This window comes from Haliotis cracherodii, unplaced genomic scaffold (genome assembly GCF_022045235.1).
Source record: "Haliotis cracherodii isolate W230 unplaced genomic scaffold, xgHalCrac1.p SCAF_12, whole genome shotgun sequence".
Classification (NCBI taxonomy): Eukaryota; Metazoa; Mollusca; class Gastropoda; order Lepetellida; family Haliotidae; genus Haliotis; species Haliotis cracherodii.
Genome location: NW_027266267.1, coordinates 33926572 through 34070750, shown reverse-complemented (window position 1 = coordinate 34070750; position 144179 = coordinate 33926572). Strand labels below are relative to the sequence as shown.

Genomic DNA, 144179 nt, shown 5'->3' with positions numbered 1-144179 from the left:
CCACGCTACCACACAGGTATGCGAGATATTGTCGAGATGAACATTACGTTTACCTAGCCATATATGTAATTGAGGCAATATCGAGATGCACACTACGTCCTCGCAACCACACAGGTATCCGGGGCACTGTCGAAATGAACACTAGGTTTACACTACCACACAGGTATATTTTGTGCTGCCAAGATAAACACTCTGTTTACGTTAAAACACAATTATGTGCAGCACCATCCAGATGGTTAACGCAGTCAATCATCAATGTGAGGCACTGCCGAGATGAAAACTACGTTTATCCAGCCACGCACATATGTTCGGCACTGCCGAAATGAACACTACATTTACGCTACCATTTGAGACATTTCCAGGATGCACACTACATTCTCTCAGCCATACAGCAATGTGTGGTGCTGTCGAGATGAACACTAGCTTTATGCAGCCACACAGATATGTGGGGCACAGTCGAGATGAACACTACGTTCACATAGGAACACAAGTAAGAGGAGCACTATCGAGATGAACACTACGTTTAAGCAGCTACACATGTATGTGGGGCACTGTCCAGATGAACACTACGTTCACATAGGATCACAAGAAATAAGAGCACTGTCGAGATGAACACTACGATTACATAACCACAAAGGTATGTGGGGCACTGTCGAGATGAACATCACATTTACACTACCTCACAGATACATGAGGCCTTTCTTTGAGCCCCTTATTCCTAGTGCCAGGCCGGGTAACAACAGGTTTATCAAAACACGATGTGGTACGTCTAGTTTACGATCCTCACTATTGTTGGTGAACTAACAACGGGGTTACTGTAATCTGGGTGGATAATTATTTATTCAGATATGTGTATTATCGACTGACAGTATACCTATGGAAACATGAACATGTTCTATTTTCGGACACAATGTTGTGTTAGTTTCTCTTTGTTTTAACCCCTTAATCCGAGCGCCAACAAATAACAACAAATGCCATATTTTAACGTCGGTTAGTAAGGCACTCTTCGGGCCATACTAGGATTATGAGTGATAAAGTTGTATCGTTGTGCAGAGTTGCATTCTTCAGACATGCAAGAATGCTATAATCATTCGAATCCACGATTCAACAGAGTTGTGTTTCAGGATTTTACAGTGCCATACCCGGGTTTCCGCAAAACAAAGTACGAACCAAAATCAAAAACAACAAAATCAAAAATCAAAACAAGTGTCGAGTTATGGTATTGGATGGATAAGAAAACGGGAGGGGCTAGTTGTTGGCGGTCTATTGTAAGAGTGGAAACAACCAAGAAAGTGCGCAGGTGAAGTCAAAATATGAACTTTTGGTTACTTGGCGACTTGATCAATAACGGGTCACGCCCCCACGATTGATCAAACATTCGTTATACGAAATGGCATGGTCCGAATCAATATCCCAATGACAATTTAAGCTAAGGGAGTCCTGTCCAATCCTCTTGCAGCTCTTGCAGATGTAATAGTATAGGGTGGCATCGCAACTCATGGAAGAACATAACACATAATTATCAATAGCAGTTTGAATGGTGGACGCTCTACTGGGATGACATCACTCGAGATCATGTGCTACCCTTTGTGCAGCTGGGATGTAACGTTACATTGCAGAAGGATAATGCCCGCCCATATGTTGCACGAGTTGTAACTTTTTGGGGCAGCACAACATTGCTGTTGGGCAGAACATGTCTGTGATGACATTGATCGACGCGACCGACAGGACCAGAAGCAGCCGGTAACACTAGCACAGTAAGGCTAATCGTTGGTTAACACTTGGAACAACTTTCTCCAGGCCGTTTCCAATCATCTGTCGGTGTTTAATACACTTGTCCAGAAAGAGAAAAATATAACCTGGCTTTTTTATGTGGCAAGCAACATACTGACTACACGGAGCTCTCGCAAACTTCTCGGCTAGTATTGCAATGTCTTAGGTTCTGTAAGACACTCCCATTCACAAAGATCGAATTCGTGTCTTGTGTGCTTTATTGGGCTCAATTCTAGCGATTTAGAGGGTCACATGCGGGATTGGCCATTGGGTATTGTATACATGTTCGCGGCTATATAACTATACTGTCCTCACAAGATAATTGGGCTGTTATGTTGCTTTACACTTGCACCTGGTATGATTTGGCAGTGTCGGACATTTCCCCACACACATTTGCTCTGACACCAGGTTTGGGTTTAAACATATTGGTGGTGATGAAAAATTGATCAGCCGAGCGAAATATTACTGCGTTGCTATTTTCAATAAGCTAATACGTTACATGACATGTTTTCTTTTGTAAAAGTATACGCGTCTATTGATTTACTCCCATTAATTATGTACATGCATGTACATGTATGTGGCTGTATACCGCAGACATCTATTGCTGGTTGAAATGAAGCTTGAGGAGTACATATCGTTGGTTCTTAAGCTAATCATTCAGTGCAATAACTCCAACAAAATTTATGAAGCATCATCCAAGACCTGTGACTGTAGTCATGTACTAACACAGCCTTCCAACATCTACGTGATGTTTGTACATCCAGATGATGACTGTGACAGTAAAAGAGGTACAAATAATATAATCATATTGTCATGCTACTTACGTTGATATACAGCATAGTGTTTGATATTGTTGGCAAATGCATTTATGTACACTTATTGATAACTTGACAAGTACAGTGTTTACCATCATTCGGACTATATGAGTAAATAATCGTATGTGTACATGACCAATCACGCAAAGGGAGATATATATCGATAATTTGAAGCCATTATCATGCTCATTTGAAACCAAAAGAAGCTTATAACTCCGAATCAGTCCCGACCGAAGTCGTAGTGTGCAAGGTTATTTCCGATGGTAATTCTACGGTATCTTGAATGTCGTTTGTGATCTGGCTTAGACGTAGGCGACACCAGGAATAACGGCCGTACTTTTACCCGAACTACAGTATGGCCTTCTTCGTGGGTACTGACGATCTGGGATATGCGTGAGGTTCAGTAACAGTACCCTAAGGCTCTTGGATCTGTATCATAGTTTCCTCAGCAAACACAGGAGGATGTTCTTCGTTTACAGCATTTATTCCCGTCTTTTGTTATTGATCGAATCTCTTTGTATTTGTCACTTGTTTGAGAGACATTGACTGGAACGCTTCAGTCTCAGTCGCAAATCTGGTGCCTAAGATTGGTTTCTTTTATCGAAAGCAGGCACGCACGAGACTTACTAACTTGCAGGCTGAGATTTCAGTCTCTGTCCACTCTCCTCAGGTAGGGAGCCAGCCCCAGCACATATTTCTTGCACCACAAATTCCAGAACCAGCCTTTGACCTGGCAAATGGATTGATGATCAGAACCATCGATCACATGGAAACGAGCCAATCAATCAGTATTTCTCTTAAAAACACTTTCATTTGAACTGTCAATTTCAAGCACTCTCTTTTTTTCCATTCTAAGGGTACTAGATAGTTGTTGCAACAACATGAAATTAATTTGTTCAGCAGCCCTGCTCCCCAACCAAGCAGCAGTCATTTAATGCAGCGGATATCCAACATGCAAAGATTGTAGATACAGGGGTGATATACTCCAGATACAGATTGATATACTCCATAGCTATTTCATCTTATTACATTGCAGCACCCTTAAAACAAATAATGGGAGTATTTCCACATAATTCTCACTTCTACCATTCAAGGTTTTAGCAAGTTTGCATTTGGCAGTTCCGACCATTACACCGATAAAGTGTAACAATATCTGTTTACATTTAGAACATGTGATCAGATGTTTCTGTAATGTTCACACGACATGTTTGTTTTACATTCCTTGAATGTTTTCAATTTTTATGAAACTACAAGACTTTCAGGACTACATAACTTTCAAGATATTATGTCACAATTCAAAATAATGGACATAAGTTCATTTTCTTCAATTTCAATACACAGTAGACTGTGAAACAAAGAAGTAAACCTTTCGATATTACTACAAAGACAAGATTTATCTGCAATTTCTTTATCAAATTTCTTTGACAATATTTAGTCTTGCACGCCAAATCCTCTTTTGCGTGAAAACAAGCATCAACTCTGCCAGTCATGTGATCTACGACTATCATTAAGTGCTTAAAGATTAGAAGTAGAACCTTGTCTGTCATGGAAGCAATGACTCTCGTATATATATTGTATGCGTTTCTAATCATGGCACCTGTCTCGTCTTAGCACATCTAGTTCGTTTTGTCTCACGTCATGATCAGAGATGTGTTGTTTATTTCAAATCCAGTTCCATGTCCCATCTCCCAGGGCTACAGGTCAGCCCTGCAGGATTCACTTTGTTTCAAGCTTTACAAGCACGGCGGGACCTGGACAGATGGTCAGGCGAAATGTCAGCGTGATGGTGGTCGCCTGATTGTCCTCAACTCGAAAGAGAAATTCAACTTCATCAAGCGCTATCTCCGCCATAAGACTCGTAAGTACACCTTACCATGTTTGAGGGTTTAATTTCGTTTTCAATCAAATTCGAAAATCGTTTTCTTCAGTGACCGTATGTGTGTTATGGGTTATTTCCATTTTCATTTCAATGTTGTTAAGATAAAGCAAGCTAATTGTTTCCCAGACAGGTTTTGTGGTTTTGCACATTCTTCACTGCCTCTCTACTCATAGATATTCTCAACATCAACCGTTCCTGCCTCAATAACCATTGATATTCTCAGTTTCGGTATTCATCAGGCCTGCCTTTTCTACTCATGGGTAGTTTCAGTATCTTAACAGACCCCCTCTCACATAATGAGGTGTCTCAGTATGCCCGCAAACCACCCCTCCATCTATCGGCGGTATCAGTGTAAACCTCGCCCCAACTATTCTACCTATTCGTAGTCTTTATCATAAACTCATCACCTCTTTAACAATAGGTAGTTTCAATATGACCAGCAACTCCTCTTCGCGCTTTCACATTACAAGTCCAGTCTAGACACCTTGGGGATATTTTAACCTCATTTTTATCACTCTGTATGATCAGATAAACCCAAAACAATCATTCAAATTATTTCGTGTGAAAAGACAATGTTTTGGATTCAATCCAAATTGAGAACCTAGGTTTTGTTACTTTCATTATCATCATGTGTGACTCGGATGTTTGCATGAAGTTCAAAGCGTGGCCATGGTAGTTTATGCCCGAAGATATGCGGATCCCTGCAAACATAAACAGGCAAACAAGAATTCGAACCAACAATAACACATTCCTGGAACGCCTACTGTAAGATACACAGAACAATGCAGTTAGATGTCCACACCTTAGATGACTGGGCCGTTCGTACCCCATAGGTGCCACACAAGCAAACTGTGCATTACGATAATCTTTTTTGTAATTTCATTGTAAGACGTGTTTGTCCTCCTTCATTTGCCACAGCATACCTTGGTCTGAAAGTTGTGAAGAACACCTTGATGTGGACGGACGGTTCAACCAAAATGTATGGACCAGTCAGCCCATTAAATGGTAAATGTGGTCACATACACAATGGGATGCTCGGTGGTTATTACTGTTCATGGAAACGTCGAGCCTTGTGTGAAATACAGATGCACCCTTAGACCTCCCATACAGACAACATGCTGCAGAGTTGTACATTTCGTGTCCTTTGTATTAAACTAACATAACCAGTCATTCAAACGTTGTTTATAATAGTGAGTGAGTGAGTATGGTTTTACGCCGCTTTTAGCAATATTCCAGCAATATCACGGCAGGGGACACCAGAAATGGGCTTCACACATTGTACCCATGTCGGGAATCGAACCCGGGTCTTCAGCGTGACGAGCGAACGCTTTAACCACTAGGCTACCCGACCGCCCCTTGTTTATAATAGGAATTACAAAACCATTTTAGATATAAATTGTGTCAACTTTGATAAGACTCTCTTGATGTATCTATGTTTATGGAAATCAACCACACCAACGAGACTGCCAACATTATTAAACATACGCTATTTTCTGTTTTACAAAATGCAGAGTATCGTTTTGACATGTATGATTTGCATTCGTATTAACGGATGCAGCTTTGACATATGCAAATGACAGATTTTAGTTCTGGCATTGAGCATTAACAGGCATGTGGTGTAAATAAACTAAGATACAGTCAAAGGATACGACGTTTGAATGTAGCTATTGTCTACCTACATATGTATGGTTATATCGGTATGATGAGGTTGAATTGCGCACTCCTGTGTTATTGTAACCTCAAAAGTATTTGAGTTTAATATTTTATTTATTGTAATGCCATTCACAGAAATATACTGGACAAACGAGACCGCCCTGATTACATTTGTATGGCACAGCTGATTAACATTTACAGTACAAAGAATTGAGACACATAGGACATAATTTGTACATAATTCATGTTGAATACACATACAATAAAATTAAAGGACCTTTAACTGTTCAGGCCTCTTCATGAAGGTCATATTGCTCTGTTATTGTGTTTTTTTGTATCAGTGCACTGTATATATAATTGCAACTGATATCGACCATACTATACGCTTACGTCAATTATCATCAAATCTAAAACCAAACAATACAGCATCATCTTATATCAAACAGTAAATAAGGAAACAAAAAACTTTGGACACAAAGTACTTGAAACTATAAAAGTAGTTACCAAAAACCTATGCATATTGGTAAAAGGCTACTAAATGAATTGGGTGGTCAGGCTTATTGTCATCCATCTCAATTGCGGGGATCAAATCCTGGAGTGCCTGCTCTGGACTCGATTATTTACAGGCTGCTGGAATCTTGCTGAGCATAGCGTTAAACAACTTGCTTGCAGTACGGCGTCTTTCATGCCCTGCCCAAATGCTAGGAAAGGTACATTGTCACAAACGTTTTTCGATAATGCCACAATCTGGAGTGTTTCCGGCACCGAAACCTTGAAAACCAATGCCATTGACCTTAAGTGAAGTGAACACAAGAGATGACAATCTTAAGATAATTCATGGGTTCACTGTGGCCTACTTTCAATTTCAATGCCCCACCCTAAGGATGACACGACATGTGCCACCAACGTTCATCCTTATGTATTGGGCACATCTTGAAACTATTGTGAACACTGCACAGTTTGTTGTGAATGACATTGAGAATGAATTTTACCTTCAATATCAGTTGCAAGTATTTCAGAAAATGTGCAATTTCAAATATCCAACCAACTGGAATACTGGGTAACATGCGCATCCCTGATGATGCACAAAACGGCGATTCGAACAATTGTAGTTATCTTCAGTACAATACTCATATATCAGGGACATATATTAAGACATATTATACCCACCTGTGACTGATAGTATAAATAGTCGTTTAGATATAATACCATGTTAATATGTGTATCACGACATTGAGAGGTCTTTCTTGAAGACGTCCCATTGGTGTTGTACATCTCAGAACATAATTTACGAGACCAAGCCCATATTATAAATAAGTTATGTGTTATTTTAAAGTTTATTGACAACGTTTCCCTAGGAAATATTTACCAATGGTAGTATTGATCGGTCTATCATATTGTGACAGGTAACGTATGTATTGTTGTGTCTATTGGAGAGGTTCATCACACTTAGCATGATGTATTGATACCAATGTTGACCAGTGTGGTCAGGGATGATCTGTATCTAAAATTTACTTACTTAACAAACATCTAAGTACATCACATATGTCATCCTTTTACGACGTTGATCAAATGAACCTCATCAGAGAATATTTATAACAACATCCTTATTGTTTGTCAGACCACATGAGGAAAGTCGACCTGAGGTTACACATAATTAAGAAGCTGTTGTCCAGAAACGTTTCATACCTCAATGCACTTCCAATTTCTACAAACTGGTATCTTATTAACTAGCTTTATATACATAATAAAATGCGACTTTGAAGTCAAATATTTATGTTATTGAAACATTTCAATCACGCATTCTGAGACTACCAAAGGCGAGTTCTCTCGTGAATTCTATTTCAACATGCATTGGGAAAAAAACCGAAATAACCAATATCACTCCACAAATAATTCCTAATGTTATTTACCCATTCGTTCTACATGTGTACCTATCACTTGGTTTGATCAGACACGTTCATTTCATTAGGTCCGTCATTGACAACCCACACATCTACATGAACAAATACGTTCAATGTCTGTTATTTCTGAGGTACTGTTAACACCTCGTTTCTTCAGCTTAATAACGTTATTGATGTTCGTCACCTGAAATTTGAAATCGATATATCTATACATGTATACTCAGATAAGAGAAAACTAAATAAAGTAAATTTCCTTATCTTTTAAAGGCATTAGGAAGAGAATTCGTGAACGCCTATGTCTTTTTAATGGAGAACACAAAGTTTTGGAGTATATGCTTACCTATTCATTCACCTGATGAAGGAGGAAACAAATTCTCTTCCTTATGTGAATCACTTCTAACTGCCTTTCAAAGATATGGAAATCACCTTTCACATTTTAGCTTCTTTTTTTTATCTTTTATCTTTTACATTGGAATAGAGTGATAGTGAACATTTAATGTGTGGTTTGAATTTTGTTCGTTCAGGTGTCGACTACATGACAGCGGTCTGTAAAAAAAGCGAGTCTGGGCGAGATGGTCCAGGGATTAGCGAGTGAATGAGTTGGCATTAACGTACCTTTTAACGGTATTCCAGTCTTATCATTGCATGTCAGCTGAATGTTGGAAGAAAGCCCGAAGTGATGCAGGTCTCAGACGTTTACCTTTTCGGTGAAACCCACGAGCATGGGTATGGTGCTGACAAACCTAGAAACATAATCGGGGCGAAAAGGGATTCGAACCCACAACCATAGGTTTCTGGCATGCCAAAGGGACGCAGCTCTGCACAGCGAATCGTTGCGCCTGAGACGACTGGGACACCCGTGCCCCTGCGTTATATTAAGCTAAATTGGGCAGAATTATCATAAAAAGGCGACTGAGGCACCCGTGCCTCCCAGTCCAAGGATGAAGATCATGAGCATTCATCTGCACAGCTGGGATATGACATGTTTCAACCAAGTCTGTCAACCTGACTATCCGATCCCATTAGGCGCCTTACAGCAAGCATAATTCAAGGCAGGTACCGAAAGTTTCAACCATGTAAATGGTGTCGACTGACCGAAGCAATCCAAAGATCAGCTAGTCATGGAGTGGCAAACACACTATCTTCTCGTCTTCTCTGTCATTGAAGAAGGGTCTTCCAGTTGAACTTCAGATGTTGTAGTGGGCAGTCCAGGAATGGTGTGGCTTTATTAGACGACAGACGGCGATGTGTATTGAAGGGAAGGACGGGAAGAATGATGCAGCAGGATTCTTTAGCTCCTACGTAAAATATGCATACACCTTTGATGGCAGATGCATCTCCCTGATGGTTGTTTGGATTATGGGTTGTCATCAGGTCGCCAACAGTAGATTCTGTGAGGCACTGTGTTCACCAGCTGATGAACGTCTACAAAACCTCCTTCTATTGACTGATACATAAATTATAACAAAACAGTCGTTTCAAACACCAAACTTTGATGAATTTAAAGAAACGTTGAGAGTTGCCTTTTATGATAACGTCGTCCGTCTCAAAGATTCGATTCATTCATTTGAAATAGAAACTGCACCCTGTAAAACAAGAAATGGAAAGAAATTCGGATCCGGCTGATAGTGAAAAGGGGTTTGCAGAAACGTTTTCAGAACTCTTGGTTTTTGTTTGAATCATACAAAGGAAGATGAGCTGCAGATGACGGGGATTACCGCTTGTGGTGGTTTGGTTTGAATTCCCCATGCATACTGGCCAGCACTGTAGAACTTAGTGATTTATTTTGGTGTGTAGAGTTCTGGCTGTCGTAACATCAAATGGACGCTTCATTTTGGTGACCCAACATATAATAGTCTGTCTGTCTTGAAAGCCTGCACGCAGCAAAAAAAATGCAGTTTCCGGTATCTCTTTGCAAAGCGGAGTGTCCGCAAAATGGTGTAGAACCCATCTCAAAGAGTACCACGTATTTGTCAAGATTAGAGATATGATTTCTGTGATGGCAATCCGTCCAGTGTCCATTGTCGTGTCTGGGTACGTCAGAGCAATATTCAACACCACAGAAATGTCATTTGAGTATTATTTACAAACACCAGTATACATTCATTTCCCACATGAAGATCTGAATCATAGGGCCAATCCGCAGGGTTGTCCTACAATAAGTATGAAATGAAGTGCTGCCAGAATACGTTGGATGAGTATTTTATTACATGCTTCTGTGGTTGAGAATACACATCATCTTGGCCAATATTCTTGGATTCAGGGGAATCTTATTTATTATGTGCAGCTTTGGTTATTTTCGCATTCAAATCTGAATAATGAATTATGTAAAGCGAGCATATGTTTATGAATCACCATCAAATAGTAATGATACCAGGTATTCGCAAAGAGGTGAACGTATCCTGCTCCATCGGTGGTACCCTTCACAAACACATGCAAAGGCAAGTCAAATGTTCACCCGAAAAAGCATGGAAACATATGATACAAGTACAAATGTAATTACAAGCAAAAATGGGGAATTTCATTCACATCATTCTTGTCACTGTGTCAAATTTGGATTTGCTCAATGAATATTTACAGGGCCCTTGTATGTTTTAACCTTGATCAAACAACTCCTGAGGCTTTTTGAATATTGGTTGAAAGATTGTATCTTAACATTTGCGAAATGTAAACACCAAAGGCTGGAGCTGGGTGAACATTGCTAGATATAAAGGCAAAGTAGAATATTGGAAAGTTGAAGTCATCCCTCTTCTCATAAAATCTTGTGGAGAGTGTTTTGGCACTTTGAATCTTTATGCATAGATTTAAATAACAAACAGATGAGGCGGTCTCACTAGTCTCCTTTATTAATGAATGATTTGGTTTGGTTTGTGTGTTGTTTAACGCCGCACTCAGCAATATTCCAGCTATTCGATGGTGGTCGAGTCTGGACCTAACAATCCATACAATTGGGTTACAATGATATGCATCAACAAAGTCAGCGAGGCTGACCACCCGATGTGATCAATGGAGAAGTCCAGCATTTCACATGTCTTCTCAGCTGTCATATAGCCGACTTCAGATGACTTTTGCTTTCATTTTTCACAATTTGTCCTGAACCTCTGAACCTCTGAATATAAACTGAACGGCAAAAGAAAATGAGCCCTAGATTGAAGTGACTGTGATTAATAAGCTAAAACTAAAGTAAAGTATAGGTAAAGTTTGAGGTGAAGTATATTTTATAAACAAACACTTCTATAAAGCTTGGAACAACTCAAACTTGACATTTTGTGGTTAAATATTGTACACTAGACAAACAAAATCAGTGGGAGTTTCAGATTTTCACTGCAATTCATTCAAAAACGAAAGCGGTCCATGCATTCAAAGACTCTGAATCAGACGAAAATCGTCTAACGTCTCATGAGGTAACGTGACAAGCAGTTCCCTTTATCTTGTAGAGCTTGTATGAACTCTTGTCTGTTGGCGGGAGGGTGTGGTCGGACTCAAATTCGCCTGTCAAAGAAGTCCTAGAGGTGTCCTATGGGTGATAAGTCAGGAGAAGATGACCGTTGTTGTTGGCAAGGAAGTCAACTTCAATACGAGCTGTGTTAGGCCTGGAGTTGTCGTTGTGGTACAGAGCAAATTGGGGTTGTTTCTGGAGGTAAGGCAACACTACTGGACGGAGGATGTCTTCTCGTTGGCGATGTGCATTGAGGTGTCCATTGATAACAACGAGTTGCGTTGTCTGATCTCTCTAAATTCTAACCCACGCCACTACCACCGTAAGGAACGCCTTCTTGAATGTAGCATCAGCTCTCCATTCACCTCTCTGACAGTAAACACACTGTCTGCCATCAACTCTAAACAACAAAACCTGCTTCCGTCCGTAAAGACCATAATTGTATAGCCTATTCGTCAGCCTCGAAGTTCCGCAGTCAACATCTGTCCTCTGAATGGCCGGTCAGCTCTAATACCTGCTGCCTGAAGCCTTCTTGTCACTGCCACTGACGTCGTTGAGAGGAAGCGGTTTCGGAGATGCAATGTTCACAGATACTGGTCTTCCGGTGGCGTAGTGACCTGTGGTCTCCATGTCCTTGGTCTGTCCATGTCCTTCCAGTCTGTCTGAAATGATACAATAAGTTTCAGCGGAAACAGCCAAAGGTTGCAACGTGTGCGTGCGTGGCCTAAATTTGGAACACCCTAACTGCTCGCTCACGTTGTTCTTATGTTACTCTTGGCATTTCAAATCTGTTTTTTTGTTACCATGTGGCTGTTTGACGTTGCTACTATGCAGTTTTTATACCCCTGTGGCAAATGCATTTGTACCAGCAATGACATTATGTGATTTTACATTTCTTGCTTTTTCTCAAAATCACGTGCGCATTGCATTACAAGTACAACAACGATGCGTTGGTGCTTTATTTAGTTTGAACCAGTCCTAATTTAAAATCACATTATTTTCAAATGTGTAAAGTTTCTTTCGCAGTTCAGTTTAGATACGTAAATGTAAACGTGGTCATCACGTTTTGTCTACTATCACTACAGTTTATCATGTGGGATGGCGCTGTACAAAGTTAAAAAGTAAAGTGTTTTGACAGAATGGAACTTGGCTCTTTTCTGAGATTGCAAAAATTCAAGCAAATCCTTTGAGTTATTGAGAAACCAAATGGTTTTAATTCCACTTGTCGCAAATACTTTTTGTGAATATAGAAAAAGTCATTCCTTGATTTTGATTAACATCGAGACAGGGATTTGATGGTACAATTAATGGCCCCAGCCACATATCTCTCTTTGAATCGATTATTATGGTGCTTTGGAATCAAGTGCAAAAGAGAAATGGAAATGTAGAGACAGTTAAGGAATGATGTGCTCCGTCATTCAAAAGTCCTGTGATCAGAGGAAAGACAAGTGCGAGGCAAGGAGGAACTCACTGAACAAGGAACGATCGCTGAGCAATAGTCCAACTGTTTAAACAGGCAAGGGTGGAGAAACCTGGAGATTTGACACAACAGATTAAAGGAACCATAGTGTGATCTGTGCAGCAGATAGTAACAATTGATCGTTTATGACAACGGCTCCACAGCGATAACAACTCCTTGTTCTGAAGTGCCTCCGACGTGTTAACTGTTTGGCCCCGGAACTGAGGAGACAATCGAGGTCACTCCAACCACTAAAACGACGAGCAACAATAACGACTCATGAGGAGACGCTAGAATGAAAGATTTCCTTGGTTACATACCCAGATATAATATTAGATATGCTGTGGACAATTCTGATTATTATCTGAGTGATAATTTTAATATTTCCAGACCAATAAATGTTAACAAAAATCATAACACATATGGTTTAAAGCAAGCAGCCCTCTGTTATCCTTTATGTAAACACACACATTGAATGGCACTGATACTGCTGGTCAGTTTACTTGACATGTGTTACATACAATGGGCAAAGTATAGTGGTTCAAGTTATTGCTATTTCTGGGTTGTTAATTCATTTCACTGATTTACAAACTCCAAGCCAGCCAGTCCTTGTTTTAGCCCATATAATACCGAGCGCGGAGCAGAGTAACAACAAGTCAGCAGCCGGGGATCGAGGCACAGATCTCCCGTTCCCAGGGCAGAAGCTCTGTCTACTACACCACGGTGAGGTGAGATGAAATTGGGTTTAAGGTCGCTTCCAAGATTATTGCACTTATATACATAGCGATGTTCATGTACGTGTGTAAGTGTGGCTGCTTGTACTAGTCCGGACTGATGCCGATTTATAGTGCTATCTCACTGTTTAACATGAATACCCCAACAAGACACAGTATACTGACTCCGAGCCGACCAGTCCTTGTTTTAGCCCCTTAATGCCGAGCGCCAGACAGGGTAATAACAAGTACCATCTTTTAACGTCTTTTGGTATGACGCGGTCGGGGATCGAACCCCGGACCTTCCGCTCTCTTACCTTCTTAAAACAACTGGTCAGAAATGTTATGAGTGTATCTTACGACTGTAGATATTGATCTTCTTTGGTAAATCGGAGATGTCAATCATAATACCAAGTCTATATTAAAACACAGAAAACAAAGAGCTCGACATCTCTAGGCTATGGTTCACATATATTCCCGACCACCCACTAATATGTTTCGCCATAGTCGTGTGAAGTCAAATAATAATCTTTCAAGGTTTCTTTGGCACGCATATCTAGGTCGGATTTGGGGTACGAAATGTTAACAGAGTAGGAATAAAGCTCACTCATTTTGGTCATGCATTGTAGAGTTAGTCCAAAAATATTCCTACCCGCTTTGAAAACGCACCAACACGAATCCATGAAAAATAGCATGATAGTTGGAAACGAACAACGAAAATAACCCAGTGTTAGACTTAAGGAAGCTCCAAAACTGTTGTCAGGTTTCATAACCATTGTGAGTCGTTACAAATACGAACAGAGAACAGTACACAATAACACGTTTGTTCACACGTGCAACCCTGACAAATGTAAAGTATCATTACCTTTTCGTGCAGAAATGGGGGGGGGGGGGGGGGGTGAGGAATGACATTCATAAGCTACGCATCTTTGCTGTGGCCACGGAATAGCACTGACGAGACTGACACTTGAGGAACGGGAACGTTCCGTCATCCTTTCGTAAGCTGGATTCTTAAGGCACCGAAATGCACGTTTACAATGGTCGCAGGGGCACAGACATCAGTTACTGACACACCAACACTCGCTGGCATGGTATTCTCTTCTCTGAAGAATCCAAATTTCACCCCAGGAACGCCGACGGACGTATACGTATTCGGGTGTTGTTTCGCCTCGGTGAACGTTATCACGATGATTGCGGCAGCGTACGTGTGCTGGTTTGGGGCTATATCTGTTTTCATCACAGAACACAGCGTGCACGTTGGTCGTCTTAATGCAGTTAACTACAGGTACGTCATTTTAAAACATCATGATGTCATCTGTTTCCGACAACACCAAGAGCTACATACTTACCAACAGGACTTCTGTGGACTTCCTGGCATGGCATAATGTACTTTATTTGCCATGATCATGACCTGCTTTATCTCCCGATATATCGCCCATTGTCCACCTGGAGTAGTGGGGACAGCGCATTGCACGTCAACCTCAAATTGCCGATGTTGGAGAGCTCACAACTCGTCAGGCGTAGGTTGGCACAAGCTGTTATCCAGAGGCTGGTAGTGTCCATGAGAAGGCGTTGAGTAGCATGAATTGCAACCAAGGCCGGTCATATCCGGTACTGACTTTATCTTTGAACCCCTTGTGTGTTCCATTTCCTTAAAAATTAAATCCTCGATTAAATTTGTTTACTTTCCAATGACACTTGTCTTTACAAATATGGACCAAGTTATCTGAGTGAGACATGGTACACTGCCAACATCATATAAAATTTGGTTTGGCGTCAATTTAACTTTTTACCTCTGGCGCTTTTTCAATGCGTTTAAGTATATTTATAAGTAGAAAAGGATTAGGTTAGGAGTGAGTGAGTGAGTGAGGTTTTACGCCGCTGTTAGCAATATTCCAGCAATATCACGGCGGGGGACACCAGAAATGGGCTTCACACATTGTACCCATGTCGGGAATCGAACCCGCGTCTTCGGCGTGACGAGCTAACGCTTTAACCACTAGGCTACCCGACCGCCCCGGATTAGGTTAGGAACATTTACATATGTGCAAGAGATCACGTAGGATGTGAAGTACAATGCGGAATGATGGGAATAGAAAAAAAACGTACATGGAACAAAAGAGATAAATTAGACAAAGCGTTTGACCTGATTGATGTAATATTGCACTGCCTTAATTACATATGTATTATGACTTGTTGATAGGTCTGCACTTCCCTCTGACAAAGGTATCACATTGATTTTTACATTTGCGTTTGTTTTAAGTATGCGTCTTAATGTGAATATAAGTTATTCTCTTTTACAAGTATATAATGAAAATTCTTACAGTTGCGTTTAGTAGATGGCGTTATCGGCAATACAATTGTGTAATCCAAGTATATTCCACAACTTACATTGAAGGGATGGTCTGGGATTTCTTGTTTCTATTTAACATCCTACTTCAAATTACATTCAATGCATGCCATATCAATAATTAACTCCCTGTCGCCAAATCTCCAGGTAGCACAAACGTCTTTGCGTACGATGGAAACAAAACATCTTTGTGATGTTGTCAAAGCTGAAACGCAGGGATCAATATTATTTCAATTGATGACAGAATGGGATTTTTAAAGGACATTATTTGTTTTCTCAATCATCAGTGGTGAGCAATTTCTAATAATGACTTTGAAAGTTGGTGGTTGTAGATTTAAGTATAGTCAATTCTGTGGTGCGGTTTTCAAAAGAAAACCCACGTAGATATCATGTACAAGTTTTATTCGAGGGATTCATGTGTTTAAACATTTACGAGGAACAAACTGACACGTCATGATATAACTGAAATACTGTTCATAGCAACGCTTAACCCCTCCCCACTGCCCTCCATCACTCATGTGAACTGTCTGCTCAATGAATTTCAACAAAGTAGCCACACGCTGCTCATGCCTTGCCATGTTCTGATCACATACCAAGTTGGAGTTAAAACGACGACATGCTTTGCTGTAGGGATGACCGGTGATCCCTAAATTTATTTCCGCAACCTATTCAGATCTAATCTAATATTAATATATAAATTAAAGGACACACAGAACATCTCAACAATATGAAGATAAGACAAGTTAGTGTGAATGGCGTTATGGATTAATCAGTGGCAAGTTAATAAGATGACTATTCATTGTGCTTTGCGTATGGTTTCGATCGTACACCTGAACTACAAACCGTCAGGATCATGTTAATTCAATTTATCATCCAAAACTGGCTCCCACAGGAGATATCGCTTGGATGAGATCAAGCGATATCTACACTGTAGATATCGCTGCAATGAAATTACATCACAATGCTTTGCAGACCATTGTGACATCACTGGTTACAATGACGTCACAATCAAATGACATCACTAATGGCTCTGCTACTGAAGCTGTTTGCAGTACTTTTTACACTGAAGACACTGCTAATTACTGTCTACAAATTGAAAAAGTTGAAAGAATGATGTTGGATGATAAATAAAATCTCACCCTCGTGTCTTTTGATATCAAATATATCAACACTCGTTGATAAAAGTGGCAAAAATCCTCGGCAAGTCTCGGATTTTTCCACTTTTATCAACTCGTGTTGATATATTTGATATCAAAAGACACGAGGGTGAGATTCTATATATCTTATTCTCAAAGAGTTGTAAATGTTTTAGGTCTACATGTGGTAAGAAAGGCAATCAACGTTGCATATTGGGTGAGGTCGATTTACGTGACGTGAATTATTTACCAAGAAAGTCAAGACGCATCCTAGAGCTGATCCTTGATGAACATACACTCTGATACAGAAACCGCACTCGTCCTCATCTATCACTGGTATGCTGGACAACATGGCTCCACTAATCGTACTATATAACACTGGTATACTGGTAATACTAACGTGACCATATGCGACCGGTCAGTCGCTTGTTGCCGACGAGTTTTAAGCCTTGTGTGTCGTCCTCACCCAGTGTATCGCATACAGATGGTGGAGGGGCGTATACCCTAAATTCCACCCCGCATGGCCACAAATATGGATATATGTTGTCCTCAGAACAGAGGGAACGTCCAGGTGAGTGTCCAAATTGAGAATAGAATTGTAAGAGGTTACGCATGAAGACAAAAAAAGATCCTTTTTAACAAGTACTAGTCTGCGGTTGCCCAATCGTCGTTTCAGCACCAGAACCGTCAGGAACCAAGGGACTGAGGATAGACGAGTCATAAGGCCCCCCTTGTTATGAAATAACCACAAAGGTGCTCGTTTAGCATGGTCTATTGTGCGACAGATCTGGAATCTGAGAACTTGGAGACGGATCCATTGGTCAGGCGAAAGTCGCTTTCTGCTCTACGTCACTGATGGAAGAACGAGAGCTTGGAGGCACCGGAACGCTGCATACGGCAGGGGCTCGGTAATGGTTTGGGGGTGTATCTCTCATGATTGAATATTGGATTTGGCCACCATAAGGGGCAACTTAACAGGCTCAGTACATCCGGGACGTTTTGAGGCCAGTTGTCTTTCCTCATTTTGACAACCACCTTCTTACTACTCGACCTCAGCACATGGATGACAATGCTAGGCCTTCTCGTTCGCATGCAGTCGTGGATCACATGAGGACCAATGCAATAACGACACTACCCTGGCCAGCAATGAGCCCAGATTTGAACCCCCTTGAACATGTTTGGGATATTCTGGGGAGATCCTCCTGTACAAGATGTACGCCAACGTGAAGCAGCGTTGCATCAGGAGTGGTTGTTGTTGACCCATCAACAAGGCATGAGGCATGAGACGTTGTGTGGAATGCGTCATCGGGGCATGTAGCGGTTATACCCGCTACTGATCTGTTTCGCGTGTCATATGAAGGAGATACTTTAAAGGACATTTTCACATGAAACATCAAGCGTAACTAGTTTTCTTCATCCTGTAGCTCCATACGTTTTTAGGTATTGTCTAAGGTCAAAAACAGTACTTGTGTAACCATGATGTTTTTGTCAGTTACCAATACTCACCAATATCTTCTTTAAGAGGTGAGGTGAAATTGGATTTAACGTCGCGTCCAAGATTATTGCACGTATATAGCGACGTGCATGCACGTGTATGTGTGTGTGTGGCTGCTTGTACTAGTCCGGACTGATGCCGATTTATAGTGCTAGCTCACTGAGATACCATGCCGCAGTTTAACATGAATACCCCACTCAGACACAGTATACTGACTCCAAGCCGACCAGTCCTTGTTTTAGCCCCTTAATGCCGAGCGCCAGACAGGGTAACAACAAGTACCATCTTTTAACGTCTTTTTGTATGACGCGGTCCGGGATCGAACCCTGGACCTTCCGCTCTCCGGGCGGACGCTCTACCACAAGACCACGGAGGCGGTCCTCTTCTTTATGTGTTGGTATCATCATTGGTATCGCCCAGCTCCTGAGGTCAGTCATCCCATGATTTTTGCTATTTGTCATGGTTCAGAAATAGGGGTGTGCTTAACTTTTTTCTTTGTGTATATATTCTCCCAGGGCGTTATCATGCATGAACACTGTGATAGTGTTAACCCAGTTTGTGAACTGTAATTATTACTATCAGTGTTTGCAGTGATTGACGTGATACTTTTATTGGCATGTGTGGCAGAATATTATAATTTTGACATTGTTATATTTTTTCGACATTTTCTACGGGAACATGTGAAGACCGCTTTTCCTTGTATTTTCAATTATTTTTGTTTTGATTGAAAAACCTCCCTGAGTTAAGCAATAATTGCACGAGCCGATGTTGGTAGTCATGTAGCTAGGATAACGCTCTATGCTACACTTGATTCCCTTCAAAGTAGAATTCGAATCGTGAACCCTCTGATTTGCGAGCCAAAATAAAAGAAATTGCAAGGATATTGTTCGGTTCAACCTTTCGTGTGTCATTAAACGTTCCTTATAAATTGGTGAAGAAAATTCATGTCAAGTTTAGTCTTTTGGGGGGGCAGTTAAGAACTTATCGATGTTATCATCGTTCACAAAGACAAACCTGTCTGCATTCAGTCCGGTGTTTGGATTCAGGGATCGAAAAAGTCGTCAAACTGAAGTGTTCCAGCACAGACGCATGCAATTCCGGACTCCGGTGGTGTCGACCAAACGTGTGCTGCACCTTACACGTGTACGCCACAGGTGTACGAGTGCTGCAAGTTACATGTGTACGACACAGGCGTGTGTGTGTGTTTGTGTGTGTGTGTGTGTGTGTGTGTGTGGTGGTGGTGGGGGGGGGGGGGGGGGGGGGTGTTACTTGCGTGCGTGTGTGTGTGTGTGCGTGTGTGGGTAGCTGTGTGACAGCGGGCACACCAAACATGGTTTTCACACATTGTACCCATGTTGAGAATCGAACCCTTGCGTTCGGCATGACGAGCAAACGTTTTAACTATTACCCCACGGTCCCCTACACCGATGCGACGTCGAAGTGTTAAAACTGTAATTCCCATAATGTAAAGGTATAGATCTGTTAAGTAAATTGGTGCCGTTCAGTCAGTGTTGTGATCAATAAGATGGCTGTTCATGATCATTGTGCCGTGAGCATGGTTTCGTTTATCTGAACTACAAACCTTCATGATTGTCTTATTTCCTATCCTATTTTGAGCAGTAAATACCGAAAGCCTGTTGATGTTAAACAAAGTGATCAACGTTGCATGTCCGGCGAGATCTATGCATGTGAACAGTGTACAGTGAATTATTCACGAGGCGATCAAGTCGCTGATCCTTGAAGAAAACACTCTCGGATACAGACAGAACACACATCCTCTACCATCACTGATGTGCTGGACGCTATGGCTTCACTCATCGTACTCTATATACTGGTAATACTAGCGTGCCTATCTGCGACCGGTCAGTTGGTTTTTGCCATGACGACATCTTCATATACTGTGTGTAAAGCCTTGTGTGTCTACCACGCCTGGTGTGCCGGATACAAATGGGGGGTGAGTGGAGGGGCGTGTACCCTCAACTCCAACCCACATGGCGACCATACTACAGATGCTTTTCTCAGAACAGATGGGTCTGGTCACTCCATCAACGGAAACGCCCAGGTGAGTGTTAATTTGTGAGTGAGTGAGTTAACATTTAACGTCGCATCGGCATTATCTCAGTTATATAGCGACGAGACCAATATGTTAATATATTTACAGTTTAGTCATTAATGCAAAGTTCTGTTTAAAAACAAGTTGTAAAACATATTTGAGCATACTATATTTAGAAACAATTCATGAAACATATTTTGAGCATAACAATATTATATATACAGTTTTAAAACACGGGCTAAAGGCCACCAGTAACCAAAGCTAGGCCACCTCGCTCGGGATCATGGGAACTTGCAGTACCTCGGCTTCCTGTATGATACCCCAGCAGTATTTACGTTATCACTTTAGCCACTGGTGGCTGTGCACAATGCTAGCCAATATTAAAAAATACTCATCAATGTGTTGGCTTAAAAACACTGGTTGATGATAGTTACATTGATTATGATAGGATTACGTGTCACACAGGGGGGCAATATTTTTACGGTACTTTAACCTCCTGGACGGAGCCTTCAATAATGTCTGTTAATAGTAGCATCACACCAAAGTTAAAAACAGGCATTTAATTATTCACATACGTATCTAAAATTTATCATACAGACCAATTTCTTTCAAGTATTTAATGATGAGATGCCCGCTCACAAGGGAAAAGACATCTTTTAGATTTACACTTTGATAATGTGAATCCCTTGCGATTGCAAAGTCCACACAGTCAAGCAATATATGCTTGACGGTGAACCTTTCATCACAAGGGATACACTTAGGAGATTCGTCCTCATCTGTCTTAATCAGATATTCGTGTGTAAACCGACTGTCGCCAATACGACATCGTCGTAAAACGCCCACGTCATGTCTTGACTGACAACCCAAGTAGGTATGACCGATTGTTGGTTTCAATTCGTGTAGTTTATTGCTTCCTACTTGGGTGTCCCACCTCTTTTGCGTGAGATACCGAGTATAAGATTTGATGGTTGGTTTGAAATCACTGTACGGGATAAGAAGTGGAGATAACGGTTTGTCAAGAGCTGCTTTAGCTGCAGCATCGGCTTTTGAGTTACCTGTTATGCCTACATGACTTGGCAACCAGCAAAATACGATGTCACATTGGCCAGTGGAAAGATCATTATAGAGTTCTAAAATGTCAAGGATAATTGGGTGATATCGTGAGACACTTTTAAATGCCTGAAGGCTAGATAACGAATCAGAGAAGATGGTGCATTTTTTAGATTGGTTTTGCTATTGAATATAGGTCAAAGCTGTTAGGATAGCTTTGGCCTCAGCAGTGAAAATTGAACTAAAATCTGGGATTCTCGAGGGGACACTTGCAACTCTGCCACCATCCTGTTAAATTGTGAATAGAATTGAAAGAGGTTACACTTGAAGACCAAAGAACAAGATAAATTAGAAGAAAAAATACATAAATTAGAATAATTACGAGCTACAACCGATAAATAATGTTTCCATGTTTGCAGAATTAACACATCTCTTTGTCTCAAAGTTCGGATAAGTCGATACTTGTTAAATTGTAATAAGATCCATCATCCAGCATCCAAAACAACACACGATATAGTTGACCATCCTTTGTGGATGTAGTGACATCATTAGTGATATAATGTACCCCGTATAGGCGCATGTGAGCTATTTGCTCCTGCGGCGTTATAATGCAGGAACCCTGTGATAGTTGTTAATCAGTCTGTGAACTGTAACTATCAGTAAAACTCATTTCTTGAAGCACAGAGAGAAAAACTGATAGCTGCAAGAGACAACCCAAAGTTGTTCTGGAAACGGCTCAAGGATAGTGAACCATTAAATGCAGTCACTCAATCAATTAATACTGAGCAATGGACTAACCATTTTATGTCTCTTCTTTTTAGGCAGGATCTTGCACTTGATAGCAGTATGTACCATATCCCTGACAATAATGATCTAACAATTAACATTCCTATTCTAGCACAAGAAATATCAAGTCAAATAAACCAGCTTGGGAATAATAAATCCTCTGGGCCTGATGGTATTGCTGCTGAATTTTTAAAGTCTTCAGAGAAACAAATTACACCAATTTTAGTTATTACATTTAACAAAATCTTTGAGAGTGGTAACTTTCCAGAAGTGTGGGGGAAAAGTATCATCTGTCCTCTGTTAAAGTCTGGTGATATGAATGATGCAAAATATTTACATCTATTCTTAATGCTAGACTACGTAGGTTGTGTGATGATAACAATATCATTGACGAATCTCAAGCTGGATTTAGACCCAACTATTCCACGACAGATCATATATTTTCACTACAGGCCATTATCCAAAAGTATGTATGTAAAAAGAAAGGAAGGTTCTACTGCTTATTTGTAGATTTCTCAAAAGCTTTTGATAATGTTGATCACAATATGTTGTTACAGAGTTTGGCTGATATTGGTGTCTGCGGAAAGGTTTTGTCTATTATTACATCAATGTACAATAAACTGTGTGCCTGTGTTAGAACACCTACTGGGTTATCCAAATACTTTTAGTGTAATATAGGTACCCGCCAAGGATGCATCCTCAGCCCTCAGATGTTTTTAATATTCATAAATAAACTTGTAAATTTTATGGAAAATTATGGAGGACAAACTGTCTTTATTACTAAAGTCTGCCCAGCAATATATGCACTTATGTTTGCTGATGACGTGTCATCTATTGCTGATACACCTTTAAATTTACAAAAGAAGATCAATGCCTTGGAACATTTTGCAATACCACAAGCATGAAGGTAAACTTGAAGAAAACTAAAGTTATGGTATTCAGAAATGGCGGACCCCTTAGACATTATGAAAAATGGAAATTTTATAGTGTATATATTGAAACCGTGTCGTTTTATAGATATTTCGGTATTGTGTTCACGCCCAAACTTGTTTGGAGTAAGGCACTAAATACTCTTGCTGCACAGAGTAACAAGGCCATTATTACATTATATAGATATCAAAAGAAAGTTGGTAATATACCCTGTCAAGATTTATTTAAGATATTTGATACTATTATTGTGCCTATTGTCTGTTACGGCGCAGAAATATGGGCCATCTCATATTGTAAAATTATTGAAGATGTACAGAACAAAATGTGTAAATGGTTTCTAAATACAGGTAAAACAACAAACAATGCAATGGTTTTAGGAGAGTGCGGAAGAGCCCCTCTCCAACTTGTATATACCACAAGGGCCATCAAGTATTGGTGCAGGCTACTGCGTTTGGACGAGCGCAGACTGCCTCGCCAATGTTATTTAATGCTCAAATCACTGTACCATTCTGGTCGCACCACATGGGCTACTCACATTAAGAATATTTTGTTTAAATTAGGTTTTGGATATGTATGGTTAACACAAGATGTTGGCAATGTGAAGGTATTTATTCATCTTTTTAAGCAAAGATTATTTGATAACCTTCAACAATCATGGTGTAGTTCTATCAATAGTATATCTGATACCTTTTATTATAAACATTTTAAATCCCTGTTGAATGTAGAAAAATATCTTACACTCCCCATACCAGTACATCTGAGAATATGTATGACTCGTTTCAGATGTAGCAAGTTTAAACTTGCAATTGACTTGGGGAAATACACAAATGTCCCATACACTGAACGATTATGTAAATATTGTATAGAAAATGGTATATCTTTTATTGAAGATGAATTTCATGTTTTACTTGTATGTGAGCGTTATTCAGCCCTAAGAAATATGTATCTTAAACAGTATATCAAGTTTCAAACTGTAACATCTTTTACTGAAATTATTTCATCAGAAAACTGTGATGTTGTATATAACACATGTTTATATCTATATAAAGTCCAACGGTTAAGAGAAACTTAAATCGACTACTTCCTTGGCATGCGTTGTTCATGCAATCAACCATTGTCTGAATTATGGGCCTATGGCCTTCTTACTGAATAAACTGTCTGTCTGTCTGTCTGTCTGTCTGTCTGTCTGTCTGTATCAGTGTTCGCAGTGTTTAACGTGATGCTTTAATTGGTATATGTTGTAGGATATTGATAATTTTGACATTGTTTGATTACTTAGATATTTTCCAAACGCACATGTGAAGACCGCCCATGCGCAGAAGAAGAAGTTTGCGTTCCAGTGACAGCTGGCACAGCTCACATATGCCTCATGGCGCCACCACGTGACATTCCCACGTCCACATCTACGACAACTTCATCTTCAATACCGCCAGTTAATGATTCTACTACATCTGAAACTGACACCCCTGTCGCATCAGCTTCGACCACTGTAGAACACACCGATGTCGACATAACCACTGACACTTCTGTCCTCTCAGCTGATACTACTTCCCTCACACCTACGGCAACTACAACATCTGCTGCAAAAACGACAACTACAACTGCCCCTGCAGCTACTACAACTGGTGAGAACAATGGGACAATGTCTGCTCTTATCTACCTATCAGCAAGAATCAAAATAACGCCACTTTGAGGCATGGCGTGTCTCCAATTCTTCAAATCTGTAATTTATCATTCAAAAGTTGTCTGTGAACTATGGCGAATCCAGTATATCATAAATGAATTATATGCGCAAGTTTACAGATCGTATGGTATATTGTCTAAATCTTGACAACTGAAAAATACTTGAAGATATTTGAAAACAAAACTGCTTCATTCGGGAAAAATGCCATTGTCGATTGGTCCCCATGTGATGCATAGTTATATTTGCTCTAAGTATAAATACTATAAATACACGTCAAACTAGAAGGATTCAAATAAGCATCAACGTCTGCTTGATATTCCTGTCAGTGCACATTCAGACCTGACATCAAGAGCCGCTTTATATTTTAATGTCTGCATGCATGGTCGGTGCTGGCACTATTTATTTGTTCGATTAAATGTCTTTGCTTGAAATGTATCTAAGATAAATATCTAGTTCGTAGTTGTATTGCAATAACTAAACACGACTGTTCCCCAAAATATGTTTGGATACACGATAGGTCTGTTTAGGCACATACGCAGGAAAGCAAGCCAGAAAGTGTATTTCAGCTGTTGAAAGCATTACACCTACGACTATTCAAACTTCTATACTTACACTTATATTTACACACCTTCAGTACAGATTGCATGGATAGTGTAATATACATATTATTAATTCATCCTTAGACATACATTTTTATATAATGAATTATATGAAACATATTTCACACGTTTTAACACGTTAACGTTATGGAAGTGAATTTATGGATGTCAACTTCTTTATCATGAGGAATACAACGTTTCGGAGAATATACTTACACCTTAATCATTCACCTGATGAATGAGTTAGTATATTCTCCAAAACGTTATATTCCTCACAATAAAGAAGTTGACATCCTTAAATTGTCTTCCTTTTATGTATCACTTCTAAATGCCTTTCAAAGACTTGACGACGAAATATTCAATTCGCAAATGATCATGTATACTTGACATTCAAAGAAAAGGTGGTACTCATCTTTTAAAACGAACTTGACCTGTATATGCGATTTGTTTTCATCAGTCGCCATAGCTACATTGCAGGTGTGGGAAAATAGTATGTTCCTTTGTACAATATGTAAGGAATATGTGAAATAACTTTCACATTTTGAAGTATAAACTCCCTGATTCACATACAAATAGTCGTTTCCTGGTGGATTCAAATATTCATTTCTTCTCAGCTTTAGCCGAGTACGTTGGCTGCTACAGAGACAGGAGGCCGCGATTTCTGCCAGACGGGCGCATGGAAAACGCACTTTTGACGACTGACACCTGTTTATGGTACTGCCAAGGCAAAGGATTCATATATTTTGGAACACAGGTACGTTTGCTGCCTTGGTGTTGTACAACATGGGCATGGCAAATCGATGACCAAATATATGTCACTTGCAAGCAATCATAAACCAATTTGTCACGATTCAACCAGGGATCGCTAATTCTTCAGAATGTTAATAACCAAGTGTCACGGTTCTTCACAATTCAGCCAGAGTAACGTGTTGTTCACAATTCAGGCAGGGTCAGAGGTTGTTCACAATTCAGCCTGGGTCACAGTCTGTTCACAATTCAGCCAGGGTCAAGGATTGTTCACATTTCAACCAGGGGTGAGGGGTTGTTCACAATTCAGGCAGGGTCACGGGTTGTTCACAATTCAGCCAGGGTCACAGTCTGTTCACAATTCAGCCAGGGGTCACGGGCTGTTCACAGTTCAGCCAGAGTAACGTGTTGTTCACGATTCAGACAGGGTCACGGGTTGTTCACAATTCAGCGAGGGTCACGAGTTGTTCACAATTCAGCCAGGGCCACAGCTTGTTCACAGTTCAGCAAGGGATCACAGGTTTTTAATATTTCAACAGGGGTCACGGTTGTCCAACTTACGCCTATACTTGGTGTCCATATTCATCATTACCATATGAAAAGTGACAGCCCTTATTTAGGGAGTTTTACGTGGAGAAAGTATTACAAACAGTACTTTATATTATAAACTCACAACACGGGGAAAATACTACTGGAGACCCTATGGTCAGACTATCAGCTAAAAAAACAACCCAGATCCTATCGACAAATATTGCTCAACAAAGAGCTACAAATGAATTTAGTTGACTGCTCATTTTGTGGAGAGGATTCTCAATCCCGGATCCATGCTGCTCTTGCATGGGAACATGATAAAGGTTTCTACTACACCCTTACAAGTTGTGAATTCTAGACTACTTCAAGAGGTGTATACTATTTCAATGGTACTTTGATTGTGTTCGTTCTAACACATTGAGCTCAAAATTACTAAATAATATCAAGACTGCTAGAAACAAATGTATCAACATATCAAGTATAAAACATATAAACGCCATCATCTGGCTCGCCTTTCAAAACATACTGGAATATGTACAAACGGTTTAAAAGTTTATATTCAACACACATTATTTGAGTATTAGTTTCAGAAATATCCAGAATAGTTACTGCAATTCATTTGTCAATTAACACTACACCTAATTGCTAATTCTTGTAATTATACCCTTCACGTCATTGTACTTCTAAAATTCAATATTGGGTACACACGGAAAACATTTTCTTCTGAAGTAAACTTAAGGCCAATGCACACTGTACTCAAATACGTCACCCCCTATCACATCGCATGGTCTCAACGATACGCATGTACTCTAAAATGTGCTACAGTTGTATAATAACTATGTTCTGTATCTGGTGCAGCTGGCCGTAGTATGAAATGTTTATTCCTTTAAAATACTACGTTTGCTGTGTCAGCACAATCCCGGTAGTCATGGGCTTTGTTATACCTTTTACATGACCTCTACCACGTTGGGTTTACTTCCATACAAGCTGGCACATCTTGATATAACAGTGCTGTTGTTTAAACAACATTTATGCGCATCTTGCGACCGTTTAGCTTGCCGCAGCTAATATCAAAATGAATAATGTGTGATTTGATTGTGATTTGATTGTGTAAAATTATTCAAAACTTCAATGTGAACTCAACAGGGACTGTTCATTATGTCGAGGTTATTCAACATATTACCCACAATTATTTTCTGAACAAATGTCGAACAAAGTTGGCTTCATCATATTAATTAGTAAGTCACATAAATCCGTCTGTGAGCAGTGGATGAAGTCTTAAATATTTACGGCTGGTTGGTTGGTTTGTTGTTTAAAGCCGCACTCAGCAATATTCCAGCTATATGACGGCGGTCTATAAGTAACCGAGTCTGGACCAGACAATCCAATGATTACTATTATGAGCATCGATCCACGCAATTGGGATCGATGACATGCATCAATCAAGTCAGTGAGTCTGACCACCCGATCCTGTTAGTCGCCTTTTTACGACAAGCATAATCGCCTTTTACGGCAAGATTGGTTGCTAAAGACTTTAAATATTTACGAGAATGTGTTAACGATAAGTTGTTCTTGTCCGTTGTCCGAACGTATAGTCTGAACTAGCCACATGAATAAACATGAATATAAAAGTCTAAGTGAGCACCGCTAAAGTTAAATTCCCAATATCCTTGCATTTAACCGACTTACGGATATCGACTTCAGATCATAATCTCTAGATAGCTCTTATGTGTATGTTTACACAATTACGAACTATTATTATATCACGTAAACCATGATTGTATTCGTTTTCTTGCAGAATAGAAATGAATGTTACTGTGGAAACAGCATCAAAAGTGGATATGAGAGGTTATCAGATGATGAATGTTCATTCAAGTGTGCTGGTGATCCAGAGACTACGTGCGGGGGCAGCTGGAAGAACTCCGTCTATAAAATCGTTGTTTATCCATAGACCATAACGAACTCTTCCACGAATGTGGAAACTACTCGACCGCACTACCGCGGAAGGTTATAGTTATAGCAAATTGCCTATTATTCAATCTCTGTTGAAAGGACATCGTCATATCTAAATTAATCGACTCTCATGTGCAGCATTGCTGTGACTTGAATACTAGTATTGAAAGAATGTGTTGTAAAACATATGGGCAGAAAGCACGATAGAAATCGACACAGAGAGTGATTTTCAGGTTTTACTGACAGCAATAAGCTTGCAATTAGGCGCGTTTCATTTTAAAATTCAATATAGTTCCGTTACATATATACACAGTATGTTATATCCTAACTTATTTTAACGCATATGACAAACTTCATAAAGTTCAGATATCTGATGTTCAATTACCTTCCAATGGTACCTCTGAAACTTCTAACTTAAACTCAACGGTTCTTCATAACACTTCATGTATATTATCCATTACGCAGTTAGCAGTTTTATAACGGTAATTATAGCTCGCTTCAAGAAGACACCTAGAAGTTTTCAATTAACACAACGTGTATAATCTGCTGTGTGTGGTAATTTAAACTTAAATTATAATTACATTGATCCGATCGCTCTATGTTGACTTGCTTGATTTGATCAATAATGCGTGGAAGACTTAATCGACACCAGACTCAGAGATATTGATCGTAAATTCTCCAGGGAAGCGATTTCCCTTTGATGGAGTGAGAGCTGACAAGTTGACAAAAGATACCCGAGATGGAGCAGATCAAATACACACTTCTAGGATGTTAAGCATTTGGTATACGTATCTCTTGTAACTGATCAGAAAGTTCCAAATGGAAATGAGGAGATATGTCGACTAACACTGTTCTGGACTTTGAGAAATGAATGTTTCACGATTGAGTGAGTGAATGAGTTAAAACTTTACATCGTATCGGTAATATTGCAGCCATGTCGACGAAGGACAGTAACCCCCTGAGTGACACAGCCTTCAATAAAGGACGATGTCGTATTGGCCAGTAGCAAGATTATTGTAAAGTTCTAAAATATCAAGAATTAACGGATGGTTTTAGTTGTCAGTCTTAAGTGATGTCCGCATGATAAAGAATCGGATAAAATTATAAGTGTTTACATACTGTGTCGAGATGAACACTACGTTTAATCTACCACACAGGTAAGTCGGGGACTGTCGAGATGAACACTACGTCTAAGCAGCCACACAGGTACGTGGGGCACTGTCGAGATAAATACTACATTCCTGCTGCTAAACAGGTAAGTGGGGCACTGTCGACATTAACAATACGTTTACACAGCCACACGCGTATGTAGGGTACTGTCGAGATGCACACTACGTTAACGCTAAAACACAGGTTTGTAAGACACTGTCGACATGAACACTACGTTCACGCAGCCACACATGTATGTGAGGCACAGACGTAATGAACACTACGTTTACTCTACTACACAGGTAAGTGGGGCACTGTCGACATGAACACTACGTTCACGCAGCCACACTTGTATGTGAGGCACAGACGTAATGAACACTACGCTTACTCTACTACACAGGTAAGTGGGGCACTGTCGAATGAACACTAAGTTCACCAAGTCACAAATGTACTGCATGTATGTGGGGCACTGTCGACATGAAGACTACGTTTACGCATCCACTAAGGTATATGGAGCACAGTCGAGATGAACACTACGTTTACACAGCCACACAGGTATGTGAGGCACTGTCGACAAGGACACTACGTTTACGCTGCCATGCATGTAAGTGGTGCACTGTCGTGATCAACACTACGTTTACGCAAACACACGTGTATATAGGGCACTGGCACACTACATTCACTTTACCACACGGGTATGTGAGACACACTCGAGATGCAAACTACGTTTATGCAGCCACACATGTATGTGAAGAACTGTCGAGATCAACACTTCGTTTACCCAGCCACAAATGTATGTTAGGCAGTGTTGAGATGAACACTACGTTTACGCAGCCACAAATGTATGTGAGGCAGTGTTGAGATGAACACTACGTATATGTATCCACTATCCCCATTAGTGGCTGGGCTTCTCATTTCAAAAACTTATTCCAAGATATGCATACCGTTTTCTCTCATGATACTATAGAAGATGGTGTAGATTATCCTTTTGATGATGACACATGTTCTATCCTTGACAGCCGTAAAACTGAAGACGAAGTGTTGCAAGCTATCAATCAATTTAAAAAATGTACGTCGCCATGAAATGATTCTCTTATTTCTTAATTTTTCAAAGCATCAAGTGATTTAATAGTACCATACCTAACAACCTTGTTTAACACTTTATTTGAAAATGGTGCGTTTCCCGAATCGTGGTGTACTGGTGTTATCATACCTCTGCATAAGAAGGGCGATTAATCAAACCCCAATAACTACCGTGGTATCTCCTTGCTCAGCACTTTTTGTAAACTTTATGTATCTGTACTTAATTCAAGACTTACGTTCTGGTCTGATGCGTAAGATAAAATTTGTGACTCTCAAGCTGGTTTTAGGAAAGGTTATAGTACTATTGATAATATATTTATTCTGAAGTCTGTAATCTAGCATTATCTGTCTAAGAAGGGTGGTAAATTATATGTTCATTTCGTTGACTTTAAAAAGGCTTTCGATTTTGTAAATAGATCTAAACTATGTCTAGTTCTTAAATCCAGAGGTGTGTCCCCAAAAATGTAAAATGTATTAGAATCCATATGTTCCTGTGTTAAAAGCTGTGTGAAGATCAGAAATTGTTTTACAGAATGTTTTGATTGCCCTCTAGGACTTCGGCAAGGCTGCGTAATGAGTCCATTTTTATTTTCTATTTTTATAAACGACTTAGCTTTGTATATAGAATCAACATGCACTCCAGGTGTACAGCTACACCCTGGCACTGTACAGATTTTTCTATTGTTGTTTGCTGCTGATGTTGCATTTATTGCTGATACTGTGTATGGCCTTCAAAAACGCAAAAAAGCTCTGGAAAGTTTTTGTAGTAATCTTGTATCATCTAACAGTCAACATGTATAAAACTAAGGTAGTGGTATTTAAAAATGGGGGTATTTTATCAAAATATGAAAAGTGGTATTACAAAGGTCAAAAACTTCAGTGTGTAAGTTCTTATAAATATCTCGGTACCATTCTTTCAAAAACTCTCCTGGTCTTTGCATTTTAATAGTGCTGCTTTACAAGCTAAAAAAGGTCCTGTTTGGTGTCATTAAATCTCTAAAAATGCTTCAACCTCTTCCTTTTGACTTGTTGTTCAATTTTTTTTATTCTAAAATATCTCAAAATCTTTTATACGGTGCCGAGATTTGGGGTGTAGATACTTACAAAGAATTAGAGCAAATCCAGGTACTAGCATGTAAACGCTTTCTTGGGGTTAAACAATCTTCATCAAATCATGTGGTTAGGAGGGAATGCGGAAGGTATCCTATATATATATATGTGCTTATAAGCGTGTAGTTACTTATTGGTACAGAATTTTACATTTACCCGAAAATAGATTAGTTAAGAATTGTTATAGATTATTATTACTTGATGTTAATAATGGTAAGATCAACTGGGTCTCTAAAATCAAACACATTCTCCATTCGTTTGGTTTTGGCTACATATGGGAGATGCAATTTAGTAATAATAGTAGAAGTTTTATTTCGGAATTTGTAAACCGTTTAAAAGCCTCATTTGAGCAAGACTGGCATGCAGCTGTTTCATCTTGCACTAAATCCCAAAGATACTCTCTTTCAAAATTTCATTTGGCTTAGAAAGCTATATCAATGTAGTAAATGTTTCAAAATTCACTTGGTCAGTTGAGATGCTCCTCCCATCGGCTGCGAATTCAGACCAGTCGATATATTAAGGAAATTTAAGAACAGAGAAATTGTTTGATTTGTAAACCGAATTTTATTGCGGACGAATATCATTTTGTGCTTATATGCAATGCTTATAGTGATTTAAGAGCTGAATACATTCCTCCTAAATATTTTACAACCACTTCTAAAAATAAATTTAATGCTCTATGTCATCCACTAACTTTAAAATCATACGAAATCTAGCTGTCTACCTTTACAAAGTTTTTCGACTTCGTTCATTGCATACAGTCTAAATATTAATTTGGTATATATGCATGTGTATGTGTATGAATGTGTATGGATATGGATATATGTGTAAAATGGTGATAATTCTTTTTTCTCCCTCTCTCTGTAAATAGTTCTGTGTAATAGGCCTACGGCCTAACACTTTTTATGAATAAACAATATATATGTATATGTATCCACCAATGAATGCAGGTCACTATCGAGATGAACACTACGTTCACGCAGCCAAACATGTATGTGAGGCACCATCGAAATAAAGACTACGTTCACGCTACCACACATGTATGCGGGGTACTGTCTTGATGAACACTACGTTTACGCAAACACACAGGTATTTTGGGCACCGTCGAGATGCAAAATACGTTTATGCAGCCACACATGTATGTGAGGAATTGTCGAGATCAACACTACGTTCACGCAGCCACATATGCATGTTAGGCAGTGTCGAGATGAACACTATGTTTACGCAGCCACACATGCATGTGAGGAATTGTCGAGATCAACACTACTTTTACGCAGTGTTGTGAGTGACGTTGTATATTTGTGTGGTTCACAAGGGGTCCAGTTTGGGTGGACGGCGTCATGCTTGATTGAGTGAAGCAAGCTGCCTGACGGGGAGAAACGTGCTTGTGGGGTGATTGGAGTTTGAGTTGGCTTGGTAACTGATTGGTGTGGGCCGATCAACCTTTTGTTGTGTGTTTAAGTAGATAGCTTACTTGGAAATTTGTTTACTATATGAGGGCAAGTTTTCGAACAGAAAGGGGGAAGGAAAGAGAATTGGAGAGGGAGAAATAGGTTTAACTAAGCTAGGGCAGTTCATCCCAGCGTTATGTTCGGAGACAAAGTTAGAAGGTAATGTCGACGCTTCACAGGAGGAAAATGTTGTTACCCAGTTATCCTGTGAACTGTGATATATAAGTTTGGAACAATGTGGAATGGAATTCATTGGGAATGTGATGTCAAGAAATCTGAGATGACTATTATCTATATTGCACATTTGCCATATTGCTTTGCCTAAATAGATGTGTATGAGTGCCTTGCCCAGTAACTGAGAATTGTTATATGCTTATCTTTGTTTTAATGATTAAATCTAGCTTAAAACTTCAGAGATTGTTGTGTATTTCTTGTAATTGTTATTTGTGGTATTAGCGGGAACCTCTGCCGTTCATACCACACGTAACAGCAGCCACAAATGTATGTTAGGCAGTGTCGAGATGAACACTACGTTCATACAGCCACACATGTATGTGAGGAATTGTCGAGATCAACACTACGTTTACGCAGCCACAAATTAATGTTAAGCAGTGTTGAGATGAACACTACGTATATGTAGCCACTCATGAATGTGGGGCACTATCGAGATGAACACTAACGTTCACGCAGCCACACATGTATGTGAGGCACCGACGAGATAAAAACTACGTTCACGCTACGCATGTACGCGGGGTACTGTCGTGATGAACACTACGTTCACTCAGACACACGGGTATGTGAGGCACTGTCGAGATACACATTACGTTCACGCTTCCACACAGGTATGAGAGGCACTGTCGAGATGAACACAGCGTTCACGCAGCCACTCATGTATGTGAGTAACTGTCGAGATGCACACAACGTTTACGCAGCCACAAATGTCAGTGGGGCACTGTCGAGATAAAAACTAAGTTTAAGTAGCCACAAATGTCAGTGAGGTACTGTCGAGATGAACACTACGTTCAAGCAGCCACACATGTATGTGAGGAACTGTTGAGATCAACACTACGTTTACGCAGCCACTAATGTATGTGAGGCACCGTCGAGATAAAAACTACGTTCACGCTACACATGTATGCGGGGTAGTGTCGTGATGAACACCACGTTCACGCTACCACAAATGTCAGTAGGGCACTGTCTTGATAAAAACTACGTTTATGTAGCCACAAATGTCAGTGAGGCACTGTCGAGATGAACACTACTTTCACGCAGCCACCCAGGTATGTGAGGCACTGTCGAGATGCACACTACGTTCACGCTACAACAAATGTCAGTATGGCACTGTCGAGATATAAAACTACGTTTATGTAGCCACAAATGTCAGTGAGGCACTGTCGAGATGAACACTACTTTCACGCAGCCACACAGATATGTGAGGCACTGTCGAGATGCAAACTACGTTCACGCAGCCACACATGTATGTGAGGAACTGTTGAAACGAAAACTATGTTTACGCAGCCACTAATGTATGTAAGGCACTGTTGAGATGAACACTACGTTTACGCAGACACAAATGTATGTAAGGCACTGTTGAGATGAACACTACGTTTACGCAGACACAAATGTCAGTGGGGCACTGTCGAGATAAAAACTACGTTTATGTAGCCACAAATGTCAGTGAGCCACTGTCGAGATAAAAACTACGTTTACGCTGCTACAAATGTATGTGGGGCACTGTCGACTTGGACACTACGTTTACGCTGCCACACACGTAAGTGGGGCACTGCTGAGATAAAAACTACGTTCTCGCAGCCACACAGGTATGTGGGCACTGTCGAGATGAACACTGCGTTTACTCTACCACACAGGCATGTGGGGCACTGCCGAGATAAAAACTACGTTCTCGCAGCCACACAGGTATGTGGGCACTGTCGAGATGAACATTGCGTTTACTCTACCACACAGGTATGTGGGGCACTGTCGATATGCATACTACGTTCACGCAGCCACACAGACAGTGAGGAACTGTCGAGATCAACAGTACGTTTACGCATCCACACATGTATGTGAGACACTGTCGAGATAAAAAAATGTTCCTGATCAATCCTCACGCAGTACCTTAATACGAACAAAATGAAAACAAGTTCAAATCCTTATATTAACTATACATGACAAACCTAAAAAAAACCTGCCGCACTGGGGGGAACTACTACTACTGAACGCAGGATCCATCTTTCTTAACGATCTGTCTAAATGATTGTTTATTCGTTTCTTTCTTATGCTTGCTATAAATGACGACTCTGTTTGTCGTAAGAGGCGACTAACAGGATCGGGTGGTCAAGCTCGCTGACTTTGTTGATGCATGCCATGGTATCCCAGTTGCGTAGATTGATGCTGATCGTGTTAATCACTGGATGGTCTGGTCCAGATTCGATTACTTACAGATCTCACGCCCGCATATAGCTGGAATATTGCTATGTACGGCGTGAAACAACAAATAAACAAAAATCGTATTCCTTTTGATGTATCTCCCTGACAAGTTAAAGCCAGGAAACAGATGGTCGGCGTTATATGAACTGGCGTGTGATCATGAGTGTCATAGTGACCACTGACTTGTTTTGTCGTAAATTGGAACATACCAAAAGAACACATGCACCGATTCCTAATCATTGAGGACGAGAACTTTATTTTGAACATCGATGAACTGTGCATACTGTACATGAATGATTTAAATAGTGGTCTGTCAGCTGTCCGGGACACATAAGTCCAATGTTCCAGGGGACCTCTTGAAGACTGACTACCGACCGTGTGATGTTAGCCGTAAACATCTCAGAGACTGGTCGAAGAATAGCTGTACTCAATGAACAGCTGGCTTGTTGGTCATTAAGTGCGCTTGGTTTGCAGTTCATGAGTTAGTGAGTTGGGTTTAACGCCGCTTTTAACAGTATTCCAGTTATATCACGGCGTGTCAGCTTAATGTGGGAGGAAAGCCCGAAGTGATGCAAGTCTCAGACGTTTACCACTTTGGTGAAACCCACGAGCACGGGTATGGTGCTGACAAGCCTAGAAACATAATCGGGGCGAACCGGGATTCGAACCCACAATCATAGGTTTCTGGCGTGCCCAAGTGCAGTTAATGCTTAACACCTGCCTCACAATACTTCACTTATCATGTCGTTGAATGGCACAAATGCCCTGGTGCAATGGAGATTTTATGTCTCTTGGTCAAAATACACTACAGCAATATGTATACTTTATAATGGTGGGCTGAAATGAATTGCATATGGAGCGAGCAATCCAGTGACTGAAATCACGAACAACGATCATCGCCATCGGAAAACGATAACATGCAATCAACCAAATCACCAAGCCATGCCTCCTGATCATTTGTGTACTGCACCAGATTCTCTTACTGCAAATTATGAGTGAGTGAGTGAGTATGGCTTTACGCCGCTTTTTTAACAATATTCCAGCAAAATCACGGCGGGGGACACCAGAACTGGGCTTCACACATTGTACCCATGTCGGGAATCGAACCCGGGTCTTCGGCGTGATGAGCGAATGCTTTAACCACTAGGCTACCCCACCACCCCCTACAAATTATGAACAAAGTTTTAGTGTGTAGTTCGTAGTATTACGCACCAGACATATGTAAATATATAAATTAACATGATATTTCAAGAGTTACCAAGTTATGCCATTAGGGGATGAGACATTATATTTGTGTTTAATCTGTGCCTCACCTTCTTATATAACATCATCGACCGGACTAATATACATTGTTTAATATTATTGTTATATAAAGTCGACCGGATTGATATACATTGTTTGATATTATTGTTATATAAAGTCGACCGGACTAATATACATTGTTTGATATTATTGTTATATAAAGACGACAGTGTTTCACGTGTTCTGTTCCCGACAAGAGCTTCAAGATTACATCGGTGTTAATAAGATTCAATAAATGGGATTCATAATAGAAATCTTTAGTACGAATAAAAAAAGTCGTCATTATACAGAAATGATGTTCTCACTATTTCCACATTATATTAGTTGGGAAATTATGTTATGTACTTGCAACTGCTGCGATGATCAGCAAAGACAAATAATCGGTGAAACGGACCAATAAACAATTCATAAAAGAATAACCCTTCTTACTCATCATGAACAAAATATTATTGGCTATGATATATCTTGATCATTGCTAAGTGTTGGATCAAGCAATTAGCGGTTTGTGGTCTACATTTATTTACTGATAATTTAAAATATAATCAAAATATAAATAATCAAGCACGTTTTTTCATAATTGCATTTTTAGGATTTTCAGAAAAGTGGACTTGGGTGTAAGCAATTAGACCATACATTGTTTGCCCTGTGGTAAACATCACTTCAGGCTTCCCTTCCACATCAAGCTGACGTTATAAAACTGATATACTGTTCAAAGCGGCGTCAAACCCAACCATACACTCGCGTAACTATTACACGTCTATTATACCGCAGTATGGTAAGTCACACTCAACGTGGCTCCAGGAAGTAAATCGCTTTTCAGATCGTGTATTATAGTTATCCATTAACACGGACCAGGAAGTGTGTGTAACCACGTCGCTATTTTAAACCCGGAAAAAACCTAATGGGATGTCTGTTCCTCAAACTTATCAGAGCAAGACACGTTTATGAGCAGATCGTGTTATCAGAACACGACGTACAGTTTGGGATAGCTAGTTATCAATATATCACACGAGGATGAACGCCTTGCAACATGTATTCTGCACATGTTTGTGTTAAATAAGTTTTGTAATATACTTCCCCTTATGTTGCACAGACCGGCTCCACACGAGTGCTGTCGTTCATGAGTAACAGGGAAGATCCCGTCTAACCAACTCGATACCAAACATATATTAAAACAAATAATACAATAAGTTATGAACAGACATTTCAAACATATCAAATCTACTTCCCGATTCACTAGATCGTATAAAAGAGTTATTACATTTGAATAAGTGTTTGGACCCGTGAAGATTCCAGGGTAGAATAGGTCTTCAGCAACCCATGCTTGAGGTAAAAGGCGACTATGCTTGTAAAAGGCGACTAACGGGATCGGGTGGTCAGGCCCGCTGCCTTGGTTGATGCATGTCATCGATTCCAATTGCGTGGATCGATGCTCATGATGTCAATCACTGGATTGTCTGCTCCAGACTCGATTATTTTACAGACCGCAGTCATATAGCTGGAATATTGCTGAGTGCGGCGTTAAACAACAAACAAACAAACAAAAGTGTTTGGGTAACGGAACTTAGGCCTATAAGGTGAGTGAGATGGGGGAGAACTATAAAACCAGCGAAACATTACTTCAATTATATCACAGTGTGTTGACTTCTGATGCTGAACTTAGGTGTGTTCCGCTTTGATGAGACATTCGAGCACCGGTATATTGCTGACAAACTCAGTACATATCATTCGAATCCACGAACAAAGTATCCTGGCACGACTAAGAAACGCAACTCTGCACAGAAATGTGTGGCTCGAAAAATGACAGGTGTGGTCAAGGGACATTTAAACCACTGATGTTAATGTCATGTGGTAGTTGTATTGCTGTTAGGTTTCATAGATATACATCGACAGACAAACATATAGATTCCCGTACTATGTCATCAAATCTCTTGTTTATTCGACTCTTGTTAACATTCCCAGAATTACGAAGACAATGCAGAGTTGACTTCGCTTTCCAACGTTCATACATAAGTTCATACAGTTTGGCCTTCACTCAATGAAGGTTCTTTGTACTTTAACAAAGTGAAAGACATTTTTGTTTATAATTGTTACATCACTATTATTTTAAATGGGAGGATTTACATCTACACACATTTATTTAGCAAGTGTAACTTGTTTACACTAACAAACATGCAACAATCAGCTGTGTCGCGAAATGAAGTTTCGCCGCACTCACCAATATTCCAGCCATATGATGGCGTTCTGTAAATAATCGAGTCTGGACCAGGCAATCCAGTGATTGACATCATGAGCATCGATTCACGCAATTGGGATACGATGACAAAACATAACATCTTCAAAGGGTATGTGAGCTGTGATGTCCTCCAACACAATGTGACTCTCATGATCCACTCGTTAACGACAATGGATGCGTCTTGATAGTACGCCAAAACGGTTTCAAGATTAATGTAAGGAAAGGCTTTCAGTGAGTAAGTATGGTTTTACCCTGCTATTAGTAATATCCCAGCAACATCACGGCGGGGGATACCAGAAATGGGCTCACTCATTGTAACCACCTGAGGAGGCGAACCCGGGTTTTGTGCGTGACGAGCGAATGCTTTACCACTAGGCTACCCCGCCGCCCTTTGGACACTCTTAATTACTGTTCTGTCAGATTCGGCAAATGAATAGAATAGAAAGAACTGTAGACAGGCACTTCGGGAAATAATCAGACTGTAATTTCCAATGATGAGGTCAAGTGAGAGTAACAGTGAAAGGAGTGTTAAATCACTGACTGATATAAGCAGCGATTGGATGGTTGCTGGGTGTTTTTCGGGATCGATCGGAAAATATTATCAGTTTTGGGGTAAAGATAACTCGATTACTGATTGGCTAAAGCCGTAAATAAGGAAAACTACGGAATAACAAAACTAGTCAGCAACCACCGGCAACCACCGAAACGAGTCCAAATCTGTTGGATCGGACGCGTATAAAATGATGTGAGTACAGTATCAAAGCTGATGTGACTTCTTTCTGCAAGATGACTTAAAACGTTTGTTGTTAACTGCCTTTCCTCGCCACCATCTAAGGAACTGTATAAGAGACAGGATAAATTACTGGATCAGTGTTGCTTTACGTCGTGAGATCTGTCGGGGAACGTGGACACACAATCAGCCAAGTCTAATCCACTTTAGTCGACGAGCCTTGGTAAGTGGAACCTGTCATGACTCACAATCCCCGCTTGGTGAAACGGTGAATGGAGAATCGAGATAGTCGACTCCAAATGTGTTCTGAGCACCCTGGGAGACTACAGCTCAAAGCGAGCCGTACAGATCTCTAGTGTATTTGTCAGTTTTACTTGCCGGCATGACTTTCAGATGCTCATCAGCAGCTGATGATAGATATGGTGAAAATGTGCAGGTAACAGGATTTACTGTAATTAGATTGTGTCGTTCTTGATTATGTTAGGTAATCTCCAACCTGTTTCAAATGTAATTCTGCGGTGCTGCTAGTTCTTTTACTGTCCTTTGTTGGCAGAATACTATTTGATATAAAGATAATATATGCTCTGATTACAATATGAAATTGATTTTTTTCTACGTGACTTAAACGTTCAACTCACTCACTGTCCCCGGAGCTGCTGCTGGAGAGAAGCGTGAGAATGATAATGTTGATATCAAATGGGTGCTTGTCAGGATTAGAAAATCTTCTGAAAATATCTGTGAAATACACACCTCAGACAGTGAAAACAAATAATCAGTTTGTTTAATATTTTTCTTCATTAAGAAACAGCTATTAAAATATATGATTGTAGGTTAAAAACATTTTAAAGTACAATACTTTTTTGGGGAAATTATCTGTGGTATTTCAGCCGTGGAAGGCCCACACGGATTAGCTGTCGCTGAGGAAAACTGCCAAAACAAATTGGGAGAAAACGGCCAATGTGTATTGTTTCTTTGTTTGTTTGTTCACACAGCAATAATCGAGTTTGGACCAGGCAGTCCAGTGATAGACATCATGAGCATCAATCTACGCAATTTGGATAGGAAGATATGCAGCAACCAAGTCAGCGAGCTTGACCACCCGATTCATTCAGATGCCTCTTACGAGAAGCATAGGTTTCTGAAGATCAGTTCTAATCCAGATCTTCTCCAGAGGCATGATGGTGACAGGTGTGGAACAGCGGCAGGATGGAAAGTCTTAAACAACACGTCTTAGAAACATTCTTAATCACACCAGTCAGCTTCTGAAAAAAAGACTTTAACTGTTCATGAAATGCATCACTTCAGGCTTAATGAGGCCCTAAGAACAATTTGTATTGTGTATATATAGGTTGGTCACTTCAAATTCAATATCTGGCTTCATTTCATAATATCTATGGATGCAGTGTCCACGCTATTTCAATAAATCGCTATTGCGTAAATCAAATACCTAATCGAGCCAAGGTGTATTGTTCTGCTGATTCTGTTTGTTCTTCTGTGGTTTGGCGTACATGTCCTCAATATTCTCACTTGTGTCCTTCGGGTGATCTGATGCGGTTTTCTTCACTTTATTGACCTTGGCATAAACGTCTACGAGAAAAATATAAACACATATATAAACAAATCAATCAATGGATGTGACTTGTTTTGCTGAATTTACCATATTGCTGAATATTCTTGTTATAACAATGATCGATAGTTGTCCATAGTCAGAAAGTTTCAACAATTGTCCTGAGCAAGTCCAGAATAATCTATATGAGACGGTGTGATTTAGGATTCTAGGCCAATAAAACTGAACCTCGGTAATTCGTAACTGTCCAACTATTTGCTGATTGAAAAAGATGGTATTTCTATCCAGATCATTAAAAACGTTACCTTCAATATCCCAATATGGTGTCACCTTGTTTGTGGTGAATTGACCAAGCGACAAAGGGAAAGATATTTAAAGTAATAACGTCATCGATGCACGCGTGCCTGATAGTTGAAACTAGGTCACACCTGACGAACTGTAATGTCACAAAGATGTGTCGCCGTGTTCAGCCATCTTGGCCACTGAGTTAATAGTTGAAACGTGCACTGGTCATCGTCATTATCCTACGCTTTTATAGATCTATCCTCTGAATGAAAGCGATCTGATCCGAAGTCGATGTTACTATTGTCCTTCTAACTTACATACCTGTGTTACATGTTTCCTTTCCCACTTTGTTTGGCTTGGCGTACACGTCAGTAACAACATGTTGGTCTGCAGGCTTCTTCACCTGGGTGTAAACATCTGCCAGCAGCAGTAACATCAACTTAATACAATATCATTCATGCAGAAAAGCTAAGAGTGAGTGAGGCTATAGCGCCACTTTGAACAGTGTTCAAGTTATTTCATGGCATTTCAGCTGAATGTCAAAGGACAGTCCGAAGTGATGCAAGTCTGAGACGTTTACCTCGCTGGTGGAAACCCCGAGCACGGGTATGATGCTGGCAAACCTTGCTACATAACCGGGCTTCAAACCCATGCAAAGTGTAAGTTAGACAGTTATTTCCAAGCAGTACAATTAATCTTTCAAGTTATTGTGATGCAAGGTGGGAAAAATATAGATGTGTATTTTGAATATTTTAGAGGCGGGTTGTGATGCCCATGGTTACAAATTTTAAAGACGAAAGTTCCAACCAGTGAGACAACTGGAACATGTAAAATATTGACAGATGCGTGCAGTATGTGCAAGTCGATTAGGCTATTGCGTTTCAAGTAAGACTAATGATATTCAAATATCAATTTGCATAAGGCACGTAATTACAACCGGAAGGGCACGAAATGTATGGTCACCTTCAACAACGGGATTGTTGTCCTGCACCTTGTAATCAGCCGGCACTACATGCGATGAACTGGTGTATAACACGTTGTCCTGGATGACTAAAGTATGCACGAAATGAATAATTATGTATTCAAAGACAGATTTATCCACGTATCATTAACGATTGCAGAAACAGCCATGCATTAATCCTTTAACAATATTGAGGGTTTGTAAATTCCATTATAATTTCTGCTTCATTCTTGTGATGTCTGTGCATTTTATTAATTCATATTCTGTTCAAAATTGTTTATAGTTTCTATCATTTAGGACAAGGGTTCGGAACCATATCAGTAACTTACCTATTTCTTCTTTTTCTGTAATTCCACTTTCAATCAGCATCTCAGTGCTTAACGAATATTAATCAATGTTATATTAAGACTATAGAATCAAGGCTTTCGAACAGCTAGTGTATTAGGAGATGATCATACTGTGTTTTCAATAAGCTAGATATATGTTGCCATTAATGCGCTAAATAGACTTTGGAACAGAATTGATTATCACAGGGACCGTAAATATGCATGTTAGAAGCAACTATTTAAAATACTATTCTATGAAAGACCATCTCTACTATGACTGAGAAAGAAGTATGTCCTATACAATAGCTTACCAGGTGATGCGGCTGTCATATAAGCTATTTTAATCTTTTGTTGTGATTTTAAAGCTCTTATTACTGACAAGTAGAATAGAGTATTTCCCAAAATCGTTCACACACAGTGCACACCCGAAGCCACTGAGCCTCCCATGCCCACGACTGCCAGAGAGGAAGAGGGATTTTAGGTATTGGCATCATTGTAAATTACACTGGGCATGTCCGAAGTAAGGGCAAAGACGCACCTTCTGGAAGGAATTCTATCACGTCGTGTTTTATCCTTTGCATCCTCTGGAAGAAAATGCAAACGGTTTTATGTGAGTGTGTGAATTTGGTTTATTGACGTTTTAACGTTTCTGTTTTAACATCGTGTCGGCTTGAAGTGGGAGGACACACCTGCTAATATTACATACTCAGATAAAATTTGATCATGAATAATTGAAACTGACCACCTGAGTGGTTATTTAAGTATAATCAATTCCTACCTTCGACAGACCGACGTCTTTTTCTGATACAGACAGCTATGACGATGACAACAGCGATGACAGCAACACCTCCACAAGCTCCTCCAGCTGCGATGGCAATTATGTTGTCCTGTCCTGAATGTATATAGTTATGACTGGATGATAAAGTGACCCATGGATTGATATCCTACCTATGTCAGGGTAGCCTTCACAGCAAGTGGGGAATGGCACCAGTGTGTGTAAAAACTGATGTTTACACGATTATCCTAAATAACTGAGTATCTAAATACAAGAAATCAGAACTGTCTTCAACCTACTACACAGCATAATTCACATTCAAACATATAAATCAATAAAAATCGAAAATGAAACTGTATTTTAGCAAAACGCAATTTTAATAAAATGTATACTAAACTATGGGTTCAGAGGGAAGATGTTGAGGGCTCTCAAACATCTTGATGACTCATTGAAAGCTAAGATGTAAAGTGCCTGGCAAACGAAAGCATACATATGAAAATTGAATTGGCCAGATAATTACAAACGTTACCAACAGGCGGAACACAGTCGCCGAAGCACTGGAAACTTTAGTTCCAGAACACATCAATGATAAGCGTGTCAAATACATAACCATCGAATAGCCATGTCTTGTTGTACTGTCAATTTTCGGTTTTAACCGTCATCAAACATAAAAGTGTACTTTCTATTGTATGGCATTTTATATTCTATGTAATAACGGTTAAACGGACTACTTTCAGCTCTATGTTTGTGTATTTAGTCATCTTTCATTGTTGAATTATCAGTATAGGGGTTGACAAAATAATATGTCTTATTCTAGTAACATAATCAAATAATGTTAACAGATATAGGCAGTGATTTATACATGTTGGAACCGCATCAACAAGGTTATAGATATTCGCTCCCTAAAAAAAATAACAGTAATTTCAAGGCATGATCGTGATGTGCTACATTGTTATCTTGATTTTGATTATACCAGATTATTGATGCGTGTAATATATTTAACCGTAACGTTTTAGGGTGTAAATTAGAACAGCCGAAGACCTACCAGAACCAGCTTTCCCTTCATTCGTACTTGTCGTTGTCCCTTTGTTTGTGGTAGCTGAAGTTGTAGAAGATTGTATTGACTTTGGAGACGTTTCCGTTTGTGTTTCAGTAACACCTGAAGCAGCAGGTACATGTTCATTTGTCACATCAAAGTTTCCACTGTCAATGTCATATTAAATATAGTCTATCAATGTAGCATTGTCTAATTAGTTCAGTCAAGGATAAAGGATTGATTCTTTGAGATAAAATTGTGACTTTCATGCATTTTGTAAATATTGAAACGTGTCGACCTGTCAAACTGAGACCAGAGAAATAAGGGAATAATATACTTACGATAACATAATTGTTATAATATTATGAAGAACACAACCCCCTGACGCACACTTTTATAAGTTCTGATTACACAATTAAACGTAGTGCGAGAATGATGTTTACACGATTATCCTAAATAACTGAGTATCTAAATACAAAAAATCAGAACTGTCTTCAACCTACTACACAGCATAATTCACATTCAAACATATAAATCAATAAAAATCGAAAATGAAACTGTATTTTAGCAAAACGCAATTTTAATAAAATGTATACTAAACTATGGGTTCAGAGGGAAGATGTTGAGGGCTCTCAAACATCTTGATGACTCATTGAAAGCTAAGATGTAAAGTGCCTGGCAAACGAAAGCATACATATGAAAATTGAATTGGCCAGATAATTACAAACGTTACCAACAGGCGGAACACAGTCGCCGAAGCACTGGAAACTTTAGTTCCAGAACACATCAATGATAAGCGTGTCAAATACATAACCATCGAATAGCCATGTCTTGTTGTACTGTCAATTTTCGGTTTTAACCGTCATCAAACATAAAAGTGTACTTTCTATTGTATGGCATTTTATATTCTATGTAATAACGGTTAAACGGACTACTTTTAGCTCTATGTTTGTGTATTTAGTCATCTTTCATTGTTGAATTATCAGTATAAGGGTTGACAAAATAATATGTCTAATTCTAGTACCATAATCAAATAATGTTAACAGATATAGGCAGTGATTTATACATGTTGGAACCGCATCAACAAGGTTATAGATATTCGCTCCCTAAAAAAAATAACAGTAATTTCAAGGCATGATCGTGATGTGCTACATTGTTATCTTGATTTTGATTATACCAGATTATTGATGCGTGTAATATATTTAACCGTAACGTTTTAGGGTGTAAATTAGAACAGCCGAAGACCTACCAGAACCAGCTTTCCCTTCATTCGTACTTGTCGTTGTCCCTTTGTTTGTGGTAGCTGAAGTTGTAGAAGATTGTATTGACTTTGGAGACGTTTCCGTTTGTGTTTCAGTAACACCTGAAGCAGCAGGTACATGTTCATTTGTCACATCAAAGTTTCCACTGTCAATGTCATATTAAATATAGTCTATCAATGTAGCATTGTCTAATTAGTTCAGTCAAGGATATAGGATTGATTCTTTGAGATAAGATTGTGACTTTCATGTATTTTGTAAATATTGAAACGTGTCGACCTGTCAAACTGAGACCAGAGAAATAAGGGAATAGTATACTTACGATAACATAATTGTTATAATATTATGAAGAACACAACCCCCTGACGCACACTTTTATAAGTTCTGATTACACAATTAAACGTAGTGCGAGAATTGCAATCCCATGGCACTATGTCTAAAGTTCACTAAAACATATGCTGAGTATCCAAGTTCTTCATATGAAATTATGTTTTGGGTTGAAAAATCGAAAGTGCAAAGGGTTTTACGGAATTTTGTTATGTGTAACATAATGCGTTTGCCATCTTATACAAAATTTTACAAAAGTACAGACAGTTTTACTAAAATGAACGCGAATGAATAATGATATACAGAATAAAATATAGAAAACTATGTCCTTGCATTCATCGGATTAACCCTTCTTGGAGACATGTGGACATTGCACACCACAGCAAGTAAGTAGTTATCAAAATTGTACGTCTTCAACAATATTAAAATACTCGATATTTACTGAATGGATCATCATGTTTTCGTGATTGTGATTACATCTTGTGACGTACTAAGACCATATATCTACAGGTATGTTACACGTAATTATTTTAGCTTCACATAAAAGTTGAACTGGATATACAAAATATTACCTGTTGACCTGGACAGAGATATATCTGTGGTTGTCGTAGTTATGACTGAAGTCGAACATGTTGATTTTGTAGCATCTGTTATTTGAAGTTCCGTAACCTCTGCAGGATAATGTTTGTCATATTGTCTTATACATACACAGACACACACATATATTTATGAGTGTATCAGCAACATGTTTGAGACAAAGTTCAATACAACATATTCTGAAATTCAATAATGCATCTTTCAATATATATTCAATACATATTCATGAAGAATATATCTCCTCAAGTAGAAATTCGTGATTCACAGTTTGCACGTGCATGTTCATTTGGATGTTTGCGTGTCTGGAGCGTGATACTCAAGCATGTGGGTTTTTAATATGAACAACACATAATGACATTTTTTATACCATGAGATCACATTATATTCCAATTTATCTTTGTAAATGGCAGAATCTCGCAAAGCTCAAAGTTTTGTTTACCTCAAATAATTGCTTAATCGTGAAAAATATCTCCAGATTTATAAAAATTCTAATAATGCTATAATCTACAACTTTTCAAGTGATCACTAAAATTTATTGTTTATGTTATAACTTTATATGTATTGTTCCTGTACCACCTATGGTGGTTTGTTGGAATAAAACATTGATTGATTGATTGATTGATTGACTACTTAGCTACTAGGTGCTCATAACGGTTTTGTTTAACCGTAAATAATGCTTACGAAATGCATCGGCTTGCTGTAATCAATGTCTACACGCCGTCGGTATGCAGCAAACAAGAATGAAACGAAACGAAGCATAAATACATCTCTATGAAGACGTTTTGTACAGCCGGGCGATCATGACTTGCCACGGAGCCGTCGTCCACGTGTGGTGTCACGTCAAATAGACAACCATATTCGGTTGGTGCATCTACGGAAAGGTAACCAAAATATCACATTTACTGCTCGGACAATTCCCTGGTTGAGACCAATTAATGGCAGAACCGTACGCATCCGGTTCAGGAAGCTCAACATCCAGCCCCAATTCCATCGATACGCCAGCTTTTGATACAACGTCACCGCCAGGAACGCCTGGCTTGACGAAGACAGCATCTGAGGTTCAGAAGACAAAATGCGACAAGACCTCTCTGAAGGTCGTTCAAAGGTCTATAGAAGAAAGCTTTAGCGACGATTGCGCGACCCGAATTTGACATTGTTAATTGCGATTTTACATCAGCCGTCTTTTAGGCCGTGTCTCACTGTTTCCTGTTTCCAGGTAACGGTTTTGTTAATGAAACATGCTATGATAATACATTGATCGGACGACTGACGGGGGTAAGGGGGCTGATCACCAAATGGTGTTTCTGTGCATGTTCAATCGCCTAGCAACTTTACGCTGCGACGGTCCTGACTGGAGCATACCAATGGCTCTCATACGTTTCAAATACTGATTGAAATTTTATGTTTTTCCATGTTGCAGTTGTCTAGAAAAGCAGAAACAATGCATACCGAATCAGTGCAACACGCGTGCTTTTATACCCTGGTTTACAAGATGATACTCTATTGTGCCTGATAGTTAGAACTTCACGGTGCTTATGTACAATATTTGTATACATGCATACTGATACACTGTCAATATTTCCTCTCCTTGTAGTTCGTATTGAAATATTGAACATTTCAAAAACAGTAAAGAAATGTATGAAGCTTGTCGAAATACATTTATACAATTAAATAACATTAACAATGACGTATAATTATGTTCAAGGTATTGTTTGTCTTACTATTACCCAAATCACATGAAAATAAGATTCCACGCTTGAATACATGGTGTAAATCAAATACATGTACTTAGTGACCCGTAACACAATACAGATGAAATCATGGTAAATGGGGCGTGCAATTCTACTCATTTACTCACTCATTCACGTTGGTGAATCAAGTAGTACAAAGTTGTATGTGGAATGACTGAAAATAAAAAAAGACATGTTTAATGACTTACTTATCGTCATATTACTGCTCCTTTGACTGTTCGAATTGTCAACACACGTCCACCAAGATCGGTTGTCTATCGTAGAGTTGATCCTAAGAGTCACATTGTGTTGGAGTACATCGCAGCTCACATTGATACGCCCTGACAGATACCTGTTGAAGACGTCAGGGTTAGATACACCAAGATTTGGGGAACCTTTTGTTGTGTAGAAGACGAGTACACCACATCTATGCCACCCTCTAATACTTTCCCCATTCGTGTTGCTGCTGCAGATCATTGTGAAGAGTTCTCCGTCTATCGCTGTCAAGGGGACACTTGTCAGTACAACAGAGCCTGATGAAAGAAACACATGGAAAAAAGAGTTTACAATCCTATGAAACACCAGTCACTTAAGTTGTTACATGTAATTCAACACACCCTAGAAGGGTACAGTTATCGTTTGATTTATAAGCATTGAATAGTTGTTTCTTTCACTGTTATTAATGCTATCCTTTTAGCCTTTTCTAATTCAAGGTTGTGCATGTTGTGTTGCCGTCTTTCCCGTTTCTAACAAATACTACATGTATATACACAACTATTTAGCTTAGACTGATCTTACATTCTTATAATTTTCGAGAGCTAATAGTTTATTTCACTCTCATTTCATCTTAAGTTTGTTTGTTTGCTTGTCTGTTTGTTGTTTAACGCGGCTCTCAGCAATATTACAGCTACATGACGGTGGTTTTTAAATAATCGAATCTTGACCAGACAATCCAGTGATTGAGATCATGAGCATCGATCTTCGCAACTGGGATACGATGACATGCATCAACGAAGTCAGCGAGCCTGACCATCCAATCCTGTTAGTCGTCTCTTACGGCAAATTGTCGAAGACCAATTCTAACCAGGAATCGTCACGGGACTCATCTTACGTAACAGATAGGGGACGAGTAACAGTACTTTATCGAAATTACTTAAGTTTCATAAGATAGTTTCATATTGGCAAAGAAATTCGCTTGCTGATCGTATTGACCATAATCCATCACTCAGATACAACAGATATGGTTGAAATACAAGCAATTTAAGCTAGGTTATGTACCACATCGTTTTACGATTTACCCGACTACTGCAACCTTTAGCATTTAAAGCATTGGCATTGGTTTACTGTAATATCATCTTGTGATGTATTAGGATTACAATAACCACCTCCAGGGTGAAGTGAATAGACCGTCTGCTCGGAGTGCGGAACTCGAAGGTCGGTGGTTCGATCCCGTTCTCATCATTCCAAAATACGTTGAAAGATGCTACGCACGCACGCACGCACGTACACATAAACACAAACGCGAGCATGCGTCGCTCTGCGTACAATAATCTGTAACTGCAAGTCAGTGAGCGAATGGTGAAAGACTTTGTCAAGTGAAGAACGGGCCACTGTTGTGCTACAGTATGTGTACAATTGCAAGCGACGAAGATTCTTTGTGGTGAATTCACATCCTTGTATATGATTAAGCCGTTCCCAAATGACCTAATTTTTTTAACAATTGTACCAACATAAGTCCAATGTTACTTTATGGTTCAGAAATAAGGGGAGTGGATATATACGCACAAAGAAAATGAAACAATACAAAAAATAAATATATTTTATACAGGTTTGATTTCAGATATATCTGGCTTATATCTGAATTTTAATATAGACTGAAATGATCCTATAAGCAAGATTGGCAAGCAGCACTTTTCTTAGTTCTAAAATGGTAACCTCCGCCTCACTGAAAACGTCCCTTGGCCTCGAGTTCTATATTTAAGAAATTTCCATTTCAAAATTCATTGCTGCTTTAACTAAACTTAGATATTCTTCACACCGGCGACGAAATGAAACTGGTAGATATGTTAAAGAGGTAAATTCAGATAGAATATGTCTTGTGTGCAGGGAAAGATACATAGAGGGCGAATACCATTTTGTACTGGTGTTATGTGTATAACAATCTCGGGAGTTTGTATATACTCCCAAAATACTACTTACATTCAACATAACATAAATTAACTTTTGTCTTCAAACCAAAGTCAGAAACTAAGAATCTTTTATCCGTTTGTATATAAATCAATGGAACGACGTTACTCATTTGTGTGAACAATGTATATCAATGCACCAATGTATATATAGTTTCATTGTTTAACATGATTAGTATGCTTCAAAAAGGTTGGCGCACACCCATTTCACAACACCTACCCCACCTGGATCCGCGTATATTAATTAGACAACATGTGACCCCAATGTCAAACAGCCATTGTTAAAGAGTATCTGACTGCGTGCAGAGTACATGTACTTCTCTCTACAGAATATCAAGTGGTTGTTTTGCTTTATGTCTCTGATTTTTCTGTTTTCTGTTAGGATGTGCCTCTATATTTACCCACCGTATCACATGTTGCTGGATCCAAAACATGATCCGTGTCCTTGAAACAAATAACCGTTCACATAACACCACGCATTCAAAGTACACGCCTGGGAAAACAGTTCAGGTTCTTCTGCTTTAAACATTGTAGGTCCACACAAAATAACCCTTTTCTAACAATCGGATCCTGTATTCGTGCTCGGAAGAAACTCATTTCTTCTTTATTTTCAATGTGACAAAGACCTGAGGACATCCTATGACGGGTCAAGTCAGAACGACCTTTCATCCGACCAATCAGAGCGTCGCTTACCAGATCGTGAAAGTGACAGTCGGAATGTGTTTTCTAATCATACAAGCTCAAAAACGTTAACACGGGGTATTCCGAACGGGGCCGCACGACTGATTCCGTCAAAGTTATCGTCTATCTGTCGCTTCCGTGGGATAAAAACTTGAACGGAGGAGGCGTTGCACAGTGCGTAGAAGCACTGCCATTCAATCTCAACCATATATTAGATATTCCAAAATGTTCGTTTATTTAGTTTTCAAAGTTTTATTCGAGAACTGTGTCAACATATTTTTCAAGCGTAGTCTGAAATGGATGTCGCCAGATTGAAACGAGTGCCCTAAAGCCCGAGAAAGCTGCTTTCTAATTGGCTGGTGTCGACTTCTTGTTAGTCATTTCAGTGGTCGGTCAAAGTTCGCGAAAGGTCGTTCAGACGTGACCCGTAATGGGATGTCCTCAGGTCTTTGTTTAGCGGCAGCGAGAAGTTAGATCTTATTTCAATGAGGTTGATACAGAAACTAATCGATTATCCAATGGCGTGATTTGTACTTTTTCCACGTGAAAATATCGACGTTGGATTGAGTTATATTCCTACGAAAATGCATGCTCTGGACTGTCAGGACTAGTGGAGCTCCTGTACAAATTATGTGTGAAGAAAATATTAATGTTACGACAGTTTCAGATAGATGAAAGTGGACTTAAACAACACATAATTCCGTTACACAAATACTCACCTACGTGATCTGTGAAGCTGAGGAGGATGAGAAGCAGGAGTGGAAAAATCCGAATCATGATCCTGTATTTCACGCGAGCAGCCCTTACATATCACAAGACAATACACGCCTCTTGTACGTCCATCTATAACACTACACGGAGATGATCATTTACAGGTCGGTTACACCGGGACTACTCTTCTCATACTTCAGTCATCTCACGTGAAATAAACCTGTGTGATATACACCGTCTCAATGTGAATACTTCACCTCACATATCTCTATCTCCGTGGAACAAGGTAAACCCGTGTATCTAGATGTAGCAATAACTGAGAGCTGGGAGTTTCCAGTAATACCCGTGTCGCTTATCTCACCAGTAAGCTAGCACTGTGTACACATCCAGCCGTAACGTGATCAGGTTTTTATTTTCTCAAACCAGGAAGTTGTGATGATTATAATCAGATTCGTGTATAGCTCACCGACAATACACACAAGGTGCACTGTGGCACTGCATCACTGCATACACTACACTGCATGTTGTCTGACACACCTTTTATTACATAAGCTCAGGTGACAGGGAAAAGTTTGCTAATTGGCACATACATGTACCTGTTGCCTCTTACCTGATATACCGAGTAAAAAGAATTCACTTCATTTTTAGTGTAAATCGTCAATGTTGATCCTATTATGTGCCACATAAAATCCTATCTATATTCTGAGAGCACTAGTCGTGATGAACCCCGTAAGGGGTGATGGAGGCTTTGGAAACCTGGGATCAGAATCAGACATGTAATAGACCTTAATCGCCGTGTTACGAAATCTGATACAACGACATGTTTGTAAGGTCCTTTAAGCTGTATGTTTAAATTCAAATCGATATATTTCAGTTAGGCTGAATCAAATAAATTAAATGTTGCTCCAGCATTTTTCATTTTTTCCTACAAGTGTACCAACGAAACCCACATGGGCTCACACTGTAGTGGACTTTTTAACATAATGTTTTTTGACAAACATGTCATTTTATAGAGTAAGAATCAAAGGGTTCTATAAAAATGATGAATAGTGCGAAATTAGTAAATTACCACATGAGATCAATTAATAATTAATACATTATATTAAAACATATAATTGTAGTTTACAATCGTTAAAGCCAACACAATGGGTCGTTATATGTCGTAGTAGCAATAAGTCACATGCTATAATACATGTCAGTTCACTCACGATTGGCTAGAAAGAAGTCCCTGTTGAACATGTTTTCCAGGTTTAATTTAGTTCGATGTGTAAGTGTGGCTGTATCAACCAAGGGGTATACATGTACGCCTATCTATGTACTAAGGCTGACAAGCTAATATTCTTTCCCCTTGGTGTTGAACCTGGAGATACAGACATCTCGCCGCAATCTTATTACGAAGATATATTTGTTTGCAAACATAGCTGAATCCCTCTCAAAAACAACGTCGTCCTGTTTAAAATAACGTCGTCCGATTTACAGTGTCATCAAGTTGCGAGCACATGTTCGATTCTCCCCAAATGTCATCATTACTCTTTGAGGTTTATCGAGTAGTTATCTTATATTCAACAATATATGATTAATGTGTGTATGTCTGTGTGGGAGTTGGGTGGGGTATGGAGGTGTGGGTGGTAGCTGTCGCCCTTTTGGAGCTTTTTTGTGTCGTGACAACTTGTCCAACATGCATCAATATGTCAATACTCAGTATTCATATATTACATCTACATGGGTATAATTATAAAACACTCACAATTAAAAGTTTAGTGGCGCTGGGAGAGAATCTCAGTGAAATTTAAACGCTGTTTAATTTACATTATAAGATGTAGCAGGATAACAATATGCACATGGTGTTGTATGTGTCCCGCGTCAGGTCTTATACCACGAGCCGGAGGCAAGCGGTGTGACACCTAACGAGAGACACATAAAATACCATGTATCTCGAGTGATCCTGCTGCAACGAATTTATGTTACCGACATGTTATGATGTGACATTGTAAAGGAATTCAAACAAATTCTAAAATGACAGAGAACAGCAATTCCACAGAGTTGTGTTTAGCTTGCTCTATGTTACATGACTTCCATTGACTCGGGAAAAGCTTGCGACTTTTTGTTTTGAATCTTGGTATTTATTGTTTCTCAGAAATCCACGTGCAGTCTCATTTGCTCGTGGCGGGGTATAAGATATGTCATCGCATCGTGGGTCGTTGCTCACGTTTTAAGTCAGTGATTGCCTGAAATACAATGTATCTGGATTGCGTACTTTGTCGTGTAAGAAGGTATTCGTCGTTCGTCGTTTGGAATGTGTGAAGCGCCTTCTGATGTCCATCCTCGTGATAATGACAAGGCTGGAATAACGGTACAACGAAGCACACTGCCATATTATAAAAACACTTAGAACACGTGCCACGAAATCATTCGATGATTATGCATTGTCATTTGATCCGGGGCGGTCGGGTAGCCTTGTGGTTAAAGCGTTCGCTCGTCACGTCGAAGACCCGGGTTCGATTCCCGACATGGGTACAATGTGTGAAGCCCATTTCTGGTGTCCCCCGACGCGACATTGCTGGAATATTGCTAAAAGCGGCGTAAAACCATACTCACTCACTCACTCATTTGATCCACATTCTGAACTGGAATACACGAAATTACAAAATGCAATGGCCCAATAAAGCGAAACCAGTCACCAGCGTTTCCAACCACGCAAACACCTTTGTGATAAGCATGTGATTACAATGTACAACTTATGATTCGTGAGGTCATTGTATAACAACATGACAAACAAGTGAATCCCTGCATTGTCCTCACGATGATTGTGTTACCTTGCTTGATGTTTAACGCCAGTCTGACCATCTGATTCAGTTAGACCCTCTTTGTTTAGTGTGTTGTTCAACGCCGCACTCAACACTATTCCAGCTGTGTGGGACATATTCGAACCTCAAATCCCCACAGGGAAGGTTGTGGTGAGTGTTTGTGTTGTCAGGAAGTATATTCTAACCCGGAATCCGTACTGGGGAGATTGTGGGGAATATATATGTAGTCGTGAAGTATAATCTCATTGATAACGTGCGGGCGCCTGATACATGGCGTGTTTGTTGATATCAAATCTAGCATGTTTTACGCCGCTTTTAGCAATATTCCAGCAATATCACGGCGGGGGACACCAGAAATGTGCTTCGCACATTGTACCCATGTCTGGAATCGAACCCGGGTCATCGGCGTGACAAGCGAACGCTTTAGTCACTAGGCTACCCGACCGCCCCGTAAATTTCATAATAACACATAGTTCCTGCAGTAACCACACACGCACACTCACATCGTGGAATATCCAGATAAGGTCGACTTACATGTGATTTTCTTGCGACTGTGTGATGGTCTATTAGTCCATTATTTTTTATATTTGGTTGTTGTACAGCTGTTCTCTTTCGATTAAAAACATATGCCCAATCCACAAGACCATTGAGCAAAGAATACAAAGCCATACATTGTCAATATAGAAATGGGGTTTTTCATGTCCGGAAACAAACTTCAACACCACTTCCTCTTTATAATCCCCCCCCCCCCCCCCCCCCACACACACACACACAGGGGAAAGGTGATGTAGGAACGGGTTCTGTCTGTCCGTCCGTCCGTTCGTCCGTCACGTTTCGTTTCCGGAGCGAACTTAATACAAAAACATAAGAGATATCTTAACCAAACTCGGTTCGAGTTTTCATGGCACCGTTCTGACTCAGACTGAAAATGGCAGCAGTGTTCCTCTCCGGAGAAGATCTTGAAAACAGTACAATATTTCTTCAAGTGGTAATATATAAACTTTTGCCTTTTGATAGTTTTGGATTTGTGAAAAAATGTTTTCGAGTTCCCATGGCAACAACTGTGACTTCCACTGAAAATGCCGGTACTGCTCTTTCCAGAGGGTTGATGCCTTTCACCCAACTGGACAGGTCATACTGGCGGGGTATGTGAGTATTTCATGCTGGTTTTTTAATATCGTACATGTCTGACATGCGTATTGCTATAGTCTGAACCTATTTCGATGGGTGTGTCTTGCTATTTTCGCAGTATTTTCCTGATCGCAAAACCTTCCAGATTTACTATTATCAACAGTATGTTCGTTGTGATCAATGACTTTCCATACTCTTTTCATTTTACAGATAGACCCGTGAAGATCCGGGGTAGAATAGGTCTTCAGCAACCCATGCTTGCTGTAAAAGGCGACTATACTTGTCGTAAAAGGCGACTAACGGGATCGGGTGGTCTGGCTCGCTGACTTGGTTGATGCATGTCATCGATCCCAATTGCGTGTATCTATCTCATGATGTAAACCACTGGATTGTCTGGTCCAGACTCGATTATTTACAGACCGCCGTCATATAGCTGGAATATTGCTGAGTGCGGCGTAAATCAACAACCCAAACCCCATTTTACAGATAAAAGCCTGTTACTGAGATCGTGATTTGTATCAACAAAGAGCTAACTATAGCAGGACGTTAGAGCCGTGCACAAACCACTTGATCATGAGGTCCATTTGAATAACTCACCACTCTACTTTATCAATAACAGTGTTACAAACATTTGAGTGAACAACTAATTTGAGTATGTAAGTTACTTATCAGCCTTGTGTGATCGATATTTAAACGTAAGTAGGGGCGGTGGGGTAGCCTAGTGGTTAAATCGTTCGTTCGTTACGCCGAAGACCCGGGTTCGATTCCCCTCAAGGTTACAATGTGTGATGTGTTTGTTTGTTTTGTTTCTTTGTTATTTAACACCGCACTCAGCAATATTCCAGCTGTATGACGGCGGTCTGTAAATAATACAGACCAGACAGTCCAGTGGTTGACATCATGAGCATCGATCCACGCAATTGTAATACGATGACTTGCATCCAAGTCTACGAGCCTGACCAACAGATCCCGATGGTAGTCTTTTACGACAAGCGTTGGTTGCTGAAGACCAATTCTAACCAGTATCTTTACGGTCTATGAGTTAATGTGCCGGATTGAGCTAAATACCTTGTTTGGTTGGTTGATGTGTTGTTAAACGCTGCACTCAGCAATATTCAAGCTATATGAAGGATGTTTGTAAATAATCGAATCTGGACCAGACAACCCTGTGATTGACATCATGAGCATCGATCTACGCAATTTTGATACGATGTCATGCATCAACTAAGTCAGATAACCTTACCACCCGATCCTGTTAGTCGCCTCTTATGACAAACAGAGTGGCCTTTTACGGCAAACATGGGTTGTTGAAGACCTATTCTCCACCCGGATCTTCACGAGACTGACTCAGTGAGTGAGTTGAGTCTGAGGCATTTACTGTCACAAATTAACTGCAGAAGATTGTGGAGAGAATGGATGTCTGTAACTGTTATGTAACCACGTGTTTGTGTTTAGGTGTATGTATTCATGTTCAGGGATGGGTTGGTTGGTTTGTTGTTTAACGCCACACTGAGCAATCTTCCAGCTTTATGACGGCAGTCTGTAAATGATCGAGTCTGGACCAGACAATCCGGTGATTGATATCATGAGCACCGAGCCACGCAATTGGGATACGATGACATGCATCAACAAAGACAGCGAGCCTGACCACCCGATCCCGTTAGTCGCGTCCGTCGACAAGCATAGTCGCCTTTTACGGCAAGCTGTGGAAGATGAAGACCTATTCTACGTTGGATCTTCACGGGTCTATATCGCTGTGGTAGATGAAGACCTATTCTATGCAGATCTTCACGGGTCTATATTGCTGTGGTACATGAAGACATATTCTACCACGGATCTTCATGGGTCTATATCGCTGTGGTAAATGAAGACCTATTCTACCCCTGATCTTCACGGGTCTATATTGCTGTGGTAGAAGAAGACCTATTCTACCCCGGATCTTCATGGGTCTATATTGCTGTGGTAGATGAAGACCAATTCTAACGCGGATCTGCACGGGTCTATATCGCTCTGGTAGATGAAGACCTATTCTACCCCGGATCGTCACGGGCCCTACCAGCGTGGGTAGGACAGCAGAAGAGTGAGTGAATGAGTTGTGACGTCGCTTTTAAAAAGTATTTCAGTTATATCGCTTAATGTGTCAGCTTAATGTGGGAGGAAAGCCCGAAGCGATGCAGGTCTCAGACGTTTACCATTTCGTAGAAAACCATGAGCACGGGTATGGTGCTGATAAACCTAGAAACACAACTGGGGCGAACCGGGATTCGAACCCAGCATCATAGGGACGCAACTTTGCACAGCGAACGGCGGCGCCTTAGACGACTGGGCAACCCATGCGTGGCCCTGACAGCCGAAGAGATACAGGTTTCAGGTGTTTACATTTCTGTAAGAATGTTCAGCTCAAGATGACACCAGTGTGAAAATAGGATTCGAACCCCAAACAAAAAATCTAGGCAGATACTGCAGTAGACCCCGTGCCCCATGATACCGTAGAAGATGTGGCAGGATACCGTACATACTGTCGTTTTCCCGATATAGTGTATGGTGCTAACTTCCTCATGGCAGAGCGCAAAAGTACTTTACATTTTTTGCTCCAATATTTCTGCGTTGCAACGCTGGGGTCAGACATGATTTGTTTGGTATTGTTGCTATTACGTAAATACCTTACAAACTGTCAATCACAAAGCTTCCATTGTCCAGCTGAACCTCCCACTGTGTCGTATTTCTTGTGAATTTCGTGCAGCACGTGCAACTAAAGTCACTTCGACCCACGCTGGATGAGAGAGCCAATGGTGATGCGTCCTCCGCCAGGTTATACAACTGGGACCAACTTTAGGGTTGGCGACAAGACAGAATGCCGCGCACCTTTGAACGTCGCACTGCACTCACGGTTTTGACTCAAAAATAACTTCCTCGAGAGCGAAATTGGATTCAGTGGAGTTGAACATTTCTGTGGTAATTACTACTTGCGGTAGCCTTATATCTGTAAATATGTGTACTTTTAATTTTGATAGTACAACTCTCTATGTACTTACCGGTATTGAGAGGGTACGGATTTTGTCCGCCATCGCTGAGTGTAATGGCGGATAGACAATCTCAATTAATTAATTTCCAACTTGGTAAGTATAATGGAGCTGTGCCCCAGACACCAGGTTGTCTTTTAACTAAAGTTGTAAATATAGATGAAAGCATTAATGTCGGGCTCTAAGTGAAACTGACCCGTGAACATCCGGGGTAGAATAGATCTTCCGCAACCCATGCTTGCCGCAAAATGCGACTATGCTTGTCGTAACAGGCGACTAACGGGATCGGTTGGTCAGGCTCGCTGACTTGGTTGATGCATGTCATCGATCCTAATGGCGTGGATTGATGCTCATGATATTAATCACTGGGTTGTCTGACCTAAACTCAATTATTTCAGACCGGCGTCATATAGCTGGTGTATTGCTGAGTGTGGCGTTAAACAACAAATCAACCAACCGATCCAAGTTGAACTCATAGTTTGATGTATTTATGTATTATAAGGTGGGTGGTAGGGGTAGGGGATGTATAGAAAAATTCCTATTAGAATCCATATCAACTGCGAACTTTCCAACATATCACAAGCAGGTGGTTTATCAAACAAATGATGGCGAAGCTCAAAGTAATTTAATAAACTGTATGTGCTGCTTTAATGTATAAGGCCTCACTAAGTAATATTACAGTTTTATAATATGGTTGATTTGTTGTTTAACGCCGTACTGACTAATATTCCAGCTATATGACGACGGTCTGTAAATAATCGAGTTTAGACCAGACAGTCCAATGATCATGAAAATCGATCCACGAAATTGGGATCGATGACATGCATCAACCAACACATGCCCATGGCAACGAGGTTTGGTGTCCACCGAAAACAAAAGACTGTTAACACGTCCTTGATATATTAACATGATTAATGACATGAAATCAGTTGGAAGAAAAATGGTACAATGGAAAAATAATCAGAACATAAGACACTGCTGTCCAACCTTTTAAATGTTCATAAAATATGAATTCATGATAACCAGGCTATCAATACTTTCTGTTCAATTAAAGAGAACAATAATGTAACTATCCAATGTATCTTAACTCAACCTGCTTAAGATTCCGGGGTAGAATTGTCGTAAAAGGCGACTATGCTTCTCGTAAAAGGCGACTAACGGGATCGGGTGGTCAGGCTCGCTGACTTGATTGATACATGTCACCGATCCAAATTGGCTGCATCGATGCTCATCATATCAATCACTGAATTGTCTGGTCCAGACTCGATTACTTACAGACCGCAGTCATATAGCTGGAATATTGCAGAGTGATGCGTTAAACAACAAATCAATCAATCAATCAATCAATCAATCAACCTGCTTACGACCCGTGAATATCTAGGTATAATAGATCGGCGTAAAACCATACTCAATCACATTTTTAGAGATTATGTACACTAAGTTTAATGTTCTATTCATAAATACTCAAGTTTCGTGTAATTCAAATTAAAATAAATATTAGGCGACAATAGCATTCAAACATATTCATTAGTTTTAGAGTTATGGCTCGGAAACAAATGCGAGAGTTCCTTCTAACAAAGTCTAAGTTGTTTCCATGGAAACGTTAGAAAATGAAAAACTTACAGCAAATAAAAGGCATCGGTTAAGCTGATGAGCAATGCATCATTTTCTAAAACAAAACAACCACAACAAACTGACAAGTACAATAAGTAGTGTTTAAAGTGCTCACGTTTTCTTAACACCTTGGCCTAAAGTCTTCACTGGTTATTATCTTGCAATTGCATTGGCTATCTATGCATATTAAAAAAAAAATGTAACACCTCGTCACAATTTTATATGAAGTCTGTGATAAATGTTCAAAGATGGACCCGAAGTATTGTTAGCATAATTAATCACCAAAAGTCATACAAATGGCTATCCATGTAACCTATTTCTGACATCCATGCATATTATCTAGACCTGAGGGTCTTACTCCTATTGGCCAATTAACTTTCAGCACTCGTGTCACAGGACAGTAGGATCCTTGATATGATAGTTCCATCTGGATACACACAAAGTAGTCCACATGTCAAATGGTACACTTTCAATTATTCAGCATCCTTTAAGAGGTATTGCTGTTCTGCCGATGTCAGAAATTTAGAAATACATCATTATTCATGCTATACTTTCACATTTACCAGAAAAAATAACTTCAGAGGACACACTATTTTTGTCAGATTCTTTTTCTTTTGTTTCACACTGCATACATGTACATGCCACGTCTTCCTCAGGAAAAAAACACATGAACCACTGTCACTGCATATTGTAATCCTGAAATCTGGAGAAGTGATCAAATATTTCTTGCCAAATTCACGAAGTTTGATGTGTTTGAATTTGTAGCTCTCAACCATCAACACGTGTGTAATTTTCGCTTCTCGGACTTTCAGCTATATTTGTCCAGTTATGCCTGCTACCTGGATTATTATACTGTTGTTTGCTTTCCAGCCCGTCCAGTGATATGCTCTATTTCTTTTTCTTAGGTGACTTTGCCTGTGATGTGTACCTGCAAAACACACAACAACCTCTAAATGATATGGTTTTCGATACAAGATCAGTTAAATTATGAAAATGTATGCCCCTTTAACCTTAGGAACGCATAAATGTACAACTGAAGTTCAATGAAACACTCAATATTCCCGTGCTCGGTAAATATATTAATTAGGACGAGACAATCAAGTGATTGAAATGACAACTAACTGAATACTAACTTGTTATGCAAATTAAATGAATGGCAGGTGCTACAGGTACTGTAGAACATGCTAACTCTTTTCGCGAACACCTTTAGTCCGATTAACACCTTTAGTCCGATTAACAATCAACACACTGACAAATTGATTTGATGGCGATATTGATCAAGAAAATTTCTGCCTTCATCATCATCATCATCATCATCAGGACAAATACATGAAACCTATGTCACTGCATGGTGTGATCCTGAAATCTGGAGAAGTGATCAAATATTTCTTGCCAAATTCACGAAGTTTGATGTGTTTGAATTTGTAGCTCTCAACCATCAACACGTGTGTAATTTTCGCTTCTCAGACTTTCAGTTATATTTGTCCAGTTATGTCTCCTACCTGGATTCTTTTACTGTTGTTTGCTTTCCAGCCCGTCCAGTCATATGCTCTATTTCTTTTTCTTAGGTGACCTTGCCTGTGATGTGTACCTGCAAAACACACAACAACCTCTAAATGATATGGTTTTCGATACAAGATCAGTTAAATTATGAAAATGTATGCCCCTTTAACCTTAGGAACACATACATGTATATCAGTAGTTTAATGCAGCACTCAATATTCCCATGCTCTGTAAATAAATTAATTAGGACGAGACAATCAAGTGATTGACATGACAACTAACTGAATACTAACTTGTTATGCAAATTATATGAATGGCAGGTGCTACCGGTACTGTAGAACGTGCTTACTCTTTTCGCGAACACTTTTAGTCCGATTAACACTCAACACTCGTGTCACAAGACAGTAGAATCCTTGATATGATAATTCCGTTGGATACACACAAAGTAGTCCACATGTCAAAAGATACACTTTCAATTATTCAGCATCCTTGAAGAGGTGTTGCTGTTCTGCCGATTTCAGAAATGTAGAAAATATCCATCAGTTTTTATGCTATACTTTTTCAGATTTACCAGAAAATATAACTTTAGGGGACACATTTTGGTGAGATTCTTTTCCTTCTGTTTCATACCGCATACATGCACATGGCACCTGACAAACACACTGTTTTTGTCTGATGGATCCGTCATGCTTTTCCTGCAGTTCTGACAAATTGTTTTGATGGCGATATTGATCAATTAAATTTCTGCCTTCATCATCATCATTATCATCATCATCATCGTCATCATCATCATCATCAGGACAAATACATAAAACCTATGTCACTGCATGGTGTGATCCTGAAATCTGGAGAAGTGATCAAACATTTCTTGCCAAATTTACGAAGTTTGATGTGTTTGAATTTGTAGCTCTCAACCATCACCACGTGTGTGTAATTTGCTCTTCTCAGACTTTCAGCTATATTTGTCCAGTTATGTCTGCTACACCGAATTTTTTCACTGTTCTCTGCTTTCCAGCCCATCCAGTGATATGTTCCTTTTCTTTTTCTTAAGTGACCTTGCCTGTGATGTGTACCTGCAAAATAAAAATAATCCTATTAATGACGTGCTTTTAGATACAAAATTAGTTAAATTATGAAAATGTATGCCCCTTTAACCTTAGGAACACATAAATGTACAACTGAAGTTCAATGCAGCACTCAAGATTCCCATGCTCGGTAAATATATTAATTAGGACGAGACAATCAAGTGATTGACATGGCAACTAACTGAATACTAACTTGTTATGCAAATTAAATGAATGGCAGGTGCTACAGGTACTGTAGAACATGCTTACTCTTTTCGCAAACACTTTTAGTCCGATTAACAATCAACACACTGACAAATTGTTTTGATGGCAATATTGATCAAGAAAATTTCTGCCTTCATCATCATCATCATCATCAGGACAAATACATGAAACCTATGTCACTGCATGGTGTTATCCTGAAATCTGGAGAAGTGATCAAATATTTCTTGCTCTCAACCATCAACACGTGTGTAATTTGCACTTCTCAGACTTTCAGCAATATTTGTCCAGTTATGTCTGCTACAACGACTTCTTATACTGTTGTTTGCTTTCCAGCGCGTCCAGTGATATGCTCTATTTCTTTCAATTATTGAATAACTTTAGTCCAATTAACAATCAGCATTCGTGTCACAGACCAGTAGGATCGTTGATATGATAGTTCCGTTGGATATACACAATGTGGTCCACATGTCAAAAGGTACACTTTCAATTGTTCAGCTTCATCATCATCATCATCATCATCATCATTAGGACAAATGCATGAAACCTATGTCACTGCATGGTGTGGTCCTGAAATCTGGAGAAGAGGTCGAATATGTTTTGCCAAATTCACGAAGTTGGATGTGTTTCAATTTGTAGCTCAACCATCAACATGTGTGTAATTGTTCAGACTTTCAGCTATATTTGTCCAGTTATGTCTACTACAACGAATTTTTTCACTGTTCTCTGCTTTCTAGTCTGTCCAGTGATATGTTCCTTTTCTTTTTCTTAAGTGACCTTGCCTGTGATGTGTACCTGCGAAATAAAAATAATCCTCTTAATGACATTCATTGAGATACAAGATTAGTTAAATCATGAAAATGAATGCCCCTTTAAACAGTGCCCTCTTCAGCATCCTTGAAGAAGTGTTGCTGTTCTGCCGATTTCAGAAATATAGACAATATCCATCAATTTTTATGCTTTACTTTTTCAGATTTTACCAGAAAAAATATCTTCAGGGGACACATTTTGGTTAGATTCTTTTGCTTCTTTTTCATACCCCATACATGTACATGGCACCTGACAAAAATACTGTTACTGTCTGATGGATCCGTCATGCTTTTCCTGCAGTTCTGACAAATTGTTTTGATGACGATATTGATCAATTAAATTTCTGCCTTCATCATCATCATCATCATCATCATCAGAACAAATACATGAAACCTGTGTCACTGCATGGTGTTATCCTGAAATCTGGATAAGTGATCAAATATTTCTTGCCAAATTCACAAAGTTGGTGTTTGAATTTGTAGCTCTCAACCATCAACATGTGTGTAATTTGCTCTTCTCAGACTTTCAGCTATATTTGTCCAGTTATGTCTGCTACAACGAATTTTTTCACTGTTCTCTGCTTCCCAGCCCATCCAGTGATATGTTCCTTTTCTTTTTCTTAAGTGACCTTGCCTGTGATGTGTACCTGCAAAATAAAAATAGTCCTCTTAATGACATTCATTTAGATACAAAATTAGTTAAATTATGAAACTGTATGCCCCATTAACCTTAGGAACACATAAATGTACAACTGAAGTTCAATGCAGCACTCAAGATTCCCGTGCTCGGTAAATATATTAATTAGGACGAGACAATCAAGTGATTGACATGACAACGAACTGAATACTAACTCTTTTATGCAAATAATATGAATAGCAGGTGCTACAGGTACTGTAGAATATGCTTACTCTTTTCGCGAACACCTTTAGTCCGATTAACAATCAACACACTAACAAATTGTTTTGATGGCGATATTGATCAATTAAATTTCTGCCTTCATCATCATCATCCTCATCATCAGGATAAATACATGAAACCTATGTTACTGCATGGTGTTATCCTGAAATCTGGAGAAGTGATCAAATATTTCTTGCTCTCAACCATCACCACGTGTGTAATTTGCGCTTCTCAGACTTTCAGCAATATTTGTCCAGTTATGTCTGCTACAACGACTTCTTATACTGTTGTTTGCTTTCCAGCCCGTCCAGTGATATGCTCTATTTCTTTCAATTATTGAATAACTTTAGTCCAATTAACAATCAGCATTCGTGTCACAGACCAGTAGGATCGTTGATATGATAGTTCCGTTGGATATACACAATGTGGCCCACATGTCAAAAGGTACACTTTCAATTGTTCAGCTTCATCATCATCATCATCATCATCATCATCATCATCAGGACAAATGCATGAAACCTATGTCACTGGATGGTGTGGTCCTGAAATCTGGAGAAGAGGTCGAATATGTTTTGCCAAATTCACGAAGTTGGATGTGTTTCAATTTGTAGCTCAACCATCAACATGTGTGTAATTTTTCAGACTTTCAGCTATATTTGTCCAGTTATGTCTGCTACAACGAATTTTTTCACTGTTCTCTGCTTTCTAGTCTGTCCAGTGATATGTTCCTTTTCTTTTTCTTAAGTGACCTTGCCTGTGATGTGTACCTGCGAAATAAAAATAATCCTCTTAATGACATTCATTGAGATACAAAATTAGTTAAATCATGAAAATGAATGCCCCTTTAAACAGTGCCCTCTTCAGCATCCTTGAAGAAGTGTTGCTGTTCTGCCGATTTCAGAAATATAGACAATATCCATCAATTTTCATGCTATACTTTTTCAGATTTACCAGAAAAAATATCTTCAGGGGACACATTTTGGTTAGATTCTTTTGCTTCTTTTTCATACCCCATACATGTACATGGCACCTGACAAAAATACTGTTACTGTCTGATGGATCCGTCATGCTTTTCCTGCAGTTCTGACAAATTGTTTTGATGACGATATTGATCAATTAAATTTCTGCCTTCATCATCATCATCATCATCATCATCATCATCATCATCATCAGGACAAATACATGAAACCTGTGTCACTGCATGGTGTTATCCTGAAATCTGGATAAGTGTTCAAATATTTCTTGCCAAATTCACAAAGTTGGTGTTTGAATTTGTAGCTCTCATCCATCAACATGTGTGTAATTTGCTCTTCTCAGACTTTCAGCTATATTTGTCCAGTTATGTCTGCTACAACGAATTTTTTCACTGTTCTCTGCTTCCCAGCCCATCCAGTGATATGTTCCTTTTCTTTTTCTTAAGTGACCTTGCCTGTGATGTGTACCTGCAAAATAAAAATAATCCTCTTAATGACATTCATTTAGATACAAAATTAGTTAAATTATGAAACTGTATGCCCCATTAACCTTAGGAACACATAAATGTACAACTGAAGTTCAATGAAGCACTCAAGATTCCCGTGCTCGGTAAATATATTAATTAGGACGAGACAATCAAGTGATTGACATGACAACGAACTGAATACTAACTCTTTTATGCAAATAATATGAATAGCAGGTGCTACAGGTACTGTAGAATATGCTTACTCTTTTCGCGAACACCTTTAGTCCGATTAACAATCAACACACTAACAAATTGTTTTGATGGCGATATTGATCAATTAAATTTCTGCCTTCATCATCATCATCCTCATCATCAGGACAAATACATGAAACCTATGTTACTGCATGGTGTTATCCTGAAATCTGGAGAAGTGATCAAATATTTCTTGCTCTCAACCATCACCACGTGTGTAATTTGCGCTTCTCAGACTTTCAGCAATATTTGTCCAGTTATGTCTGCTACAACGACTTCTTATACTGTTGTTTGCTTTCCAGCCCGTCCAGTGATATGCTCTATTTCTTTCAATTATTGAATAACTTTAGTCCAATTAACAATCAGCATTCGTGTCACAGACCAGTAGGATCGTTGATATGATAGTTCCGTTGGATATACACAATGTGGCCCACATGTCAAAAGGTACACTTTCAATTGTTCAGCTTCATCATCATCATCATCATCATCATTAGGACAAATGCATGAAACCTATGTCACTGCATGGTGTGGTCCTGAAATCTGGAGAAGAGGTCGAATATGTTTTGCCAAATTCACGAAGTTGGATGTGTTTCAATTTGTAGCTCAACCATCAACATGTGTGTAATTTTTCAGACTTTCAGCTATATTTGTCCAGTTATGTCTACTACAACGAATTTTTTCACTGTTCTCTGCTTTCTAGTCTGTCCAGTGATATGTTCCTTTTCTTTTTCTTAAGTGACCTTGCCTGTGATGTGTACCTGCGAAATAAAAATAATCCTCTTAATGACATTCATTGAGATACAAAATTAGTTAAATCATGAAAATGAATGCCCCTTTAAACAGTGCCCTCTTCAGCATCCTTGAAGAAGTGTTGCTGTTCTGCCGATTTCAGAAATATAGACAATATCCATCAATTTTTATGCTATACTTTTTCAGATTTACCAGAAAAAATATCTTCAGGGGACACATTTTGGTTAGATTCTTTTGCTTCTGTTTCATACCGCATACATGTACATGGCACCTGACAAACATACTGTTACTATCTGATGGATCCGTCATGCTTTTCCTGCAGTTCTGACAAATTGTTTTGATGGCGATATTGATCAATATAATTTTTGCCTTGATCATCATCAGGACAAATACATAAAACCTATGTCACTGCATTTTGTGATCCTGAAATCTGGAGAAGTGGTTAAATATTTCTTGCCAAATTCACGAAGTTTGATGAGTTTGAATTTGTAGCTCTCAACCATCACCACGTATATAATTTCCTCTTCTCAGACTTTCAGCTTTATTTGTCCATTTATGTCTGCTACAACGACTTCTCATACTGTTGTTGGTCTTCCAGCCCGTACTTGTGATATGTTATGTGAACTTGCCTGTGATGTGTACCTGCAAAATAAAAATAATCCTCTTACTAACATGCTTTTGGATACAAGATAAGTTACAAGATTAGTTAAGTTATGAAAATTTACATATTAAGTTCAATGCAGCACTCAATATTCCCATGTTCTGTAAACATATTGATAAACATATAAATAATTGGGATACCGTGACGTACAATGAAACATGTCAACGCCTGGCAACACAATCCGTTTAGTTAAGTCAAAATTAAGATACCGTTTTTATCAGTTTCAGCAGTATCAGAAATGGTACTCTCGTGACACTGTATTTTTTTGTTCATCGATCACTTGATGCTCTGCTGCGTCAGGCAATGAATTCTTTCTTTTCATGCAAATTGTATGAATTGCGGATGCTACCGGTACGGCAGAACATACTTACGCTTTTCGCGAACACCTGTTGTCATCACTGATTTTCAATTGTTCATTCATATAATTCCCACAGCTATTTGTCCTTTACGCCAAGTGGAATCTGTTTCGGCAAAACATCTTGGCTGGTTATTCTGTTGCATTGGCAATTATATAAAAATAAAAAAGGACGTCTTACATAAATATTCCGAATTTAAAGTGAACACATTGTGTTAACACCTCGTCACAATTGTATGTGAAGTCTGTAATAAATGTTCAAAGTATTGTTAGAAAAGTTAATCTTCAAAGGTCATACTTGATCACCTTAAGTGCTCTATTATAGACTTGATGTTAGTGTTACCTATTTCTTAAATGCATGCATGTTAGCTGGCCTTTAGTGCTCTTGTCCCCTTCAAACATTTAGCAAAGGTATCAATAGGGGATTAGTTAATCACATAACATGCACCTTTAGTCCGACTAACAATCAGCACTGTTCTCGTTTCAAAGGACAGTACGTAGGATACTTGTCAGATTTACCAGAAAAATAACTTCAGAGAACACTTTTTGTGTGAGATCCTTTTTCTTTTGTTTCATACTGCATACATGTACATGGCACCTGACAAACATGCTGTTATTGTCTGATGGATCCGTCATGCTTTTCCTGCAGTTCTGATCATTTCATTTGATGGTAACATTGATCAATTTAATTTCTGCCTTGCAAGTTTAATCATAATCATCATAAAAGATAGATGTAACCTATGTCACTGCATGGTGTGATTCTGGAATCTGGAGAAGTGGTTGAACATTTCCTGCCAAATTCACGAAGTTTGATGTGGTTAAATTTGTAGCTCTCACCCATTACCATGTGTAATTTGCTCTTCTCAGACTTTCAATATGTTTTATTTCTTTTTCCTCTGGACCTTGCCAGATTGTGTGAAAGCATCTTCAAGATCGCTTTGTTACAGCTACGGGAACTGCTTGACAGACCATGGGGACACACCTAGGGACACATTAGTGCGGACAACACAGCACCAGCATTGGCGCCACCAGCAGTAGAAAAGAGTCTCTTCTCAGACGAGAGCCGTTACTGTATCTCAACAGTAGATGGCTCAGAGAGAGTCTGAAGAAGCCGTGGAGAACGTTATTCGGATGCATGTATTGTTGAGAAAGACTCGTGGGGTGGTCCGAGTATCATGGTGTGGGGTAGAATTGGTCTTGCACAGAGGGTCGGACTTGTGGTCTTCCAGAACATCGGTCCCGGGAGAGGCAATGGTGTCACAGCAGCTCGGTACATTGTTCAAGTCTTGGGACCACATGCCATACCACATTTGGCACGTCGCCGCAACCACGAGTTTCAGCATGGCAACGCCCATGCCCACTTTGCGAGAGCAACAAGGGACTTCCTACAGCAGAATGGCATCAGAACCATGCAGTGGCTGAATGACGTCCGACCAAGACCGACAACTGCAGCTGAACTGTGTCAGGCGTTCCTCGGAGTGTGGGCTCAAGTGCCTATGGCCTTCATCAACCACCTCATCCATTAAATGTATCGACGTTGCACGGCAGTCATCAATGCACATGGCGGACACACGAGATACTGACTTCTGATGCCATTTTCTCAAAGACTAGTGTTGTAACTTTAAGAACATTTGACACTTTAATTTCAACCTTGATGATCATTTTTGCCAAGTTTCATTTTTTTAATATGTCTCAAAGTATGTTTACAGTGTTTGGACAAATAAGGTTTCTCATATAATCTATCCATGGTGACGTTTCTTTTGCGGTTCAGTATATTACAATATTGTTTGGTTTCATTGAGGAAACTATTCTCAGTTTATATGCTAGTGTTTTAAATACTTTACACTGATTTATTGAAGGTAAAATCAACTCTCAATGTCGGTTAAAAGTGGCTTAAGTCGTTGTAGATGCATGTCAAGAATATAGGTCCACAGCAATGTATGATTTTTGCCACTAAATGAGACTAACTGGATGGTGTTGCCAGTGCGTGACATGTTTAGTTGAACGTCATAGTATCCCAATTCCCATGTATGTGTTCCTTAGGTTGAAGAGACATAAAATGTCATAATTCAACTAATTTAAAGGCGACTATGCTTGTACGAGGCGATTAACGGGATCGCGTGGTCAGGCTCAGTGACTTGGTTGATGCATGTCATCGTATTCCAATTGCGTGGATAGATGCTCATGTCATCAGACTCGATATTTCCAGACTGCATGTTGTGTGCCTTGCTGCGATGTTACATACTCTACTAACCTTAAAAGGGGCACAGGTGGCCCAGTCGCCAAGGCGCCGCGATTCGCTGTGCAGAGTTGCGTCCCTTGGGCACGCCGGTTACCTATGATTGTGGGTTCGGATCCCGATTCGGCCCGATTATGTTTCTAGGTTTGTCAGCACCATACCCGTGCTCGTAGCTTTCACCGAAGTGGTAAACGTCTGAGACCTGTATCACTTCAGGCTCTCCTCCCACATTAAGCTGACACGTCGCGATATAAATGGAATACAGTTAAAAGCTGCGTTAACCCAACTCACTTACTTACTCGTTCACTCTGATGATGGTCCATCACTCAGTAGGTGTTATCGTAACTGGGAATATAGAGGTGTATGACACATGGGAGATAACCGCTGACAAATCTGGGATTCGAACCCGCGTCCGTATGTTTCTGACGCGCGTTACGGAACAGCTCATTACGGCGACTTAGACGATTGGCCAACCGCCTGATGTAATAGAAAGCTGCTTGGTTACTGGCGGCCTCTAGCCCGTGTTTAAAAACAGTATATTTGATATTGTTTTGCTCAAATATGTTTTATAAATTGTTTTAAAATATAATATGCTCAAATATGTTTCATAAATTGTTTTAAAATTTAATTTTGCATAAATAACCAAATTGTGAATATATTTATATCTCGTCGATATATGGCTGAAATAATGCCGATGCGACGTTAAATTTTAACTCACTCACTCAAAGCGTCTGTAGTCTGTCAATAGCCATCTTCCCTTGAGGTTTCCATTGTTGGAATTTACGGACCAGTTGTCTCCCCTTTGCGACATAATGTTCCTATGCTATCAATGCATGGCTATCCAGTGTACTTGTTTGCTGTTCTTTGATGTGTCCATCCATAACATCTGTATGAGGAGAAGAAATGTTTCATATATTACACAACCAGAATCATAGCAATGGAACAACATCTTCTTGTATAAACCAATTGTTATATGTAAATCATACTGCTGATATGTAGAGAAGGTTAACACATCATCGATAATCCAGGACATTGCATCTCCATTCCATTATGATACCTGAGCCAAATTTGGAACAAGATTCAAACAATTCGAAGCAAAACAGACCATCCCATCAAATTTTACTCATGAGCGGGAGAAATCCAGAGATGAGATCGATGGAGTTTTGGTGAGGAGTGGGTCCAGGATATTTATCTAAAATAATTCAGAAGGAATAAAAGAGACTTGCATCCATTACACCTTACAGGATCCGGTGATCAAAAGTTTGGATCTCACTTTCGTTCTGAATCATTTGGGGGCACGGGTGGCCCAGTCGTCTAAGGCGCCGCGATTCGCTGTGCAGAGTTGCGTCCCTTGGTCACGCCAGAAACATATGATCGTGGGTTCGAATCCCGGTTCACCCCGATTATGTTTCTAGGTTTGTCAGCACCATACCCGTGCTCGTGGGTTTCACCGAAGTGGTACACGTCTGAGGCCTGCATCACTTCGGGCTTTCCTCTCACATCAAGCTGACACGCCGTGATATAATTGGAATACTGTTAAAAGCGGCGTTAAACCCAACTACTCACTCTGAATCATTTTTTTCGTGGTAAACCTTGTACCGCAACATGTCTAGGAACTGTATTTTCGTATTGCCTCCCACTATAGTAAGCTGTCACTTTGTAAAATGACGGAAATACTATATACTCACTTATGTACATAGTATTTTCATTATCATACGTATGCAGAGAGGTATAATGACCAGGAAAGGTGTGGCGAAAGGACTTACACGCAAATGGATCATCAATGGTGTCTCACATTTGTCAAATCCGGGCTACACCAGCATAACATTGATTATCCACCATCACTACAAATGACAACATGAACAAAACTGGTAAGCTTGATGAAACTTAAATTTTAATCATAATCCAGTAAACAGTATTCACGCAATAGTGGCACGCATTACAGTGTTCCTACTGTCACAGAGTACATGAGACATGAAACCCGTGAAGATTCCGGGGTAGAATAGGTCTTCAGGAACCCATGCTTGCCGTAAAAGGCGACTATGCTTGGAACAGGCGACTACCGGGATCAGGTGGTCAGGCTCGCTGACTTGGTTGATGCAAGTCATCGTATCCCAATTGCGTGGATCGATGCTCATGATATAAATCACTGGATTGTCTGGTCCAGACTCGATTATTTATTGCTGAGTGAGGCGTTAAACAACAAACAAACAAAACAAAAACATGAGACATGAGAGTACATTGGCTAAGGTGGGGTGAGGTGAAATGGGGTTTAACATAGCGTTAAAGATTAATACCCTTCTATAGCGATGTGTGTGTGTGTCTATGTGTGTGGGTACATGTGTGTAACTGATTGTTCTAGTCCGGATTATGCCGATGTTATTGTGCATTGTATGAGATACCATGCCGCAGATACCCCTCAGACACGACTCCGAGTCGCCCAAACCTTGTTGTAGCGCCTTAAAGCCTAGCGCCAGGCAGGGTAACAACATGTACCATCTTTTGACGTATTTGGGTATGACGCGGCCGGGGAACGGACCCTCGGCCATCCGCCGTCCGGACAGACCCTCTATCCACCATCCACTATATATCCTCCCTCAGTGTAAATAAATGTACACAACAATGCTGTCACAAGCAACAAAAGAACGACTCCATTATCACAGACAACATGAGACACCAAGCACCGTTACACAGCATCATTGTCATAGATGAGTGAGTGAGTGAGTATGGTTTTACGCCGCTTTTAACAATATTCCAGCAATATCACAGCGGGGGGCACCAGAAAGGGGCTTCACACATTGTACCTATGTCGGGAATCGATCCCGGGTCTTCGGTATGACGAGCAAACGCTTTAACCACTAGGCTACCCGACCGTCCCTTGTCATAAATGACAAGAGACTCCACAACACTGTTACACTGCACAATACACAACACAATCGGTAACATGGTGACAGAAGTACACATAGGCATCGAGAGTTGTTATAGAAACGCGAAGAACAAGATGTAATGCGACAATCAACAGAGCATATTTGTGTTGTATTGTAAGAAACAACGATGGTCAAACATTCGTTTATACGGCGTGACATGGCCCCAATCAATCATCAAATGACAATTTGAGGGAGTCTTGACCACTCCTCTTGCAACGCGTGGCCCATTTCGGCTGACGCAGCTGGTGGCTTTTGTACACTGTCGGAGAGACTGCGTGGTGTACATGCAATGTTTCCTGTTTATTGGGGCGATATGTTTTGGTTTCGAAATCGTTCTATCACTGGCAGTCATTTCCTATCTTTGTTCTGACGACCGATCATTTCATTTCTATGTCACAATCCCCTACTTGTTTTGGAGAGTATATACAGTCAGTCCGCGACCATTGCAGCAATAAAAAAAACGCGATTTTTTCCTTCCTTGCCACCCCTAAATTGTGATGTGATATTTTAGTGCATGTGCCTTTTTTAAGAACAGTGTAAGAAGAAGATATAGTGATAAATGTTGGTCAAACAAGGAAGTACGGGACGTTGTGACAATTTCCTGCATTGATAAAATAGAGAATATGCGGAAGGAAATACTTGGTGATGACGAATCATGCGTCACTTTGAAATGTTACATTAAGTGAGTTAAAACTGCAACACTTTTTTTTATGTTATATTATTTCAGAAAAGTGTAGACATTACAGTTACATTGGTATTTGAAGCACAACATGTACACTTCACATGTTACACTGTTGTAATCTGCATTGGTATTTGCTTAAGGGGCAGTAAGGTAGACTTGTGGTTCAATGGTTCGTTCGTTACGCCAAAGATCCGGGATCGATTCCCCCTTTAGGGACAATGTATGAATCCCATTTATGTTGTCCCCCGCCGTGATACTCACTCACTGGTATTTGCTTAAAACGTTTTTACAAGACGTGTCTGAGGGAGGGAAAGTACGATAGTTGTAAGAAAACAAACTTACCAATTTCGGTGGATTCACTCTCTGAAGTACCAGCGTTGCAGACACTTAAACACGATTGAATACATATGTACAACAACATATTTATTTCGAGGATTTACTTCGTGTCAAAAATATGATGTCTCTCCTCATGGTACCGAGCGAGTTAGTAAACTGGGTAAAACGCCGCTTTGAACATTATTGCAGTTTAATCACGGCGTGTAAAATTGATAAAGTGATACAGGATTTGGAATGGGCAAGGGACGCAACTCTGCACTGCGAATTGCACCGCATTTGATAAGTGAGTCTTCAAAGCCCGTCTCTTGAAATGAAATTGCAAAAAAATATTAATTCTTGTTTACATCATCATAGCATTGAGACTACTGATTTCACCATATCAGCTGTTTTTTGTTAGTCATTTGACATTTATAAACATGATTCTGACTGATGGTTTGTCATGACTGCCCAAGGTTTCAACCGGTTGATTCAGACACAGATTTATGTATCACATTACTTACATGTCTCCTGCTTGGTTCCGTGGACCTGCGACAGAAAAAAAGTATTACAGCAGTCGGAACACTGGCCAGGTTGTGTTTAGTTGATAAGTTGATGCAAAACACTGTCAACGTTTGAAGCAAAACTTTGGTAATCTATGAACTGCGGAAACCAATCTAATAGTTGCTTAGTGATTGTCCAACACAAGACAATCACAAGACATATCAGTGGACACGTGTAGATCCCGGGTAGAATAGGTCTTCAGCAACCCATGCTTGCCGTAAAAGACAACTATGCTTGTCTTTAAAGATGACGAACAGGAACACATCAAATCTACCTCCCGATTCATTAGATCGTATAAAAACGTTATTAAATTTGAATATGTGTTTGGACCCGTGAAGATTCCGGGGTAGAATAGGTCTTCAGCAACCCATGCTTGCCGTAAAAGGCGAATATGCTTGTAAAAGGCGACTAACGGGATCGGGTGGTCAGGCTCGCTGACTTGGTTGATGCATGTCATCGATTCCAATTGCGTGGATCGATGCTCATGATGTCAATCACTTGATTGTCTGGTCCAGACTCGATCATTTACAGACCATATAGCTGGAATATTGCTGAGTGCGCGTTATACAAAACACAAACAAACATATCAATGCGTACTCTGCGTTTGGGGACAATAGGCATTCCACGTGTAGCGGAAAGAGCTTTTCCACCGAACAGGGGACTATAGAGGAAGAGTGAGTGAGTGAGTATGGTTTTACGCCGCTTTTAGCAATATTCCAGCAATATCACTATCACCAGCAATATAAGTTTCACCTCACTACATGCCTATAAACAAACCCACATACACACATGTCTGTGTATCAAGCCACTCTATACAGAGTTGGAATATCTTTGAATTTACATGATAAAAATTATATCAGAAAAAAAACCTATTAAGATGTGAATCGTAGGTATTACATTCGAGTATATGCAATTTGTTTGCGAAATTTTACGATTTTGATGTAGGTTAAGGCAGCATAAATACATTAGAAGAATATGACGTGGACTGCAGGTCCAGGCGGTCACTGGCAATTGAACACACAACCGACTCGCCCACGAGCACACCTTCCACCTCTGTTATCTGGGGCGGTCGGGTTGCCTAGTGGTTAAAGCGTTCGCTCGTCAAGCCGGAGACCCGGGTTCGATTCCCGACATGGGCATAATGTGTGAAGCCGATTTCTGGTGTACCCCGCCGTGATATTGCTGGAATATTGCTAAAAGCGGCGTAAAACCATACTCACTCACTCACTTTGCATGGCACGGATGGATACAGATCCGCTGATTCAATTGACCTGTGGTTTTCGTATATGTGTTCAGCAGTAATTGCATTGTCCCCGCCATTCGCCTACTACTTACCGATGCAAGTGGACATTTGCTTTGTGAAAACCCACACAACACCGACAATGATACAGACGCAGATAGACCCTGCTGTCGATCCAATAATAATGAGAGGAACACCACTACGTCTTTCTGGAATTGCTCCACCTGTTAAACAACACATGTGCAGTTGTAAGTTAACAAGACAAGCAAATGCATGTGCACTTTATTAAAGTAAAGCATCATTCCAATATGCATTTACTATTTTGGTCATTTCATCTTTCAACTGCTTGTACCTCTCGTCTACGTATAGTCACAAGAAACAGTCCCTGACTGACCACACAAAGGCGGCATACCTTGGTGTTATGACCCGTGAAGATTCCGGGGTAGAATAGGTCTTCAGCAACCCATGCTTGCCGTAAAAGGCGACTATGCTTGTCGTAAAAGGCGACTAACGCTGACTTGGTTGATACATGTCATCGATCCCAATTGCGTGGATCGATGCTCATGATATCAATCACTGGATTGTCTGGTCCAGACTCGATTATTTACAGACCGCCGTCATATAGCTGGAATACTGCTGAGTGCGGCGTTAAACAACAAAAAAACAACAACAAAAAACAATAAAAAAACCTTGGTGTTATTTCATTCACAAAATATAACATCATTTTAACATTTACCTATAAAATGCAAGCTACAAATGAGTGATCAATAATATAGTATCATGATCATACCTTCTGAACTGTGTGTAAAAGTTGAGACATTTGATGTAAGAATACAAGTGTTTAATAGCAAGCAGCATATTCGTAACAGCTTCGGGTGAAGTGAGGGCACTGAATATTATAATTTCACGACACACTTGATGACAAACATTTCTTACCTATGTTTATGGTGTTACTCTTACTTGTCTCCAAACCACATTGCCAATCAAAACTTATGGACGTACTGTACCTTATCCACAGAGTAACGTTGTGTATTGTTCCATCAGAACTCAGGCTTGTTTTGTTTACGAAATCATAGTATCCATCGCTCTTGGGAATGATCGTACATCCAGGATAGGACACGTGGGTCTGGAAGACTATTTCTCCATCTGTGTACCAGTCTGTATAACAGTTGTTGGATCTGCATGTCAGTGTGACATTGTCTCCTTCCCGTGCTGTTGCTGACAAGCTTATAAAACCTGGAGAGCAGTTTGTGATAATATAAGAGTGAGTGAGTGAGTGAGTGAGTTGGGTTTAACGCCGCTTTTAACAGTATTTCAGTTATATTGCGGCGTGTCAGCCAAATGTGGAAGGAAAGCCCGAAGTGATGCAGGTCTCAGACGTTTACCACTTCGGTGAAACCCACGAGCACGGGTATGGTGCTGACAAACCTAGAGACATAATCGGGGCGAACCGGGGTTCGAACCAACTATATATCATAGGTTTCTGGCGTGTCCAAGGGACGCAACTCTGCACAGCGAATCGCGGCGCCTTAGACCACTGGGCTGCGATAATATTAGAATTAATGTGGTTGACAAGACGTTCAGTTTAAAAGACGTTTGTGTTAAATAATTGGAGCATGTTTCACCGACAACATTTGAACTCTAATGTGAACAGTACAGATACATGCATCAACATAGTGTATAGTTTGTCTGGGGGGGGGGGGGGGGGGGTCTGGTAGCCTAGTGGATAAAGCGGTCGCTCGTCATGCCGAAGACCCGGGTCCGATTCCCGACATGGGTACAAAGTGTGAAGCCCATTTCTGGTGTCCCCCGCCGTGATATTGCTGGAATATTGCTAAAAGCGGCGTAAAACCTCACTCACTCACTCACTATAGTTTGTCTAGATTAAAAAAAACGTTACCGTGTGATTGAGTGAGGTGTGTTTTACTCCGTTAGTGTAAATAGTCCAGCAGTAGCTAGGCAGTGGCTTGCAAAAATTGACTTCACACATTGACCTCAAACACATTAACCTTGGCAATGAATCACCTTGAAAAAGCCTGCATTATTGCATTGTGAATTCAATGGATCATTTTCTTTTGGAGGTATCTTGTAAAATAATGATTAACAATTAATAAACTTACTTATGTTCGTCCAAGTGTTCACAGAATGTATGATTGAGCATGTCACATTAAACATATCCATGGCTGTGCTGAGGCTGGCGGGGGCTTCTAACTGTGTGAACAATCTACTACTATCTGCCACCGACGGGATGTGATACAAGAAGCCGGCATCCGATGTGAAGGGCACCACTTGACTAGAGCCTCTTGAAGTTGAAGATGAGTACAGAAAAATACAGGACATCCTGTTGTGAGGCATACTACATATACATACATGAACTGACCAATCACCATAAAACACTCAGGTTCACCATACGTCATGTGAGTGTGTGATTAGTGAGTGAGCGAGATTTTAACTCACATAGGCAATATTTCAGCCACATTGTGACTATCACTGGTTGTACATAATAAATGCATCGAACCTTATGTAATAACCTGCCAACGAAGGACAGTAACATTAGAAGACTTACAAAAAACAGAACAAAGATTTAAAACCAGTATGGAATCACAAAATGGATATTGCTATACATGATACATGATAAAAACGGGCTTTAGATCGCCAACAACAGGTTTGTGATTAACTCCAGTGAAACAACTGAACTTCCGCAATGATAAATTGTACACCGAACGTGGGAATTAGCGCAATTGTTGTTGTTTTCTCATCAACTGGAAATACCACATTTTATTTACACGCCAGAAACTTATGATTGTGGGTTCGAATCCCTGTTCATCCCGATTATATTTCTAGGTTTGTCAGCACCATATCCTTGTTCGTGGGTTTCACCGAAGTGATAAACGTCTAAGGCCTGCATCACTTCGGGTTTTCCTCCCACATTAAGCTGACACGCCGTGATATAACTAGAATACTGTTAAAAGCGGCGTTAAACCCAACTCACTCACTCACTCATTTTAGTTACGGGAATTTTTTATAATTATGATGTAGAGTCATATTGCTTCACTGGAACGTGCATTTATATGTGATATACGTTTATTGTGCACGGAACGAAGATCTATATCGTTCGGAAGTGCTCACTAGGTGGTTTATTTGTCATTGTCATTTGTTGTATTCTCTTAGTAGTGTCGTGGAACACAATTCAAAGTCTGACTGAGGCTGTATGTATTATTGTATCATTTAGCTTTATCCTGAGATTGCAGGAGTAATCAGTACAAGAACGTCTCACAAACAGTAAGATGTTTTTATTTCTGGGCGTGTTAGGAACACACATATGTATGTATACGTGTTATGGAAACTCGTCAGATCTTGATGTTGAGCTTCATTTCCTGGTAGCTTTTAAGGAATGATCTTAAGCTGAAAATAGAGCAGATTACAGTGACATGGAAATTTGCACGAATGTTTTCAGTCAAGCAGAATGCAACAATTTATCTTCCTCATGCAAGTGTGAGAAGATGCCTCCATGCTGTTCTGAAACTCAGTACAAGCGGCGTAAAACCATATTCACTCACGACAATAAACAAAGAGCATCTTGAAGAGGACTGAATTGTTTTGAAGATATCATGAGTGAAGTGAACCTACTTGTTCCCGAAACAACACAATAATGTGTTTGTTTTCCGGTAGACACAATAGAGTTTACAAATTCTTAGTACAATACCCGATTTCAAACAACACATTAAATTTCCGTTCAGCTGCTAGACATTGTTCTCTAGGAGGTCAATACGAATGTATGTTTCATGCGTATATTAAAGGTAAAATGAAAAATGACGAAACGACTGATAATGGAACACGGGTTAATTCAGTCAAGTTATAATTATTTGGCATATGTAACGTGTCTTTGGTGAACATGTGTCTGCTAGCTTTTGAAGGGAAAGTTTTGTTCCTTGCTGCATGACCAAGTCACAACCTGCATGTGTAGGCATGTACCTGGAAGAGCTTTATTGTGGGTTGCTGTTTCCCATGATAAGCTGTTGAGGAAACTCAAAACCGAAACTTACAAGTTTTGCTTGTATGTTTGTTCGTTGTTTAACGCCGCACTCAGCAATAGTCCAGCTATCTGACGGCGTTCTGTAAATAATCGAGCCTGGACCAGACAATCCAGTGCTTGACTTTATGAGCATCGATCCACGCAATTGGAATACGATTACATGCATCAACCAAGTCAGCGAGCCTGACCAACCGATCCCGTTTGTCCCCTTTCACGACAAGCATTGTCGCCTTTTACGGCAAGCATGAGTTGCTGAAGATCTGTTCAAGTAAAGTCATCCACGTGATATATTGCGATCAATGTAACACGGTTTGATTTGTTTTTGAAGATTTTCATTTTATACCTAAAGTAAAAAAATCAAACCAGTTTAATTTCTAAACTAATTAAAAGAGAAACTTACGAATCTTTTCATCCTCGCTGTCTGCATTGCCATTATTCCCTCTGAAGCATACAGACATGTTACTTTTTTATCTCAACATATGAAGACCATGAATAGTTTCTACCTAACTAATTGTTTGTATGTGTGTGCCTCACTCTGATGGAGCTGCTGTAAGTAGATGGTGTAGGGCAATGTTGCTGTTAACAATCCCAAAATTTGTTCACAGGACTTTGTATGTGGTTCGTCCTGTTAATTTATCGTCAGAAAAAAATGTTGTATAGTTTTATACATCAGTTAACACAGATTTATGAGGTGTCACTTATTCAATGTTGATTTGATACTTACGCCTCTTCTTTCTGACTCCCTGAATCTGAAGAATGCACCACTAGCTGACGCCTGGCGGTTCCTGCAGGTTACAATATAGCAGGATAAAAATAAAATTAAACATTTAGGTAATTATATTTCTGTGCGTTGTAAACCCTACCATCAATCCAGTTGAACACACATGTACAAAGTACAGTCGTCATTCTGCTCCAGTCCGTTAAGCTGTGCATGACTTATACACACTGAATGGGCGCCGTTTATTATTTTTCCTTGTGAATTAGCCACACTAAATTCGTATCCCGTGACGATCTTCTGACGAAACTCGTATATTATTGTACATACAGTGCTATACTCCATTTGAAATACAAAACCTAGATCAGTTATCTGTTTAATAACGGTTCCATGGTAGTGCAAGTTGTTTCGCCATCTACCATAAGCTTCACATGCTTCTTTGCATAAAATGATTTGTCTTATCGTATGTGATCATCACCAGGAATGTCCACTATTTGTGTGCTAACTCATAGTATCATCTTAGGCATATATCAATATATATACAATGTCATGTCTAGTTCTGTTCTAGATAAAACACATGGGCGATCACTATATATGACAATAGAGAAGAGTTTGTACTTCTTTTAAGGTGCATGTTAAACTAATTAATGTGTTGGGCAGACTCCCCACTCGCAGTTGGGACCCGTGAAGTTCCGGTGTAGAATAGGTCTTCAGCAACCAATGCTTGCCGCAATAGGTGACTATGCTTGTCGTAAAAGGCGACTAACGGGATCGGGTGGTCAGGCTCGCTGACTTGGTTGATACATGTCATCGATCCCAATTGTGTTTCCCAATCCCAATCGATTATTTACAGACCGCCGTCATATAGCTGGGATATTGCTGAGTGCGGCGTTAAACAACAATCCAACCAACCAGCCAACGAACTCGCAGTTGGAATAAATGTCAAAGTGGTTCCGTTGGAGATACTTGGTTATATTCAATCCATGTAACCTATGCTGGGCCCTGTTCCACAAAGCGACCAGAACGCTATAACGATTGTTAGTCTGTGTTTAAATGCACTACGATCGTTTGTCGAACGGGGCTCCGGTTCTAAGAAGTAAGTTATTAGATAGGGTGGTCAGGTTCGGTGATTTACAATCGGTTGACTGCGTGTCATGGTACCCCGAAGGCGTGGATCTCCGGCTCAAGATTCAGTAATTAATTGGCCGCCGCGATATGTTTGGAGAATTGATGATAGGGCGTCAAACAACAAACACACCAAACACAGACTGCCTGACCTGCTATTTGTCCAAAATCTTGTTCTTCCTCTTCCAGGAACCCGACGTAACAGACGTTGTCGACCATCACTGAAACATGTTACCATATTTTGAAGACATTCATTTGTTCAGTAATTGGTGTAGGTGTGCGTGTGCGTGCGTGCGTGCGTGCGTGCGTGCGTGCGTGCGTGCGTGTGTGTGTGTGGAAGGGGATGGGTGTGGGGAGTGTGTGGGGAGTGTGTGTGTGCGTGCGTGCGTGTGTGTGTGTGTGGAAGGGGATGGGTGTGGGGAGTGTGTGGGGAGTGTGTGTGTGAGTGTGTGTGTGTGGGGGGGGGGGGAGGGGGGGGGGGGGGTGTTATAGGTTAAAATCTATCATCCGCATTGCCCTCACTGCTGTGTTTAAAGTGATCGCTGGTGCAGCCACCGTTAAGGCGAAATTTCCCAGTAGAGTCTAATGTGCGAAACAAACCCCTGATTAAATGGAGTTTTGTAAAATGTTCATGTCAAGAATTGTATTTGTGTTGGTTTTTGTTACATACAGTTTGTTACATATTAGACTCACAAACTGTAAGTATTATTGTTTCAAAATGTTAATATCTATCATCAATGCAGCAATATAGTATCGATACAATGGTTACCATTTTTTAAGTGGGGGCACAAACACAAACACTTACCTAAACTATCATCAACGTGACTTTCTGCATCATCGACCTCCGCACTGCTGCAGCTGTTAATAAATAAGGTGCTGATTCTCTACCGGTTGAAGTTATTCGTTTGCCCATATGAATGATTTTTATTTTGACTCAAACAATCAGGCAATTACAAAGATAGACCCGAAAATTATATTTCTTACAGACACCACACTGAGTGTGATAAAAATAAAGAGTTTAAATTAGTGTCAAAATACTTACAATAACGTTACATTTATTTCTGATATACCTATTGACAAACGAAGGACCGATGGTTTTTTTTTGCTTGGTAAAATAACTACAAACATGTTAAGGTTAAAGATGCGAGGTTAAAATTCAAGATAAAAAAATACATAATTTAATGTACTATTTTTATTAAATGAACAATGTCACTATTTCACGAATGCCTTTCAAATCAACATGAACACAATGCAGTACAATATATAGCTAGTGAAAGTGAATTGTTTACATATGTAGTGTTTATTTAAATTCATATAAGTTTACCTCTTCATATTTTGATCCTCATGACCTGTGACAAAAAAGACACATGTATCCATGTTCAGGGAATATTTGTATGGGAACATATCGAAATAAATATTTGTCGGTTGTTTTCCCTAACAAATACATGTTACTTTTCATGGTCGTTTGGATGTTTGCAAGACATGTCATCGTAATAAAGGGCCATGAAATATTAAGGATAACGACACATAGTTACTGAGAAGGTTTTCACTGATATATAGGTATTCCCACAAATAGGTACAGGTATTACATAGATAGGTATAGGTATTACATAGATAGATATAGGTATTACACAGATAGTTGTAGGTAATACATAGATATGTATAGGTATTACATAGATAGATATAGGTATTACACAGATAGTTGTAGGTATTACATAGATAGGTATAGGTATTACATACATAGGTATAGGTATTACATAGATAGTTGTAGGTATTACATAGATAGGCATAGGTATTACACAGATAGGTATAGGTATTACATACATGTAGATAGGCATATTTATCATATAATGGGTAGGTTTCTCGGCAGGATAAAGCCAACGGATAAAAACGATATCAGTTGGGGTCATATGCGGATAGAGATGCAAATATCAAAGGTCTAGTAGGGACTACTTTCACTGTTTATAAACAAACATGGCGTCGCACTCGTCATTCGGCGATCGAGTCAGAATTAACCATCGGGAATCTGGATAAACTACAGGGATAATTGCTATCATTATGAAAAGAACAGTCTAATATATAGAAAATCTGTGTTTAACTGTGACGTAGCTAAGGCATTTTATAAGTTTTGGCAACTTTGGAGATATAAATTTCGAAACAATTTGGCGAGGGCACGAGGCCTAGCCAAGCGGGATCAGTAGCCATATCTGTGCTTGTAGACCTCTGAGGCTTAAAACCTCCTCCACAAATTAAAATAGTTGGATTTGGCGGAAATATGTTTGAATTGTTACCTTGTTTCGTTTTGTCGCTGTGTGTACATTTGACTACACTTCTTATCGTTATGACAGGACAGACCGACTGTCAACAACACCTGACCGTGGCCGTGACGTCTCATAGTATAGGGTTAGAGTAGCTTCCTTTTGACAAAGGGCAGTTACTCTAGCGGACAGACCGATGGATTGCCGCGAAAGGCAATTAAAACAATTGTTGTTTTGCGTATATGTTGCTTCGCCACTGTATAAGAAACCTATTTCAGTTGGAACTATATTGGCTACTGTCACTGTCCGACAGACACATCACTTACCCTGTGACGTAATAATTATCAATGCGCGCATTCCAGGTAAACTCGCAATGTTTGGGTTATGTTTGTGAGAGAGGGAAAGCGATTTTGAAGCAAAGAATTAAAGAATGACATTATATGATAAAGAGGTTATCACACTTGTGTGTTTGGGGATGGTAAATATCATGTATTAGGAATAAACACTATGTATTTAGCTCGCCAAGGCTCGCTAAATACAATGTTTATTCCTAATGCAGGATATTTACCATCCCCAAACACACTCGCGTGATAACCTCTATGTATTACATAGATAGGCTTAGGTGTTACATAGATAGGTATAGGTACTACATAAATAGGCATAGGATTTTACATAGATAGGTATAGGTATTACATAGATAGGTATCGGTATTACATAGATAGTTGTAGGTATTAAATAGATAGGTATATGTATTACATAGATAGGTATAGGTATTAAATAGATAGGCATAGGTATTACAATGGCTAGGTATAGGTATTACATAGATAAGTATATGTGTAACATAGATAGTTGTAGGTATTACATAGATAGGTATCGGTACTACACGGATAGGCATATGTATTACATAGATAGGTATAGGTATTACATCAATAGGTATAGGTATGACATAGATAGGTATAGGTATTACATAGATAGGTATAGGTATTACATAGATATGTATGGGTACTACATGGATAGATGTAGGTATTGAATAGATAGGTATATGTATTACATAGATGGGTATAGGTGTTACATAGATAGGTATTGGTGTTATATAGATAGGTATAGGTATGACATAGATATGTATAGGTATTACACAGATAGGTATAGGTATTACATAGATAGGTATAGGTATTACATAGATATGTATATATATTACATAGGTAGGTATATATATTACATAGATAGGTACAGGTATTACATAGATATGTATAGGTATTACATAGATAGGTATAGTTATTGCATAGATAGTTGTAGGTATTACATAGATAGGTATAGGTATTACATAGATAGGTATAGGTATTACATAGATATGTATAGGTATTACATAGATAGGTATAGGTATTACATAGATAGGTATAGATATTACATAGATAGGTATAGGTATTACATAGATATGTATAGGTATTACATAGATGACCCAACTATCATTATCTGTCACTTGTGAATTACTGCCAGTCTTAGGATAGATAATCCCCGTAGCTCGTAAATCACTAACTCGCTAGTGAATGATCTCTCCGTCTCTTCCTCACACACCAAATCATGGCAGCGATGATGGCGATGGCAACAACTGCACCTGCTGGTGTTCCTGTACTGGTCACTAGGAGGGTTGTCGTGTCTGTGGCGGGAACCAGTGTGAAAACACTGCAAGACTCCGTAATACAAACATCGTCTCCACATCGGGCACGGTTGCATCATTGCAACGTATTAAGTGGTCAACACAGTGTGGAAGTATGAAAACCAAATAAACGTTTTTGTTTGCTTGTTCTTCAACGCCACACTCAGCAATATTCCAGCTATCTGACGGCGGTCTGTAAATAATCGACCAGACACGAGCAGACACGAGCATTGGTCAACGCAATTGGGTAACGATGATATGCATCTATCAAGTCAGCGAGTCTGGCTACCATATCCCATTAAGCGCCTCTTACGACAAGCATAGTCACCTTTTAGGGTTGGTTGGTTTGTTGTTGAACGCCGCACCCAACAATATTCCATCTATATGACGGCTGTCTGTAAACAATCCAGTCTGGACCAGACAATCCAGTGATTAATATCATGAACATCGATCCTCGCAATTGGGATCAATGACATGCATCAATCAAGTCAACTAGCCTGACCACCCGATCCCGTTAGTCGCCTTTTACGCAAGTACAGGCTGCTGAGGACCTATTCTACCCTGGATCTTAACGGGTGTTATGAAGTGGTGCGTCACAACTGGAGATGAAACATTAGAGAGCATTTAATCATTAAATGAAGTGGTACATCACAACTGCAGGGGATGCTGAAGACCTATTCTACGCCGAATCTTCATGGGTAAGAATAAAAGTAATTCAATGTTCAGTTATAATGCCATTTAAGATCATTTACGTTTTAGTTCACACAACAGATTTGACAGAAGTTGAATGACACATGCGCCAAAGGAAAACGTTTAAGTATCCATAAGGATGTTCAATTTATTCACCTCATCATGGCTACACGTTACTGTCTCAATCTATGCGACGTAAGGCGATATTTACACACTCACTCATGCTACGAATCAAAATACGCAACTGTACGCCAGCCGTAACTCAAATGTAATCCAAAAATGGCATCCATACTATCATGACTTTGAATTTTCCTTGTTACAGCATACCGACCAGTGTAAAAATACTCAAGGGCATACTCAATATAAAATAACCTAACTTACACCAAAAAAAAAACATAGAGTAAAAGTACTTTAATAAAGTGTGATTGTATGCAGTTCAATAACTATAATGATCACTACAACATGACAATATTCGAATACTAGAGCGCTACTCACATGAAGTCAATGTCGCCATACCCGAGATCTCACTGACCGGAGTCATATGAATAATGCCGTTTTTCTGAATATTCTATAATTCTTGTGAAATGCTCATTATAAGGAACCTGAAAGCTTTGCATTATTCCACATATATAAAATGTAATGTTCCCATCGAAACTGTTGCAAACTGTTTCCTCCTTTTCCGATGTTTCTGTAGGAAGAACGACACGGATCATATCCTTATTCAAGTACAAAGCTCTTATTTCATTTGTTTATGGGCGTGTTCATCCCTAAACGTTGTATTGACAGGTAATGTGTGGAGATGTATATATACTCCATGACAGAAGAAAGTATGCTAACAATACATTTGTGATTATTCAATGATCCACGTTGTACAGGGAAGTGATTTTCACGTTTGTGCAAGAGGCGTTGTCAGGTCCCTCAGCATGATGTTAAACTATTTCGACCCCTGTCCGGTCCCCCGGCATGATGTTAAACTATTTCGACCCCTGTCAGTTCCCCCGCATGATGTTAAACTATTTTTACCTCTGTCCGGTCCCCCGGCATGATGTTAAGGTATTTCTACCACTGTCCGGTCCCCCGGCATGATGTTCATCTATTTCGACCTCTGTCAGGTCCCCCGGTATAAAGTTCAACTATTTCGACCCCTGTCAGTTCCCCCGGCATGTTGATAAACTATTTCGACCTTTGACAGGTCCCCCATGCATGTTGTTAAAGTATTACGACCTCTGACAGGTCCCCCGTGCATGTTGTTAAAGTATTACGACCCCTGTCAGGTCCCCCGTGCATGTTGATAAACTATTTTTACCACTGTCCGGTCCCCCGGCATGATGTTCAACTATTTCGACCCCTGTCAGGTCCCCCTGCATTTTGTTAAAGTATTACGACCCCTGTCAGGTCCCCCGTGCATGTTGTTAAAGTATTACGACCCCTGTCAGGTCCCCCGTGCATGTTGTTAAAGTATTACGACCTCTATCAGGTCCCCCGTGCATGTTGTTAAAGTATTACGACCTCTGTCAGGTCCCCCGGCATGTTGTTAAAGTATTACGACCCCTGTCAGGTCCCCCGTGCATGTTGTTAAAGTATTACGACCCCTGTCAGGTCCCCCGTGCATGTTGATAAAGTATTACGACCCCTGTCAGGTCCCCCGGCATGTTGTTAAAGTATTACGACCTCTATCAGGTCCCCCGTGCATGTTGTTAAAGTATTACGACCTCTGTCAGGTCCCCCGGCATGTTGTTAAAGTATTACGACCCCTGTCAGATCCCCCGTGCATGTTGTTAAAGTATTACGACCCCTGTCAGGTCCCCCGTGCATGTTGATAAAGTATTACGACCCCTGTCAGGTCCCCCGGCATGTTGATAAACTATTTCGACCTCTGACAGGTCCCCCGTGCATGATGATAAACTATTTCGAACCCTGTCAGGCCCCCCTGCATGATGTTAAAGTATTACGACCCCTGTCAGGTCCCCCTGCATGATGTTTAACTATTACGACCCCTGTCAGTCCTTCCCTGGCCTTATTCCTCTCACTTGACGCAGTGACACCGTGACACCTTTTACATGTCCACAGTGAAGTTTGGCCTGGCACTCAGATTGACGCTCTCTTCAAGTCCATTCAAGTCCATCGGTAAAGCTGCTTAGGATGATGATGCGAACATGTCATCTCTATTAAAGCTCCAATCATCCACTGTCACATTTAAATGATATTGCTATACACAACGTTAGAGTTTCAAATACAGAGATAGTTCACATTGAGACAAGACCCGTGAAGATCCGGGGTAGAATAGGTCTTCAGTAACAAATGCTTGTCGTAAAAGGCGACTATGCTTGTCGTAAAAGGTGACTAAGGGTGGCAAGGCTCGCTGACTTGGTTGATGCATCCAATTTGCGTGGATCGATGCTCATGACATCAATCACTGGATTGTCTGGTCCAGACTCGATTATTAACAAAACGCCGTCATATAGCTGGAATATTGCTTAGTGCGGCGTAAAACAACAAACCAACCAACCAAAATAACATTGAGACAAAAAATGAGGAGTTTCCGATTTATAAGCCAGTCCAAGCTAGTATAGCTTTTCTTTCGACTACAAGTCATTGTGAAGTCTCCTCCATCTGCAGGGGCGGTTGGGTAGCCTAGTGGTTAAAGCGTTCGGTCGTCACGCCGAAGCCCCGGGTTCGATTCCCGACATGGGTACAATGTGTGAAGCCCTTTTCTGGTGTCCCCCGTCGTGATATTGCTGGAATATTGCTAAAAGCGGCGTAAAAACCGTACTCACTCACTCCTTCATATGCTCCCCTTGCAGGGGAACTGGTTGGACCTAGAAAGTACAGATATCTTCATTGATACATAATGTTACCCTAAAACTTAGATCATTTTTATCTTCTCAATTCAAGGAAAATAATTATTGTGTTTTTTAAATATTATTCGTTTGCTGATAATTGCCATACTTATTACAGATGTACATACAAACATATCTGACCAATATTTAAGATTCTAAAACACGGTGGTATCAAGTAATTTGACAAGTTTGTTTTTACATGAAAGTCATGTTATACTTTTGTTTACTTATATTATGATGACTGTCGTTTGCTCTTAGTACATAAGCATTTGAATATTATGATCCCTTCACTAACCTAGCCCCAACGCTACCATTGGGAAGGAAAGACATGTCAAGCGAATACCAATCACAGTTGTAGTACTGGTTGTTGATGAAGTACAATTGATATCAGTGTTTTGCTGGTTTGTGTGAACGACACTTAAAAACGTCTAAATATAAGGTACAAGAGATTGAATCTTCCTTTTCTATTCATTCCGTCAAACATTACGCGTTTCAAGTTCCTCGTTGGAATGCTCGTTTGATGTAGATGAATATGTTTGAGTGAACTGTGTCATCCGTAACTAAGCAGTCTCGAGTTCTTATTCTTTTTCATCGCCTTAAATAACTCGGGTTATGAAACTGTTAAACAAGTTCTGTTTCCGCGACAGCGTGTGTGATAAAGAAATACACGTTTTTGCATTGAAAAAAATAAATTAAAACCAAAATTATGTTTTATCATAAAGCAACGCTTTGTTTTTAGATTACTGCTGCGGCCGTTTTGATTTAATTAATAGCAGCATAAAGTATGTGTTTATGAATATATTTGGGGGCACGGGTGGCCCAGTCGTCTAAGGCTGCTACAACGACTTCCCATACTGTTGTTGGCCTTCCAGCCCGTCTTGTGATATGTTTTATTTTTCTTAAGTGACCTTGCCTGTGATGTGTACCTGTAAAATAAAAATAATCTTCTTAATGACATGAGGGGGCACGGGTGGCCCCTGTCGTCTAAGGCACCGCGATTCGCTGTGCAGAGTCGCGTCCCTTGGGCGCGCCAGAAACCTATGATTGTGGGTTCGAATCCCGATTCGGCCTGATTGTGTTTCTAGGTTTGTCAGCACCATACCCGTGCTCGTGGGTTTCACCGAAATGGTAAACGTCTGAGACCTGCATCACTTCGGGCTTTCCTCACACATTAAGCTGACACGCCGCGATATAACTGGAATACTGTTAAAAGCGGTGTTAAACCAAACACACTCACTCACTATGAATATATTTCGATGAAGTGACATATGTCCAGGAAATGAATGGTTATGAACAGCAGGTATATGTGTTTATCATTATTTCTCCATAAAATGAATGGTCAATAACAGCAAGAAGTGTGTGTTAATAAATATGTTTTCCATGAGACGTTTGGATAAGAATAGCAAGAAATAAATATTTTTCAATATCTTTTAATGACACGAATAGTTTAAAATAGCAAGAAGTATGTGTTGAGTATTATATTTCCAGGAAGGTAATGATTTAGAATAGCATGAATATATGTTTTAGTCATATTTTTCATGAAATATATTGTTGCAAATAGCAAGAAAAATGACACAGGCGAAAATAACGATGGTAATAGAAACCAATCATAATAGTAGGATCAGAACCAAGGCCAATCTGTGAATCGAAGTACAGATCAGCAGGTCACTTTCATTACACAGAGATTAGAAAATGGGGAACACATGTACCTGTAATCCCCAATCCCCCATTAGTTTATAGGCAACGGATATAGTATAACGATGATACATGTGGACACTGTATGAGGGTGTGCATGCTGTTTATCGCCGCAGTTCGAAACTATTCTTTCTATATCGTATGAAAATACTACATGCCCGTCAGCTTTAAATAATGTCCCACGTTGGTATCTGTAGAAACACGTGTGGAGTTTCTGTGGTGGCGTAGAATGTTCACTCGTTTCGTAAAGCAATGTATCTTACAACAACGAGTATAGTATTTTCTATATAGAACTCCATATCGGGTGTCCCCCGCTGTGGTAGTATCGGAGAGTGCTCACAGCGGGAGAGGATGATACTCATTCATTTCGTGGTAAAATATTAACTTTTACGTTCAAGACGTCAAAATGTCCGACTCCATCTGCATGACGGGAGATATTACCCACGTTTTGTCTATTGTGATCAGATGTTTGTCATCATACCTGGATATTGGTCGATAAAGGTGTAACTAACTAAAGATGTGTCGAATTGCTGAGCAGGTAAGTGATATGTTTGTTGACTGCCACGTTCAGGCTGTCCATTGCTTCGTTTTGGTCACTCGGATTGATTGTTGCAGAAACCCTATTGATTTCACATGTCAAGCGTCTGTGAACTCAAAGACACAGATCTTTATGTTACCTACTTGTGGATATATCCTGGCAGTGTTACACCATCTCCAGAATGAAGTCGTGTGATGAAACGCATCAAACTTCATATTAATATATTTTTGAACGTCAGTTTCTCGATTTCGCCTAATTAATATTATTTGAATGTCACTTTATATAATAAAGGCCCATAATCACATTTGCAATCATTTCGTTTGTGGCTGCACTTGCAAGTCAATGTGTCGACTCCTACATGTAATAAAATAGTGACAGACTCACCCTCTATATTTCAAGGAATGTTTTCATCGATGACATGTTATTTTTTTTAGAAACAGATTGCAGTGGCTTGTGGATAGTAACATGCGGGTCGTGCTATGTCACGTACAGAGGACACCGCAGAGTCAGATTTTGCACGTCCACAGAGGATTGTTTTGAGATATATAAAATGCATTTGCAGCCAGATGCAAGAAGCAGAGAAGAAATTCATATTTTATAAGGCTAGAATACGCAACACATGGCATTTATAGAACGGCAAGGCCAGTGAACGCTTTCTGTGAACGCTTTAAAGCTTTATTATCTGGTAAATACACTGTCGAAGAGTCTAAGTGGTTTGTGTCTGTGAACTGCAACCTTCACGGTGTCACGTGACCCGACTTTACTGTGCGTTATACCGAAATGTCTTCTCTGAGTCTAGGGTCATTTGTCGACTTGAGTAATCAAATGCCTGTCCCAGTGGAAGTATGTTTCATGGCCAATCCAGCGTAAATCTTTCCCTCAACTACTGAGAATGTCTTGGCGTAAGCGGTCCCTAGCCGTAAGTGGCTACGCTTCAAATACCACATATTTTCTCCGTATCAGCACTTGTTAATCACCATGGCATTACACAGTAAAGACACAATCATATTATCGTAAAATAGGTTTTTAGTTTCCTATACAGGTTGACGCTGCCACGCCCGGGCTCAATGGAAACCAGATGCAGTTGAGCAGTAGCCATGGCAATGTATGGTATTCAGTAGGTGAATGATATAACCCATATAAAAACACCTCGTCAAAAGTATCGCCAACTTTTTTGGATTATCAGAAAAGAGATGGATGAGGGTAAGATGGAAAGCGAAGATTACCGAATGTTACCGAATGTCAAATAAGATGCTATGATTGCAAATACCAGGAGAAATGAGCATTGGCACAGAAAAAGAAGAAGCTTTATTCGCCAGCGACTCCAAGGACTATAATTAGGGATACATAGAGGCAGTATGAGTATGGTACGTATCAGGAATGAGATGGACAGATCAACACGTACGTGTCTTTCTGTGATATTACTCTTAGCCTCTTCAGTTACATTCGTTCCAAAGACAGACTTTCAAATTGGTAGAATTTTCATTCAAGATTAATAGCAGTAAAGACTGAACTGTCAGTCATCAAACATGACTCTTCCTATGGAGACCTCTTAGGTGTGCATACGGTTGGACTAAACGTACTTACAAGGTTCTACAGGCAGATGATGTGTCAACACACAGTGTGCCATTTGCAAATCCCTACACTGAAAATGACTTCGCAATTACATTTCAAATTTGGTGGTGCGATACTTTTGATGAGGTGTTTATGTAACGAGACACAATCCCTTCCTCAAGTAATCTGGGTTTATTATTCGCAAAACAAATATCATATATTGTAATAAATTAAGGTTTTAAACTGGCTAATTCTTATAAACAGTTAATAATAATACTAATAATACTACCAATAATATAATAATAATAATAAAAACACACAATTATGTTTAAAACTAATGAGCCGACATTTACACAAACAGATCATCTCTTTTACTTACTTTGTTGTAAAAACATATATTGTGCAGTTAATTGAATGTGATTGGATAACTCGTATGTTGCCCTTCCAGGAAATGTACGGAGTTAAAGGTCGGCCCCTGCAAACGGGCGGATTTGTGTAGTGACTGTTGATTGCCCTCACATAATATGACTTGAATGTGTGTGCCTAGATGAAATCGCGTAGTTGTAGAAAGGAAAGTATCACTTGTGTTGAGGTGGGGTTCAGATGAATCCTTTCCGTTGTATTGAAGACGCAGTCAGTAAGGAAAAGCATTCTATTGTCATCCACCGTAAGTATCATGTTGTGTGGTTAACACAGGTATAATTAGCTACAATAGCCTTTTTGGGGGAAGTTAAATCAGCAAGTCGCAGACGTAGTTATAACATGAGACTGTGTTTCTGCCATCAGTAACTATTTGCTTGAAGGAAGTTATTTGGTGTATATTATAGAATTTTCACTTCATTTACTAGGCAGGTGCAACGATGCTTCCGATTGTTTGAATAGAATTCAGTTGTAAGTATGAGGGCCCTTTCCAAATACTGCCGCATGTATTACTGTAAAATCGCCAGTGGTCTACCTGAGCTTGGTTTCGTTGCTAGGATTTGATGTGCGTTCTTTGCTGTAAAGTTTGTGTATTTGGTTTGCAAGCTGTGCTAATTCATGACAGAGAGCATCTTATTGGGTTGATAAAGGGACCATGTCTGTCTCGGTGGCCCGCATAATCAGGAGCGACGCTTGCCAAATAATGACAGGGGTCCACAAACGGTTTGGGACACAGTGGTTATGTCGCCAAGCAGGAATCTGTGACGTCAACAATGAAGCAACGTCATTGTTTATTGTGTCCCAATAAGTAAAGACATCACAGAATAAATACGTCAACAGTCAGCTGACGTCATAGAGAATCAGATTATCGGCAGTGTACGTTAGCAGAGGACGTGTTGCTTTCGGGATGTATCACAAAAGCAGGTTTTGATGTGACAGGAACGGGATTAGGCAGAGGTAAGTCAAAGGCTATATTCCTTGATGCGAAACCATTTTCTTTCAATATTCAAACAGACTTTTGCCTTATCCAGTGACGTGTGTTCACTGCAGACGACTGTTTAGATTTGGTTATTGTATCCTAAATTCCTCTGTCTAATAATTTAGTATGAATAGACAAAGCTTATGGTGACGAGGAAAGTGTTCTTGGAAGCGTCGGCATTGTGGTAGTGAATGAATGGGCTTGTTACGAAAGTTAAATGTGCTTTTAATTGAATGTGATTGGAGAACTAGTATGTTGCCCTTTCCAGGAAATGTACGGAGTTATAGGTCGGCCCGTGCAAACGGGCGGATTTGTGTAGTGACTGTTGATTGCCCTCACAAATTATGACTTGAATGTGTGTGCCTAGATGAGATCGCGTAGTTGTAGAAAGGAAAATATCACTTGTGTTGAGGTGGGGTTCAGATGAATCCTTCCGTTGTATTGAAGTCGCAGTCAGTAAGGAAAAGCATTCTGTTGTCATCCATCATAACTATCATGTTGCGTGATTAACACAGGTATAATTAGTTAGTGTTTTGGGGGGAAATCTAATCAGCAAGTCGCAGACGTAGTTATAACATGAGACTGTGTTTGTGCCATCAGTAACTATTTGCTTGAAGGAAGTTATTTGGTGTATATTATAGAATTTTCACTTCATTTACTAGGCAGGTGCAACGACGCTTCCGATTGTTTGAATAGAATTCAGTTGTAAGTATGAGGGCCCTTTCCAAATACTGCCGCATGTATTACTGTAAAAACGCCAGTGGTCTACCTGAGCTTGGTTTCGTTGCTAGGATTTGATGTGCGTTCTTTGCTGTAAAGTTTGTGTATTTTGTTTGCAAGCTGTGCTAATTCATGACAGAGAGCATCTTATTGGGTTGATAAAGGGACCATGTCTGTCTCGGTGGCCCGCATAATCAGGAGCGACGCTTGCCAAATAATGACAGGGGTCCACAAACGGTGGTTATGTCGCCAAGCAGGAATCTGTGACGTCAACAATGAAGCAACGTCATTGTTTATTGTGTCCACATAAGTAATGACATCACAGAATGAATACGTCGAGACACAACTGACGTCATATAATGTGGTGTAGGTGATCTTGTGGCATTCACTATGTTTCCTCCATGAATAAAATTGTAGAGAAGATGAGTGCCATGGAAAATGTTGATGTTTTGTGATTTAAATGTATGTAACTTACATGGATGCGCAGAAGAAAGGAGAGTGATTGCTAATGTCAAATGTTACGTTATATGGATTAATTTGCAAGCATAATGTGTATGCTAACTTGGGTTAGTGGACACAAGTGTGAACGACGGATGTGTGTAATGTAAAAGATAAGGAGGAGACATGATCTAATGTGTTGTCGGTGGTCTAAAGGGGGGTTTTACGATGTAGATGTATGCTGCTGGTATATTATATGTTGTAGGTGATCTGTGGGATTCACCAAGTACACTCCAGGAATATAATGTGTTGTAGGTGGTCTAATGGGCTTCGCGATGTATACTACTGGTACATAATGTTTGCAGGTGATCTGTGGCATTTATGATGTATACTACAGAAATATTCTGATGGAATTCGCGATGTATACTCCTAGTATATAATGTTTTTAGGTGATCCGTAACATTCACCAAGTACATGTATACACCAGGAATATAATGTGTTGCAGGTGGTCTGAAAGGACTGGCGATGTATATACTACATGTATATTATTATGTTTGTAGGTGATCTTTGGCATTCACGATGTTTACTACAGGTACATAATGTGTTGGAGGTGGTCTGAAAGGATTCGCGATCTATACTACTGGTATATAATGTTTTGTAGGTGATCTGTGGCATTCACGATGTATACTACTGATATATAATGTGTTGGAAGTGGTGAACATGTATAGTATATAATATTTCCTAGTTGATATGTTAGGATTTACGATAAATGATCCTCGAGGTATGAGTGATGACGAAAAATACGTGTGTAAAAAAGAGTGTTGTAAGTTCCGAGTGACATATTTTCCGTAATCACTCGTACCGAGTGGGTTGTTCTATTTACTACCCATAATCATATCAAAGACATGTTTCATGTATACAATGTCCCGATCAAGAATCAGCTTTTTGTATCAATCCGCGTGTGAAAGAAACACTGTCCACTTACTCCAACCGCATTTTCCACTGAACGTGTTATTATGCGTGAAACATATAGTTCTGTTAAAAATGCTTGAAAGAACACATTATTGCAGTTTTCTGTCTGGTTTACACAGCGTACACTATCTAGCATTGATAAAAGAAGACACGTTTTAAAAAGATCTCGTCATGAATAGACAGTCACCGTCGTGCATCAGCATAGACGTGAATTTAACATTGAGAAGATATAATGTGTCATTCTAAACAAATGACAAAAACTGTAACATCAACATAGATGGAATGTACATTAGTCATGTTGGAGAAAAGTTACGAAAAGTGGGTAAACTTTGAAATGCACGATTGAAATGAACGACTTGACCCAGATATGAGACAGTTGAAACCAGGAACGACATCAGAACCGTTACGAACACGCTTGTGGCGTGAATGTAGCCGAAAAGATGACAGGAGTTCGTTGAGATTTTGATGTTATGATATATTAATGATCGAAGAGTTGTTGAAAGACTAACACAACACCTGGAGACTGTCAGCTTTCACGGATATTATTCAGTACAATATCGAACTCAAGATCATCTCACTGGGGTCAGCTGATTTTTTAATGATTTTTGTTTTGATTTCAAAACCTGCCTAACTGTTGAATTATGAAGTATCTGATTAACGTGTCGAAATGAACAAAATGCAAGGAATGACATTTAGTTCCACCTTCTTCTGTCACGTAAAGCTTTCCTGTATAACGTTCTGAACTAAATGAATGTCAAGTTGAGTCTTTTTAATTGTGGTTTCATTTTCATTGTCAGCTAAAATCTTACCGATGTTATCAATGTTCACAAAGGCCAACCTGTCTGCAATAAGTCAGGTGTTTTGATTCGGGTGGTCGAAAACAGCAAGAGCTCCAGCACATACCATGGCAAAACAGGACTTGGTGGTGTTGATGTTTGAATTATACAGTACTTCAATCTGGCCATATGAAGTTATTAGAATAAAGACATTAAATGTATTGATGTTGAATTATACGAATAACTCTTCCTGACCGTCAGATCTCCGTCCACTTCATCGAGATCATTTACTTTGACAGGAGTCAAATGGTCAGCCATATTTGTTCACAACCACCGCAGATGCAGTTTTGGCTTTTATGGTAAAATGAAAAATCATGTGAAATACATGCTTTGTTGGTTATAATGTGAAATCATTTTGTCCCAAACATTTCGAATCAGTGAGAGTGTAGCCCGTAAATAAAAGCCGTGAATTTCTGAATGAATATGCGATAGGAGGAAAATAGTCCCGGTTTCCAATGGAAATTGATCTTTGTTTAACTGACGAATCAGCTTTGATAATCACTAATTGTACACTATGCAAATATCGAAAATATATTACACTGCATATTTTAACCCATGTGGAGAACAAATGTTTATAATGCTTCTCAGATCTCCTAGCAAACGTAATATACCTTTTCTATACAACATGAATCCAGCCTGTTGACCAAGAACACATAACATACAATGTACTTTCTCAATATTGTGGAAGTTGCCTACTCACACATGACACGTCGCACGCCTTTAGCGTTTATTGATCTTCTGTTTCACCAGTTTCATTTTCAGGGCAATAGACCTTAAAGTATAACTTGATCGTGTTATGTTTTCGTTCGATCCTTCGCATACACAGTCCTCTTTATACTTCGATTAAATGATTGGAATGAAACATCCTAAAATATCCTGACTAACTCAATTATGCGCAACACCAAATCTTTAATGTCTCATCCATACAACATTCTACTTTGTTTTATCACGTGATGTAACGTCAATATACCAACAACGTGAATATCAAGGGGGATATGTCAACATTGTAACACACCATAGCAATATTCACAATCTCAGGTTCCAAACAGCCATCCATCTTGGTCAGTCTCTCTGTACCTTTGGTCGACGTCGAGATAACCATAAGTCGACAACGTGCACTCTAAAGGTCCAAATGTGAACATGACGACACTGAAACACAAAACGTCTGGCCTGGTTGTACACAGACTGATGCACTTGTCCTTTGATGCCCCATGAAGCTCTACGTAGTTGTGACCATTTATTGCCAGCCTCTCATACATGTCCATCGTTTTCCCATACACCGTCACTCTGTAAATACAAGCATGTGTGTTAGTATTAGTTCAAGACGTTAAAACATATCATACCAGACTAAGAAATATCACGGCTTGTGACGAGCGAAATAAAAATACAACAATAGTGTTCCTGTCTGTCGACTCCAATGCCAGCTTACAGCATTATGTTATAATGTTCAGTTGCGTTATGCCATTTTAAACTCCAGCGTTTTGCCCTTGCACTGGTAATTAAGTTGTGCTCTGAAATGGTACAGCAAGATAAAGCATTGACCTGGGCTTCAATACAAAACTGTAATAAAAACCAACAAAATGCTGTAAAGAATACAAGTTATTGAATCACCCAAGGTAATAACATGAACGTGTTTGCATAATTGAATCTTGTATATTTTGTGAAAAAGAACCATAAGCGTCTCAAGGATACTATCAACGAGCACTGCATATCGAAAACGACCATCAGGTGCAAACTGTGCTATATAACTTGTATTTTTTTAATTTATTTTGAAACATAAACTGCATGCATGATTGCATTTAAAAAGTCATGCAAATACGGTCATGCCAATACAAGCTGAGACTTGTCGATATTCCTCTTATTAAGTATAATAGCCTAGTCGGGTAGCCTAGTGGTTAAAGCGTTCGCTCGTCACGCCGAAGACCCGTGTTCGATTCCCGACATGGGTACATTTCTGGTGTCCCCCGCCGTGATATGCTGGAATATTGCTAAAAGCGACGTAAACCCATCCTCACTATTTGCATGACATGGGCGATGTTGGCATTGTACGTTTGCCTCTTTTAGCAATATTCCAGCAATATCACAAGCAACTGTCGAGTGATAAACTAATAGACATTAAATTGTATGTTAATAATGTCGATGCCGTAACACCCACTGTGCTTTTAATTTGCACAGAGATGAGGCAATTTCCAGTGACTTTTTCCCGAAAGGGCACACCCTTATCCAAGATCATCACCACCTTTGCAGACAGGGAGGAATCATTTAAGATTGAGTGGTGTACAAGAGACGAACTTGTTACTTTGGTGGAAGTTAAGTTATGAAACATGGTATGAAACGTAATGTTAATCTATTAACATATAAATTATTACCACCTTTTGTATTCATTGGTATTTATTGTATTTATATGTTTAGGAGTATAATAGTACAGTAGTTATTTGCACTTTCAGGCTGATGATGACCTGCGTTGTCAATTGAGAAGAATCCGGACCACGACAAAGGCCAAAATTCTTATCTTTATTATAGATCTCCTGGATCTAGAGGCTGTCATGGAATATGATCATGACGTTCGTCATGAATGTAAACACTCACTTTTGAATTAATTAGTTACCATTTTGATCGAATTTAGTTTCCGCTTTGAAAACCTCTTCCCCTGTCTTTCGCCTATGAAGGCTTGTCCTCTAGGACCCGTGTGGCGCCCTTTTGGTTTGGAGGACGTCTTTGACACACTTGCTGTTTTTTCCCATAATGTCCTCTTACTGTTTGCTTTCATATGTATTTTCCTTCCCCTTAAAGTGATAATCAATGTTGTACTATAAATGTGTCAATTTTATAAACTTTATGACGATGCAGCTTGAAAATGGAATTGATCTGTTCGTATGTCTTCACGTTTTATGTGCCAATGCAACCACACCATCCATAATTCATTAATGCGAGTTTCCTCCCTTGTCAATGAAACCACATCATTGAAGCTGTCAAAGGTTTAATTTGTTATAATTGTCTAATGTTTGTGAGGTGCGTTTAAACCATATAACAGTCTTCTCGGTGGCAATTGGAAACGACAGATGTGTTTCTGACACTAACTAAACCTTAGTAATCAACAACTATACCTGCTGGAGTAAATCAGTTACGGATGTTACACTTACAGATGTATATTTACAGGTTGATGTATTGATTATGACCCAGCTTCAATCTATATCGTCAACAATACGAAATGACAGTTACATTTTTAGAGCAGAGTCTAAGGCAATTTTAACAGCTGTCAAACATGTAAATAATCAATAACAACATCAACAGTTTATAATATTTTCCGACTTACTGTCGTGTCTTGTGAAAATTCACCACAACCATGGTCTTGCTACTGGCCAATGCTTCAACGTCTTTTGTTGGTTACCTGGCCATGTTGGAATAATTGGTAACACAGTAACTGAAGCTGCAAAAACATATCAAAGCAGGTGTAAACAAATAAGCCCCACTAACGGCTGTTCCTACTGGAGCTATCAGTCCAGATTTCAAGAGGTCACTCTGAGGTGATGCCGTATTGGCCATACCAGATATATACATGAATAATTATAGAAAGGTGAGGAACTCCCGATGTGTATCCCTTGTGATGAGAGAATGTGTATCCTGTGTGCGTGAGATGTTTGAATGTGTGGATCTATCCATCACAAGAGATACGTACTTCACAGCAACATCAGTTAAGGTCCTTCATAACCAGGTTCGTCCTCGTGTAATATTGTGCGTTTCAAAAGAAAGTGATTAAATTTGACGTTTGTTGTTTGTATTTTTTATAAAGTTTAATATTTTATGTATTTGTAGTATTTAATTCGTAACTGAGATTGTTCATGGCGACGCCCTCAATGGGGAAGAGGTAACAAAATAATTGTGAGGATATTTAAGACCACAACCTTTGCTGCATTTAATACCTGCCACAGATTTTCTCACAGCGATTTTGTTTAATAAAAAACAATCGGCTAAAGTTGCTAAATAACGACCTGCCACTAAGGCACTCACGCAAACGTTGCTGGGGTACCATGTAGGCAGCAGGTGTACCATACGTCTCAATAGCCCCCAGTATGGCGTTCGTCCTTTGGATGTTGGCGATCTATACATGTTTCCAGGAGTAAGTAAGAATAAGATTTATGGGTGAACAACTTCTTTATTACAATTAGGAGCGACGTTTCAGTGAAGGTTCTAACACCGTTTTCAAGCAAGTGATATACAAAGTATGGTTGACAAGTATTTATACAGGTAGGAGGCAGTGTTTATACAGTAGAGTAGATATCAGATGTAGTTGTACTGGAGTGGAGAAGCCTGTTCATCCATAAATCTTGTCCCTACTCAGTACTCCAACTTCTAAATGCCTATCAAAGAAGAAATGTTTCTAGGAGATGTGTTACTGCATTCCGGGCTGCAGCAACCACACCATTTTCGACACTTGCGTCTGTCGTTTTCCTGCTCATAGCACAAGAGGATAACGTGATGATTAGTTGATGCATGTCATCGTATCCCAATTGCGTTCATCGATGCTCATGATGTCAATCACTGGAATGTCTTTTCCAGACTCGATTATTTACAGACCACCGTAATATAGCTGGACTATTGGTGAGTGCGGCGTTAAACAAGACAAACAATCCATGGAAAAGAATATTCATTTATTACACATATGCGCATAACAACCCGAGACCACAATATCAGCCAGAGGGTCATACAATAACTTTTGTATCATAAGCCATACAACCAAATTGTAAAATGCAATACATTTTTACCTTGTTTGGAAGATATTGTCTCATGAAAACCAGCAAAGCAGACGAGCAGACGAGGCACCAAGGGACGTTATTCAAATATGTTACCTCCCGAGCTGATGTTGATCACCCATTAAAAATCCATTGACAAAAAAACCACATCAGCCCAGCTGGGGTGTAATACAGGTCTGGTTATTACACCCCCTGTGACATGACGGGGGTCCATGCAGGCACTGTAAGTCCCCATGGTCCCTAGTATGGTGATCTCCCTTTAGTTACTGACGATCCCTAGCCAATTTTTATATTGTGTTGTTCACTGATACTTATGGTTTTTATATATTCTCAACTAGTTTTAAATCGAATCTGTGATATCCTAGTTATTGTACTGTCCTTCGTTGACAGCTTTTTATTTAGTCTAAATCTATGTATTATTAATGTACTTCTCGTCACGATATGGCTGAAATACTGCCGATGTGACGTTAAATCTTAACTCACTCACTCACTCACTGTGACATGACGGTCTCAATGCTGCCTCAATCGCACATGCAAAGTGCCTCATATCATTGATAGGTACATGTATATGAATAACTCATATACTAAAACTAACACAAGAAATACAGTCTCCCATCTTCACACCATTTTTATATATCCGAAAAACGTCTCCGAAACATTCTATATACTATTTTCTGTACCGTCCTTCAAAATATGCTTTAATTACTATGTTAAATATACAACAGCTAAAATACAAAAAAAGAAAAACACAACCAATTGCCCCAAAACAAAGACACTGCTTCAAGAAAGCGCTAGTGGTTAAAGGCAGCTGGACTGTAAATTGAATATTGTATGATGGAATGTAACGTCTCTTGTATTTGTGTCCAACCCCGTGCTTAAGGTTTTGTTTGTTTCTCTGTTTTGTTTTATTAATAACGCAATCAGCATTACTCAAGCTACATGAGGGCGGCCTGAGTTTGGACCAGGCCAATCAGTGATTGATATTGTGAGCAACTATCCATGCCGTCGGGGTACGAGAACACGCTATCAATCAAGTCGTCGAGCCTGACTACCCAATTAATTAAATCGCCTCGTTCGACAAGCATGTTGGTTGCAGGGGAAATATTCTAACCCAGCGCCAACGCGGGCTGATCGTGAAACCAATAGCGACGTGAATGTACGTGTGTGTGTGCGCGCGCGCGCGCGCGTGTGTGTGTGTGTGTATGCTCGTACTGGTACGGACTAATGTCGATTTTTATAGTGCTAGCCAACTGAGGCACCGAGCCGACTAGTCCTTGTATTAGCCCCTTAATGTCGAGCACCAGGCACGGTAACAAGTACCATCTTTTAACGCCTTGCGGTATGACACGACCGGGGATCGAACCCAAGACCTTCCGCTCTTAGGACAGACGCTCTAAACACTAGACCTCAGAGGCAGTCCACTTGCAATGGTGAGCTCTGGGATTGACATGAGTAAATACTGATATTAATGTTCCAGGAAGTTTGTAACTTTCTTCTGGAAGTGAATCCTTGCACAAATGACTTCAGCAAATTATGACACGACCTGCATCGCAAGCTTGAAGTGTTTAACCAGTGATACAGTATGAAACAGATGTATGCTTTTCTGTTATTATCACAATCAATTACATTCTAAATATCTTTTCCAAGCAAAGTTTTTTTAACCAACCCTCATTGTCATGGAACAGGGTGTTCTCTACGCGGACATCAAGAAGCGCTGACACACTAGCTGTCTGTGGTGTTACGGTATGCTTCATTTTTTGTCCTAGTCATGTAAATCTAGTTGTCAGCATCACGTGTAGTGTTGTAGTAAGTTGTGTCTCCTGTATTTGCATGTTCATCAAGACGCTGATGTTGGTCAGCTGTGGTGTAGTGAGCTGCGTTACCTGCTTGGTCCTCTTTGTTCACGGAACCACTCCCAATACCTTCCACGGTGTTGACGTACTACATGTCCACTTTACCATAATGGTGGCCTATGTCCTCGCAGTGGGACGGCGAAGTGTAGATATTCGGAACGCTTGCATCGTCTTCTGAAAGTTATATTACAGGAAACAGTGATGGTGAATGTGAATCGTCGTGTGAATCTAGTTGTCAGCATCACGTACAGTGTTGTAGTAAGTTGTGTCTCCAGTATTTGCATGTTCATCAAGATGCTGATGTTGACCAGTTGTGTTGTAGTAGGCTGCGTTACCCGCTTGGTCCTCTGTGTTCACGGAATCTGGAGAACCACTCCCACTAACCTCCACAGTGTTAACGTACTGCCTCTCTGCTTTACCATACTCGTGCTCCATGTCCTCGTAGTGGGACGGAGAAGTGTAAATATTCGGTGCAGTCGCATTGTCTTCTGGAAGTCAAACGAAACAGTAACGGTACCATGATACCCTTAACTTCTTTTAACATTTCAGAATAACTCTCTTGATCATGAATGTCTTTCCAAATTGTGTAAATGATGCCGGTCTGCCAATTTTAGTCCGGAAGCAATTGGTTGTCTTGGATAAATGTGTGAAACGATAACATACGCAAGGTATGTAATGATTAATGACAGCAAAGTTTCAAACACATGTCCTTTTCTAGTTGCTTCAAGGTGTCATTGTCAATGGTATATGACACAGACGACATGTTCCCTACCTGTACTGGAGTTCCTCCTCATCCAAACGACGATAGCGGTGATGACGCAGCTAACAACAACGCCACCCATTGCTGCTCCTACCGCGATGTAGACGACGTTTGGTGCATCTGTGCAAATAGAAATAGCAACACAAAGTATATAAACTATTTACAATGTAATGCCTTTGGGGTTCTGTATATCAATTTGCATTCAATAGCTGTTCAGTGTGACTGTTCTTGTTCCCAAAAAGCATGCAGATCGGAATCGGTTCAGGATTTGTGGTCCATAGAAATATTGTATTGTGCAGTGCTAGTACACTCAAAATTCGTTAATGTGTTATATTTCAACATATGAAAGTAACTTTGAAATTTGGTTAAATTAAAGTTCGGGACATGGCAGATCATGTTACTGTTTTGTGTATCTGTACTGCTGTTGTCCAAATCAGAGGGCCCGAACGTTGTTGACGACGTTGACGATCCATATGTCCAGATACTTGTCGTTACATCTTGAAAACAAGACAAGGTTGTTATGCTTTGGTGTGTCGGATAATTCAACGCAAATAGTGGTTAACATAGCAATATATTTTATTACAATCGATGACATTAATAATCGTGAAGGAAGAAATCCAGGCCTGACAAATGAGAAACAAGATAAAGAATCTAATCGTGATGTCACTCACTATTATTGATAAACAAGGTGGCAGCATGTGAAAGCAAACAATGAACACTTACTGATAATAAATTTGTTACTTTTTAGTCTTGTAACCTGTCTAGTGCCAGTCACAGTGTTATCCTCACAATACCACACAGATCCATTGTCTATCGTAGAGTTTATTGTGAGAGTCACATTGTGTTGAAGGTCGTTACAGCTAACTGTGAAACGATCTTTGTACTTGATTGGAGACGAGCTTGGTATCCCCAATGAGCACGTTTCTTTTGCTCCCTCGGCTTTGGTAGTGAAAGCTTGATTGTCATTCAGATACCACTTCATACCACTGATACCACGACTTCTATTGGTGCATACCAGGGTGAAGAGGCCGCCATCTGTTGCGGTGGGTGGAGAACTGAAGAGATGCAAGGAACCTGCAATACAAACCGTCCTCAAACACCTGACGATGATGACAAAGGGGAACATGAAACAACAATAAGTGAATAATACTAGTTTACTACGGGAAATTAGTCAATGGTCAAGTGTGCTTATTATGTAAGATAAGGTTCATGGTACTCTGCTCAAACGTAGGGCATATTCGGAAACAACTTCAAATTTCCAAATGGTAAGAGAAATTAGCTTCAAGTAATAGCTGTATGATAAGAATTATTTGTCCAACATTCATTCACTCAACGAGCGGTCGGGTAGCCTAGTGGTTAAATCGTTCGTTCGTCAAGCCGAAGACCCGGGCTCGATTCTCGACATGGGTACAATGTGTGAAGCCCTTTTCTGGTGTCCCCCGCCGTCATATTTCTGGAATATTGCTAAAAGCTGCGTAAAACGTCACTCACTCACTTACTCATTCACTCAACTAGTCACACTGCGTACGAGTCTCCCAACAGCGATTTGAGGGAGTATGTCTCACTCCTCTAGCAGTGCCTGGCCGCCAAGTTCAGCTATCGTGGTCGGCGGCCAAAATCGATGTACCACCAAATCTGTCATGAGGTCTAAGGCAGACAACGGCTTGATTCGACCCCGACCCCGACCCCGACCACGCCTATCAAAGAAGTGCAAAGTGAATCGGGACTCATCTGAAAACATGACACGTAACCAGCGACAAATACCCATGTTTCGACGTTATGGACACCACTGACGTCTGTTGGGAATATGGCGATTTGAAAGATGCGACACAACACGTGCAAACTATCGGATGTGCTTTCGTGTTAAATTGTACAGCCAAAAACGTTCTTGCACAGGATGTTATTCGTTAACACTTTGTTCTGATACGTGGTATCAAATATTACATATATATTTCATGATTCCTTCCTCTTTTGACGGGCATATAACCTGTTGGAAGAATGAGGGTGTGGTGTGGGGTGGGGTGGGGTGGGGTGTATGGGAGACACCTATACATACACAATGGTATAGCTTCTGTTTTGGGCTGGACCCATGACGTGAGATAGAAATTACACAAAAGATTAGCAGAATAACTAGCTTTCCTTCTTCTCGTGATAACTTCATTGTTTACTGATGAAATGTAAACATTCCCTAAAAGTTATTTTAAACCTAGCACAATAACTGTGGTGGGATGTAAATAAATAAAGGAAAGGAACTATAGTGACACTCACCTCCTTTGCAAAGAGCAGTGACATTACATAGCAGTATAATTATCAGCACGTTTTCCATCTTCTCAAACGTTCGCTTTCTGAAGTCACCAATTCGAGACATTGTCGTAACACATTGAAGTTATAGGATTTGTTTTAACCGACTGAGGTAGTTACATACTTATTGCTGTTGACAGCTTTTATCCCAACACCCAATACGTCTAGCATTGATTCAGTAATAATTCCAGGGAGAAACAAATCTGAGAGGAAAACATAAACACTTATCTCCCTTTGAATCATCAGTTGGTCAAAAGCCTTCTACTTCACAGTCATGCTCCCATGGTCTGTTCACAACATATATCACAGGCTTTTGATATTGACTCTCTCAATAAGTCGTCATATTTCTCAGATGGGGGTTTGTGCATTTCAACACTCTCTTTTAGTAGGTGCAGTCAGCATCTAGATTCACACACTCGTTCACAGCAGGATCTAGAACCGGGATCCGTTTTCTTTTGTTAAGTAAAGTAACTCCCTGAAACATGACTATTCATAGAGCACATTGTAGAGTAAACTGAATATTCTCGATAACAGGATCTCACAACCAGGAACTAATGTGTCAGTGCAAATTGCTTGACAAATAAATAAATAAATAAATAATAATAACCCAAATTACGCACAAACGCACATAAAAACTCACGAGCAAACACTCAAACACGTGGTCGCACCCACAACGCAACTTCAAGCAAACCTTTAATATTTTCTATGACGAAACTTACAAGAAGAGAGCGGAAGGTCGGGGTCGATCCCCGTTAAAAGATGATACTTGTTACATTAAGGGGCTAAAACAAGGACTGGTCGGCTCGGAGTTGGTATACTATGTCTGAGTGGGGTATTCATGTTAAACTGCGACATCAGTCCGGACTAGTACAATCGGCCACACACACACGTACATGCACGTCGCTATATAAGTGCAATAACCTTGTGCGCGACGTTAAATCCCATCTCACCTTGATTTAAATACTCCTCGCTATATCCATGGACGTTAGATATCTATGAGGAAACCCCTACCACGGGTTTATTATGATAAACAGGCATGGTGTTCATCAATGTAAGAGAGTCAATGATAACTTATCAGAAACTGCCAGAGAGTTTTCCTCGTAGTCTATTTACAAAACACAACAATTCGCTACATCGCATTTTACTGAGGACTGGTTTCCTTTATTCTCGTCGAAAACTGTTGAAACTGTTGCAGTTTACATCCCTGTCTGATCCGTGAAGATCCGGGTTAGAACTGATATTCAGCAACCCGTGCTTGTCGTATGAGGTGACTAACGGGATCGGGTGGTCAGGCTGCTGACCTGGTTGATGCATTTCATCGTACACCTGTACATCGTACAACTGCGTAGTTCGAAGCTCATGATGTCAATCACAGTATGGTCTGGTCCAGACTCGATCATTTACAAACCGCTGTCAAATAGCTTGAATTCTGTCGCATCAAACAAACAAACAAGCCTTGTCTAGAGTCCGGGTCAGAATTACCCCGGCCGGTACTTAGACTTGACTTAAAGGTGGATCGCTGTCAGACTGTGACTTGGCTGATTGTAAGGCATCGTGCTTCTTCAATTATTTACAGGTGATTGTTGTTTCAGGAATGTTATATTTTTTTATAAAAATAATGACGCTTAATAACGTAATTTATTTGGGAAATAAGTGTCTGATCCACATTGCATTTACATCTCCCCACCATTTGAAATGTAAATATGCACCACGTAAATTCTATTTGAACCAGAAATTAGATATGTTTAATATTTTGATATTTAACTATTTCTACTTACAACTTGCGACTTGTGTAAATTACATCTATATTGCATTGTCTAACTGTACATTAAATCTTCTCACATTGAACACAACTTTAATGTAATTTGTTTGTTGTAAATTGTTTACTTTGCTTGCTTGTCTTGGAGGATGGAGGGGGAGGAGTAGTCAATCAGGTGATTGTTTGAACAGTATACTGCCATGTAATCTTCAGTGTGTCATTAAATGAACCGAAAACACATATTCTTGAACCATATCAAATTAGCAGAAACGAAACTGAATGTAGAGCCATGGGAATCAACGTGAGCCATTGGATATAGCAATATTCCAGCAACATCACGGCGGGGGACACCAGAAACGGGCTTCACACATTGTACTCATATGGGGATTCGAACCCGGATCATCGGCGTGACGAGCAAACGCTTTCACCACTAGGCTACTCCTTCACCCCTGATGGCCCCAACAACCCTGTTGCTAGGCTGACGCCACATGGCATTGTGCCACCGTTTGATCTCCAACACAGTTCCACAAATTACGTCTCAGGATATTGTGAAGTGATTTTAAACTTTGTAGTGCAGAGCCAGGTTTTACAAGCCGAATATTCATAAAAGTATCTGCTCGACGTGAAGGTCGTGATTCACAATGTTCACATACAGGGTATTGCATGGCGTACAATTTGGATGTTTGCGTGTTTACGTTTGGGGTCATTCTACTCACACACGTGTACATAGCTAAGCATTTTCAGCATGGTTGTTACAGTGCTGGGCTACAGCCCAGGGCTAATCTTGCTACAGCCAGAAGCCATTCCTTGCCCCCTACGGCGATAAATATGAATCGACCCGTCTGCTTGGAACAGGTTGAATCTGCTCTCATCGGTGAAACGGACATTAGTTGCCAACGTCGTACACGTCGAACCGACCGTAGTCTGTATAACCATGATCATACAAATAGCCCTCTCTCTCTCTCTCTCTCTCTCTATTCTGCATTTAAACGTGGCATTTGTTCGGTGTGGTTTTGGTTAATGTGATTGTTTCGGATGACTTTAGGTCGAACCTTATACAGGTATCTGCACGGGTGCTCACTTCAGCACCGAAAAACCTATTTGCAGTATTTTTTGTCGCAGCACGTGCATCGCCTGATGCATGGTCTTGGTTCTCTTGAAACGAGTGCGCTGCGTTTAGGTCAGTTGTTTGCACCATGTTACAAACATTTGACCACATGCGTTGTTTTTTTTTGGCTGATTCACAATGTTTCAATGTAAACTTTCTTTGGATCTTTAGTTTATATATATAAACGTATTGTACGAGTGAATTAACATCACGTTGATACCCCAGAAACTGTTATTAAATATGTAACCATTTCACCATTTAGCTGAAACTATTAGTTGTGGACGCATGGATAAACCCGTCTATGTTCTGTCAAAATAATCAAAACAAAGCAATTTAATCGAATCAATAATACTAATTTTCAGACGTAGTAAACTGAATGACAATGCCCTCAACAACTACGACAGCAGCAACTACAACTACGACAGCAGCAATTACAAGTACTACAGAAGCAACTACAACTACAGCAGCATCTACAACTACTACAGAAGCAACTACAACTACAACAGCAACTACAGCTACTGCAGCAAAATCAGACACCTCCTCAAGCAAGTCTCCTCAAGGAGGGGGTGAGATGTTATTATCATACCTGCAGTTTGTGCCATGCACTTATATTCCATAATAGAATCAGGATCTATACACCAAACCTGACAAAACTGAGATTCGGAAGAAGCAGGAAGACTTATGTAAGTATTCTGCGGAATAAGCATGAAATATAATTGATAAAACGAGCAATTGACATGAAATTGTTCACATTTATCCAGATGATTTAAAAGGAAACTGTGTGGCAAGTGACACGTTTTGTTTCAGAGGCTCTGTAAAAGGGGAATCCTTTGATGATGCGAAATGGACTGTTAAATTAAACGTCAAAATTCTGAAAAAGGAGATGTGCTGTATATATGCCTCGTAGATTTTCAATGACACATCTTTATGCAAAAGTTTCATACACCCCTCATCAGCAGCATGAATGGTACAGTGTTTTAATCATAAACGTTGATTGTTTATAAAAATATAAAAATCAAATTTCAGTGCTAGAGAATAACCAATCTCGTTTCCTAACGAAGCATATTCCATTGCGCGAAAAAGAACACACAGCAGTGACAATAGTATGAATTGATCATTGAAAAAAAGTGATGACCCCAGGGGGTCGCCAAAAGGGTAAGCATGTCCTGCCCTACCGGCATCACCCGCTCTTCTCACAACTTGCACCAAAATGTAAGTATTTGTTGACCGACAAGATTATATCTAAATATATATTCTTAGACGCTTTAATGTACTCTAGGTCACAGGCTCCACATATACAACAGCTATCTGTTTACTCCAAGATGCCCTGCTCCACCTTGTAACTCATCACTTGTTGCTCAACTTGATATAGAGGATACAGTCACGAACATGCTTGGTGCTTTTTTACTGTTTTATTATTTATTGTTAATTTTACACGTAATGCGGATGCAAGCTTGCTAGTTTTCATATTTTTTCAGTAAATGTCTTTTCTGTGTAATGATAAAAAACGTACCAAGTACGTCATTGTGAATTAGCGACGGAAGGAGTGAATATGTGAAACCCACGAGCATGGCTATGGTGCTAAGGAACCAAGAGTCGTTATCAGGGTGGCAATTGGGCGCCTGAGGGACGCAACTCTGCACAGCGACACCGGTTATCTAACGCCCGTTTGGTATCCATGCCTCAGTGGATATTTCAGGGCTTTTGTATGAATTCCTGTCTCAGAATGTCAGTTAATGATATGAACAAACATAGTTGAAATTGACCACATTGTAAATTCGACCTGTATTGTCAGTATGTCAAAACAAGAATTATCAATGATAACATCACTTTAAAGGTGAAAAATATATTTTTGTGAAAATGATGTCACAGAATCTTTGGTGTTAACACATCATCAACGATTTTCTAGTTTGTTTAAGGAAGTTTTTACTCCACGAAATCATCAATCGCAATTGTTTGATATTTAAGTGAGTGAGTGAGTTAATGCTTTACATCACATCGGCAATAGTTTGATATTTAAGAAGGTCCATGATTAATGAATGAATGAATGAATGAATTTCTTTATTTCCTCCAGAGTTGAATCCGAAGATTTTACATGGGCAAATTCATTATTTACAATACATCAATGTAATTACTTGACTATATACAATGGAATCATGTTATACACTGCTATGAATAAATAATTTACAATGTACATTTTGAGAGCAGTAAGGTGTCTAGTAGATATACATAAGGTGTTTCTTTAAATTTCATATGAAGTGGCAGAAAGACATTATGATGCTTTGCCAAGTATCGTAATCAAGTTCGTTAGTCAAGTCATGGACATCTGCACCGAGAAAAAATGAAAGCATATCATCATCGTCAAGCACATCTATTTTCACGTATACATCTACATCAAGTTTATCAATCAGGCATGAGAAGAAATTATTTCTGTCAGGCATAAACATTTCACAGTGTAAAATAATATGGCAATCATAGTCTTAGCAATGTCTATTACAATGGTTACATTCTTTCGACACTTTTGCTCTTGATCCAATTTTAATACAAAGTTGCAGGGGTTGTCTTAGATGTGGATAGAGATACATTACATTATATAGAACATGTATTTGTAACCGTTTATGAATTTTATGGCATCGTGAAAGATCCGGTCTCTGTGCTAGTCTCTCTCTCCAGATGTACTGTTCATTCTCTGATAGACGTCTGATTACAAGAGCTCGCCAAGCCGATTTAGTTGGGAATGAACCGCTATCAGTATATCCCTTTATATAGTTATCCAAATGGTATTTTTTAGCAGTATATAGAAGTATGTTGCATATGCTTACTGGACGGCTAATATTGACAATAGCGTTGGTAGCAATGTGAGCACAAAATAGGTCTTCTGTTATTGAGTTACAATCGTTATTGCAGAGCCTTCCTAATAATTGTAGTCTACATTTATCAATGTAACCATTCATTAGCATGGGTATGGTGCTAAGAAACCAAGAGTCGTTATCAGGGCGGTAATTGGGCGCCTGAGGTACGCAACTCTGCACAGCAACACGGGGTATCTAACGCCAGTTTGGTATCCATGCCCAAATTGATTTTTCAGGGCCTTTGTATGAATTCCTGTCTCAGAATGTCAGTTAATAATAAGAACAAACATTGCCCATATTGTAAATTCGACCTGTATTGTCAGTATATCAGAACAAGACTTATCAATGATGACATCACTTTAACGGTGAAAGATCGTTTTGTGTGTGTGGAAATGATGTCTATATACAGTTATTATGACCGTAGGCAACACATCATGACCCATTTCCTAGTTTCATTAATGAAGTTTCTACTCCATGAAATCACCAATCGCATCGCCACTCTTAACACAGGCGAGTTTAACGTCTTACCAGATACTACGTAAACAAATGTTTGATATTTGAGAAGGTCCATGATTAATTATATGTAATGTCACAAAACATCATATAACCCGAACACTATCAACGGCATGGATTAGGTGTGACAAAAGTGATTTAATGTTAAATACACTTCCTTTACTGATGCTAAATCTTTTGTCAGTAACAGTTATCTGTCAATGATAAACTCACTTCCTTATTTGTATAATATCTGGCGGAACCATATAGATTATAAAATTACATTCATTTTATTCAGATCGCTTATGCAGATAAAAGTGAGGTAAAGTTCGACACGCCGTCCTACAATCAGCTGATTTCTGTTTATTCTGTAAACTGAAATGCATAGGCATGACACTTTCCTCATATTCCGTTATGTCGGTTGTTTATCCATGTTATCTCTCACCCGAGCCAGGTGTGTACCAGACTGGTACTGACATGTACAATATGAGTCACATGAGTAATAACAAAAGTGATTAAAGTTGTCTATATTGTCATCCGTCAACTTCTAAGTGATGCCTATAAAACACAACAACAAACTAGTAACCCCGTGTCTAATGTATTGTCACTTTTCCCCCACCACATGTGACTATCACTATAAAGTGTATACCCCTCGTTCTAACCGTTAACCCTTTCAAATCAATTCCAGGTATTTTTATGCTGTAACTAGTCAGTATATGCTGACGTCCTTGTGAGTTAACGACTACACATTACAGATATGAAAGTGAGGTGTACTCGTCTGACTTGTACATTGCCGTGTTGCGCAGTAAAAGCTTGGCACTTGTGATCACTCGAACATTGATTTCTTTAAGCGACATGTATGTGTGCCTGATAAAACATGTATGGTTTCCTCAATTCAGACGTGTACAAGAACTCTTGTATTACACGGCTATCAGTGAACACAGCCTATCGTTCTTTGGTCGTCACCCGTAACAATGCATAGCCTACAGACAGGCAGTATATGTTACCGTGGTATGTGTATAACACTAGCCTGTTATTGAAAGTGGTGTATATTTAGACGGCCGTTCCCTGCTGAATATCACTTCCTGGTATGGGAAACACAATCTTGTTCAACCTGTTTCTGAATGTGTTGACAGGACTACAGGTGAGCTGAGTAAATAGGGATGATTTGAAAAACAAATCGTTTCGGCTCCGGCAGTAACTGTATATCCCACGTGGGACACACAAAGTTTGTTGTGTAGAGCTACTCCCCTAGACCGCCAGACTTACATTTAGTCCCAGAAATAAAGTTATCTTATTAAAAAATACATATCTACACAACAAAATTAATAAATCAAAATTGAGCCCAGAACAATCCTTATCTAGACTTGCCAAAATTAATTATTCAAGGGCTTGAGTGGGTCTTGAATATTTTCTCTTGGGTCTGGGAGACAATAAACTTCGATGTATCACACACCAAGCAAACCTGAAATATGGAGGCTGCGGTGTCAGTGGGAATATCAATGATATTTACAAATAAAGAGGGTAAGCAAGTGAGTAAGCGATTATACAAATATGTTCATATATATTATTTTGAAGAATATATTTTTTATTTGATTGACTTATAGATGTATGTTTATACTGTAAACTCGCCATTGAATAAACATCTGTCAATCACGGTTCACATTTCGTAAAATCATTTGCATTTTCGCTTGAAGTAAGGTGCACACTATAATACAGAACACCAAAGCTTTCTCAAGTAACGGCCTTGAAAACACTGGCAATTACCAGTAAAACAAAGGGTTTTTCTCTGTAACACACATGTGTGTGAGTTGTTATGACGTTTTACCATGTAACCATGTATAATTTCTTGACTTTAATTTTCGAATACTATCAAAGTGGTATTTTGAAACCAAATTATATAATTTTTGTTTTGCATACCAAGACATCGAACCTACATGTACATATCTGAATAATACATGAAAACGACTGATTAAATATGCAGAGGGATCATGAATGCGAGTATTGATACGTCCATTCCTCTGAGCAAGGACGGGTGAAAAGCATATTTTATGTGTGCACTAATATATGACGGTCATACACGAGTTACCTCCCTTATATCAATAAACTTAAGCGTGAAACAGCTTATCATTAAGAAGTGCCTCAGTGCACTTTTGTTTTCCTTTATCTCTTTTATGCTTGACTTAAAGGCGACTATGCTTCTCGTAAGAGGCGACTAAGGGGATCGGGTGGTCAGGCTCACTGACTTGCTTTGATGCATCTCATCGTATCCTAATTCCTTGGATCGATGCTCATGATGTCAAACTCTGAACTGTCTGATCCAGATTCGATTACTAACAGGCCGCCGCCATATAGCTGGAATAATGCGTGCGGAGTGCGGCGTTAAACAACAAACAAACAAATAAACCTGGTATCAACGTGATCATGAGTAGTACAACATATTGGTGTCAACGTTAAGACATATTGTAAAGGTTGGTTGACCGTTTGGTTACCAATGATAATGATGAAGAAGAACATTATCTTTAATTAGCTTTGTAGAAGCTGCAGTACCTAGGAGGACAGAATTTACCTTTTGTTTCAAGTTCTACATATTACAACGTTTCGGTACATATACCAATACCTTTATCAAGTAAGTTTTCAATACCTGGGAGGACATGGATACACATCTATGATTACATATACATAGGGATTAACTGAACACAAATCAAGTACGAAGACTTTGATTGGGTTTGCAGAGTGTAGTTGCAGTGCGTGATTCTAAACTTCCGGCAACACAGAGTGTACATCAATGTTTAATGGTGCCTGAAAATGAACAAACTAGAAATTGTCATTCGATGTTGATATATTTGAAACTGGTATCATTGGCGGTATTCCATGCATTACATCAATGAGTATCTCACAACTGGTGACGTGCACATGGCATCTCCACGAACAAGGGGTCGCAATATCTTGTTTGGTTTAATAAAGTGTAAATATCTCTCGTTCTCATGAATATCTTCAGTTCTGCCTTGTAATCGCAAAATGAATGATGTCTCGCGATTTTTTATGAATGAAAAAAGTAGTCCGGTGTGACAGATGTCACGATTATCCAATCAAAACGAATAAAACAAGGTCAACCTTGTACGACACACGTGTGACGTACGGATTTAGTATCTTACCACCTGTATCTTCACCACGTGGGTAATAAAGTTCGACACGCCATCCTACAATCAGCTGCTTTCTGTTTATTTTGTAAACTGAATGCATATGCATGACACTTTCCTCATATTCCGTTATTTCGGTTGTTTATCCATGTTATCTCTCACCTGAGCCAGGTGTGTACCAGACTGGTACTGACATGTACAATATGAGTCATATGAGTAATAAAAAAAGTTATTAAAGTTGTCTACATTGTCATTAGTCAACTTCTAAGTAATGCCTATAAAACACAACAACAAAATAGTATCTATGGTAGGTCTTCTGCAAGCCATTCTTGCCGTAAAAGGCGACTATGCTTGCTGTAGGACTAACGGGGTCGGGTGGTCGGACTCGCTGACTTGGCTGATGCATGTCATCCTTGCCCAGTTGCATGGATCGAGGTCCATGATGTCAATCACTGGATTGTTTGGTCCAAAATCGATTATTTACAGACAGTCGTCATAAAGATTGAATTCCGCTGGGTGCGGCGTCAAACAACAAACAATCATCGGGAAAGTGATGTGCACCACGTGATCCTGATGATTGTTGGAAGACCCAAACACCTTGCTTCAATAAAAATACTGGATAGGTAGTGTTCAGATAGTGCACGGACACATCATGCGTTTAGTGCTGCTTGTTCGGTGACATGGTTATGAACAGGTACTGAGATATGACAAGGTCGCATTGTTGCTCCATAAATATGAATGCATGGTACGTTGAAAATCGTTTTGAGGTTTTGCTCTGTCACCTGTAATATTATCGCGCACGTGCCCTCTTTGCAAAGGCAGCGAACCTGCAAAGCTGAATGCATGGAATTAAACATATTTTCACAATCACGACTGATAATTTAATGATAAAAGAGATTTTGAAAAGTATATTTTAGGTACGCATCAATACATGACAATCATTCACGATTTCCCTCCCTTATAACAGTGATACCTTCACAGCCAGTTAATGAAGGCGTGAGTGAGTGGGTGATTTGTTACGCCGCCTTTACCACTATTTCATCAATATCACAGCTGGGTTTATGCCATTTAGTCACCGTCTTACTTAGAAATTGAATAAACAAAAACACGACATGTGATTGTTTACGCAACTGGAATACATTACATACATCAAATATTCACAATGCGTCTAGGAAGATTTAACCTTGTCACATTAAACATAAACATTATATGTCCGCACCTGCATTCATGTTTAAAGCTACATTTACATGTACAAACGATGCTTATTAAATGACACCAAAACAATCACTATCGGAATAATTGCTGACTATGTACATGTACGTAAATCTGAGCAAACACTTTCAATTCTGGTCTAGACTGAATATATAGAAACAGGCGTTTGAGCAACTGCATAAAACATATTTAAGACATTTTGTACGATGGCCAATACCCGCCACTGGTGTGATAATTTTTCACTGTGTGCCTCTATATTTTATATGGCGGCCTCCAGATGGTGAGATCATTTTCCCCTGTGTACCTCTATATTTTCTCTGGCGACCGCCAAATACTTCCACAGGTGAGATACAATATAGAGGCATACAGTGAAAAATGATTTCACCAGTGGCGGGTATGCGCCTCCGTAATTTTGTCATTATCTTGATAGAAGTTTGTCTAATCATGAAACACAACGATATCTTCAGAACACTTTCGATTAAACATCCATCATGTAGGGAATAGATGAATTCAAGTTTCCTTCCTGGAACATGTCCGAGTGTCTCATGGCAGGTGGTGAGATGGAGGTATCTTGAAAGGGCGAGCATATATGGCCTCCACGAACACATCACGTGCACCGGTCGACACACGTTGCCTAGAGGCGCTCATGGGTTTGTATATTTGCGCATATAATTCTGGAAATATGACATAAAAACAATCATATGAAAAGAGAAATCGGCAGAGTGTGCAAGCTGTCAAAAGCGCCAGGCAAGCAAGCGCCAGGTGCTGAGATGGTACCCCGCTAATGACCGTGTTGTTATTCAGTCTTGAGACCAAAATGTTTACAGGTCATTACAGTGTTGTCACTACCCCTAGTGTATCGTACATACACCCCGTGCACTCAACAGTCTGGTGGAATCACGAATACGTTCATACACCCGAAATATCAGTGTTAAAACGTGTGGAGTCACCAAAGGACTTAGTTCAAAGGTGCCTCTATTCACCCAGCAGGGAGTGGGTACCCGATATGTGAGGTGCCCGTAGGCAACTTGGGTTGTATAATCTCCAGGGAGCTGAGAATGACCATTGGAATGCAAACGGATCCAATGGTCGGATAATATACATGTATAATATAATGATAAGTATACGGTTTTCACTAGCTGAATGGACTTGTGTAAATGGAGACAGCGAGTCACACATGCAATGAATCTATCAAGTCCACGAGTGCGCGATTTGTGAGCGAGAACTAGATATATTTTGTGACCCCCATCAGAGACCATATTATATGGTCTCTGCCCCCATGAAACTCTCAGTATGGTAAATGGACCGAGACGAACTTGGTTAAGTGTGACGTCACAATATGGGTTTTTACCATGCGGACACTGACCAATCAGACAGCTAGCTCTTCTAACGAGTAATGATTACTAGGATATATTTTGCCCTTCATAACTGAACTTGCTGCTGACTTTTAATGAATAAGTTGTCATATTCGTATAAACACGGCTGATTGATTACGTATTCCATGATCAATTGCCTTCAGTTAAGGTATTAAAAGCAAAACTATATCCATTCCAACACTAGTGTAATGGAAATTGGTACTGATGTACGCAATAGTCAGCTGGCGTCAGGTCGAACATTGGCTCTGTTATAGATTCCTTTAAACTTCTACTGTCTACTTGTCACAGGGGTGGTTAATATACGGTGGTTAAAGCGTTCGCTCGTCACGACGAAGACCCGGATTCGATTCCCGACATGGGTGCCATGCGTGAAGCCTCTTTCTGGTGTCCCCGCCGTGATAATTGCTGGAATATTGCCACAAGCTGCGTAAAGCCACACTCACTCATTCACTCCAACTTCTCACAGACAGTGGGTGTCCCTGCGGACAATTTCTGACCGGTAATATTATAAGATGACAAATGCGTGCGTTCATTTTCACAGGATATAAAATGCAATAATTGAGGGAAAACTACATAAGTCTATGAAAATGGTCAAAAAATTCATTTCCTTTGTGAAACGATGAACAAATATGTTTCAGACAAAGCTATTACCCTTAGTGATCTGAATATGACTCAAGATTTGTTCACTGTTACAAATGTTTAGACTTTAGACTTGAAAAACTACATAAACATCCTGATAATTCCTTTAATGTTCGTCACTCGTGAAGAGCAACCTCCCCGTGGTGAGTGCTGGGTAACGCTAATAGCTCTTTCACCCGGGTGGACCCGGGGTAGAATATGTCCTCAGCACCCCATTGCTGGTCGTAAAAGGCGACCAAATTGGGCAACCCGTTTGCTGTAGGTTGCGTCCCTGTGCCGGCGGAGGACGGGAGTCGTTGAGGGCACTGGTTCCTGGAACTGTGTTCCTTTGTCGAAGTCCTTTACAACGAATTGAATTGTCAGTTTATGATGACCTTTGTGGGAGTGACAATTTCCCTACCATCCTTAAAACTGTTAACCCTACTGACCATCCACCAACAACACGGTGGATTTTTAGAAAGGCTGAATGGTCTTTATATGAATTATTATCCACTGAAAATTAACACCTTACATTTTTCAATATGTTCAAGATCCGATACAGCTGTTTTCGGACATGCTGAATGAAATTGCTGATGAAGCAATTCAAAGGTCCTCTGCAAATCCACATATTCGTAAACCATGGTTTAACAACGAATGCAAACAGTCCGTAATTTAAATAAGGTTACAATTACAAATGCAAAGGCATGGCGTGCTTTTAAACAAAATAAGCGTCAGTCTTGGAGGAACTATGTCTCCAAAATAAATTCAAGCACGCCCATATCCAAGGTTTGGAATATGATGCAAAAAATAAAAGGCAAAGGTTCAAAATCATCTGTTCACCATCTTAAGGAAGATGACATGTTATTAACGGATAAAACTGATATTGCAAATAAGCTTGGAGAATCGTTAACAAAACATTCTTCAACGTCAAATGACCCGGAGTTTCAATACATACATGAATATCTCTTAAAAGGTGAGGATCCTCCGTTTTGTGTCCCTTGTGATGAAAGAATTACAGTCAAGAATATTATACTTAACTGTATGGACCTTCTCTCACACTGAATAAATATTATTAATCAACGTTTTTAAATGATCTTTTAAATCAATATCAATGCTCGTTTAATTCTCAATTTTTAAAAAGAAATAGATAAATTTGGAATTTTGAATGTTTTAAAATAGTGTGATGTTATTTACAACTGAAACTATTGAAGGCGGTGCCACTCAGGGGGTTAACGTAGTGTAAAATTATTGTCCCCCTGACAGCGGCACGTGAGTCCATCTATGTTGAAGTGATTAATATCAACTAGTGTGTTAATGTATTGATTGTGCTTCTATTTTTAATGTTGGTTAGTATTACACACAACCACTGCCGGGAATCATGCAGGAAGCAAAACCACTGTAAGTCCCTATGATTCCCAGTGAGGTGGTCTAGCTTTGGTTGCTAGTGGTCTATAGCCTGGTTTTGATTTATAGAAACTAATGTACTGAAATATTCTTTGTTTTAATATTGCTTAGGTTCGTTTTATATCTAAACTGTGATATTACCTTACTGTTTTACTGTACATGTCCTCCGTCGACAGGTCTTAAATTATAGTAACTACCTTATTCGCATCGCGATATGGCTGCAATATTGCCGATGCGATGTAAAGTTTTAACTCACTCACTTACATACAGGATTATTACCACCTTTTGTACTTATTAGCATTTATTGTATGTATATGTTTAGGAGTATATTAATACAGTAGTTTTTTGCACTTTCAGGCTGATGATGACCTGCGTCGTCCATGGAGAACCATCCGAAACACGACAAAGGCCAAAATTGTTATCTTTATCAGAGATCTCTTGGATCTAGAGGCTGTCATGGAGTGTGACGTTCTTCATGAAGGTAAACACTCACTTTTGAAGTAATTAGTTTCCATTTTAATCGAACCTTTGGCCATAGGGCCAGGGCGTCGTCTATATAGGCTTGTCCTCTAGGACCCGTGTGGTGCCCTTTTGGTTTGGAGGACGTCTTTGACACACTTAATGCCCTCTTACTGTTTGCCTTAATATGTATTTTCCTTCCCTTTAAAGTAGTCATCAATGTTGTATTATAAATGTGTCAGTTATTTAAATTTTATGAAGATGCAGCTTGAAAATGTAATTGATCCTTTCGTAAGTCTTCATGTTTTATATGCCAATGCCGTAAAAAGTGTATTTTTTATATATATTTAATTAACTTGTAAATATGTTTGTGGACTGACAACGGCGTTAAACAACAAACAAACAGAACAATCAGTCAATCAATCGCTACCTTCATATTACGTCTCCTGTCATATGTTAAGTGAATGTGTCATTTCATAACACGATTTAGGATACTAATCTGCTTCCACTGTGTACAGACCCATGAAGATCAGGGATACGCATGCTTGATGTAAAATGCGACTATACTTGTAGGAGGCGACTAATGGGACCAGTCGTCTAAGGCGCCGCGATATCGTTAGAGTATGAAAGTGCTGACATTTTAAACATGTTTAGAGCGTGAGGATGTTGAGATTGTAAACATTTCAACCACACAAAATACACATTAGAGGGTGAACATATAGTTTTTTTATTATGTGATCTAAACACAAGGGGGCACGGGTGGCCCAGTCGTCTAAGGCGCCGCGATTCGCTGTGCAGAGTTGCGTCCCTTGGGCACGCCAGAAACCTATGATTGTGGGTTCGAATCCCGGTTCGCCCCGATTATGTTTCTAAGTTTGTCAGCACCATACCCGTGCTCATGGGTTTCACCGAAGTGGTAAACGTCTGAGACCTGCATCACTTCGGGCTTTCCTCCCACATTAAGCTGACACGCCGTGTTATAACTGGAATACTGTTAAAAGCGGCGTTAAACCCAACTCACTCACTCACTCACTCACTCTTCACGTCACTTTGAAATACCCGACAAACATCTCAGAAACATGTTATATCCTATTTTCTGTGCCAACTTTCAAATATGCTTTACTATATTGAATATGAAATAGCTAAAATACAAAAAAAGGACAAACACAACCTATTGCAGAGTCATAACCCCAAAACACACATACACTGCTTCAAGAAAGCGCTAGTGGTAAAAGGTAGATGGACTGTTGCTTCCAGTGTTTAACCAATGATAGAGTATCAAATAGATCAAACAATCCAACCAATTCTAAATATTTGCCTGATCGAGTTACTTTTCCCAGGAAAGCTTATTTATCAACCCGCTTTGTTATAGAACAGGATGTCCTCTACGCGGACATAAATAAGAGCTGGAATGTCAGCTGTCGGTGGTGTTAGAGTATGCTTCATTTGTTTTGTTTTCGACATGTGAATCTAGTTGTCAGCATCACGTGCAGTGTTGTAGTAAGTTGTATGTCCTGTATCTGCATCTTCATCACGATGCTGATGTTGGCCAGCTGTGTTGTAGTAGGCTGCGTTACCTGCTTGGTCCTCTGTGTTCACGGAATCTGGGGAACCACTCCCAATACCTTCCACAGTGTTGACGTACTGCCTCTCCACTTTACCATACTGGTGGCCCATGTCCTCGTAGTGGGACGGAGAAGTGTAGATATTCGGTGCGCTCGCATCGTCTTCTGGAAGTTATATTAAAAGAAACAATGATGGTAGTGTGACACTCCTTTAACATTTTGTACTTCGTAAGGAAAATAATCTGGAAGAGATTGTGCTTATGGTCCATGTCTTACCTTTATTGTTCGTAAACAATTGTCTTGTTGATAATACTATGACTCAGGATTAATGGCAGCACAGACACAAATATGTCTTTGAAATTGTGCGCTTGCTTTAATGTGCTATTGCCAGTGGTATATGACACAGTCTAAATATTTCCTACCTTTACTGGTGTTGTTCCTTCTCATCCATATGATGACGACGGTGATGGTGATGACGCAGCCAACAACAATGCCGCCCACCGCTGCTCCTACCGCAATATAGACGACGTTTGGTGCATCTTTGCAAAGTGGACATACTAAAACAAATTTAAAAACTAATTGCACTGTAACTCTGTATATGCTTCTTTAGGGATTCAAAACATGTTTTGCATTCAATATTTGTTTGATGTGACTGTTCTGTGTTCCTAATAAATACATACAGAATAAGTAAATGATTTTAAGACTCAAGAAAATGGACATGTAATCATCTTTGTGTGTAGATGTTCACACGTAAATGGAACAGATGTGGCTACTGGGTGTGGCGTTTGCTATCCACACCAATAAACTGAAAGAGCAAGTGTTGTTCCACCCACCATCACCTAATGTTGGTTTCTCATACGCCCGATTGTCCGCAGGAGACGCTGTAGATAGGTTTTTATAATGTACGTAATACGATAAATGATTACAAAAACAGCATATGAATATTTTGTTTTCAGTTGTGGGTGAATTTGATGTTTTGGCGTGTAAGTTTTATTTTCAGAATGTTACCGACTTAATGTAGTTCATATCTACACGTCTATCACGTCTGGGCAATATGCGAATCAGGTGAAACAATTGTTTGGAGGTTCACAGTTCTCCAGGAAATATCATTCATCAAGTATGCTACAGGTGTATAATTAGGACGTCTGTATGGCATACACCATTGACTGATTTGTGCTGAAAAGGGCTTGTCTGAAGGACAATCTGTGTGAAATAATGCTGTTGCTTTATTTTATGCTTTTTATAAACATACAAAACAATATTCATGCACACAAGAGGAGACTTACTCATGGATCCTATATTAACCAAGTCACTTTAATACGATTCAGTTGTGAGAGCAACTGACACCACAGTATCATTTTGTCATCATTAAGAACACCATGGACATAGATTTGATCCAAACAGATGTAGTGATAATTTTTAACATTGGTAAAAAAGATAATATTTTTTTATGAAAAGGTGAGACATATTTGATCAAAGAGAGTTCCTAAATATAAACCAATGTCTATATCACATTCATAACATTTCAGCATGTACTACTAAGTGTGTCGTGAGTGTCTGTATACTGGCTATGTTTAATTTCAATGTATGTAATTATTAATATGTTATCTCCTTTTGCAAATGAGGTAACATACATCACTTTGTTATGCAATTTCACTGCATCTAAATTTCCTAACCAGGTTCATGATCAGTTGCATAGAGATCAGTGATGTCATATGATTGTGAGCGTATGGTAAGTGATGACGTCATCCTGATATACATAACATTGTAATGCGATTTCATTCCAGGGATATCTCCAAGTAGGTATCACTTAATCTCACCTTCGCAATATCTCCAGGGGAAACCAGTTTTTGATGATAAATCATTTAGGTTCTATTGTGGAATGGAAAAGCCCAACACTACATCTCACCCACTCCTTGAAGAGACGTGCTTGAGGAGATATCAAAGTTTGCTGTAGTGGTTGTAGTTGTTGCAGTAGCTGAAGTAGCTGTAGTAGCTGTAGTAGCTGTAGTTGCTGCTGTCGTAGTTGTTGATGACATTGTCATAAGGTTTACTACGCCTGGAACATTATGTCATATTGATTAAATTGCCTGGCATTAATTTTGTAACTAGAATGACTAGACTGTGGTATCAAAATGTTCAAATGTGATGTTTTAGCATAATGGTACAATTGTGCTGTGTGCGTTTTCTTTAATATATGTTTAATAATGGATTCTGAACATCAATGTCAAAACGTTAAGGTGCGCGATAAGCTAAGCATTAGCAAATGTGTTACCTTGTATAGCTCTAAATATGCTTAGGGTTTTATATAAATCCTAAACATGACAAAAGAGTTTACATTAAGGATCCACACTCAAGCAAGGGACAAGAATATCACCGCATTACAACATGAACATCCAAATATATGCCTTGAGAGGGCTAAGTGTATTTCGAATTGTTTAACATTTTAACGTGATTATGATCTAAAGATATCCATAATGTCCACTTAAGAATGTAAACAAGTTCACGGAAAATGTGGCAAAAATATTAAAAGGTGGCACCATACGAAACCATATTCATGCACACAAGGGGAGACTTACTCATAAGTACTGCACGATGGATCCTATATTAACCTTGTCACTTTAAGACGATTCAATTTTGAGAGCAACTGACACCATAGTATCATTTTGTCATCATTAAGAACAACTTCGACATAGATTTGATCAAAACAGAGGTCGTGATGATTTTTAACATTGATAAAAAAGATGATATTTTTATGAAAAAGTGAGACATATATGATCAAAGAGAGTTCCTAAACATGAACCACCGTAACTAAATATATATAAAAATGTCTACATGTATATCACATTTACGGTATTTCAGCATGTACTACCCTGTGTGTCGTGGGTGTCTGTATACTGGATATGTTTAATTTCAATGTATGTAATTATTAATTTGCTTTGTCCTTTTGCAAATGAGGTAACATACATCACTTTGTTATGCAATTTCACTGCATCTATATTTCCAATATGCCTTGAGAGGCCTAAGTTTGTTTCGAATTGTTTAACATTTTGACGTGATTATGATCTAAAGATATTCATAATGTCCACTTAAGAATGTAAACAAGTTCATGGAAAATGTGGCAAAATATTAAAGGGTGGCACTCGATAGCTACTTCCCTTTGACGTGCGGGAGTATGTAAAACTGTCGAAATAGTACAGTCGAGTCAGTTTTGTCGCTTTTATTCACTACGGATCTTAAGGGTGTGGAATTAACGTCACCTTCCAGAGCATGTGAGTTGAGATGAATCTTAATAAAGTGTCACAACCATTTCCATAATCATAATAAGACTCAGCCAAAGCAATGACCATTGTAGTGAGTGAGTGAGTTGGGTTTAACGCCGCTTTTAACAGTATTCCAGTTATATCACGGCGTGTCAGCTTAATATGGGAGGAAGCTCCGAAGTGATGCAGGTCTCAGACGTTTACCACTTTGGTGAAAACCATGATTACGGGTATGGTGCGGACAAACCAAGAAACATAATCTGGGCGAACCGGAATTCGAACCCACAATCATAGGTTTCTGGCGTGCCCAGGGGACGCAACTCAGCACAGCGAATCGCGGCGCCTTAGACGACTGGGCCACCCGTGCCCCCTAATGACCATGGTACGATTCCGAGTATATCATAAGCATGTGTTTAAGAAAGAAATATGCAATAGTGATGATACCAAGTGAGTGTAGCCTGTCCTATGTCACAAACACATACAAAGGGTAATCAATTGTTCACCTGAGGTAAAACAGGTCTGTAGCAACACATGGCTGATGTAAAAGGCGACTATGCTTGTCGTAAGAGGCGACTAATGGGATCGGGTGGTCAGGCTAGCTGACTTGAGTGATGCATGTCATCGTATTTTTATTGCGTGGATCGATGCTAATGATGACGATCACTGGATTGTCTGGTCCAGACTCGATTATTTACCGACCACCGTCATATATCTGGAATATTGCTAAAAATGTGGCGTTTAACAACTAACAAACAAACTAAAAACACAGGAACATATGGTACTTGTCAAAATAAGGAGTTGCATCGGACATCATTATTTTCACTGATGCGTCACATTTGGAAATTTCCTCCACATGTCTACAACAAAACTTAAAGACTTTATTTCATCATTGGAATATGAAATAATAACAAAGGCTGACAATTGTGCGACGAAATTTCCAAGTGTAAAGCTAGAAATGTTTGTAAGTGATCGATCCAATAATAATAGTTTAAAAACAGCGTCGAGTCCAAAAAAAAATTAAATACAAAATCATTTGCTGTTGATTGTTTTTATTCGGCCTTATTAATACACACCAGGATGAATTGGGTGGATTGAGACTGGTACTTAGTAAAACTGAATTGTGTTTACTTTGACACCTCGATGTTGAAATTATCATATCATAACACTTCTAAAGGTTTTTTGTCTTCTACACCATCGCAGGTAAAGCTGGTAAGTTTCTTGAAAATACTGAAGAAGAAGCAGATATCGTTAGAGTATGAAAGTGCTGACATTTTAAACATGTTTAGAGCGTGAGGATGTTGAGATTGTAAACATTTCAACCACACAAAATACACATTAGAAGGTGAACATATAGTTTTTTTATTATGTGATCTAAACACAAGGGGGCACGGGTGGCCCAGTCGTCTAAGGCGCCGCGATTCGCTGTGCAGAGTTGCGTCCCTTGGGCACGCCAGAAACCTATGATTGTGGGTTCGAATCCCGGTTCGCCCCGATTATGTTTCTTGGTTTGTCAGCACCATACCCGTGCTCGTGGGTTTCACCGAAGTGGTAAACGTCTGAGACCTGCATCACTTCGGGCTTTCCTCCCACATTAAGCTGACACGCCGCGATATAACTGGAATACTGTTAAAAGCGGCGTTAAACCAAACTCACTCACTCACTCTAAACACAAAGAGTTACAGTCCGAGCCTTTTACAACTGAAAGTAGGTTAATTTCGCTAATGCTCGACACCATCGACAGTTCTCCGTGTGCACTGATTATCCATTAAGTAACTTATTAAATTACGTTAATTTTTCTGTGAAAAGTAGTACAAATATAAAACCTGATTTGTGGGTCGTTATTTTTTTTGTAAATAAATTGAACTCTGTCCAATGCTGTAAGTGAATGCTTAAAAAAAACAATTCTCATTTGAAAAGTTTGATGAGGTAGATAAACTGTGTTAGATGTACTTCAAAAAATAGCCTACATCAGTAATACACCAAGGTGCATTATACTGTTACCCAGTATTGCACACTAGAAGTACTGTAGAGGTACTTTCATTTTCTGCATTTGTAACAAATTAATATTGCTTAAATTTTAAGCAATCATGGACATTTCCTCAGCTTTTCGGTCACACCAATTTTACCATATTCATCAATACATAAGAATTGTGATAACGAAGCTATCCCAAAATATATTTCAGCCACGCACACACTCAAAATACAGAACTACAATTTCAAAATTGGTTGTTTAGGTTTATTCCATGTTCCCATGTTTAATGCAAAGAGAACACTCATGTATCGCAGTAAAAGCTCAGTTTACGTCTAAAGCCAAGCTGTTTACTAACAAATCATAACATACTCACGTATTGTCAATCTGTTGCTCTCCTGACCACTCTGACTATCCGCACACCACCAAACAGATCCATTATCTATGGAAGTGAGGATCCTGAGAGTCACATTATACTGGCTGTAATTACAGGTTACATTGATACGTCCTGACAGATGGTTGTACAGGTTATTGTTGGTTACATCTATTGCACATTGTGTGTCTGATACATAACGTATACGAAAGATTACATCATTCCTCCTGTACCACTCTCTAGTCCTGCTACCACCACCACTACTGCTACACATCAAGGTGAACGGCTGACCTGGCGATGCTGTTGCTGGAGAACTTGTAAGTTGAAGGGAGTTCGAACCTGTTGCAAATAAAAACGTTATTCAGTAAAGTCGCGAGCTGTATAGGATCTCCCTCCTTTCATTCCTATAACACACACATACATCAGTTGAACACAATCATCGCTCCTCTATCACAGACCTCACACCCCAACCAGTGATTCAGTTAGACATTTGGAATGCTTCTCTTCACGTGTATTTCGGTATCTATAGGCAACAGGCAACAGGCAACCACTAGTTTTTTTTCTGATCGAACCATGAATATTAACCCGGAACATTAAACAGACCCTGAGATTATGAGCGTGCCGTTATTTTTCTGTTACCATTAGGCGGGCGGATGGAGGGGGCGGTGTCGCTTCTGTCTAATCGCATTAACCCGCGGCCCTATTCATTACAAAATATGTTGTTTTATTGCATGAAAAAATACAATAGGAAACTCTTAATGGCTCATTGATCTTTCAAGCTATACTCCCATATGCTAAGGTGGATACACAATAACAACACTAGCATCGCATCTAGATAAAGATAGGAAGCCAAGTTCTGGTGTCCTCTGCACTGATATTTTTGGAATATTGCTAAAAGCGGCGTAAAACTATACCCACTCCCTCACTCACAATAAAAATGATAATTTCAATGAAAAAGTGATAACAAAATTGATCCGAGTTTTTTTCTCCGTATATATAAATGTCAGTTGGTAGTAACCTTGGAATGTATATTGTATCCCTCTCAGCTGTAATATTCTATACTTGAATGCTAGGCAAACATGTCATGTAGTCAGATAATGATATAATACAAAACTACTTCCTTATCTGTTAAAGCGGAGAGTGAATAATGTATGTGTGTGACCTATATGTGTACCTGGTGGATCATCATTTTAATGTTTGGCTTAAATGGTACACTGTCGCCAGTGACTGAAGGGATGATATAAATCCTGCCGGGGTCCATGCAGGAAGCAAAGGTACTGTAAGTCCCCATGGGCCCTAGCATGGTGATCTACCTCCAGTTGCTGGCGATCTCTAGCCCATTTTTATATTGTGTTCTCTGATACATATGACTTTTATATATTCTCAACTAGTTTTAAATAGATTCTGTGATATTCTAGTTATTGTACGGTCCTTCGTTGACAGCTTTTTATATTGTATACATTTATGTATTATTAATGTACTTCTCGTCACGATATGGCTGAAATATTGCCGATGTGACGTTAAATATTAACTCACTCACTCACTCACTCACTCACCTGGTGGAGCAGCAGTGTAATATTTTCTGCAACATTAATGTTGACAATCACACACCGTACATTGCATGAACGGCATTAACAGTGAATTCTTCAGCAAAAATATCTAGATTAAGAAAAAGCTGTGTGTTCGAGGAGAAATTTAGGATTATAAGACTTTATATTTTAACATATAAATATGTTGTTGTTGTTGTTGAAATTTAGAACAGCATAGCCAATGGGTTCCATATGGGTTCAGGATTTCAAAAGATACTCGTAGGTGATAAACCTTGAATATGAAACTATATGTGGAATACCGATTACCAGTTGAGTACATGAATACCATGTATGTCCGATCTTAAGAATGTAACGTGTTTGTTAGAAATGATTGATGTTTAAGCATTTGATTTATAAAGAATTTATTTATTTCGTAATATTTGTCAAACAATAGATATTTTCGATTATCGAATATAAAATGTAAAACAAACAAAACTGTACATATTCCTTTGATATATAAGTATGTCTTTAAGATGTGAAAAAAGGCTTATTTACGCACATCAAGTAAATAAAGGTTAAGTCGCACAATACAGTTAATGCTGTGCAATGTACAATTAATCATTCCTTCGATTTATACTCAAAATATAATATCTGACGAAATTTGGCACTGTCTAGATATGTTTTTCAAACCAGTCTGATATTTGCGAAATAACTTTAAAACCATGAGCTAGGGAACGTAATATTCTATATCTCTGCATAACTGCATAGTCAAAGGTGGACCCATTGCCCTGAAACCGCAGTTCCCACACTTAGTGCATGTTTCAGAAGTAATAGATAATCTTCGCCAGGAGATTCAACTGGCATCCAGGCGCTCCTACATTACATGAAGAATGGTGTCTTCATTACGTCAACCACGTTGCCTGAATTATATCAACAATGTTGCCTGCATTATGTCAACATTAACATCTTCATTACGTCAACAATGGCATCTCCATAACGTCAACAATGGTGCCTGAATTATGTCAACAATGGCATCTTCATAACGTCAACAATGGTGCCTGAATAATGTCAACAATGGCATCTTCATAACGTCAACAATGGTGCCTGAATAATGTCAACAATGGCATCTTCATAACGTCAACAATGGTGCCTGAATTATGTCAACAATGGCATCTTCATAACGTCAACAATTGTGCCTGAATTATGTCAACAATGGCATCTTCATAACGTCAACAATGGTGCCTGAAATATGTCAATAATGGAATCTTCCTAACGTCAACAATGGTGCCTGAATTATGTAAACAATGGCATCTTCATTACGTCACCACGGTGCCTGCATTATATCAATAATGGTGCCTGCATTATGTCAACATCAACATCTTCATTACGTCAACAATGTCATCTCAATAACGTCAACAATGGTGCCTGAATTATGTCAACAATGGCATCTTCCTAACGTCAACAATGGTGCCTGAATTATGTCAACAATGGCATCTTCATAACGTCAACAATGGTGCCTGAATAATGTCAACAATGGCATCTTCATAACGTCAACAATGGTGCCTGAATAATGTCAACAATGGCATCTTCATAACGTCAACAATGGTGCCTGAATTATGTCAACAATGGCATCTTCATAACGTCAACAATTGTGCCTGAATTATGTCAAAAATGGCATCTTCATAACGTCAACAATGGTACCTGAAATATGTCAACAATGGAATCTTCCTAACGTCAACAATGGTGCCTGAATTATGTAAACAATGGCATCTTCATTACGTCACCACGGTGCCTGAATTATATCAACAATGGTGCCTGCATTATGTCAACATCAACATCTTCATTACGTCAACAATGTCATCTCAATAACGTCAACAATGGTGCCTGAATTATGTCAACAATGGCATTTTCCTAACGTCAACAATTGTGCCTGAATTGCGTCAACAATGGCATCTTTATAACGTCAAAACGTCAAAAGAATTTCAAGATCCGGTGTCACGAAATATATTCGCCCCCAGAATAAAATCTCCCCCCGGCGAATTTATACCGGTACAGTTCCGCCCCTCTCGAAATAAACTCTCCCCCACCCTACGAAATAAAATCTCCCCCCAGAATATTTCCTCCCCCGGTCGTTTTTTAAATACTTGCCATGCAGTTGCCAATAGTTTTAATGTTAGTTTGTTTATGTGTTTTTTTATTCATTTTTTTATCTCCTTTATTTTTGCTGAGTTATACATTTAGTTACTTGTGTGTGTGTTTGTGTGTGTTTGTGGGGGTGGGGTTGGGGTTGGGGGGTATTTGTTGATTTCTATTATTATTTTATTGATTTTGAGGGTGTGGAAGGGGGGTGGGGGTGGGGGGTCCCACCTTTCCTTTCGTTTTTCATAATAATATATTTTTAAGTTGTATATAACGTATGAATCCCTTCTCAGATTACTTTATCTCAGTTCTATATGACGTACTATTTTACTTCTCTGTGTCGTTCTTGTTTTCTATTCAGTGTGAGATTTAACTGTATCATTTTTACTATCTTGATATTTTGCAATATGTTGTGGTCATCAGTTATGCAAATCAGTTTCGGTGTGTCTTTTTAACAAGATGTTCTTCAAATATTCACCGCCAGCCCCATTGTAACAATTACATGTACGATGCCGGTTGATGTTGTTCAATACAGGTGTTTTTGAATCTATTCTACATTCTGAGCAGGAGGCGCGCACTGTTGACAGTTTTTAAGTAGATAGTGTTAAAACCGAATGTTTGCGAGGATTAATAAGATTTCTGAATTCAGTTACAACAGTAACCGTACATGTATTTGTTACATTAAGTCATTTCATTCAAATTTGTTTGGTATGATATATATCTTATAATTATTTTAGGATGGAAGGTACAGTTAAATAAAAATAAAATATACTGAAATATCAATTCATTATGACCATATTTCATAATCTATTTTTTAAAGCAACCCTCCTTTCATTAAATATATCTATTTGAAGAATATAGTACTTAAAGACAAACCGAATAATCAGGGGGGAGACTTTATACTGAGGGGGGCGCGAAATATATCCGCCCGGGGGAGATTCTATTTCAGAACAGATTCTCCGGGGGAGAATCTGTACTGGTATAAACTCTCCGGGGGGAGAATTTGTACGGGGGAGAGTTTATACCGGGACACCGGCCGTGTTTCAGCATCGGAAGCTAATGGGAAACAAGACATATTGTATGCGGACTAAGGAATATATGATCAATAAATCGTATGACTAATAAACAGCTTTGTTTTAGGCTGCAGACGAGCCGGCATTTTGAAACAAGGGTTTTAAGATCTCACGCCAAGTCGACGTCAGCATGTGAAAGGAATGTGTCAGTTGAACCCCTGACATAGTGGTTCGTGTATGGTTTGCATGCTGTGAAATGAATTTCATCAAGTTTGATGCGCTGTTGTGATCAAGTGCTTTTGCTGTGACTTCAGTTATATCGGAACATTTCTGAGTGGCCTTTCTAAGGGAGGAGTGTTTTCAGATGGACTTTTACACTATTACTGAGTATCTGAATGAGCAACAAACCAGAGATTAAAGCTGGCTGGTGGTGACGCTAGCCTACTACATACATAATATTGTCTATAAGACATAAAGTCAATGAAAAAATAGAAATTAAAATTAAACTTTGTTTGGCTTTAAACGATTTTAAAAGACACTGAGCTATGTTATATCGGGATATACATGCATTTGCATTACACCCTATGAAATATAATGACATAACAACCTGAAAGAAACCAGATAAATAAGCATTGGAATGATATAATATCGGGTGATGTGCATAATCTCCTAAACACGAGGTCTGGTGTAATATGGAATTCACTGAGTGAGCTGGGGGCGATGGGGGTAGCCTACTGGTAAAAGCGTTCGCTCGTCACGCCGAAGAGCCGGGTTCGATTCCCGACATGGGTATAATGTGTGAAGTCCATTTCTGGTGTCCCCCGCCGTGATATTGCTGGAGTATTGCTAAAAGCGACGTAAAACAGTACTCACTCTCTCACTCACTCACTGAGTTAGCTGTCAACCCTGGCAGTTTTACTGACCTGTAAGTAAACACATACTGTCTAATATATGTATGACATAGTGATGCAACAAAAGGATTTGTGAACACCCGAATGGAATCAAGGCTCTCAAACAGTTGGTCTGTTAGGAGCTAAAGATACTATGAGCCAGGTTACCTGTATTTGATTGTAAATTTAATTGTAATGTGAGCGTTAATTAGTGGTGTAATGAGAGGAACATTAAATTTAGAAACTTGCGGGTATGCCACAATACTTAAATATACATACGGTTTAGGGGATGGGTATTCATATTTTCGTGATATTGATTACATTTTGTGACCTATCATGACTACGCTATACATATCCCGTGTCATAAAATGTATTCCACATAGCAGCTGAACATAATACACAATACATTACCTGTTGACTTGGGCAGAGATTTATCTTCGGTTGTCGTTGTTATTACTGGAGTCGAAAGTATCAATGTTGCAGCGGGTTTCGATTGAAGTTCGGTTACATCTGAGTGAGTGAATGAGTTGGGTTTAACGCCGCTTTTAACAGTAGTCCAATTATATCACGGCGTGTCAGCTTAATGTGGGAGGAAAGCCCGAAGTGATGCAGGTCTCAGACGTTTACCACTTCGGTGAAACCCACGAGCACGGGTATGTTGCTGACAAACCTAGAAACATAATCTGGGCGAACCGGGATTCGAACCCACAATCATAGGTTTCTGGCGTGCCCAAGAGACGCAACTCAGCACAGCGAATCGCGGCGCCTTAGACGACTGGCCCACCCGTGCCCCCCGGATACATCTGAAGCAAGCAATATGTTTGTCTTATTGTTGTATGAGGATAGAGTGATTGTTTTCACACACACACACACAAACACACACACACACACACACACACACACACACACACACACACACACACACACACACACACACACACACACACACACACACACACACACAAACACACACACACACACACACACACACACACACACACACACACACACACACACGCGCACGCACACACACACACACACACACACACACACACACTAATTATCTTTGATGATCTTAATATTGCGACATTTTCACATTTTTAAGGCAAATGGCAATTTCAAAAAGTTTTTAGATTACATTTTTTTAAATAATGAATAGACAGACAGACAGACAGAATTTTATTCAGTAAAGAAGGCCACATGACCAATAGTTACAATATATTTTGGATGCGCTCTATTAGCTAATAAACCTCAATATAAATATAGAAACAGTTAGCATACTGACAGTGGTGGGATTATATAAAATGTTATATAAATCTGACAAACTAAGATTTTCCAGACGCTTCAGTTAGTTGTTTTCTTTTCTTAGTACAGTGAACCCTGAAAAATTTCAAATAGTGATAACTGTAAAAATACTAGACATCCCCTCTGATACTGAAAATGATATATAGAAATCTGGAGAAATAATATAAAATCTCGCTTTGATCTGATGTACACAACATATTTATAGTAACAAATGATTTATTCTTTTTTCTCAACTCCTCTAGAAAAACCTTTCGGCTATCTTCATACCTAGGACATTGAAATATAATATGATTTTCATTCTCAAGAACATTACAAAAAAAACAAATTGCTTCTTTATCCTCTTTAACACATTTACCTTTTCTAACATTCTGGATTCCAAATGAATTAAAACCACCTCTGAATTTTAACAACGCTCTTCTAAATTTAGTTACATTTATACAAACCACATATTTTTCACATTCTAACAAAGATTTAAATGAGGAATAAAAAACAAGCACTTTCTTTTGTTCCACATCTGAATGCCAATCCTGTGTTGCACAATCCAACACTCTTTGCTTAAATATGTTTAGAAATAACTGCTCATCTCCCACTTCATGCGATACCCATACTACTCCAAAACCATAAAAACATAATAAATTTCTAACATGAGTGGCCCAATTAGGTTGTTTCCTATCACAACAACTTCTTAGCATTTGATAACACTGATATGGGTACCTACATGTACTTCTGGACATGGCGATAAGCCATAACCAATATTTTATACATTTGACATAATATACAACTTTAAGTGGACGTCTGCCACATTCTCCATAGGCTACTGCATTTGGTAACTTATAAGAAATATTCAAAATAAATGTACAAAACTTTCTATGAACAATTTCTATACTCTCCCTCTCCATAAAACCCCATATTTCACAACCATATGTAAGAATTGGCATAATTTTCTTGTCAAAAATTTGAAATGAATTTTCCACTGGAATATCAAATTTCCCTATCAAAGACCTTACTGGGATTAATGCTTTACCAGCTTGCTCTGATAATACTTTACATGCTTTAGTCCAAACAAGCTTTGGTGTTGCCATCAACCCAAACTATTTATAAAAACTTACAGTTTCCATTTTAACACCATTATATGTCCAATTCTCATATCTAGAAAGTTTACCTCCATTCTTAAAAACTATTATTTTTGACTTATCCATATTTAACTCCATTCCTCACTTAAAACAATAAACAGCAAGCTGGTCTAATCGCTTTTGCAATCTAAGAGGGGTGTCTGCTACAAGAATGAGATCATCAGCAAAAAGGAAAGCAAGAATATTATACATTTCTTCAGATATAGATATACCATCATCAAAAGACTTGCTAATATAATCAACAAGCTCTTTAATGAATATGGAGAACAGCAGGGGACTTAATGTACATCCCTGGCGAACACCAACAGTACAAGAAAAACATTCTGATAATTTTCTACCACCATTAACTACAACAGCAGATTTCACATTATCATACATACTCTTGATAACATTATAAAATTGTCCATGTATACCATTTTGTAACAATAAAAATAATAACTTATCATGACTAACTCTATCAAAGGCTTTCTGAAAATCTATGAATGCGCAGTAAAATTTCACTCTGGCTGCTTATATAATTTACAAATAAATGCCTTACTCTTCATTTCTGAACCACAACAACTCAATACCGCTACCAAATCACTGACTGCTGCATTAATATCAACATAAATATTTTGAGAAAAATCATTTAGTTTAATATAAACCTGTTCAAAACATGTCAAAATCTGTATATAACTAGAAGCCAACTCTGGTTTCCATCTATACCTGACACGATCAGTACAGACCTTATTGTCCCTGTCATGGGAGGTAAAGGATACAATCGACATGTCTGCTGGGGGAAACTCAACACTGATAGAAAATAACAATGGTAGATGATCTGAGTCAGTCCGAGTCAATACCTCAAAATTTCTAATAAATGGAAAAAGCCCATGACTAACACAGAAATAGCCTGGGGTACTACATCCAGTTGGGCCAACAAATGTAAAATCTCCCGAACTTTCTGAAAATCTTCCATTAACTATAATAATATCTTGGGTTTTACATAAATCTAATAGCTGTTTTCCATAGTTATTCATTATAGTGTCTTTATTCAACCTTCTAGCAGGACGAAGCCAGTTCTGCGTATAAACACTCTCATCCAGTGGGAGGAAATCTATGCTGTCATCTTCAATAATATCTGTATCAATTCCAGTCCTGGCATTCATGTCACCACTCAGTATTATTTCCATATTGGTATATTCATAATTTAATGTAAATATCATACTATCCAAAAGTTCAATGCCCTGATCATTACTAGACGACTGCTCAGGGGGCATGTACACACCTAATAATACAAGATATTTATGTCCATCAAAAAACGGCTTCTCTGAAATGAGACAGACGCTGTCAGCCCACTCAGAATGTATTCTATGGAATAATACTGCAAGTAGCTGGGATAAATATATTGCCACTCCTCCACTATAACGCCCTAAACACTTCCGCTTTTCTCTCACAGACTGAAAACACTGATAACCAAGAAAAATGTCAACAAAGTCATGTACATTTTTTGCCCAGGTCTCTGTTAAACAAAAAAAGTCTAAATCACTGAAGACAGACATAAAGTCATTGTCACCCAGCTTGGTGTATAAACCCCTCACATTCCAAGTTAGAAACGTCCATTCCTTTATGAAATTTGTTGACTCTGTATCCGAAACGCTAGTGAGAGTATTAATTCGGTCACGGCCTCCATCCTAGCTGCCATTGCCATGGATACTTGCCACAGTGGTGGATATAGCAGCAGCATGAGTTCCAGAATCCTTTGGTTCATAGGAAATCCTAGCTAGTGCTCTAGCATTGTTATCATATTCGAACGCAACTTTGTCTATGATCAGCCTATCTTGTGCAAGAAAAGCTTCTTTCCCCTCTTGTCTAGCAGCTACAAGGAATGGAACAAGCAATCTGCGTCGATCTCTCACATGTCTGGAGAAATCTTCTGAAATGTGATCATTCTTGTTATTCTTCAACATTTGCCTCCCTGCTCTGTATACTGAGTCTTTATCGCTCTTACTAAGAAATTTAGCGATCACTGGTTGGGGATTCTGTCTAGTTTTAAGTCTGTGCACAGAATCAAAATAAATTCCCTCTGAATCTATCTTCAATTCCTCACTAATAAAAGTCCTTAAGTTCTCTTGACATGTGGTCACATTTTCTTCATTTTCTTTAGGAATACCGAAAAACAATAAATTATTTTTTCTTGAGTAGGCATCTTGCTTACTAACAGTCTCTTGTAAACGCCATCATCCATGCGTGCTCTCATTTTTTCATTTTCTTCCTTTAACTCATGTAACTGACTGTCCATTTTTAAAGTTTGTGTGTTTACTTGCTGTGTAAGGTCTGTCAAATTTCCCTGCATCCTTGACACATTCTTGTTTAGTTCTGTAATCTGTCTTGTTAAGTTATCCAGGGCCTTTGTCATATCACTATCAACCATACTCGATTCTTCCTGTTCCACAGAAATTTCTCCTGTAGTTGTTAGCCTATTCTGTTAGGTAGGCCTCGGTCCCGGGTTACTCTCCACATCGCCCGCCATTGCCAACTTGTTTACAAACACTGTCCTGCCCCCAAAATAGGTCAAAGGCGGGTCGCTCGTGCTGCACGTGCACAGCTGCATATGGATACAGTTCATGATTGCAAAATTATCGGTAGAGGGCAGCCACACTACACTTTCATAGACCAAATAAAGTTTTGATGTGTAACCATTGGCCATGGTCGTCATTACTGATGATAGATAACACACTGTCGTAAGCACCAACATCATACAGTAGGCACGATAGGAAAAGTTCATACCTGGCGTCCATTTTGTCTTGTCCGTAAAGGCTTCGACTTTGCCGATCTGTCCCGAACCACTAGGCATGTGGAAACAGCCTATCTTAATCCTCCAGGATATTAATGAAATATGGCTAAATATAGCGTATAAACCTACTCAACACTCGACCCGTGAAGATTCCGGGGTAGAATAGGTCTTCAGCAACCCATGCTTGCCGTAAAAGTTGACTATGCTTGTCGTAAAAGGCGACTAACGGGATTGGGTGGTCAGGCTCGCTGACTTGGTTGATGCATGTCATCGATCCCAATTGCGTGGATCGATGCTCGTGATATTAACCACTGGACTGTTTGGTCCAGACTCGATTATTTACAGACCGCCGTCATATAGCTGGAATATTGCTGAGTGCGGTGTTAAACAACCAACCAACCAACCTACTCAACACTCACTTATTCACATAAGCGAATCAAATACTGAAGCATTGTGTATGGTATCAGATTGAAAAACAAATTAAAAAAGACATACAATTAATGTAAAAAGTTCATTAAAAAACCAGTCTCTTACTTTTTTACAAGTATATATTGTTGGGGGAAACCGTTATCTCCTGATTCATAAGAAATATATAAAGCTTGTTTTCACTGTTGTTTTAATTCTAACAGGGACCGAACCGTTTGGATTTTTCTAATTCAAGGTTCTTGTATTGCCGTCTATAGTGAATAGAGCGTTTGTCCGGAGAGGGGAAGGTCGGTGGTTCGATCCTCTGGCACGTCATTACAAGACCTGCTTAGGTCTGGACTAGTATACGCAGCCGCAGCATCACACACAGCCGCAGCATCACACACAGCCGCACGCACTCACACGCACACGTGCAAGCACATAGCTATTTATAAACAATAATTTCATAGCAATAATTCGGGAAACAATTTGCGTATGTTTGCCAAAAATAGATCAATAGTTATTTTTTGAAAACGTATAACCAAATGACAATAGTTATATTGTCTAAATACATCAACTTTATCAGTATGCTTCGAAAAGATTGGGTCACACACCTTTACAACACACTCCCCCATTCCCTAAGATAATTAGACTTCATGTGACCCAAATGACAAATACCCATTGGATAAGAACATCTGACAGCGTGCTGAGGACATCTACGTCTCTCTACAGAAATACATGTTGTTATCTTGGTTTATGTTTGGGACTTTCTGTTTTCCTGAAATTCGTGAAGTCTTTTCCTCTATATTCACCCAACGTATATGTATGTTTCTAGATCCACAACATGACCAATGTACTTGAAACGGGACACAGGACAATACGCATTCAAATTATACACCAGATTCAGGTGTTCGGGAAACAGTTCACCATCTTCTACTGTATACAATGTATTTCCATACAAAATATATTATTTTCTAAAATTTGGATCCTGTCTGTATTCATTTTCTGGAGAAACTCATTTTTTAAATTTTCAATGCGACATATAATTAAATCGCATACAGAAACCGTAATCGATTATCTAATGAAGTCATTTGTACCTTTTCCACGCAAAAAATATCGACATTGGATTGTGTTATATATCTCTGAACATGCATACTAATGACTATTGAAGCTCCTGTACAAATTTTGTGTGAAGAAAAATATTAATGTTACGACAGTTTCAGATCGATGAAAGTAGACTTGAACAACACATAATTCCGTTACACAAATACTCACCCACGTGATCTGTGAAGCTGACGAGGATGAGAAGCAGGAGTGGAGAAATCCGAATCATGATCCTGTATTTCATGCGACCAGTCTGTAAATATCACAAGACAATACACGCCTCTTGTTCGTCCATCTATACCCCTACACGGAGATCGTCATGTACAGGTCGGTTACACCGGGACCACTCTCCTTATACTTCAGTCATCACATGTGAAATAAACCTGTGTGATATACACAGTCTCAATGTGAATGTTTCACCTTACATATCTCTGCCTCTGTGGAACAAGGTAAACCCGTGTATCTAGATGTAGCAATAACTGAGAGCTGGGAGTTTCCAGTAATACCCGTGTCGCTTATCTCATCAGTAAGCTAGCACTGTGTACACATCCAGCCGTAACGTGACAGTGACTTATGATCAGGTTTTTATTTTCTCAAACCAGGAAGTTGTGATGATTATAATCAGACTCGTGCATAGCTCACCGACAATACACATCAGGTGCACTGTAGCACTGCACACACTACACTGCATGTTGTCTGACACACCTTTTATTACATAAGCTCAGGTGACAGGGAAAAGTTTGCTAATCGGCACATACCTGTTGCCTGTTACATGATATACCGAGTATTAGTTTAAATCGTCAATGTTGATTCTATTCAAACAGTTAGATTTGGTTTTGTCAATAACATATGTGCCACATAAAATCCTATGTATATTCTGAGAGCACTAGTCGTGATGAACCCCATAAGGGGTGATGGAGGCTTTGGAAACCGTGGATCAGAAACAGACATGTAATAGACCTTAATCGCCGTGTTACGAAATCTGATACAACGACATGTTTGTAAGGTCCTTTAAGCTGTATGTTTAACTTGAAATCGATATATTTCAGTTAGGCTAAAACAAACAAATTAAATGTTGCTCCAGCATGTTTCCTTTTTTCCTACAAGGGTACCAACGAAACCTACATGGGCTCACACTGTAGTGAACTTTTTAACATGTTTTTTTGACAAACATGTCATTTTATGGAGTATGAATCAAAGGGTGCTATAAAAATGATGAATAGTGCGAAATTAGTAAATTACCACATGAGATCAATTAATAACTAATACATTATATTAAAACATATAATTGTAGTTTACAATCGTTAAAGCCAACACAATGGGTCGTTATCTGTCGTAGTAGAGATAAGTCACATGCTATAATACATGTCAGTTCACTCACGATTGGCTAGAAAGAAGTCCCTGTTCAACAGGTTTTCCAGGTTTACTTTAGTTCGATGTGTAAGTGTAGCTGTATCAACCAAGGGGTATACATGTACGTCTATCTATGTACTAAGGCTGACAAGCTAATATTCTTTCCCCCTGGTGTTGAACCTGGAGATACAGACATCTCGCCGCAATCTTATTAGGAAGATATATTTGTTTGCAAACATAGCTGAATCCCACTCAAAAACAACGTCGTCCTGTTTAAAATAACGTCGTCCAATTTACGGTGTCATCAAGTTGCGAGCACATGTTCGATTCTCCCCAAATGTCATCAATGCTCTTTGAGGTTTATCGAGTAGTTATCTTATATTCAACAATATTTGATTAATGTGTGTATGTCTGTGTGGGTGTGGG

General features: G+C 39.4%; 3 protein-coding genes across 3 annotated transcripts; all 3 read right to left on the bottom strand.

The window, feature by feature from the left end:
* Positions 1-41310: 41310 nt before the first annotated feature.
* LOC139457315 (uncharacterized) lies at positions 41311-100113 on the bottom strand. The gene is made up of 15 exons (XM_071238723.1): positions 99926-100113; positions 84057-84109; positions 83404-83472; positions 82136-82196; positions 81812-81852; positions 47549-47647; positions 46640-46753; positions 45400-45513; positions 44358-44471; positions 44118-44163; positions 43583-43629; positions 43256-43342; positions 42614-42709; positions 41888-42027; positions 41311-41702 (listed from the first exon to the last, which is right to left on the bottom strand). The coding sequence occupies exons 1-14, from the start codon at positions 100111-100113 to the stop codon at positions 41888-41890; spliced, it is 1269 nt and encodes a 422-aa protein (XP_071094824.1). The 3' UTR covers positions 41311-41702.
* Positions 100114-105683: 5570 nt separating this feature from the next.
* LOC139457314 (uncharacterized) lies at positions 105684-108583 on the bottom strand. The gene is made up of 5 exons (XM_071238722.1): positions 108484-108583; positions 106939-107289; positions 106617-106712; positions 106228-106335; positions 105684-105943 (listed from the first exon to the last, which is right to left on the bottom strand). The coding sequence occupies exons 1-5, from the start codon at positions 108581-108583 to the stop codon at positions 105684-105686; spliced, it is 915 nt and encodes a 304-aa protein (XP_071094823.1).
* Positions 108584-124409: 15826 nt separating this feature from the next.
* Positions 124410-142619, bottom strand: LOC139457803 (uncharacterized). Its single transcript, XM_071239151.1, has 5 exons — positions 142572-142619; positions 130113-130448; positions 126414-126563; positions 124927-125061; positions 124410-124669 (listed from the first exon to the last, which is right to left on the bottom strand). The coding sequence occupies exons 2-5, from the start codon at positions 130381-130383 to the stop codon at positions 124410-124412; spliced, it is 816 nt and encodes a 271-aa protein (XP_071095252.1). The 5' UTR covers positions 130384-130448; positions 142572-142619.
* Between the last annotated feature and the right edge of the window lie 1560 nt (positions 142620-144179).

What these genes read in the sequence shown, in the direction of transcription:
- LOC139457315 (XM_071238723.1), bottom strand. Translation starts at nt 100,113, where the DNA reads ATGGACATGTATGAGAGGCTGGCAATAAATGGTCACAACTACGTAGAG. An exon ending in TCACGTTGATGATAGTTTAG is followed by an intron (nt 83,473 to 84,056) that starts GTAAGTGTTTGT and finishes AACATGTTTCAG; the next exon opens with TGATGGTCGACAACGTCTGT. An exon ending in AGATTTTGGACAAATAGCAG is followed by an intron (nt 82,197 to 83,403) that starts GTCAGGCAGTCT and finishes TGTAACCTGCAG; the next exon opens with GAACCGCCAGGCGTCAGCTA.
- LOC139457314 (XM_071238722.1), bottom strand. Translation starts at nt 108,583, where the DNA reads ATGTCTCGAATTGGTGACTTCAGAAAGCGAACGTTTGAGAAGATGGAA. An exon ending in AAGTAACAAATTTATTATCA is followed by an intron (nt 106,713 to 106,938) that starts GTAAGTGTTCAT and finishes CTTGTTTTCAAG; the next exon opens with ATGTAACGACAAGTATCTGG. An exon ending in GAGGAGGAACTCCAGTACAG is followed by an intron (nt 105,944 to 106,227) that starts GTAGGGAACATG and finishes TTTGACTTCCAG; the next exon opens with AAGACAATGCGACTGCACCG.
- LOC139457803 (XM_071239151.1), bottom strand. Translation starts at nt 130,383, where the DNA reads ATGTGTAGCAGTAGTGGTGGTGGTAGCAGGACTAGAGAGTGGTACAGG. An exon ending in CACGTCTCTTCAAGGAGTGG is followed by an intron (nt 125,062 to 126,413) that starts GTGAGATGTAGT and finishes AATTTGTTTTAG; the next exon opens with TATGTCCACTTTGCAAAGAT. An exon ending in AAGGAACAACACCAGTAAAG is followed by an intron (nt 124,670 to 124,926) that starts GTAGGAAATATT and finishes TATAACTTCCAG; the next exon opens with AAGACGATGCGAGCGCACCG.